This window comes from Triturus cristatus, chromosome 4_1, assembly GCF_964204655.1.
Source record: "Triturus cristatus chromosome 4_1, aTriCri1.1, whole genome shotgun sequence".
Taxonomy (NCBI): domain Eukaryota; kingdom Metazoa; phylum Chordata; class Amphibia; order Caudata; family Salamandridae; genus Triturus; species Triturus cristatus.
The window spans coordinates 1,191,299,361-1,191,443,539 of record NC_140585.1 but is presented as its reverse complement, the minus strand read 5'-3'; the positions used below and the strand labels follow the sequence as shown (position 1 = coordinate 1,191,443,539).

General features: G+C 46.8%; 1 protein-coding gene and 1 non-coding gene across 2 annotated transcripts; both read left to right on the top strand.

The window, feature by feature from the left end:
- The first annotated feature begins 25,769 nt into the window (after positions 1 to 25,769).
- Positions 25,770 to 122,262, top strand: TNPO2 (transportin 2). Its single transcript, XM_085654457.1, has 25 exons — positions 25,770 to 25,909; positions 44,138 to 44,250; positions 47,530 to 47,605; positions 48,175 to 48,324; positions 49,316 to 49,422; positions 49,946 to 50,079; positions 58,486 to 58,567; positions 58,934 to 59,056; positions 74,249 to 74,367; positions 86,511 to 86,571; positions 87,429 to 87,597; positions 88,137 to 88,289; positions 90,086 to 90,311; positions 97,578 to 97,749; positions 99,500 to 99,586; positions 100,108 to 100,215; positions 100,976 to 101,134; positions 101,432 to 101,519; positions 102,092 to 102,190; positions 102,861 to 102,956; positions 103,559 to 103,634; positions 104,108 to 104,207; positions 117,209 to 117,283; positions 118,400 to 118,529; positions 118,985 to 122,262. Exons 2-24 carry the CDS (start codon positions 44,152 to 44,154, stop codon positions 118,505 to 118,507), a joined length of 2,667 nt encoding a protein of 888 aa, XP_085510583.1. The 5' UTR covers positions 25,770 to 25,909; positions 44,138 to 44,151; the 3' UTR covers positions 118,508 to 118,529; positions 118,985 to 122,262.
- On the top strand, positions 101,633 to 101,701 carry LOC146856348 (small nucleolar RNA SNORD41). Its single transcript, XR_014958993.1, has one exon. It is a non-coding gene; the product is annotated as a small nucleolar RNA SNORD41 (small nucleolar RNA).
- Positions 122,263 to 144,179: the final 21,917 nt, after the last annotated feature.

The following is a 144,179-nucleotide window of genomic DNA, read 5'->3' as shown; positions in this document are numbered from 1 at the left end:
GTACAATAAAATTATAAAATTGAACTACGTTTTAGCATAAAAAGGGAATAATCCAAATCTAAAAATGTGGTTACCCTCTCTATTGCTTGACTATCTTGTGTTGTAAAACAGTACATTATTGCTTCCTTGATTGTTCATATCTTCCAAGCAATAAACAGAGGCTTCAAGTACTTTTTCCTTGGTTCAAGAAGTGCCACGCATATGCATACAATATGTTCAATGGTTTCGTCCTTAAAATCAAAGTCAGCAGATTTTTGTAGCTAGACAGTTGATGTTCCATCTGTCCTTAAATTAAACGGTTGGCATGTAGAAAAGTCAAAATCTTAAATAAATAAGTTTACAAGTGGTTGCCATGGCAGATAAAAGATGCCCCTGAGTTGCAAGAAGGTAAGATCCATAATATAGTTTGAATATTTACATGTTCGTAATGTGAAATCAGCTATTCTGGTGTTAGTTGTTAACGTGATATGTATAAGGATCTTATGGCTCTGCTGAAGGATTTTTGCCAGCATAGAGGTGGTAAGTTATTTTTATTGGAATTTTACTGATTCTAAACTCAACATGGGATTGGAATTGTTGGTACATCTGAGATCATCAGCGATAAGCTGTTTTAATTACTCCTCTGTTGATGATAAGTAATCGTAGATGTAATTTAGCTTGGTCATATGGTGCAAATTAATCAGTGAGGCTAGTGTAAGTTCAAGTCAGAGTCTTACCACTGGTGTTGAACGGTGCAGATTTAGCTATGAATTAAATTCATTATTGTAGATTTTATTGAGAGTGGTATCATTGAAAGCCACAGCGCCATAAAATAGGATTGGCATACACTTCAAGTTAATGATCTTGAGTGCTAGCATGATTGCTTGCCCGCCATATTTGTTGGCAAATCTTTTCACTGATGTGGTGATAATGGGGGCTTTATTCCACCTGTTTCCATTATGTCCAGACCTAAATAGGTTATTGTCAATTGTTACCCCCAGATAGTCATATGTATTTACTTCTTCATCGCGTGTCCCCTCAATAAGGCAATTCATGCCTTTCCTGGGCTTCCCAAAGGTCATTATTTTTGTTTTCTCAAGATGTGCCCTTAAATGATTCTTGCAGTTAAATTCTTACAGTTTAGTTAGATGATTTAGCAGACAGGTGGGTGTTATTAAGAGTAATATGATGTTGTCGGCATGGGCTAAATAAGTAATGGGATGTTTTCCCAGTTTTGGAGCAAGACCACTTGGGTGGTCTAGACATGAGGTTAAGTCAGATAAAAACAAGGAAAAATGCAGAGGTTCTAAAATACAGCCTTGCTTCATACTAGTATTTTTTATGAGCTGTTTGATTTCGACTCTGTTTTGTGCAATTTGCATATTATGGAAGAACAAACGTGGCATAATTCTTTTCCCCATAAAGGCCAGCAATGTACATCTACTATGAATCAAATTGTATGAAATGATTGGTTGCAGGTCTGTGAGTCCCTCTACTGTGCCCAATAATTTTCCCAAAAACGTTTAGATTATTTTTCTTTACCGCAGTAAGCAACTCCAATCGTGCTGTTACGTATGCCTACTGTTGTGTTTCTTTTACCTCCACTCTATATTTCTACAATTGTACTTTTCTTTTTTTTCTTTTTTACTATTTTTAATCTGCAAATACCTGTCTTGGAATTGTGGAATTTTGTATGGGATATTTTAAGGTTCTTTGTTGTTTAGTTTTTGCTAGTCTAATCAGTCTCTCTTTATCGATGAGCCTGGGACAGACTTTTTTAGTGTTTCTGGTAGAGAAAAATTAAACTTTAGCCTAATACTTGTTTCCACTCGGTAAACAGGTCTATACACCTGAGCATTAAATTCTGGACCCGAGCAATTCAATTTTGATTGCCCAATTTAGGAAGTTTAAAGTGATAGTTACCATTCCACTTTATAGCTCTCTAATGTACAGCAAGCAGAAGACTGGAGTGGACAGGCTTCTCTACATCATAGCAGTTATAATTGAGGTGTAGAGATATCGACTGTGGATGGTAATCCCTTTCTTCTTTAGGGATAATTTAAAAGCTTTTACACAGGTGAAACGAGGAATAATGCAGTAGAGTATGATTGATTACACTTTTTGTTGATGCAGCAGTATAGTAAATGGGATTCTTGCTGGTTGATCACTTGCAAACTTTCTATTAAGTGTACGACACCTGAGATCCTTCAAAAATCTTAGCATTTCTCTATTTTTTGGATGTTTATTAAGAGTCTTGGCTTCACAAACAGGTGGAGGAATATCAAAAAATGAGTCTGTGGAATTGTCTCGGATCAGATCTTTTGAGTCTGTTGAAAACAGATTGTCGTTGAAATCTCCGGTAATAACTACTGTAGGTGTTAGAATGGAGCCAACAATTTTATCAAGATCATTTAGAGTTGAGCAAAGTTTTAATTTATTCTGCACTGGCGTTATAGGAAAATACATTTTAATTAATAGCATTTGATTTTGGTGTTTGCGCCCTAAAATATAGGAAGCAGATAAATTAAATTTACTGGAATGGCAGAAGTTTTTATACATTGTCTATCAAGTATCATTGTTAGGAGCCCAACACGAGGCGTCTTTTGTATTCTTTTTTTGCAAGACTATGGTAAGTGTGGAAGTTTTCCAGTGTAAACGGTTGAAGGTTCCATGTCTCTTGTAAGCATATAATTTGAAAGTTTGCTAAAAATACCAATAAATTGTTTTCTGCTGTTTCTATGTGCCATTCAAGGGAGGCAATATTCCAAGAACAGAATATGAGATCTCCTTACGGGGAACTGTGAGAAAGTGGGTTTCTGTTGCAGTAAACCCCCCCCTTTTAAGTTCTCGCCTGAGCCAGCGCATGCGCTGCTCTGGTGAGATTTTTAGTAAGTGGGCATTGAAAAATCCGACCACGTGCTTTTTGTGTGGCCTAGAGCGTGCGGTCACATGCACAGTTACGCGCAGAGGCGCCATCTGGCTTTCCTCTGTCTTCCTAATTGAGTGCTTCGCTTGAGGGCACCCTTACTGCGCGCGCACATCAGCATTAGTTAATCACTCCTTCACGGCTTTTAATTTGCGCGTGCTTTACAGCGCCCGCAAATGGCAAATTAGCATTATTCACTCCTGCACAGCTTTTATTTTGCGTGTGCTTTACAATATTATTATTCACTAACTATTGTGACACAATCTATGTTACATGGATGTTTTTGAAACCATAGCATTTGTTATTCCCTCGTGCACTGTTTTTTTTTCAGAATCAAGAAGCTGATGCAGGGCAAGGCGACATAAGCAGAGGCATTTAACAATGTATTAATTTATTATTTTTTATTGCATATTCTCTCTCTTTTCCCCCCTTCATTCTCTCTCTCTCTCCCCTTCATTTACTTTCTCAATCACCATATTTCTCTCTCTTTTCCACTCCCCTTCATCACACTGCACCACCACAGCATCACTCAGGACCACCACAGCCTACCTCAGTACCACAACAATAACACTCAACACTACCACAGCATCACTCAACACCACCACAGCATCACTCAGCGCCACCACAGCATCACTCAGGGCTACCACAGCAACACTCAGCGCCACCACAGCATCACTCCGCGCCACCACAGCATCACTCAGCGCCACCACAGTATAACTCAACACCATCACAGCATCACTCAGCACCACCACAGCATCACTCAGCAATACCACAGCATCACTCAGATCCACCACAGCATCACTCAGCGCCACCACAGCATCACTCAGCGTCACCACAGCATCACTCAAGGCCACAATATCACTCAGGGCCACCACAGCATCACTCAGCGCCACCACAGCATCACTCAACGCCACCACAGCAACACTCAGCGCCACCACAGCATCACTCAGCGACACCACAGCATCACTCAGGGCCAACACAGCATCACTCAGCGCCACAACAGCATCACTCAGCACCACCACAGTATCACTCAACACCACCACAGCATCACTCAGGGCCACAACATTATCACTCAGGGCCACAGCATCAGTCAGCACCACCACATCATCACTCAACACCACCACAGCATCACTCAGGGCCACCACAGCATCACTCAGGGCCACCACAGCATCACTCAGCACCACCACAGCATCACTCAGTACCACCACAGCATCCGTCAGTACCACCACAGCATCAGTCAGCACCACCACAGCAAAACTCAGCGCCATCACAGCATCACTCAGGGCCACCACAGCAACACTCAGCGCCACCACAGCATCACTCTGCGTCACCACAGCATCACTCAGCACCACCATAGCATCACTCTGTGCAACAACAATATCACTCAGCACCACAACAATATCACTCAGCACCACAACAATATCACTCAGCATCACTCTGCGCCACCACAGCATCACTCTGCGCCACCAGAGCAGCACTCTGTGCCACCACAGCATCACTCTGCGCCACCAAAGCATCACTGTGCCACCTTAGCATCACTCAGCACCACCACAGCATCACTCAGCACAACCACAGCATTACTCAGCACAACCACAGCATCAGTCAGCACCACAACAGCATCACTCAGGGCCATCACAGCATCACTCAGCGCTACTACAGCATCACTCAGCACCACCACAGCATCACTCAGGACCACCACAGCATCACTCAGGACCACCACAGCATCACTCTGTGCAACAACAATACCACTCAGCACCACAATATCACTCAGCATCACAACAGCATCACTCTGCGCCAACACAGCATCACTCTGTGCCACCACAGCATCACTCAAGGCCATCACAGCATCACTCAGGCCACAACAATATCACTCAGGGCCATCACAGCATCACTCAGTGCCACCACAGCATCATTCAGCGCCACCACAGAATCACTCAGCGCCACCACAGCATCACTCAGGACCACCACAGCATCACTCAGGACCACCACAGAATCACTCAGCACCACCACAGCATCACTCAGGACCACCACAGCATCACTCAGGACCACCACAGCATCACTCTGTGCAACAACAATACCACTCAGCACCACAATATCACTCAGCATCACAACAGCATCACTCTGCGCCAACACAGCATCACTCTGTGCCACCACAGCATCACTCAAGGCCATCACAGCATCACTCAAGGCCACAACAATATCACTCAGGGCCATCACAGCATCACTCAGTGCCACCACAGCATCATTCAGCGCCACCACAGAATCACTCAGCACCACCACAGCATCACTCAGGACCACCACAGCATCACTCAGGACCACCACAGAATCACTCAGCACCACCACAGCATCACTCAGGACCACCACAGCATCACTCAGGACCACCACAGCATCACTCTGTGCAACAACAATATCACTCAGCACCACAACAATATCACTCAGCAACACAGCAGCATCACTCTGCGCCACCACAGGATCACTCTGCACCACCACAGCATCAATCTGCACCACCGCTCTGCGCCACCACAGCATCACTCAGCACCACCACAGCATCACTCTGCCCCACCACAGCATCACTCTGTGTCACCACAGCATCACTCAGCACCACCACACTGTGTCACAGCAGCATCACTCAGCACCACCACAGCATCACTCTGCACCACCACAGCATCACTCAGCGCAACAGCAGCATCACTCAGCACCACCACAGCATCACTCAGGGCCAGCACAGCATCACTTGGCACCACCACAGCATCACTCAGGACCATCACAGCATCACTCAGGACCACCGCAGCATCACTCAGGACCACCACAGCATCACTCGGTGCAACAACAATATCACCCAGCACCACCACAGCATCACTGCGCCACCACAGCATCACTGAGCACCACCACAGCATAACTCTGCGCCACCACAGCATCACTCTGTGCGACCACAGCATCACTCAGCGCCACCACAGCATCACTCAGCGCCACCACAACATCACTCAGGTCCACCACAGCAACACTCAGCGCCACCACAGCATCACTAAGCACCACCAAAGCATCACTCACGGCCAACACAGCATCATTCAGGGCCACCACAGCATCACTCAGCACCACCACCATCACTCAGCACCACCACCATCACTCAGCACCACTACAACAACACTCAGCGCCACCAGAGCATCACTCAGCACCACCACAGCATCACTAAGCACCACCAAAGCAACACTCAACACCACCGCAGCATCACTCAACATCAACACAGCATCACTCAGCACCACCACAGCATCACTCAGCACCACCACACTGTGTCACGGCAGCATCACTCAGCACCACCACAGCATCACTCAGCACCACCACAGCATCACTCAGCATCACCACAGCATCCCTCAGGGCCACCACAGCATCACTCAGCACCACCACCATCACTCAGCACCAACACAGCATCACTCAGCAACACCACAGCATCGCTCAGCGCCACCACAGCATCACTCAGCAACACCACAGTATCACTCAGCGCCACCACAGCATCACTCAGCGCCACCACAGCATCACTCAGGGCCACCACAGCATCACTCTTCACCACCACAGCATCACTCAGGACCACCACAGCATCACTCAGTACCACAACAATATCACTCGACATCACCACAGCATCACTCGACACCACCACAGCATCACTCAGCACCACCACAGCATCACTCAGCGCCACCACAGCATCACCCAGCATCACCACAGTCACTCAGCACCACCACAGCAACACTCAGCGTCACCACAGCATCACTCAGGGCCACCACAGCATGACTCAACACCAACACAGCATCACTCTGCACCACCAAAGCATCACTCAGGACCACCACAGCATCACTCAGTACAACAACAATATCACTCGACACCACCACAGCATCACTCAGCGCCACCACAGTATCACTCAGCGCCACAACAGCATCACTCAGCATCACCACAGCATCACTCAGCGCCACCACAGCATCACTCAGCATCACAACAGCATCACTCAGCGCCACAACAGCATCACTTAGCACCACCACAACATCACTCAGTGAATGAATGAATGAATGAATGAATGAAAGTGAATTTATAACAGCGCGAATTGCTGCCCTGAGGCGTCCAAGCGCTAGAGGAACCAGTTGGTAGGGTGGGTGAGGTTGCAGACCGGTGGGGAAGGAGAACTGAGTTTATTGAGGAGAATTGAACAGGTGTGTTTTTAGTTGTTTGCGGAAAGAGGCGAGGTCAGGGTTGGATCTCAAATGAGAAGGGAGGGAGTTCCAGATCTTGGCGGCGTTGAAGGCAAACATCCTTCCACCCGATCTTGTCCTTTTGATTCTAGGGACTGTTGCCATAAAAGCCTGGCTAGATCGCAGGTCTCTGCCTGGACGATAGTGGCTTACTAGACTACGAGTAATTAGGGGTCCCGAGTCCCAGAAGGCCTGGTGAGAAATACACATTGCCTTAAAGGTGACTCTCTTACGCACTGGGAGCCAATGCAGGCTGGTCAGTGCCGCTCTAACTGGCAGTCTGCGTGGGATCTGTAGCAGAGTGCGGGCAGCGCAGTTTTGTACCAGCTGTAGTCTCTTTAGTGTGTACTCTGGTGCACCCAAATAGAGGGCGTTGTTGGAGTCTAATCGTGACTGTATCAGGCCCTGTACGGCCATCTGCTTTGCCTCCATTGGGAGCAAAAGAAGAACTTTCTTCAGTGTCCTGAGCAATCCAAAGCAGATGGCTGAGAGCTTTGTGGCCTGGGTGTTAAGTGAAAGACTCCTGTCCAGCCATACCCCGAGGCTTTTGATGTTATCCTTCAGAGCCGGGGGGGGGGCCTAGACAGGTGGGCCATAGTGAGTTGAAGGAGGTGGGATCAGCCAGACCCAGGAGCATAAGCTCCGTTTTGTCACCATTGAGCTTTAACGATGACAGAGTCATCCAGGCCTTCACCTCCTCCAAGCATTTTGTTAGTCCACCTGAAAGTGGCTGTTGAGCCTCCTGCGCTAATGAGACCACCAACTGGGTGTCGTCCGCATAGGATATGATCTTGACTCCATACGGACGAACTACCTCAGCCAGTGGCCTCATGTAGATATTAAAAAGCGCGGGGCTTAAAGAGGAGCCCTGGGGGACTCCACACTTCAGGGGCATGCTGGAAGACACTGTCTGTCCGTCAAACACTTGGAACGACCTGTTACTCAGAAAAGATTTTAACCAGAGCCAGGCCTTGTCCACAATGCCGACATTCGAAAGACGGTTCAGTAGAGTGTTATGACTGACCGTGTCGAACGCCGCGCTGAGATCAAGGAGAATCACTGCCACTGATCCTCCCTGGTCAAGAATTTTCCTGGACTCCTCGATGACCATTAGGAGGGCGGACTCTGTTCCGTGCTTAGGTCTGAACCCTGTCTGAGTGGTATCTAACAGCTGGTTATCTTCAAGAAAGCTAACCAGCTGGAGATTGACATACTTCTCCACGATTTTACTCACCCAGGGGAGCAGGGAAATAGGACGATAATTGCCAAAGTCCAATGGGTCCAGGTTTGGCTTCTTTATCAGCGCTCGGACCATCGCCCGTTTCCAGGCAGGAGGGACGATGCCAGAAGCGATGGAAGCGTTCAGGAGATTTTTGATGATAGGTAGAACAGCCTGAGATGCTAGCAACATGGCTTCTGGGGGTGCCGGGTCAGTTGGGGATCCAGATTTTACTTTTCGAGCCATGGACTCTACAACTTCGAGATCCATGCAAGGAAAGTGGTCAAGCGTGGGTGGAGAGCTTAGAACAGCGTCTGTCCCCCTGGTTTTATCCTGAGCTATCAGAGGAGTGGTAGTGCAGGGGAAGGAAGCGTATATTTTATTTACTTTGGCTGAGAAAAATTCCGCCAGGTCATTGCATTGGGAAACAGATTTTTCCTCATATGCACTGGGGGGAGGTGGTTTTGTAAGTTTTTGCAGAGTTTGGAAGATTTCCCTAGGTTTAGATTTTGCAGCTAGGATCTTGTCAGAAAAGTATGCCGCTTGAGCAGCTTTTACTTCCTTTTTGTAGGCTTTTATTTCTTCTCGATATAGAGTTTTTTCCTCCATGGAGTAGTCTAGACGCCATTTCCTTTCAATTTTCCGGCATTGGCGCTTTTTGTCCCTGAGGGCCTCCGAGTACCAAGGTGCTGTTTTATGGGGACGTTTTACCGTTAATTTCTTAAGGGGGAGGATGGTATCGAGAGAGTGCAGGATCCAGTTCTCATAGGCCTGGTTCGCCAGACATGGATCCTCATTATTAGGGGGAAGTTCTTTCATAAGTTTATTTTTCCATTCGTCTACTGGTATCCGCGCCCAGGATCTGGCATGTCTTATCATCGGTGTTACCGGAATGGGTTTCTGGGTAAACCAAGTAAAGGGCACCAGAGAGTGGTCAGTCCATGGGAGGGGAAGCGGAGGCCCAACCACAAAATCCACACAGTTACTGAACACTGGATCTAAAAGGTGTCCTTTCACATGAGTCGATGTTTTTACTCGTTGGATAAGTTGTAGCGCGGCCAGGTCATCGGTTAGTATAGTAGCCGTAGGATCCAGCGGTGAATCAAAGTGAAAATTGAAATCGCCTAACACAGTATAGTTGGCAGCCGCGCTAGTGCGTGGCGCCACAATTGCTGGTAGGAGATTATGAAATTGTTTAGGGGGGCCAGGTGGGCGATATATCAATGTGCCCGAAAAACAGTGGTTGGGAGAAATCTCCAGCGAGAAGGCTAGGCTCTCACAATCTGGGATAGTTTCCGGGATGAGTCTGCAATGATATTGTTCTTTAAATATAATTGCTAGCCCGCCCCCTCTACCCTCCGGACGGTCTTGTCGAATGATTTGAAAGCCAGAGGGTAGGGATGTTACAACGGCAGGGTCGGAGTCTAACGCCAACCATGTTTCGGTGAGAAACACTGCATCCGGCATACGCTCTTCCAGTAGGAAGGAGATTTCCACCTTATGTTTTGGCAGGGATCTGCAGTTTAATAGGAACATACAGTATTCATGCTTCAGGGTTTTGGTCTGCCACATGTTAAGGGGGACGTTACATTTTGGGCAAATGGCTGGAAGAGACGTTGCATCAAGGCAATGCCTTTCACAGTCCGGTCCCAAGGACCTCATGCCATGTAGAGCGTCTGCGCTGTAGGCTAAGATCTGTTTAGCCTGGGATGTAGGGGACGTGGCCCCTGGGCCGGACTCGGCGCGGACGAGCGCAGACGAGCTTGCCTTATGCGCGCCTTCGTCGCGCATTCGTCGCGCCCGCTGCGCTCGTCCGCTGCGCTTCCTGTATAGACACATGCTTTATAGGAGGCAGGAGTAGAGGAAGGGGGGCGTGGCCTGTGTCCTGGTCAATGGCGGCAGGGGGACGAACAGACACTCGCCGGTGGCAGCGTTTTGATCAGCTGTCAGCGGGGGGTTCGTAGCAAGGTTTTGGTGCTCAGGGCGGTAAGTGCAACAGTTAAAAAACACACACGAAGCAATTACAGTTTTAAAAACGCAATTCGCGCTACTCCCGGATCAAGCCTCAGGAGGTTCCACAATTAGTAACAGGCAGCGCTTGTAGTCAGCGCGCTCTACATACCGGGTGGAGAGGAAGGGGGCGTGGCCTATCCCGGTGGGCGTGGCCTGTGTCCTGGTCAATGGCGGCAGGGGGACGAACAGACACTCACCGGTGGCAGCGTTTTGATCAGCTGTCAGCGGGGGGTTCGTAGCAAGGTTTTGGTGCTCAGGGCGGTAAGTACAACAGTTAAAACACACACACAAAGCAATTACAGTTGCAATTACAGTGCCACCACAGCATCACTCAACACCACCACAGCATCACTCAACACCAACACAGCATCACTCTTCACCACCACAGCATCACTCGACACCACCACAGCATCACTCAGCACCACCACAGCATCACTCAGCACCACCACAGCATCACTCAGCACCACCACAGCAACACTCAGCACCACCACAGCATCACTCAGGGCCATCACAGCATGACTCAACACCAACACAGCATCACTGTGCACCACCAAAGAATCACTCAGGACCACCACAGCATCACTCAGTACCACAACAATATCACTCGACACCACCACAGCATCACTCAGTGCCACCACAGTATCACTCAGCGCCACCACAGCATCACTCAGCATCACAACAGCATCACTCAGCGCCACAACAGCATCACTTAGCACCACCACAACATCACTCAGTGCCACCACAGCATCACTCAGCGCCACCACAGCATCACTCAGGGCCAACACAGCATAACTCAATGCCACCACAGCATCACTCAGCAACACCACAGCATCACTCAAGGCCACAACAGTATCACTCAGGGCAACCACAGCATCACTCAGTGCCACCACAGCATCACTCAATGCCACCACAGCAACAGTCAGCGCCACCACAGCATCACTCAGGGCTAACACAGCATCACTCAACATCACCACAGCATCACTCAGCACCACCACAGCATCACTCAGGGTCACCACAGCATCACTCAGCCCCACCACAGCATCAGTCAACACCACAACAGCATCACTCAGGGCCACAACAGCATCACTCAGCATCACCACAGCATCACTCAGCACCACCACAGCAACACTCAGCGCCACAACAGCATCACTTAGCACCACCACGACATCACTAAGTGCCACCACAGCATCACTCAGCGCCACCACAGCATCACTCAGGGCCAACACAGCATAACTCAGCAGCACCACAGCATCACTCATTGCCACCACAGCAACACTCAGCGCCACCACAGTATCACTCAGGGCCAACTCAGCATCACTCAACATCACCACAGCATCACTCAGCACCACCACAGCATCGCTCAGCGCCACCACGCCATCACTCAGCACCACCACAGCAACACTCAGCACCACCACAGCATCACTCAGCAACACCACAGCATCACTCAGCACAACCACAGCATCACTCAGCGCAACCACAGCATCACTCAGCACCACCACAGCATCACTCAGGGCCACCACAGCATCGCTCAGCGCCACCACAGCATCACTCAGCACAACCACAGCAACACTCAGCACCACCACAGCTTCACTCAAGGCCACAACAATATCACTCAGGGCAACCACAGCATCACTCAGGGCCAACACAGCATCACTGAACATCACCACAGCATCACTCAGCACCACCACAGCATCACTCAGGGCCACCACAGCATCACTCAGCCCCACCATAGCATCAGTCAACACCACAACAGCATCACTCAGGGCCACCACAGCATCACTCAGCGCCACCACAGCATCACTCAGCAGCACCACACCATCAGTGAGCACTACCACAGCATCACTCAGTGCCACCACAGCATCACTCAGCACCACCACAGCATCACTCAGCACCACCACAGCATCACTTGGTTGTAATGAAAGGTCTCAGATTTCCCCTGGACCAAGGTATGTACCATCACTTTCCCAGGGAGAGAAAATCAGGTCCAAACTTATGGAATATAACATATACACAGCACTTCCTAAGGTGGGCAAACTTTCAACACTCCCCCAAAGGCAAGGCAAGAAAACATTATCACATGAGCCTCCTCTAGACCAAGGTAACACACACAACACTTCTCTAGAGCGAGATATACTTTGCACATCAGTTGCCAGGAGTAGAACAACTTCCTATAACACAATTACCTGCTAGAAGGGAATTCACCCATCCTTCTACAACAGAATGCTTGGCCAAGAAGAGTCCACACCTCCTGCTACAAGGAAAAGACGAATTGGTATATCTGGGATATATTTATTAGTAAATAGCACCACACGGTAAGCCAAATGCACCTATCATAGCAGACTCTAACATATCAATAGTATGTTTGAAACACAATCAAGGCAAACATATATGTAGCAATATATATATGTATCTAAATGTATGGAACCTGAAAATAAAGTTATAGTAAGCAAGAACAGTAGGAAAACTAGAAATTAGTGGAACACCTCACCAACTGTCTGTCCATCCCGTTTCCACTTCGCCAAAGGGGAGTCCGGTTCTTCGGCCGAAATAGGAGACAGTAGTGACACTATACGCCCCACTGCCACAGCTGCACATCTGCCCTGTGATGAACTTCCACCGAACAGAACCCAGACACCTCCTTTAGTACAAGTGGAGACGTAAGACGAAGCTCCTGGTGAGCCTCGCCCCCTTTTCCCATCAGAATCCGTACCACTCTGCACCAAGGGCACAGCTTCAGCTGGCCAGGCGTCTGCTATGGCTTCAGAGCAGAGCGAGCACATTCCTCTGACAAGATCCAGTTCTTTCTGGACAGTAAAGTGAGAAAAACAAGTAAAAAGGAAAACATGCCCTTCTCACCTAGTGAAGTTCCGAAAATGGCGACAGCTCAGAAAATGGAGTCACTCAAGCATAAGACTCTATTCACGCAAAGGAGGATAATTAGTATGCAAGATGACATAAGATCAGGCCAAAGCCAATAGCAAGCAAAGTCGTTAAGCAAGATAAAGTCAGAATCTAAAAGAGACATAATCAAGCCCTACTTCGTAGCTTATTCTTACTAGGTAGGCCTACACATCACTATATTATGTTATAAAATGCTAAATAAGACTGAGATGGTGATGGGCGACGGTCATTATCAGGCTATTTATCCACATAAATGGCACATTCATTACATTCCACCCATGACCATCGTCCAACACCATCAAACATTCAAAATCTTTAAACAGTTTACAAACCATCTCTGGAATAATAAAAAACATAACGTATTTACTGAGCATAGGTAATCCGAGGACTGATACATTGAATACAACAGTATCAAGATTACAGGACATAAGAGAAGCAGGCATATGCAAGACCATCCTACATTAAGGCTAGGGTAACATAACACACAAAAGTCAGTACAAAATGGTGGTGGTTGAGGGTCATCATAGGGTGTCAGACCACAAAAGTGGCTCATTCACTACATCGGTGCAACAACAATATCACTCAGCACCACCACAGCATCCCTCAGCGCCACCACAGCATCACTCAGCGCCACCCCAGCATCACTCAGGGCCACCACAGCATCACTCAGCAACACCACAGCATCACTCAACACCACCACAGCATCACTCAACACCATCACAGCATCACTCAACACCACCACAGCATCACTCAGCACCACCACGGCATCACTCAGAGCCACCACAGCATCACTCAGGGCCACAAAAATATCACTAAGCGCCACCACAGCATCACTCAGCACCACATCAGTATCATTCAGCATCGCCTTTGCAATAGTACACCACCACATCATCATCACTCAGCAAGACCTAAGTTTCATTCAGCATCACCTCAGCAACGTCTCACAACCAGTCACCACCAACACCACCACTACCACCTCAACATCACTCAACACCACCTCAACCTGCTCTCGGAATCTGCCATCTGTTGATTCTCCCCTAGCATCTGGCCGCTGCTAGAGTTATAATACAGATACTAGTTCACAACCTTCAACCTCCAAATGTTTATGCCCCTTCAAAAAAAACTTTAACAAACAACCATTGGAATAGGCAAAAACAAGTTGCCAGCATTGCAAGAACAAAGGAAAAATGAGGAATTTTTTTATTGTACATACATTTTTTAATTTGGTCGTTCTGTTGGACATAATGCCTTCTTGGTCATATATAAGGTAACAAAAACGCTTCTGACAACTTTTCGGTATGCTGCACAGCAGCCACACTTCTCTACAGCACAGCTTAAACACATTGGCAAAGTCAATATCTCTGCCTAAACACTTATAAGGCCCCAAAGGCAAGACCTATTGGCTATGCCAATGCTTGTTTTTGTTGTTGCCAGACTACTGATGCTTTTTGACTTGATGTGCTCTGGGGCCCTGCCAATCAGGACTCCAGGGCCTGTGTTCTTTCCCCAAAACAAAACCCAATTGGCATCTCTGGACACATGACAGCCCCTGGTAAATGGTACCATAGGTACCCAGGGCACTGTGACCAGAGAAGGCCCCTAAGGACTACAGCACTTATTGTGCCACCCTTAGAGGCCCTGTACCCTGACACACACACACAATGCCTTTGCAGGCTGGGTGTCTAGGAGCAAAACCAAACAAAGAGTCGACATGGCACACATCCCTGTGTGCCATGCCCACAAACCACTGCCCTGGCATACATCAGTCACCCCTCTAGCTGGGTGACCTATGCCAGTGGTGAGGGTACAGGTGCACGAGCCCTGTACCCCTACAGTAGCCAGGTCCATTCCTGGGCCCTGTAAGTGCATTGCTGCCATTAAGAGTGTAAGGTGCTGGGAACCTCCCATTACGAACTCCACAGCACCATAATGGCTACACTGAAGACTGGGAAGTTTGGTATCAAACTTCTCAGCACATTAAACCCACACTGATGTCAGTGTGGGATTTAATGTAAAATGCACCACAGAGGGCATCTTAGATATGCCCCCTGAAAAACGACCAACTACCAGTGATCTGACTGAGTGGCTGCGCAGGCTGCCACCCCCAGACATGTTTCTGGACCCCTGGGTCGAGAGCCTGCTGCTCTCTGGGGCCTGAAACAATGCACAACCTGGGACGAGGTGCCAAGCCTCCTCCCCCAGGATGGGCAGGGTTCACGAAGGAGAAGCTTCAAAGACATGCCACCTTTGTGAGCCTCTCCAGACCATTTGCTGCATTCAGCAACTGGTCTCCACTGGTTCTACCCCCCACTTTGGGGGCGGGAGAACCGGCAGGAAAAACAAGTGAGGAAGAGAGGTGTGCCCACATCTGCCAATTCCACCCCTAAGGTGGGGGAGGCGAGGTGAAGCACAACCTTGAGTCCCCGCCATCTTGAGGATGGGGGGACCCAGCCAACCAGGGACAGGCTCCTGCCCCCCTGGAGAGTGGCAGAATAAGGGGTATACCCACCCCAAGGAAGAATCCCATTGGTCCCTGCCCTTTACCTACCTGTAACGCCCCTAAATTTAGTATTTAGGGGCACCCTGAACCTTCCTTCCTCAGATTCCCGCAACCTAAGAAGAAAAAGGACGAAAGAAGATGCCCACCAGAGGAGACTGCAGAGAACAACTGACTTGGCCCCAGCCCTACCGGCCCGTCAGCAGTTTCCAGAGATCCTGCGCCAAAAATCGTCTTGTCCTGCAGCTAGCGACCTCCAGAACCCCTGGGAGGACTGACTGCCTTCAACAAAGACCGGATCTCCTGTGAACAGCAGCCCTGTTCAAAAGAATCTCCGAAAACAGACTCTGAGCCTGCTGAGAACAAAGAAACCCGACGCCTGGAACTACCACTGCACTCGTTGCCAACGGCCCTAGTTCAAGTGGCCCACTGGTCCCAGAGAGGCCCCCAGCGCTCCAGAGTCCGAGTCCACTGTGGGTTGACCCATCCAGGACTCCCCGATGTTGCCTGCAGCCTCTGCACAGAGAACCCCCGCCCCCCAACCGCAAGTGGCACGGTAAGGTGAAATCCGAACTCAAAAGACACCCCTGCATCCCTGCGCCCTGGGGAAAAGAACCGGAGGTGCACCTACGTCCCCGAGCCCTCCAACTTACCTGCCCAGCTGTTGGTTCCTCCCGGAAGTTTTCCTGGACCGAGCCTGCAGTTGAAAACCAAAACCGAAAATCTCCATTGAAATCAACAGGGCACCCGACCTCAAAACAGCACCCTGCACCCGGCTGCCCTAGCGCCGCTGAGGGTGCCCCTTTGGTGCTAACTTGGTCCCCAACTTGCCCTGAGCTTAACCCTAGGAGCTTTACTCCCACAACCCCGTGGCCTGCTTGCCAGCCACCACCTACCGGAGCCCCCCTATCCTCCATAGGATAACATTGGGCCTCAACACTCTGCACCCGGCCGCCCTAGTGCCACTGGGGGTCCTACAACAGTGCATCACTGACGCTGGGAGACCTCTGAGTCTAACCCCAGAACCTTAACTCAAAAGACTGATTACTTACCTCGAGACTGATAACTCACTTTTCCTCATAGGATAACATTGACACTTTTTCTCTCAAAAAGTGTCTACTTTTGAAAACTAAGAATATTCCTTAAAAATCACACAAATAACCTAACCAAATTGTCTTAACTGTTTGCAGGAAAGGTCCCAGTGCTGAACCCAGGTGTCCAGCACTGAGTAAGAAAAGTAACTAAAAAGTAACTTACCTGTGAATTGAATTTCCTTCTATAGGATAACATTGGGGGTTCTTTGTGAAAAAGTTTCAACTTTTGAAATACAAGAATATTCTTTAAAAACCGTAAAAACTACAAAAATGTAATTACTTACCTGTTTTAAGTAGATGTCCCAGTGCTGAATCTAGGAGTCCAGCACTGGATTACAAAAGTAACCCAAAAGTAACTTACCTGCTAAGTGAATTTCCTCCCATAGGATAATATTGGTGATTCTATGTGAAAAAGTTTCTGTGTCAACTTTTGAAATGCAATAATATTCCTTAAAAACGCATTTACTCACCTGTTTTCAGGAAATGTCCCAGGGCTGAATCTAGGATCCAGTCCTGTGGTTAGAAAAGTAATCTGAAAAGTAATTAACTGCATTTTACTTATAAAGCCCATTTAATTGAATGTACTATACCTGCACCAGGCTTGCTTGGTTCTAGAAATAAAACAACAGTATATTTTTTTTGTACAAAAAAATTGGCCTAGAGTTCAGTTCTTGAGTGTGTGAGACCATTTGTTGATTGAGTGTGTACATCAAATGCTTTACACTGTCCTCTGATACTGCCTTACTGCTCGACCAAGCTACCACTTTAGAGAGTAAGGTTCTATCTAACTTTAACCTCTGCCAAACCTCTTGAGACTTTTGGACTCTACACACACTGTACCTTACTTTGGTGCAGTATATATAGAGCTAGTCCCTTACAGGAACTACCCATTATTCTCCTTTCACTTCGTATGAAGGGAGACAGTAAGAACCTGAGATTGTCGCTGTTCTGGTGATCATTCCAGCATGATTTGTCTTCGAATAAGATAAAGATTAGAGACGTTAATATGGTGTCCTATGCCATTGGAAAAATTGATGGGCCCTTAAAAGTGCTGCACAATTGTTGTTTGTACTTTAGGTGCAGGATGCTCCTGGGATATCCTTCTTTGCAAGTGCAGGTATCTAGATTTAGTAGAGGTCTTTATCTGAATTCCCCAGGATTCAAGATCCATTTTTCTTGCTCTGATGCTTTCAGTTATGCATTGCGTATGCCAAACAGTATTGGTTTGTGCTTTTTTTAGTGAGTTCATCAACCATAAACCGAACACTTAACAAGTCATTTGAATTTAGTTTGTGTAATTCATCAAAACCATGCAGTACTTTTAAGACGTTTTGCCGGTTTAATATATCATTGGCCCTTCAAATTAATAAACCGCAGTAAGATGCCCCTGATCGGTTCCTTGAACATTTTGCCAATGGAACCAAGGTATACCCATATGATGAGCCCTGATAAGGGCAAAACTGCTCTTGAGTTGTTTGTGCTGTGTTTCAGGGAGTCCTGGCCTGGCAGTTTGGGACAGATTATTACCATTGGAGCACCTTTAAGACTGATTTGCATATGGCTGTGTCCAAATTGAGGTAGCATGATGTGCAGAATAATGATGGACTGGGTGAGTGGCCTGAGTAATTACCAGTGGCTGAGATTAATTCAAGTCTTCCATCAATAACTTTTTTTCATACTTCTTTATTAATATACACATTATTAAATTGGCTCTAGCTAGTTTTAACCTATTGTTACTACATCTCTGGTTGACTTGGAGTATATACTCCACTTTAAAGAACTTAAAAAAAAAAACAATCCTCGCTCCCACACTCAGTGTGGTAGAGCCGACCTTGGACTCATTTGGGTCTAGGGTGTAGGAAGCCCGATGATGAAGCATGCCACACACATCTTGATGTGTGTGAGGGCCTTGCGTTTCCCAAAGTTATCTCTGTGGAGACAAAAGGCAGCATACTAATGATAGTAGTCGAACCCCTTTGATGTGTGTTTACTGGTGAATAGGAGATGGGTTTGGTATTGATTACCTCTCTCCCCTTCTTTTGTGATATAGGTTAACAGTTTGTCATACGGAAATAGTATAGTAGACAATTGGGAATGGGATAACAGATGTTATGCTGTTTTTTTGTAGGCGCAGACCTGAAAAATTATGATTTAAAAAAAAAAAAAAACACCGGTTGGGATCCTCAATGAAGTGGTGTATTTCTTTAATGGTTTTACCATTTTCTATTATGTGATTAGTGTACATATGGACACTTTTTGCTTTGATTCCAAACTTCTCTGGAAAGTGTAATTTTATAACAAGGCCCGGAGGCCAATATTATGCATGCATTATCCTTTATTAGAACTTAGGAATGTTGGGCGCTCCATTGTAGACAATGGAGTGCTCCCTGCTTCTACGGGCCGGTAAAGGCCCGCAGAGCAACATTCCAATGTTTTACAATTGCTTCTCGAAGCTCGAGGGGATTTAAATCCCCTTGAGCTTCGAGAAGCCTTTGTTTAATTTGTTAGAACATTCTGCCCTCTAGTGGCAGAATGTTCTAATAGCCTTATAGCCCTTCGTAGCAGGGCTATACCGCTATTAAAGTCCCGCTGCTTTTGTTAAAGTCCCTCGCCTTCGGCTCGGGCCTTTAACGCCGCAGCGGGCCTTTATTAGCCGGTATAGCCCGCTACGGTGGGCTATAAGGCTATATTGCTCCCCAAACAGCAGCAACAAATACTAGAATTTAGAATACACATAACTTCTAGAACGTTGAACATGCATATACTAACAGAACTGGCAGCCATCTTCCTCTTTTGTTGCTGCTCAGACACAGATAAGTCATAATTTAATTTGCTCAATAAAATTAGAAGAATGATTGTTTTATAAGTATTTTTTATTTATGATTACATGGGAAATGTTATTAATAGATTTAAAAGAGGATTTAAAAGATAGTCATAGTTATTTAAAAGGTATGGAGATATTTTGAGTTAGAAATTCATAAATGTATTATTTTTAGGAAAGCGATCTGTTGATCTAATGAGGATATTGTGTACATTTTATAATTTCAGGGGTTAAATGACTTTGAGTTGTGGCTTAATTATATCGGGAATGATTGCCGTTTGGCTTTGGCAGTTGATATGAGCGCGCGTGGTGCGCAGCGCTAGGCAGGGTGATACAGGGGCATGGCTCGAGCATCTTTGACGAGGGAAGGAACTTAGTTGGAGCACATGCAGGGCTAGCGTGCTGGATTTGGGAATAATTTTGACTCAGGAAGGATGCCGTATGCACGTAACGTGCGGCGGCCATTTTGTAAAATTGGGAAAGTGTTTTTTGAAGTAAAGGACTTGTTTGTCGGCCATATTTTGGGATAACAAGGAGTCTGACAGAACGCAAGTCCGTTTCTGTCAGACTTCGGTTAGGTGTTCATGTGCAGGTCGAGTTTCATTACGAGAGGAGAGAGGTTTGACAGTTTGAAATAAGTTGTTAGTGTTTGGTGAGGAAGAATTTTAATTCGGATAAAGGAAGCTTCAAGCAGAATTGTGGTCAGTTTGTTTAGGAAATTTATTTGGTTGTAAGTTATTTTGAGGTTTGGTTTTTGAAGGAATAAATCGTTTCTGTAGAAAAATGGAAGGTGCAGAGGGAAGCTTTGAGGGACAAAATGAAGAGGTACATGGATAAAATGTTTGGGGAGATGTCTGCATCTCTTGATAAAAAAATAGAAAATAGTTTCGAAAAAACAATGCAAAAAAGACAAAGATCTGGTGAAGATGAGAACTTCTGGACCACTGAGAAAATGGATGTGGTTTTAGGAGGGTCTAGCCAGGGAAAGAAAAAAGCTCTAAAGAGAAAGTATGTTGAAACGGTAAAGAAGGGAAAAGAACGAAAGGTTCTGAAGGAGTCCGCTATAAAGGTGAAAGAGGGCACAAAAAAGGCGCATAAAGTAAAACACACAACGGTGGCTTGTGATTCAAGTTCAACTAGTGGTGATGTTGAACTTACTTGTAGCTCAAGAATAGATGAATCGGATGTGGAGGAGGTTCCACTAAAAAGGAGAAAGGTGAGAGAGAGGGAGATTAAAAGAGAAGAAAATGATATTGTTGATCCACAAGGGGAAGAGATGTTTGACCCTCTTTTGATACAGCATCCACTCTCTCCGTAATCGGCTCCGGTGGAGCATGCAGCCAAATACGTTAGGTATTGGATTAGAAGGGAAATACCGAAAGATGTGAGGACTAGGATGAGGAGCGAATGTCCTAGACCAAGTCTGGATAGTAAGGTTGCTTATACACCTGAGCTGGACCAGAAAATGATGGCATTTATAAACAAATCTGGAAAAGACCCTAGAAAAGGTCTTGAAAAAGGATTGAAGGGGTGTCAGGATAGGCTCCTGGACGTATTAGGGCTGCTGACTAAAATGTTTGACATGTGCGAAGAGGCACATTCCAATAATATGGGTATTGATGTAGCAGGAATGCGTTAATGGGTCCAAAGGGCTATATGCCTTCTTGGTAATTCAAACACTGCGTTATGCATTGAAAGAAGGAAAAGTATTCTTTTCAAAATAGACACGAAGTTGGCAGATCTGGCAAGTAAAGAGCCAGGGGAACGTAGTGATGGATTACTTTTTGGTGACGATTTCGTAAAGGATATGTCCAGATATGTGGGTGCTTTTAGCTCATTAGAGAAGGCACAAAAAGATATGAGGAGAGTTTTTGGTGTGGCCGGGCGAATGCGGGGTTGATTCCCTGGCCGTGGACAAGGTGTTTCTAGAGGAAACTTTGGAAGAGGTTTTGGTTCAAACTTCAACGGATCGAGATGGGGGCAGGGAAGTTTTTTCCCACAAAGGCAACGAAGCAGAGCGAGAGGCATGCGATCAGAGAGGCGGTCAAGGGGTGCCTCAGGTAAGCTGTTTTCAAGACCCTATTTCTATGCAAATAAAGTTGGGCGGCAGACTAGCCCATTTTGTTTCGAGATGGAAAGAAATTACACAGGATCCATGGGTTTTGGAAACGGTGTCAGGTTACAAAATAGATTTTTTACAGACTCCAGTGCAAGAGAGACCTCTGAATATGCTGAGTGTTTCAGAGGAGATGGAGGACATGGTAACGAAAGAAATAGAGGCATTGGAGGCAAATGGGGCAATAGAACCGGCAAGGAAAGTGAGAGGAGGTTTCATAAGCAATGTCTTTTTAGTAGAGAAGAAGGAAAAAGGTATGCGGCCGGTAATCAATCTGAGGGAGTTGAACGATTGGGTTTGTTACAGTCATTTCAAGATGGAAGGCACCCATATGTTGAGGGATCTGTTAAGGATAGGAGATTGGTTGACAAGATTGGATTTGAAGGATGCCTATCTGACTATTCCAATGTGTGAGGAGCAAAGAGATTATCTTCAGTTCATGTGGAAAGGAAAGTATTGGAGATTCAGGAGTCTCCCGTTTTGGTTGACTTCAGCCCCATGGTGCTTTACAAAAGTAATGAGGCCGGTGGCAGCTTGGTTGAGGTCAAGGGGAATACGCTTGATTGTCTATCTGGACGCTGTGTTAATAATAGCAGAAGAGAAGGAGCTAGCAAGGGAGCAAACAGAGTTTGCAGTGAGGATTCTGGAGGATTTAGGTTTTGTGGTGAACAAAGAGAAATCATGTGTGGAGCCTCAGCAGGAGATACAGTTTTTAGGTTTTCGGAGACTGACGTTGGAATGTGTATTGAAATTGCCTATGGAGAAGGTGAGGAAAATAAGGAAGGAAGTGAAAAGAGTGAGGAATGCAAAATGGATTACATTGAGACAATTAGCTCGGTTACTGGGTCTGTTATCTGCATCGATTCAGGCGATTTTTCCAGCTCCTCTTCATTACAGAGCGTTGCAGAGGTTGAAGGGTTATCATTTGAGAAGAGGGGCGAAGTATTCATAGAAGGTGATGTTGAATCAGGAATCAAAAGAGGAGTTGAATTGGTGGTTGATGAGTCTGGAAGCCTGGAATGGAAGGACGATCTTTGGGGAGGTTCCAGAAATAGAGATAGAATCGGATGCGAGTTTACACGGATGGGGAGCACAGTGTGGCATGGTGTCAACAGGGGTACAATGGTCAAAAGAGGAGAAAGTGATGCATATAAACTGCCTGGAACTTCTGGCAGGGTCCTTTGCAGTAAAGAGTTTCCTGAAGGATCAGGTGAAATGTTGTGTCCTGTTGAAAATTGACAATTTGTCAGCAGTGAGATATGTGAACAAGTTGGGGGGGGCCGTAATCGAGGGGTTTGGCAGATTTAGCAAAGGAATTTTGGAAGTTTTGCTTAGAGAAGGAGATTGTGGTTCAGGCTCAGTATATTCCGGGGTTGATCAACGTAGAAGCGGACTGGTATTCAAGGTATCTCAGGGACGTGAGCAACTGGAGATTGAACAGAGAGTTTTTTATGAGGTTACAGCAGAGATGGGGTCCACTGAGAGTGGATCTTTTTGCCAACAGACTCAATTGTCAGCTGAAGGATTTTTACAGTTGGAGACCAGATCCAGAGGCGATGGGGACAGATGCTTTTCTTCAGGATTGGAGAATAGGAAGAAATTATGCTTTTCCTCCATTGTCGTTGATTCAGAGGGCAGTGATGAAAGTCAGGAGGGAGAAGGCAGAGTTGGTCATGATAACGCCTTTCTGGAGAGCTCAAGTGTGGTTTCCGGATATGATGAGTCTGATAGTGGAGGATCCGGTGTTGTTGCCGAGTTTAAGAGAGATAATTCTGGATCCAGAGGGGAATGTTCACGAGTTAGTTGTATCAGGTAATCTACATGTAAAAGGTTGGTGGCTTGGCTGATTTCAGGAGAGTGTGGCAGGTGCATGGACTATCAAAAGAGGCTGAGGATCTTATCGCGGAGTCATGGTCTAAGGGAACAACCAAGGTTTATCGATCAGCTTGGAGAAGATGGTCTGGTTGATGTGTGGAGAGGAATTTGGATTCCGTATCAGCACCTGTAGTGGAGGTGGTAAATTATTTATCGGAAACTGTATAAGAGTGGTTTGGCTTACAATACTGTGAACATAAGCAGATCTGCAATTTCAGCAGGTCATGTTTTGGTGAGTGGTTGCCAGTGGGGCAACATGTGTTAGTTAAAAGGTTGGCTAAGAGTGTTAGAGTGGCTTTGCCTCCGAAGGCTAAGTATTGTGTGCTTTGGGATGTATCAGTGGTTCTCAAAGAAGTGGATAGTTGGGGTGTTAATACGTCTTTGGAGCTTAAATTTTTGTCATGGAAGTTGGCTCTGCTTCTCTGTTTGGTTTCTTTTAGAAGAGTTTCTGATATTAGGGCATTAGAGGTGGATTCAAGGTGTTATCAGCTGTAAGGTGTGTGCTTTGAGTTAAGGAAAAAGACAAAGACTATGTCTAGGACAATTTTTTTTCCTCATTTGGAGGGGCATGATAATTTGTGTGTGGTTCGTTGTCTTAGAGAATATGAAAAAAGGACTGTTGTTTTGAGGCAAGGAGGCTGTTCTCAACTTTTGATTTCTTATAGGAAGCCTTTTAGGGCTGTGTCAACTCCTACGCTGGCAAGGTGGGTAAGAGAAGTGATGTTAAAGGCAGGTGTGTTTTTGGGGCTCATTCTGTTAGAGGGGCTGTGGCAAGTAAAGCTTTTATGAGAGGTTTTAGTTTAGGTGGAATAATGAAAGCGGCAGATTGGTCTAATGAATCAACGTTTAAGAGGTTTTATTTTAAGCCAGTGGAGAATGTGTTGGATAGGGTTTTGGATGAACTTTGAACATGCATAATATTGGCTTCCAGGCCTTGTTATAAAATGCAGATTTTCCACAGTTTTAATGGGTAGAAAATCATGATTTTAATAAAGGCACGGAGGCTAATATTATCCACCCTCTGTTCCCGCCCAGTTTATTAAATTGTTTATTTTTATTATGAAGAAGAATCGTTTGTTTGGTGCAGTTTATAGAAGATTCAGAATCGACTGGAGTTTGGGTGATGGATCTTTGTTTTTAAAGAGACTTTGTTTTTTTCGCAGCACCTTAAATAGGAAGATGGCTGCCAGTTCTGTTAGTATATGCATGTTCAACGTTCTAAAACTTATGTGTATTCTAAATTCTAGTATTTGTTGCTGCTGTTTGGGGAGCAATAAAGGATAATGCATGCATAATATTAGCCTCCGTGCCTTAATTAAAATCATGATTTTCTACCCATTAAAACAGTGGAAAATCTGCATTTTCAAGTTATTAAAGGCATCAAAGGCATGAACTGTGAAACTACTGCTATTCAAATGAAGTGATAATAGTGATGCATAATCCTTGCCTTCCTGCGCTTAACAAAATTTTAACTTTCCTTTTCAGCAGTTAAAAAATATGTATACTTTCTTGAATACTTAGGAAAAGTTACCTTCCCAACCCACAGTAAAAACAGGAGGCGGCCATCTTAGATGGGTGGTGTCGGCTATAAGACTACGATGAAAGTAGGAGAGAAGACGGACTATAGCAAAGTATTTTCCTTCTGTCGGAATAAGTCGACGGCCATCTTAAAAAAAAATCTTTTCGCAGTATTTTTTCAGAAATCTATACACAAATAGCAAAATAAACGTAAAATGCATTTACGCACGCATTTAAGAAAGACAGCTTCTCCTAAAATATGTATTTATTGACGCATAGATTCAGCCAACTGTAAGGTATGTAACTTTAAAGAATGATTTAGTACGTCGACAATTCCATTGTTATTAAACTCGTCAGCTTAACTGTAGGAATAGTTGCTCAGTAATCTCTAATTAGTCTTTACTGCACTTTAAAGTTATTGATATAGAGTCCAAAATGACCGCCAGATTATTGTGTTGCCAGAGAGCGAACCTTCCCCGTTGTCCTTCTTTTATATTTATGTCATACGAATCAGTACTCGTTTTCTAAGAGGCATTCTGTAGACGTGTTTGGTGGTATGGCTAGACGATCTTTTCTGATTGGACAATCGAAAATTTGAACGTCTGAACTACGGTGGCCACGCGAGGGCAAAAGGGTTCGGAACGCGCTTGACCCTCCTTCCTGTGTGCGCGCGGCCGGCGGAGGCAGAGAGTTCCCGCCTGAGGCCCAGCAGGTACCGGGGGAGGCCAGGGTGGGATCCGGGTCGCCTAAGAGCCAGGTTGATGTAAATAAAAAGATATGGGGCTCAAGGCCTGTTAAATTATAAGCTGTAAGTTGAGCGGTGTAGGTCGAGCAGCGTGTCTGGGGCCAAGAGGGAGTTTGAAGCGTAAATGTACAGGGATGGACGTGCGTGCTTCGTGTTGGTGGCCTGTGGTTTGGTGTGGTGGCCCGAAGGAGGAGAGTTGGTTTTCGGGGGAGTTTCTGAGCCTCACGGTTATTGACCCTAGGGCACCAAGTTGGGAGGAAGAGATTGGGTGTGCCCATGGGACGGGACCCAAAGCAGGATGCTGTTTGTCAGAGGCTCTTCGGTAGTTGGTGCAGGGACTTACGTAAAGGGTTTTGGTGGAGCGGTGGCCGTGGGGCCTGCTAGTTGTGTTTTTGAGCTACTGGGTTGGTTGAAGGGCTGATGGAGGCTTTTGGGTCGGTGTAGAATCAAGTCACGAGACTATCAATTATACCGGGCTTCTGTGGAAAGTTAAATTATGTTGTCGTAGGATAACGATGTTCAGATAGAATAGATCTCTCGCTCCCTGTGGGTAAGACTCTTTCTAATATATATATATATATACACACTGTAGTTTAATAGAAAGGGTTGGGTGTGCCTTCTTGAATGTCCTATGACCTGGAGGTAGATGGCATCCTCCATATTACTCGTTGTCGTGGGGGGTTGTTTGCGATGTGTCGTGGCAGATGGTGTTGGTGTAATGTGAGGGTCGGGTGGAGCCCAGGTTTTACACATAGAGTCGGACGGGATTATGAAGTGATGCCGCCATGAGAGGCGAAGCTTGGCGTGCCTGGTGTTAGACATGGCGAGTGTACCTATAAGTTATTACCCATTGTAATGAAGCGAGGAATCCAAGGTTTATTTTATAATTCTTCTTCTTTATTCAAAGTGCCATGAAAGGACCCACTGGTGCAAGAGCCAAGGCATCCAACTCAGTCAACCTCCAACCACTTCTCAGCCTTTCAAACCCAAACTCCTGCATCAGTGAATTCCATATTACACATACATATTCCAAATGACATAAACAATAAGGTAGTGACATAAGTAACTCTATAATAGAGATAAAGAAAAGACAATACACATGTATCCTTTTAACAAAACCAAATAATTATTCCAAAATATAATCATCAAATTTCTTAGGCATCCTAGAATTCCTCTTTTGTAACACAGAATTTTCTTCAATCGAGGAATCCACGCTTTCTTGTGCGTTGGATTCAGACACCTTAGATTCAGTCTGACATGCACCAGGTATATTGAATTCTTCAATACTCATGTGATCTTGAGGAATAGTATTCCACCCATTATTGCAGATGTGCAGCAACAAACGTCGTTGTGTACTGCCTGCTTAAAGGTTCTAGGAAAGAGTTTCTACTAGGATCATCCCAGTGGCTTGGACCCAAGTTAAAGGGGGCAGGGGTTAGAACTCCTATTTGGTTTGGGAGGAAGTGGTGTCTGACTTCATGTTTGAGTGGGGGTGGCTGATGGGGGAAGTTTTTCACATCGAGGAAATGAAAGTCCGTCAGTTATGTGACTAAGCGTATGTGCAAGACAGGCCACGAATTGGCCTTAAACTCTTGCAAAGGCGCAGCCTCTCAGGGGGTTACCAGCCCATGGTTTTTATCCACGCGGTGGTTGGGGGATAACTTGGGTTGTTTTATACAGCCGTATGCCTGGAGGACCGTGTCTACAAGTTTGTTACTGCTATCGTTATAAGTATTTCACTAATTGACACAACTTGCTCATTATTTAACCCTTTGTTAAAAAAATCCTTCATCCAAAACAGCTGACCCTTAGATAACAGAATCAAACTCGTTAATCAAATGTATTGCACATAGATGTTTGGATCCTATACTGCCCCTTATTAAAACTTATCTAAACGTAGGTGTTAAAGTAATGGCAGGAAGAACTTAAGCTGTTTAGACCTGCATTTGTGCCGGATTACATTTGAGGAACCCTGCTGGGATTGGAAAAAAGTGATTTTGCAGGCTGCGTATCTTGCTCTGGGTGCTCAGTATTGTGGTTTCAGAAATGACCCAATGTTCTATGAGGTGTAGATTTTAAGTCAGTGTCTCTTATGTAGGTCTTCTGTAATAGTTCTCCCATTTCGACCTTAATTATGATTGAGCGGTGCATCCCTTCGGGTCTAGTTACCGCAGTTACTGGGCCTTTGAAGTCTGAAACACTGGAGATGAGGGGAAAAGGTGGGAATTGGAGCGGCAACTGATTTTTCCTTTAATCTCCCCCCCCCCCCCCCCCCCCCCCCCCCCCCCCAAAAAAACTTGTTTTCGTTATATCCTCGCCCCTGTTAACAGTAAATCCTGGACAGAGAATGACAGGGATCACTTTTGGACATTTGTAATCAAGGCCATAGTTTGTAAAGGAGACCTTTGATCTTTCTTTTAGATCTCAAATGCCTGTTTACAAAACAAAGAATCCCCAGTGTCCTTTGGCCAGTTTATTATTTACCATTAGTTGGCTTTGTCACACAACTAACTTCCTTTTAGGTCTGGCATTACCCAAGACCTTTTGATTTTGGGGTGTGTGTGTGTGTATATGTGTATGTATATATATGTGTGTGTGTGTGTATATATATATATTTCAGCCAGCCCTCTTAATCTGTTGCTATCCCCAACAAAATTCTACCCATTACAGCATGGTGAAATGGGCTAACCTCCTTTCACCATTGGCTAACTTCTTTGAGTGACTGCATTCTGGCCTTTCGAAGTGCGCACATCCACTCGGTTATTTCCTCCAGTCTCAGGGACTACTATGGCAATGTGTGCTTTTTGATACAAAATGATGTAGCCATTTTCAGTGGTTTTTTATTTTTATTTAAACATTTGTTTGATAAAGTTCATTCTGGCTAGGACAGGAGTCTCAAACCGTTTCTGAATTTAGAGCTACTTCTGATCAATAAAAATCATCCTGAGCTACTGAAGACATTACTAGACTCTTACACCCAGCTTCATTGACTTTAATGTCCCTAGAGCCAGACACTATGATTTAAAATACTGTTACCAGTGGAGCTATGACATGGCTGCCATGTGTCAGTGAGTGTGGTCTTTGGGGATGTTTGCACATGTGAGTATGAATGGGATATATGTGTATGAGTGACTGAGAGCCTATGTCATATGTACCTGTGGCACAGACATTCTTTTCACTATATGTGGCATGATTACATTTATAGCACACGCATATAACCATTTTTTAAATGGGGGAAACTTAAAGTGCAAAAAGGTGTTCTGAATACAAATTTAAAATATGGGACGTTTTTCTGCACGTTTAAATTTCATCCATTTAAAGACTGTATATTTAAGTTCTACATATAGTACAGTGTCAAATGGCCCTTACAAGCAAGAGGCCTGCTGTTTATAAATAACACTTTGAAGTTGGAGAAAATATTAAAATGACAAGTTAACTTAACCATTAAGATTACTTTTCATTTTGCATTTCTCCCGTTTAAAAGCATTCAGAAGCATCTTTTTGTTCTCATGCTCCAATACGGAGTCTACAAGGATTTTTTATTGAAGAGTTAAATACCTCAGTGCTTCAGTACTTCACGGTGCCCAGGGTCATAAATCTGACTGCTCATTATCTGGTCCTGCTATCCGCAACATGAAGATAATGCAAAATAAACACCCTTTCCTTAATTTTAAATGGAACATGTGACCCTGTGCTTATTTAGAAATGAACTCAAAGTTGAGCTACTCTGAAGTGGTTTGTGAACTACCAGTAGCTCCCAATCAACTGCCCGGAGACACCTGGATTAGTGCATTGCAGCTCCCACAGTATTTTTATAAAAATCATGGTAAAACAAAGGTTGACAAAGCCACCCCAAGCTTTTTGTTGCACTTTGTGCAACTGCACCTGCCCCCTTCTGCTGGCACTCAGTAGCATTCTCTTTTTAACCCCACCACACTTCTTACTCTGTTGTTCCCCAAAATATACTCCTCTACTACCCAACCATGCCCTTCTGTGCCACTTTACCATTTTTTTTAATTCCTTTTTTGGGAGGCTCAAACATTTCAAAATACTGCAGGAAAAATAACACATTTTAAGGTATTTCAAAACTATGTTAAATTCAGTATTCTAAATGGCCTGCTATATTTTTAACTCAAACTCTGAACAAAATATAAAAATAGCAAGTATAGTCAAAGCCATTACATCCCATCTTTTGGGCCTGTTGGCTTTGCCAATTCTATTCTGCACATGCTGTATGGCATTGACAACAAAAACAAAGACATTGATACACATCGTGCTTGGTACTTCTGCCCACATTATACAGTAGACCTGCACATGAGGTCTGGGCGAAGCTCACCAGAGAGCCTTTACATGAGGGTGAGAGCAGTACCGACCATGGGGCAGTATTTCACATGAAAACTGTAATGAAGTGCTTAACGAAAAAGAAATAACGGTTTCTCATAAGTGGACAGTAGAAGGCTCCAAATTATCCAGTCAAAACAATGGTAGCGAAGCTATACTCTTAGGAGGGGAAACAAAAGAGGAAGGCAAGCTGTCTCAATTCGTGCTGTGCTCTGCAAATTAAACACACTACTGCAGGAATCTCAACCCACCAAACTACTTTCCTGGAACAAGACCCAACACAGCTTCTGGTATGGTGGAAGAAACTCTTCTCCTAGACTGAGCTGGATGCTTCCAATGTGAACTGTGGGTGGAGACTTGATGTAGCATTGGGTGTAAGAAATTACGTTTTTCTGCATGGGCAGCTTTGATTTTTTTGCCTCTTGCTGATCTTGTGTTTTTGCTAGCTTTAGAGCTCTGCGCGTCCCCCTCCCCTGGCTAACTGCTAGTAAAGTGCTTCTGCTCCGACTTGAAACATGGTTAATTTGACCTGTTCCTAATTGGTGCATGTAACTTAGTATATGGTGTACGCAGAGCCTGAGTGTTAAGTTCCACTACTGTAGCACCTATTGTTATCCAGATAATGACAATTAAAACATGGCTTCAGGTCAACTCCACGGAGCCTGACCGCTGCAGCGTAACCTGTTAAAACACCCCTGTTTGATAGGGTAGTCCCTTTTTAAATGATAGCAAGTCAGCCTTTGGTGAGCCAATCAAGTCAATGGTGACGTCTGATTTTTAATAAAATATTAAGAAAAAGTAACTTCTAGAAAGTATCCATTTGTGTGTGAAATTTCAGGAGTCTAATTAGCATTAGCTTCTGCCAGGTCACCTCCCTGAATAAGCGTTATGCCCCCCAAGATCAAATAGGCCGACCTGAATGGCCAGAGAGGACTCCTGAGCTCAGCAGAATATGCAGTATGGGGGCAAGCGCGTCTTTTTGACTGCACAGTCTCTCATCCTGCAAGACAGGTCTGTTAAGCTTCATGTAAAACTTGGGGACACTTAAAAAGGAGAAAATTCAGTGCCAATACCATTCTTGTGGATGCACTGTCCTACCAGACCTTTGAATTTGTTGTGGGTACAGTGCCTACCAAAAACTGGATTTTGGCTTTAGATGTGAAAGGACTCTAGGATTACCATTGGACACTTCCTACATGCTCCCCCAGCCTTCAGAGCCCAGTTTAGTGTGGCCGAAGACTTGGGCTGTCTTGAGTGCTCAAAATGTGTACATTTTTTCCCAGGACCTTTTACCCCAAAGGTTAATGCATCCTGAGGGGGTCATTCCTACCCACAACCGCGTGCTGAGCATAAATGTGGTATCCATTTTAGGCCACTCCTGGACCTAAAGAAAATCAGAACTGTCTGCAATCTGAGATGAGCCCTTGAGGACTGGACCTGCTCTGTCATACCCAGAACAAAGAAGTAGACTCAAATGTCATAAGGCCGAAAATTTCCTGTTGAATGGCATTTTGGGCCTATTTGTAGTAAGGTGAACATAAACCGCCGCTTAAGTAGGTAGGTCAGGGCCTGCGAAATTTAGCCACATTACTTAAGGACAGGTTTGAAGTCACCCCCATCCATAAGCTAGTGGCAGGCATGAAAATGACATTTCTGCACCCTCTTCAGAAAGCTTTCTGGACCTGCAGAAGATGAGGAGGATTGGAACTGCTGTTGGTGATCCGAGAATAGCCCTGAAGTACTGGACTGGCCTTATCTTGTACTCAAGAATGGAAGTGGACTCCAATGGCCATTTGGCTGACCTCATGTGCAGCTATAGCGAGACAACAAGCTGCAAGAGACCTTTTCCTGGAGTACCCAGCTGCCAATGTGACATCTGTGCCTGGACTAGACTCTTGACACCATGCTAGTCTCTAAGTGCCGCCTCTGAAGTCTTGGGGGATTTAGAAGTGTCCTCTTGTGGTGGATTGGGACTTTAAAGACCAAGTCGGAAGGTAAAATATTTGACAGGGATGAACGTAGTTGGTGTATCCTACTGTGCTAATTCACAGTTGGCCTGAAATCGAGCCTATGTTCTGCTCTACCGCTAACATTCGTGCGTTACGGTGCCATTTGTTACTTAAAAATGTTAAACTTCTCCGGTTCCACTATTCAATAAGGGTCTTTGTACTTATTAAATTGTGCTCTATTTTTCTTATTTGGTTTGGGATTTTTGAATTTTGACTTTATTACTGTTTTGCTATTGTAAAAATACATTACACTTTGCCCTAAGTTAAGCTTGTCTGCTCTATGCTATGGTTTTGAGGGCGAGGGTTAGACTGGTTAAAGTAGTGACTTTGAGGAATTCATCCTGACAAGGTGTGATTATTACTTATGTGGATCGTAACCAACTCCTGCTAGTGAACCAGTTTCTTACATTATGTATAAGTTCAAAAGGATAGTGAAGAGGCTATGCACACAGGGAGGGACAAATGGAAGACTAGAAAGGAAAGCCATGAAATTGGAAGCAAGAAAGCCAATCGGCAGTGAGCCACAGGCACACTAACTTTTTTGTGTGGCCTACAAGAGGTCTTTTGACAAGACAGCTAAATGGTATCTGTAGGAGAGACCTAAAAAGGCAGTTTTACATCATCTGCCACCACCCACTCCATTACATCCCTAAACCATTTCTCCGTGGTGGCGACTCTTATTTGACAGCCAGTGAATCCATATGCAGCACTCTGCTCTGTAAACACAAGGACAGTGGTTAATCCATTGCTTGTTGTTGCCTAATGGGATGAGTCCTGTTCTTTCAAGGAAAGCATTCCACACGTTTACTCCAGATTCTTTATTTTGCAGTAGTTAATAGTAGACTGAGAAGATAATTACGACGTGGGGTCATTTTGAGGTGCAATAATTTTGAAAGCAAGGATTGAAATGACTGCAAAAACAGAATTTTCAAACTTTTGCCAATGCTCGTTATGTCATTTGAAATAATCCTTGCTTGGAGTTAACAAACAGGCAGTTATTGGGTATTGACGCATGTGCAGATAATTGACACTTGTTTTAATATTAACCTATTCGACATCTCTGCCTAGGAAAGCCCATATGAACACCGGTCAGTAGCGTTATTGGTTTTTCGTTCCCAGTCAGAGTTGTCTAAAACCTTTTAATCTGTAATGTCCTTTTGTATTTTTTTGGGTGGCTCTCCCCTGGCCCAGGTCGCCAAGTCCATTTCCTTGACGCCAGTGGGACGTTACGAGATAATGCCTCAAATCCGAAAGAACCAGTTCATGGTCTTTAGAGCTATAAATCAATTTTAAAAGACCTACTTTTTGATGGGTGCCTTTATCATGGACAGCTTTAGAAACAAAGTATTTAAAGTAATAACTAACACAAAGTTCAACAAACTGGACCATTATACAGCGCACAGTAACCTAACTGGTATCATGTAGAAAAATTTATTTTTTAAACAGTTGTTTATCTTTAAAAAATGTTATATTTGACCCTTCGCAAGTTGTATTTAGTCGTTGGTTAGTTTGCAGGCAAACACCATTTAGACTGTATTTGTACAGTTACTTGGGCCTTGCACAACTTTTCTAGCTCTGTTACTGACACACACACACTAATTGCTTTTCTGCAACTATAGAACATTTTTAAATGCACCTGAGGTTTCAGCTGCTGTTATTTTACAGCTCAGTGAGAAGCGCGGCAAAGTAGGAAAAGCTTGTATGGAACATGGGGTCGGTGTTCAAAATGACTTTATTTACTATTTCATTATCCGTTTGCTAATTTTTTATTTTTTTTAAAATGAGGATGGATTCCTGCGGGCTCCTCTGACAGAATATAGTGCCTGTGGGTGGGCTGTACACATTTAGGGGCGGAGGTTTATTTGTAGTTCTGAGGTATGATGGAGACAAGGATTTTAAAATATCAAATCAAGAGGAGCAGGCAAGAAAACTGGTCCGGGGTGGCTTCCTTTTCAAGCACCTCAGCAGTTCTGTAGACAGCCTTTGTCGGGTGATGCTCCTCACAGCTGGTTAGTCTCCAGTCTGGCGCACCCACAACAGAGGCACAAAGAGGTGTGAACCATTTGCATCTGGGTATGAAAAACCACAAAGATAGTGATCAGGAATGAGAGAGAAAGGCTAGTCTCACCGAATTGAAGCTTCACACCCTGAACAACGGACTGAAGCCCCTCCGCACCCACCATCTACAGAGTAACAGTGCCCCTATTTGGATTTTTTAGGTCTCGGGACCATCCGGTCGGCAGACCGGAAGTCCGGAGATTTAATGTCTTTGAGAAGAGGGGCTTGCACCCGCCCCTCTTCTCTCCTGTTCTCCATTGGCTGGCCTCTTAAATGCTGGCCAGCCACTGGAGAAGAGGTCCAGTCACTCCGATTATGCCCCGTCCTTTTCGGATCGGGGGGCGTGTTTTTTGCGAAAAGTCTCAGGGAGGAGACAACAGCAAAACACGCCCCCCGATCCGAAAAGGACGCTGCCTTTCTCCGGTGGTGTGCTTTTGCTGTCCTGTTTGGCACTGACTGGCACCGGTGAATTCAATCGGGACGGGAGACTCAGAAGACGCTTCTCAAGCTTGCCAGCGAAACAAACAGCAGCCAATAAAACTTTGAAAACTGCATTCACTCGTGAATTAACTCCCCATGTACATTACGGATTACTTTAAGAAATGGCATGTCAGCACTTCCGGGTCACGTGACAACCAATCCAATGGCTGCATATGTTTTTGGGAAATTGTCTAGGACTCGTAGCGTGTAAAATACCGTAGGATTGGAGCATTGGCATCACCTCAGCCAATTACCTTGTGCTATACAGAATTCCGACGTGCACGTGCCTCTATGGTGTTTAAACATCACTCTAAGCTCTTCTCTGTCAGTCGGGGTTTCTTGCGGTTTGCTGGAGGCTGGTCTCGGCTGTTTAGTGACATGCGGTGAGTCAGTCGTAGACCTGATCGTGAACTTCAGTCTAGCGGCGATAGCCGTTCTTGTTTTTAACATGCCCTTCTGGTGCCATCCGCAATTCCGGGCAGTTGACTGGGAGTGGGTAGGAAAGAGGGAAGGGCGGCGCAGCTTCATTGTGGGTTTTTGGAATAGTTCGAGACAGTCATGGTCGACTGTCTAATAACTAAGTACCGATATTGTGACTGACACCTACCATGGTTTTGCACTGATTATCTGTGAAAAAAGTTAGTGGGCTGGTCATGCCATACAGAGAACCTATGCAGCTGGAGGGGCTTCAGTGGCGCTGATGTGCCAGAGTTTGTCTTCCCATTTAAATGGCACTGACATTTTTAGACTGTAATCAGAGCCTCCTTCAGCCTCTCGGTCTCCGCGCTGTGGTGGGGTGTCGGACTGATCCAAGTCTTGGTTGGCTAGGGGGTCCTAAAAGGAGCTGACTATCTACGCAATGCCATGGTGCCTGGGTTCGCCGCCTTCACTTTGGGCTTTTTTATCATTGGAGTCGTCGGAGTGCTTTATGACGATGTTCCGATTGCTTTGATGGCGTTTGCCATTTCCTATGCCAGCATGCATGGGATTGCCATGTACTGTGACAGCACCTTCGGCTCCTCCGCCGTCGCTTGTAACATACATGCCAACACTCCCGATTCAGGCGGGAGACTACCGATTTGAAGGCTAGTCTCCCGCCTCCCGAAAGCAAAAACCCGATTCCTCGGGGTTTCAGCTGACAGGGCTTGTGTATTGTGTAACGTGCTAATTCTTCCAGCAATAGTCAGAATGGCGATGCAGGGGCTCTAGAAGGGGTGAAAAACCAACAAACCCCCATTAACAACCGAAACACCTGTGAAGTACTGGGGGGGGAGGTGGCTGTGTGTGTGCCCGGAGGCTGACGGGGGAGGGGGGGGGGTGTGTATGCACTGACCGCAACCTGCCAGGCCAGTGCACAACTCTTGCATCCCCTCTTTCTCTGCCTGCCATTGCGCTCCATGCTTCTGAAAGGTGATAAAAAAACACGTGAATTTGCTTTCAAATGTCCGATCCTGCAGGAGCACGCTTCCAAAGTCCATACATGACAGAAACCTGATTGAAGGCCCCATTCTCCTGATTTTTTTTTTTTTTTTGTTTTTGTTAAATCTCCCACTTTGCTCTTCTGAAATGTTAGCATGTATGCTTGTAACTACCTAATTGTCACCATTGTCAGCCTGTACCTGGTGGGAGCAAGGTCTCTTCATTTCTTAAGCCGGAAGAGAATCGCCCTCCCTGGTGCGGAATTGCCGAACGCTAAAGCTAAGATGGCTTCCCTCCTCATAGACTCCAGCAGAAATGACGTGGTGGTGATCGGACTGATCGTGAACTGCGCCTCGGCTAGCGTCTTTGGCTGCAAGATCCTTGGCCTAACCACCAGTTTCTGTGTGGGGCAGGTGCCCTGGCTCTGGATGGCTGGATTCTTTCAGGTTGGGGTTTGCATCTTGTCATACCGCTCCTTCGACTCCCTGACTGCTACCCTATTCGGTTTCGCCTCCATCCTGAAGTTTGCAGAGGGTTATTCTCTCCTGTACCAAGTCTGGCAGCCAGCTGAGCCCCTGTTCCCTGTCCCATTATTTGCGGTTTTTGCTCTCCTGTTTTTGGTCTTAGCGTTTTTCATGGCAGCAAAGAGCCTGGTGGAAGGCTTATACGTACTGATGTTTGTGGCCTATTGCATCTCAGTGGCCTGTCATCCCAGTGGTTTCTTCCACAGTGGATACCAATGGGTGAACGTGGCTCTTTATGTGGCCTCGGCTCTTATCGCATTGGCTAAACTTTACAACATGAAAGCGACCACCAAACATGGTCGAAACAAATGCATCCTTACAAAAAACATGAATCGTTTTTTTAACCACATTTTATTGATTGTTAATAAAACAAGCATTTACAATGCAACGGTCTCGGCATTGTTAAAGTTAGAGCTATTGGCATTGCTCATGACAATGCCGTTCCTTTAAATGTTTTAAAAACAAAAACATAAACAAAAATAATGTCATGAGCAATGCCAATAGCTCTAACTTTACCAATGCCGAGACCATTGCATTGTAAATGCTTGTTTATACAAGCCTTCTCTTTTATCCATACCTCACTGTCTCCTCACCTCAGTCTGTCTCCTCCCTCCTGATACAATTCCACTGTCTGTGAAAACAACTTCACCTCCACTGTGTGAACAGAAATGTCTGGGATATCCAAATGGAACCCACAGACCATCATCTAATATATATACTGCACATACTACAATAGTCCCACACACAACATGCACTTGGACAGGATTAGGTGACAAAGCAGGCTTTAATCTGTTTTCACATTGACCAGACGTTCAGAAAGTGATAAAATAACAAATTTTTAGTGAGGGGAAAAACCTATTTACAGAATAGCGAAGGAAGAAATTTAAATAACTCTTTTTCTGCGCCAACTCCCCTTGTGCAGTGTACATACCCTGTACCAAAGTAAGGATACTCCAGACTATGCCTAAAAGGGTTGTCTTGGGCTTGACACACAACACGCTAGGGCTCTTAATGTTTGAATGATGTATACACTTGGAATCGCATGTTTAGGCAGTTTGTCCTGGATATGGAGCACTATGTATGATGTTACTCTACAGCTTGCATTCGCCCAACAACTTGCTAACTCAGAAAGCCTTTTTCCCCCCCTTTTTTGCTGAGTTTTATATAGCGCGAACTTGACCCGAATCCAATCCGGTATCGGAGCGCTTTACATAGCACCAGTTACGTTACATTAGGACACACATTCATTCTTTGTTAGGCACGGGGAAATTAAGTGATTTGCCCAGAATCACAGGATGTTCAGCATCATTACCGAGACTCGAACCCAGTCCCCCAGGTCCGAGGTCGAGCGCCCTAGCCATTAGGCCAACCCCTCTCCTCTCCCCTCTCTCTCCTTCTCCCCTTCTCCCACTATACTCCTAAAACATGCAAAAAAAATATTGATTTTAATCTTGATTTCTCTCCATTGTTCCTTAAGAGTCTCTTGTCTTTCATCTTCTGCATGCTTTCTTTTTCTGACTATAGCCTCATTTAAGTCTCATGCCTGTCTGCCTAAATTCTTCTTACTGTAATTCTGCAATTTGCTGATACCTCAGTTCATAGATCACAACCTCTGTAAATCCCTATTCCTGTAATCTAACTAACTAATCTCTAAGCCTATCTATCCCACCAACTATTCACCCGAAACCATGTTGCCCCCACTAATGATCACACCTAACTGGTATTTATATATCACAAAGGAACTGGAGTAAATGGATGCAAGTTTTCTTGAGAGCACATTACTAAACACAATAACCACTGGTCTAACCTTGGGTCCCGGAGTATCGCCCTACCTGCCGCAAAGAGATTCGCCGCCTCGTCGGGGGTAATGAGCGCTATCTATATAAAACTCATTACAATGACACATCCCTAGTATGTTTGTGTTTTTTTTTATGTGCTTATTATGGCCTGTGCAGCATAGCCTCAGTAAAACGCATTGTCCATGCCAATAGGTGTCCATTAGCAGCCAAATGCTAGGGCCTAATGGCTTTACTAATATTTATTTAAAACATTTTTTAGGGCCGGCAGCTGCAATTTGCTGAGTTGCTACTTTCTTAAAGGAGTGCTTTTAAAAATGAAGTGTGTAAAGTGTAGTGCTCCAAGACGAGCATCCACAATCTAGGATGAGAGAAAAAAGATGATGGGCACATAATGCCGCATGCATATACATTCTCACGCTAAGTCACTGTAACATTGTTCAACGTCGGCAAACCAAATCATTGTTGCTGTTCCGTATCAGAAAGTGGCTACTTCTGTAGGTCGAGCTTGAGCCAGCATACATGCGCTGCTCTAGAAGAGGGCCTCTTGGAATCACTCCAGACTTCCAAGAGACTTCTACGTGTGGGTCGGGCTCCTCCTAGCATTCCATTGGCCTTTGCGTGTGGCTTTCAATAATGAAAGCATGCCAATGGCCAAAAATGGGTGCATGTCCCGCCTTTCATCTAAACTTTCACTCCCATGGCCTAGGGGTCTCGGGAGCGAGCAGCGGCGCGCATTGTGCCAGCTGCATTCCTCCCTCATAGTTATCTGGGCTCATGTTACTAAATAAAGCACGGTCGCTTTCTTAGCCGCGCTTGTTTAAACTTTTTTTTATCCCTCTTTCTTGCTCAGAGCTCCTGTCAGTTCAAAAGGCCCCTTTAGAATGCAATTGCTGTTAAAAGATTTATTTTGCGCCGCAGAAGTGTCGCTTATTCACTACATATTACAAACACGTCCTCAGGTGGTTTCAGTGTGCTTGCTTAACACAGGGCTGTAATGTAGGCCCCTGCAGGGGGCTTAATTTAATCTGGTGTATGCCGGTACACCTATGGGAGAATGTAAATAAAACTTGATAATTTGCCGTAAATATATAAAAAGGCATTAGTAAAACACCGAGTGACCGCGGTAATAAATGGTATAAAATAACTATAGCTTCAATAAATGAAATCTGCATGATGTTTCTAGTTACCCATGCAATATGAAATGTTTTATATAGCGCAAACTCAATCTGAAGGTATCGGAGCGCTTTACATGTGCACCACTTGTATTACAACTGGACACGTTAATTTTGTTAGGCACTTGGAGATTAAGTGACTTGCCCAGAATCACTGGATGTTGACCTTTCCTGACTAGATTTCTATTCAATGCAACATAAATACACTGCACAAAATACCACTCAGTGCGACAGTTGCACACCACATAATTACACTCTACTCAATGCAACATAAATACACTCCACATACCACTCAGTACCACATAATTACACGCCACATAATTACTCTACTCAATGCAACATAAATACACTCCACATAATACCACTTAGTGCCACATAATTATACTCCGTCCATCATTTCCTTTGGTTTTGCTTTGTTCGCCATAAGTTGGCAGGGTATGCTCAGACGTGAGTCCCTTGCTCACTTTGCCACTGGATTTAAGCAAGCCTGGCTGAAAATGGCTGAAATGCCAGAAACCGGTCCTAGGAAGCTTGTTTCCGGTCCAGGGAAGACATGGTTTGGCAGTTCGGGCTGGGCTGTTCCCATGAGGCACAGGGTCAGACTGATTTGCATATGGCCATGTCTGAACTGGGGTGGCAGAGTGGGCTAAAGAACGGTGATGGATTAAACCCAGATCAGTTGACTGGGGGTGAGTGCTTGCAATGTTCAACACTCAGTCTATCATTTCCTTTGGTTTTACATAATTATATGGTACGTAATTACACTGCACTCAATGCAACATACACTCCATAATGCCACATAATTACACGCCACATATTTTCACTCTACGCAATGCAACATAAATACACCACATAATACCACTCAGTGTCACATAATAACACACCACGTAATTGCACTCTGAGTACAATATAAATACACTCCACATAATATCACTCAGTACCTCATAATTACGTCACATAATTACTCTACTCAATGCAACATAAATACACTCCACATAATACCACTCTGTGCAACATAATTACACGCCACATAATTACACTACTCAATGGAACAAATACACTCCATATCATACCACTCAGTGCCACACAATTACATGCCATATTTTTATACTACTCAAAGCAACATAAATACACTCAATATACCACTCAGTACCACATAGTTACACGTCACATTTATGCTCTATTCAATACAACATAAATACACTCCACATAATACCACTGTGCCACATAATTACTCTACTCAATTCAACATAAATATACTCCACATCCCACTCATTACCACATAATTACATGCCACATAATTACTCTACGCAATGCAACATAAATACTCCACATACCACTCAGTGCCACATAATTATACTCCACATGGTTACACTCTACTCAATGCAACATAAATACGCTCCACATAAATGCACTCTATGTCCCATACCACCAATCAACATAAATGCACTCCACACCATGACCCAATTTCACTAAGTATAATTTCACTCAACACCAGAGTTCAAGGCCACACAATTCAACTCCACACATTTCCAATACACACCACATAATTACACACCAAACATATTTCAGCTCCACAATGTATCTCCAATCCACACCATATAGTGGCACCACCTGAGCACCAAACTTCACTCATCACCACCATTTTGCATCAACGCACCACCTAAACATCACCTAAGTATCACGTCAGTCTGCCCTCGGAATCTGGCATCTGTTGATTCCCCCCTAGTGTCCGTCCGCTGCTCGTGTTCTAATTAAATTACTGTTTTGCAACCTACACTCTCCCGTTATTTGTCCCGCTCCCCCATATCAAAAAAATTATAACAAACAAGCATGAGAACAGGCAGGAAGAAGTTGCCACCAGTGCAAGTACAAAACAACTAGAAGACATTTTTTATGTTAATCTTTTTTTAATCCGGTTGTTCAGTTGTATATAATGTCTTGGTTTGCATAAAGGTAACAAATGCTTAACACTTTTTATTAAAACGTTTCAACATGATGCACAGCAGCCACAATGCTCTACAACATAGCCAACATTTCTGGCTAAACACAAGGTCCCAAAGGCGAGACCTATTGGCTATGCCAATGCTTGTTCCTATTGTACCACAGCATTGGTAAAGCCAGTAGGTCTTGGCACAGCTAAAGACAGTTTTCTTGTGTGCCATAACTTGGTAATATTACTTGGTTGCTGTTGTGCAACACTTTGTAGTGACAAGTTGTCTAGGAGTCTGCTTGGGTTACCAGCTAAGACCTCTTACACATAGGTGATCTCTTGAGCCACCAAGGTAATTTTTGAATAGTGCACCACTATCCTGTTGAATCTTTCCAGCCTTTCCACGCATTGCCCCTCTGCAATCTCCGGTTGTTTAGAGACCATGCAGCACCACCAGTTCATAATCAGTCTGGCCACTTATTGAAGTTGCTTTGTTTGCTTGATGCTTCTGCAATGCTTATATAAGACTGGGATAGCCTGGCATTTCAGAACCTATAATCTTGCTCATTTTCCTGATATGCTAGTTTTTTTCTTAACAGATAAACTAGTCTCAAATGTATCCAGGCTTTATTTGCAGTACCCAAGCAGCGGCATCTCTGATATACTGCCATTTGATGAGTGCTGATTAAGCTACAGCCAGTTTTGACTGTCTGTTAAACAGTAATGTCTGACTTAATTGGTTGGGTGGTTTAACAGGATGATCCTTGCTACAAGCCCAACGTGGGGCAAATGTCTTGGATATTTACTAAAACTGGCACCCTGCTAGTACCCAGAACTTGGCTCTTCTTTCTGCATCACTCATTTGCTATACGTTTATTCAGCCAAATCAAACCTGCAGTCAGTACCCGTAATTCGATGCAGTGGTCGAAGGCCGATCAGAGCAACATGTGTTACAGCAAGACATGAAAATTGAATTATTCTTCCTTCAACTGAACCTCACATATGCGGAAGCCTCTGCATGGATATGTACTAGGTACATATGTAAATAAATGACTGCACATTTCCGAACAGCTTACGAGAAACAAATTGCAGTGTCACGTTGTGGGGACAGCTCCTTCCTTACACTAGAAGAGGAGTAGTAATGTCTGGTTGGTATTAAGCTGCTGAGACAGTTCTATAGAACAAATGGCGTTTCAAGTAAACTTATTTTTCTGTTTTTCACAGATTGTGTTTGATTCAGTACTCCCTCCCACGGGGACAGAGTGGCCCTCCGCGATGCAGTTTGTAGCTCTCGCCGTATGGTGGGAATCTGTCAGGCTGGCATATCAGTCTCTTTGAGAACAACTCATCACTGTTAAAACAGCGATGAGGCTATGCTTGCAAATCCTTCATCTGCTCTGTGATTGCCATATGGTGTTCAGTTAGATGGAGCAGCCTTCTAATACTCTTCAGAGAAATTGTTCTGTTGTGCAATTGAGGTTTTTTCCCCTTCAGGTGTTAAATGCGGGGTTTTCCCTTATAACTTCTATCCTTGTTGGTTGTTCTCACCTTAGGTTGTTCCTTGTTCAGATCTTTCTCCAACCAGAAACACTGCCTTCTTTAAAGACTTGTCTGTTAATGCCCTTTGACTATTCCCTAGTATAACTCATGTACAGGTCTAATTTGTTTTTTGAAACTTATGTGACTCGGTATGAGGAAAAAATCTCTTTGAACCTCACTGCATGTTAATATCAACCAAACTAATCGTGCTTGTGATGATGTAGATATACAACTTGGCCTGACTTGCTAGTGTTCAATCCAGCCAAAACAGCAAACTGTCTTTTTGAGTTGTTGTTGGTCGTTTTTGTTTAGTGCTTTGTTTGCATCTGCTGGTATTATGGGGATAAAGGTAATTACAATTTCCTAAATATTTAAAGTGGCCGATTTAAAACTTTAAAAATAAAAAAAATAATCAGCTGGTTTTAATTTTGAGTATAGTAAGTCAGTTTCCTCGGCCTTAAATACCTCTTAGTTGGATTTTTTTCCCCAAAGACTTGAAATCCAGACTTTTAATGTTCAGTGTTTAGAAGAAAATTTTAACCAGAGGGAAACAAAATACAAAAATGCACTGCATATTATACCCACGGGCATCAAATAATCACCATTCCAAACCCCAATATTAGACAGATGAAAAACATTCATCAGAAAGGCTGGAGTTCAGTTTAGTACATGGTACAGCAGTTGTTTAAAATATTATTTATTCTGACTTTATCATGTGTTTGTAGTTCGCTATGCAATGTTAAAGGTGTCTGAAAGGCAGATTTTAAGCTTTCTCAAAACTTTAGATCAATGGCATTTGTAGCCCAAAGAGAACATGATGTAAACAGAAGAATTTCAAATCAGTTTAGTAAGTTTGCTATTCTAACCTGAAAGTTATGTAGAGAGCCCAGAAATTACGTTTTTCTTTCACTTTTTTTGCAGTACTTATTTACACGATGGATTGGCAGCCTGACGAGCAGGGCCTACAACAAGTGCTTCAGCTGCTAAAGGATTCACAGTCTCCCAACACTGCCACTCAACGGGTGGTTCAAGATGTATCCTTTTGTGCAGCGTATTCCACATATATTATAGCATTGTCCATCATTCTGAAAACCGTAACTGTGGGACTGTTCTGAGTTTAAGGTGAGTATGGGGCAAGGTTTAAGGCCACACCAACAAGTCCCCTCGGGAGGCCCTGGGGCGTCTGGGTGCCGAGGTGTTATGGCATTGGGTGTCTCATTCAGTTCAATGGAGAACAGTCTGGTCAGAAAGAGGTTGCAAGCTGGGACTGAGGGGCCAGTCAGGAGGGGGAGGGACGCACAAAGGGGGGCTTGACCCTTGAGATGCTTGGGCACGTAGGGACTCTGTTGGTCCATTTCTTTTCTGGCTGTGGGGCTTGGGTGCAGTGGTGCCTTTTGACGTGTGCTTGAGTCACTCGGAGGCTGCATGTGACAACGATGTCCAGTCCATGCAAACCCATGTGTGGGTTCAGCCTTTAAGGGTTTAGTGACCCTGTTGGCACACTCCTCCCTCGGACTTGGGTTGTCAGGTGCAGAGGTGTCTGGTGGTGGCAGTCTGAGGCTCACTCTTGTTCTTTGCTTCTGCTGAAGGGCAAACAGGACAGCTGGGCCACTCATGATGTGGGCCTTACTGTCCCTGAAGTCCCTTGACGTGCAGGTCGGGTTTGCTCCGCGTTGGTGTCCAGTCTGGACACATGCCTTGGCTGATGCAAAGGGTCCGGCACCCCAGATATTGGTACTGTGTGGTTCTGGTCGGTCCAGGTGCACCCACACTTGGAGGGCGGACGAAACTGACCTGCAGGCACACGGTGACCTCTTCCTGGGCGGTCGCACCGTCAGTCTGGTAAGCGGCAGGCCTGTGAAGCGGTCCTTGCTTCTTTTGGTGCCTGCGGTTGTAGAGGAGTAGCTCCTCTACTCTAAGGGAGTTCTTTGGTGATTTTCAAAGCACTGGCAGCCTTCTGGGTTCCTTGGAGTCTGCACTGTGGCAGGGCGAGTCAGTTTCTCCATGAGGGTCCAGTGCAGCAGGCAGGCTGGCACGGTTTAGCGCATGCAGTCAGTCATGCTCCTTGGTTCTCGGGTCAGCAACCTTCCCAGTTAACTTAATTGGTTTGTCTAATCTGATGTCCTGCTATCAGTGGGTTCCTTAAATACTAAATTAAGGGGCATTTAAGAGGATGGTGGAATTCCTAACTTCGTGTTCACTTCAGGCTGTTCATTCTAGAGGTGCGCCCAGCCTGGCAGTGCAACACGCCTCCTGCATAGCTAATTTTACCTACCTGTCCTGGTGACAGATAGGCCCAGGGCAAGGGATGGCAGTTCCCCCTACCTGTGGAAGCCTTGGAATGCAGATCCAAGGCGGCAGACGCCTTTGAAACCCTCCTACTTTTATTTGCTGATGTACTAGCCTCCATGGAAGAGGTGTAAATGACCCTCTCTAGAGCAGGCATCGTTTCTATTAAGGAATATGCTCTGGGGCAGGGAGGAAACAAGCCATCGAATAAGCAAGCAAATGAGGGACCAGAAAGCCAAACCAGTAGTAAGCCATAAGCAGGTGCTAAGCCCACTTAAGTTTTTTTGTGGTTCACTAAAGAGTTTGACCTACCGACAGTTAAATGCAATCTAGCAAGTAAAACCTAAAATTATTTTTCGTTTGTGTGGCTGTACCATGAATGCACAGTGGCTTCTGCCACAGTGTAATATATACACTGTGTGCATGCGTGTTATCTTTGTGGGTGTGCAATGTAATTACTGTATTAGTGTTGCGTTAGGGAGGGAGCCATGACAGTGTCTGGATGTGTTTTTGCCATTGTATTAATAATAAATAAAAACATTCAATCTGAATTGCATAAAGCCTGGAAATTCAGTGCTTTACACTATTATCAAGAGCCATACTGCCTCATATATGGTGATGCAAGGATTTGACCTTTCACAGAGTTTAGATTCATTACTGCCCTCTTACCAAATGGCATGTTTTATTTGGCCAAATTTAACTTTCAGTGGCATAGTTAGTATATTTCTTGGGACAGAAGGCACTGTTTGGTCTAACACCGGATGGCAAAAGTGTGTAAGATTGACACCTATGGCTATTCCACAGGTATAACTTTGAAATGAGAATGGATGTTTTCCAGCTATCGCATGTGCTGCTTCCTCCTCCAATACTCTCCCACTGCCTTGCTCCATGTTGTCATCCTTGTGTTGCAAGTGCTAGTGCTGCTCCCCACCAACCTCCCTGTTGCTTGCCCCTTTGGCCCATCTCTTCCCCCCCCCCCCCCCCCTCTTTCTAGCTTGACCACCCCATCATATGCCTGACTCCTCTGTTGCCCCATACCCAGTGCAGGAGGGCTAGGAAGCAAATTGCTGCTGGCCTCTCTGCATAAAAGTTTACTTTCATAGGAAGACCTGCTGGCACCTACAAACTGATGTGTCTGTATAACTACGCCAAATGACCCTGGCAAGAGTCCCAGACTCTAGACCTATAGGACTTACCAATGCTTATGCCTGCCCTTAAGATCTTATGATTAAACTAAAATTAGATCTAATGTATAAATTGTGTGTGATATATGTGCCCCGAGTCAATTCCCTTATTCCCTTGGTCTGTTTAATTTTTTCTTCCACCCACTAAAGCAAACTGGGCACTGGGACAGCCCACTTCAGTTACTGGCTAACTATGCTGGAGTGAAAGCATTCTGCCATTTCAAAAGAAACTCATCCACACACATGTGGTTAGTTGCCTTCAGTACCAGGCTCTACTATTGCAGTGTGTACTTTTAGAGACACAAAATTAAGATTGACGAATGCCTTGTAAGGTCCCTCTGCAATAAAGTTTTGTAAAAATTAACAAACTCCGCAATGAAAAGGCTGTTAACCTGTGCAGACATATTGACTTTGCCAATGCTGTTAGTTAGGAAGCAGATAAACTCTTGCACAAGGTTCTGAATTTGAATGTTCACTAGCTAGAGCTGCTGGTACTGTGGATGCACTGTTTCTTGCTTCTGCTTGTCATTTGCCAGCTATTTATAAGCATACCACTGTGTCAATTGCTTTGTGCTAGAATTTGGGGCTCATTTAATACGTTCCAGTGTCTGTTTATGTGAACTGCTCTTTCTACCTGCACGTTTTCAAGCATTTACACCTGCTTGAATTGTTAGGCTAGTGTTGTTGCTAGAAATGCTTGACTAACCAACTTATGTGACAATGAGAAACCTGCTTGGCAGGCAATGCTAATGTTAACTGCTGTTGCTGTGGCACTTGTGGTCCTCTGATGTGAGTGCTTACATTAGTGTATCAACATGTCCTTAACCCAAAACTTTGCAGAAATTAAAGCAGTTAAACCAATTCCCAGACTTCAACAACTATTTGATATTTGTCCTGACCCGGCTGAAGTCTGAAGGTAAGGCTGACCTACAAGGAAAGTTTGGAAAGGTAGGCTTGGCTAAGAGTACATTGTAGCTAGCATAGCGGGACAGGATAATTTACTGGCACCTGGACGATGGGCTGACTAGTGGGTGCTCTGGAGATGGGTACTTTCTTAGCCTTTCTGGTAGCACGTTGGCATTCCGTTCTCACTAGTGGGATGTGAAAGACAGTACTGCTGCTCACCCTACGGTCTGTTCTCTAGCATGCTCATCTGCTGGGTCTTTGTCCTGTGTAATATGTATGTCTGCTATCCTTTTGTGTGAAAGTTGTTTACTCTGACTGTTGTATAGCTTTTGAGAACTTGCACAGCCCTCCCAGTGCTACACCCATTGTGTAATTTGTACATGGTCACCTTTTTGAGAACGGGCAGTCCTTGTGCTGCTAAACATACCAGCACAAGACTCTTGAATAGCAAACATTTAAAAGGGTGCTAAAGTAAGTTTACTTGGTCTTTTACATGTGGCAACTCTTCAGTTAGGAGCAGATTGTCATACAAAACAATGTTGCATGTGCAAAATGTCTTCTTTTTTTTTTTACATACAGACGAGCCCACACGCTCCCTTAGTGGGCTGATATTAAAAAATAATGTGAAGGCGCATTACCAGAGCTTCCCACCTCCAGTGGCGGAATTCATTAAGCAAGAGTGTTTGAATAACATTGGTGATGCCTCCTCGCTCATCAGAGCCACCATTGGTGAGTGCAGTGGATTTCAGGCCTTTTTGGCTAATGTGAGTCTTGCCAGATTTCAGAGTGGGGGCGGGGGGTGGGGGGGGGTTGCTGACTGAGGAGCTGTATACTGGGTGTGTAATGTACAATTTTCCATGTTTCTCTTTTTGGGATATTGTACACTATTCTGTTATGATTACCAACTTAATTGTAGGCAGCAATTTGTTTTTTCGTATTTCCCGCATGTTTTGGACATTTCACACAGATTATGCCTGAATTGTTAGCCTGACCAGGTGCAGGAGCATCCAGTGGAATGACTAAAAGACCAGAAAGCGCAGCTGTAGCTCGGCTAAGTCGTATGTCACCTTCATATTATTTACGCAAAGCCACCCAGCTCTAAACACTTCTGTCTGACTGTACTCCTGGGATCTTACTAGCCAAAGGGCTTGACCTTAGATGTGAGAAAGTGGGGAACCTGTCATGATACATAGCCAGGCGTGATGGGAACAGGGTATGGACATCGAAACTGAAAAGTGCAAGTGGGGCAGAGACCCTACATTCGTACATTGGTTTAGTCTGTTCAGAAAGTAAAACCCTTAAGTGTAGTTTAGTGTGCTTCATAAATTTTTTAGTTGATAGTGCAGCATTTTCATGGATGTCCCCCATATTTTTGAGGTCCTCTCATAGTTTCTAGAAGAGATTTGAAAAATGTTTCTAGGTTTCTCACTTATTTTACAGAATATTTACATTTTCCTTTGTAAAAGGGATACATAGGTGCCTGATACCCGTGTTCACGGTACCTCACACTATTTTAACTTTATATCTGAGGCTAAATAGCTGAGCAGTCTGTTTATACAAGTCGTTTATCCCTGCTGGATCTGTATTTGCAGTTTTTAGGTATTGGGTCTTTTTTGTATGCTCTGACTCTGGGTTCAAAAGTGCTTAACCTGGCAGCATTGCTATGGTGGTGGCTTGTAGCTTGGCCTGTTTGCTTAGGTGTCTCATTGTCTCCCACCAGGAATTCTCATCACTACAATTGCCTCGAAAGGTGAGCTTCAATCCTGGCCTGAGCTGTTGCCTCAGCTCTGCAACTTGTTGAACTCTGAGGACTACAACACATGTGAGGTAAGATAAAGTGGTAATGATGTGGAAAACAGCAGAGTTGCCTTTTGCTTGTGCAGGCTACATGCTGGGCAGTTGCAACAACTGCAAACCTTTCTGCTCAGGGTTAATAAAAGGTTGCTTGGTGACAGTTGATCGCAATGTAATCCAGTTTTTTTATAGTGCACAATGCAATATCATTCACTGCCAGGGATTAGTATGGATCAGATTTTGGTGAGAAGATGCTGCATTAAACACACTTCTGTTAATGTCCTGCCCAGCATTGAGCACTTGACTAGCAGCCTATCAAACAGTTTCAGGAATGGAGGTTAAATACGACTGTATACTGATTAATTCTTAAACACCTGATTAAGTTCTCCCACAGGTGTTGATAGTTGTCAAATTAGTGGTGGGATTGTCTTCTGCTTGAGAGAAACCTTAGGCCAAGTTACCCATTTGGGTTTTCTTTGCCATGGCCCCATGCTTGTTTGGTGTTCTAGCACTATGCCTGCATCTGAGTGCCTTGTTAATTTTTCCTTTTTCCAAGGGCGCTTTTGGAGCCTTGCAGAAGATTTGTGAAGATTCATCTGAGCTACTGGACAGCGATGCCCTAAACCGACCACTCAATATCATGATTCCAAAATTTCTACAGTTTTTTAAGCACTGCAGTGCTAAGATCAGGTGAGTATCACCTGTTGGTTTGATAGGGAGGTGTGCAAAGTGCAGTCTTGCCACGTTGATTTAAAACTTGGGAACTTAAGAGTTTGATAGAGGAACAAACCAGTGCAGTATTGGGAAATGTTGCCCCGCCCCCCACATAGACACCACTGCTTCATTAACCACTGGATGCCTTACTCTACATGTTGCGATCCCTACTTCCCTCCTGCAGAACTGCACTATTTTACTTTCTGCAGCTCATTCTTTAGGAGAGTCCTGACGGAGCAAATAAAGCGCTGCCTGTGGCATGATGTTTCGAACTTCCTTGTTAGGAATTCCAGCTGCAAGGACTGGATCTAAATCTTCCACCATAAGCAAGTGAAGTTATTACTTTATTCAACCTGAGTCAATTCATTCAGGTGCTTATTTTGACTGTTTGCCTTTGCTCTGATGCAGATCCAAGTAAGTCCCGCAGCTGGGCTCTCCGAGGCCAAGATGGATTATTTCAGTTAGCTAATTCTGAAGGTTTTTCTATAAAGTCTAGTTGCCTGGCAGCGGCTATGGTTGACTGGAGGTGAGTGTCTGAAAAGTTTCAGCGCTACGTCCATCATCTCCTTGTGTTTTCTTTGTTCGCCCTAAGTTGGCAGGGTATGCCCAGACAAGGGTCCCTTGCTCACTTTTCCACTGGATTCAAGCTAGCCTGGCTGATGAGGGGTGTTATCCTGAAGCCAGTTCCGGGATGCTTGTTTCCGGTTCAGGGAAGACCTGGCTTGGGAGTTCAGGCAGGACTGTTCCCACAAGGCACAGGGTCAAGACTGATTTGCATATAGTTGGATCTGAACTGTGGTGGCGTAGTGAGCTAAAGAACGATGATGGATTTAACCCAGATCTGTGACTGGGGTTGGGTGTTTGAAAGGTTTCAGCCCTCCGTCCATCTCCTTGTGTTTGCCATGGTTGATGCGGTCATTTTTCCTGTAGAAAACAGTCTATTCTGTACTGCTTCTACGTAATAACTTGCGTTCTGGTAAATCTCACTGAATTAGCCTTGTTCTGAAGCTTGCTGAATTGCCTACACAAGAGGCAGACCTAGTTCGCAGACCGATTTGGAGTTTAAAGAAACTTCAGCTAATGACTGATTCTCCAATCCATTGTGTCGCTACAAGTTCAGGTCGGAGTTCGCTTCACAATTCTTGGTCTCTAGGTGCCAGGCTATGTATACACCACACAATCTGGAAGATGGTATTGGAAAACTGTTGGAAAGTCCCCTTTTTGCATGGTTACCCCCTAACATTTTTCCTGATGCTAACTTGCCTGTGCGTGCTGGGATCCTGCTAACCAGGCACCAGCACCTGTGTTCTTTCCTAACACTGTACCGTTGTACCGACAATTGGCACACCTTTGGGCTACATACAAGTCCCTTGTAAAGGGTAGCCTAGTACCAAGGGCCTCTGAGGGCTGCAGCATGTATTATGCCACCCTCAAAGACCTCTCGCCTCAACACCCCCACACGGGCAAAGCGTACTGGGTGTATTGGTGCATACCAAACTGAAGTCAACATGGCATGGCACACATCCCTGTGTGCCATGCCCACCAACACTGCCTGTTGCATGGGTAAGTCAGGCCTCTAGCAGGCCTTGCAGCCCTAAAAGCAGGGTGCACCATAGCCAGGTGAGTGCATAGCTGCTAGAGCAATATGCTCCTATAGTGTCTGTGCCATTCACAGGTATTGTAAGCGCAGTGAAGCCAATTTGAGTACATGGGCTGGGAGTTGGTCAACACGAACTCCACTGTTCCATGATGGCTTTACTGAAGTCTGGGAAGTTTGGTATCAAACTTCCCTTCACATTGAACCCACAATGATGCCAGGGTTGGATTTAATGAAAAATGCGCAGAGGGGGCATCTTAGACATGTCCCCTAAAAAACTAGCAACTTTGGTGTTTCTGACGGCCTCCCAGTACTCTTCCACCACCAGGCAGGTTTCTGGACTCCTACGTAGAGAGCTCTGAGTCCAGGAACAAAGAACATCCTGGGCAGAGGTGTAATGCCTCCTTATCCAGGATGGGCAGGGTCCTTGAAGAGGGAGCTTTAAAGGTTGCTGCCTTTTGTTGCTATCAGAATCTGACCCCCACTGGTTCTGACCCCCATTTTGGGCGCAGGAACCAGAAAGCGAACTAGTCCGGAAGGAAGGTGTGCCCACCTTTGCCAGTCTCACCCCTCAGATGGAAGGGGCAAGGAGAAGCGCACGTCTCGGTCCCCTTCATCTTGTAGACTGGAGGACCCCTCCAATCGAAGAGGCTTGTGCCCCCCCCTTTCACTGGAGGATGGCATACTAGTGAGTGTAGACACCCCAAGGTATGGAGCCATTGGTCCCAACCTGCACACCCCTTTAACGCCCCTAAATCAAATATTTTGGGGCGCCCCTGAACCTTCCCTCTTCATATTCGTCATGACAAGAAGGACCGAAGAGCTGTACTGCAGAAGAGAACTGCTTTCATCCCAGCCCTACCAGCTTGTGTTCTGCTCTGAACCCCTGCGAGCTGAGCCCGGCGTGTCCTGCAGCCACCAAGAACTCCAGGGACCTACCCTGCCTTCTAATAGAACTCCTATCACTCGTGGACACCGTATTTGTCCAACCCAAGCCAGGACTCGAGATACAGTCGGATCCGCATGTCCTCACCATTTTGCACCAGACACCCACAGCCCAAGTGGCCCAACACCCCAGCGAGGGCCCCCCCGGCCATCCTGACCCGAGTCCCAGAGTTGGATGCTGTTGACTACCTTCTCGGCGCTTGCAGCCTCACCCTAAAGGGTCTCCGCGACTGGAACTGGTGAGCAGAATCTGACACGAAAGGACACCCCTGCACTCGCAGGTCTAGAGTCCGGAGGTGCCCGACCGATTGTCTCCAGCAACACTCATCTTCACCCTCCAGTCGTTGGTTTCCTTCAGCCAGTCTTCTGGCTCAGACCTGCTGTTCTTTTACGTGACAGTTGTTCTCGATTGAAAAGCATTTGGCTCCCGAGCAAACCTGCACCTGGCCGTACCGCTGATAGTGTGGACTTGGTGTGCCAACCTGCCCTGACCTTAACCTTGGCTCCTGAGACAGTGGCCTGCCCATGAGCAGTCCCCAACCAAGGTTCCCCATTTAACATTGGCTTCCTGCACCTGACTGCCCTAGTGCTGTTGGTGCTGCCCCTCGAGTGCCAATCTGAACCATTGCTTCCCTAGCTGAGTGAGCCCCAAAGTGGTGAATGTAGATTCTGGCTTTTGCCATAATCTATCTTGCCCACCTGGCAATAGAAGGAGAAGATAAGGCCCTGAATGGTTTCTGAAGTGCGATCAGTAATTGTGTCTCACCCGTAGGTCTATCCTTCGCGATCATCTCTTCGTTGGCATTAAGACACCTTACTACTACACAAAGCTTGGGGGCCGTTTCAAAAATAGGATAATTTACTGACCTGGTATTAGATTTGATGAATGTCACAGTTTCTGGAGTAAATACACGTGCTGTGATGTCTAGGGCTCTGACATAAGATACACTCTGGCAAGAAACGAGACAAGAGGAGCATAGCCAGCTTCGCAGAGATTTATTTCTGGAAAGATATTTCCGGAAAGATATTGGTTATCTTGCCAGCCCATCAAAAGGTGCAGCACCAGATTCACGTCCCACAGGCCTGAATATCTAGGCTCTGGAGAGAGAGACCTCTGGATACGCTTCAGCAATTCGCACACCCATGGGTGATCTCCGACCAGGGTGTTGTTCATGGGTAGGTTCCCTGCCGAAATGGCAGAGCAAAAGGTTTTGACAGTATATAAGCTAGGCCTCAGCAAGCCAGCTCTGCTTGAAAATTCAGGATATCTGGAAGTTGCGCCCCACAGGATCCTGGTGTCTTTCAACACATCAACAAACCCATCATCTCCTGGCTGATCTGTATCGCTTTGTGGTCCCCAGTGTCATCTGAAAGTATTCGCCTTGCCAGCGTTGCATGAAATCCTCCACGCCATGAGATGTAGAGGGCCTTGTATCGCCATAGGATGCAGATGGCCCTGGGAGTCCTGTAGGACCTCGTAACAATGGAAGTCAAAGTAGTGCCATCCATGAAAGTTCCAGGAGACAGGGGAACCATGCCTGAGATCTCCAGGTCGGTGTTACCAGAAACAAAGACTCCTAATGTCTGACTTGAGCCTCTACTCTGGGTATTAGGAGAAAAGGAGGTAATGTGTAAGCATGCCCGCTCTTCCAATCCTGCAGCAAAACATCCACTGCCCCGACCCCCGGGTCCGGTCTCCATCTGACATATAGAGGAATCTGTGCGTTCAGTCTGGATGCAAACCGGTCTACCAAGCAGGGACCCCACTGGTCCATCCGAGCCCGAAGGACCGCCGATTCAGTTGCTAATTGCTGGTGTCCGTGAAGAGTTTCAGTCCGCTACCGTATTCAGAGAGCCCGGCAGGTAGTCTGCCGTCACCGAGATCTGTTGTTGAAGGCAGTAGTGCCAGAAGTCCTTGGCCATCTTTGCCAGCGCAGTCTATCTGGATACCCCATCGTCCCTGTCCCCCCCCCCACCCTCCCCCCCCCCCCCCCCCCCCCCTTGGTTGGTTGACGTACTGGACTGCAGTTGTGTTTATCCTCGATAGCACAGAACAGGAGGGTTTGTCCCTCTTCAAAGAGCAGATCACAAAGGAACCCGCTAGGAGTTCCAGACCATTGTTCAGTCCCAATTCGCCCTCTGTCCGTCATACTCACATGGAGACATTCCCACATCTGGCTGCCCAGACGGCTGGTATCTGACTATCACCAAGTCCGGGAGGGAACCAAAGATCTCCCTCCCCTTCCATGTGGTCTGTCCACCATTGCAATTCTGTCCTGGTCAACAAGATCAGTTCAGAGTATGTTATTCCATGTGGTCTGTCCACCATTGCAATTCCGTCCTGGTCAACAAGATCAGTTCAGAGTATGTTATTCCTTTCCGGAGATGAGCAGCTTTCAGTCACTGCAATGCTTGCTAGAGCACCGGGCCTGGGAATATGGCTTGGATCGAAGACTATAAGCCAACAATCCTGGCTAACTTCCTGAGGAAGATCCCATCACTGCGTAGGACCTTGGTCAGCTCCTTCTTGATCTTTTGTATCTTCTCCTCCGGTAGGCTGAGTGTGGCCCTCCTGGAGTCCGAGGGATCCAAGGAATACCAAGTTCTGAGACTGAGTCCTTTCCGACTTTTGCTCGTTGATCACAAACCCAACTCCTGGAGTAATGCAATAATTGTGCTCAAATGGGACACAAGCTGGGATCGCGATTGGTCCATCAGGAGATCGCCGAGGTAGATCAACCATATGCACTTTGTCCAGAGGATCTCTGCCACTGGTTTGAGCAGTTTCGTAAAGCTCCACTGGAACTCTAACATCTGATCCCTCGAGGCGAACTGAAAGCACTGGCGATGAGGTGGAAAAATGGGAACTGTCAGGCGTTGTTGAAGTCTAGATGCACCATCTAGTCGTTTTGTAATAGCAGGTGTCTTAGGGGGTGGATACCCTCCGTTTTGAAGTGGTGATAACCTAGCCACTCGAAGTTTCTTTGGTTTATTACTGGTCGGAACCCTTTGTCCTTCTTTACTACCAGGAAAAGATTTCTCAGGAAACCTCGAGGGTGCGAGATTGGCCTCCAATTCGCTCCTGTGGAGAGAAGATTCTGCACCTCCGAGTCGATTAGCCCCATATCTGCCTTTGAGAATACTAAAGGTCAAGGTCTGGATGCCTGGGTTGGAGTTCCGTAGAATTCTATGCGATAGCCCCTTACTGTTTCCATGACGCTCAAGTCTGACGTGATCTCTTCCCATCTGTGGGCGAACAGCTTTAGTTTCCCTTCCAACACTTGAGGGAAAGAGGATATTTCTTGCTATTAAAACCTCCTGGAGCACTAGATCTGCCTCTGGCCTGGTTGGCTCTGCCTCTTCAAGTTACTTGGTCAGGGTAGAAGGTGCCTTGTCTGCCATCATTCCAGCCGTTGTTTTGGCAGGCCTGGCCTATGTAGAAGCCTGACTAGGAGCCCTGGCCGAAAGGGCGAACCCTACGTCTTCTGGCCCTGGGGAAAACCTTCCCCCGGAAGTTTTTTTTTTTTTTCTTTTCTCTCTATCGTTTCGGGTCTATTTTTAAAAGAAGGGAGCGTCTCCTTTCTGCTGACAAGATGCAGTTGCATTGCCCAAAAGGAACATTGCCTGTTGCTCCCTAACGGCTACAATGTGCGTAGGTAAGAGCTTTCCTGATTGCTTAGCTTTCTCCACTCTCTAACATTTTGGTAAGGGGGCCCCACCACGTCATGCAGCTTGTCCTGGCCGGTCTCCAGGAACGGTCAATACCCTTCTTTTGGTCCTTCATGCACTTAAAAAAAACCAAAAAGTACATATCTTGGGGTCGATGTTGGGGCTGACCGCCACCTTTCTTTCTAGGGAAGGCCTTGGGCACTCCGTACCTCATTGTCTTATAGGTTGGTGCACTTTTGGGCCACATATTTCATCGCCTTAGGGTCTGAGGACCACTCTGAGCATCTCGGGTGATAAATCCCCCCCTGGCTCGAACATGTCGTACGAGGGGTGTGGCCCCTTCGAAGGAGCCGGCCTGCAGAATAACCTTCATTCGAGGACCTCCTCTCATCCGTACCAGCCTCCCTGGATCAGAGGACCCCTCGTCTGGTTCTGCCATATGAGCGATAGCATCGCCAGTATCTCCGGATGAGTCTTCTACCCGGTAGGGTGCATTCCGCAAAGTGCAGGCACTCTTACGGAAGTCTCATAAACCGTCGAACCCTTCCAGGTGCCCCGCCCTACATTTAAAGCCTTTGAAGAGGGTACAGTAGAAACGCCACTAGGTCCTGCTTCAATATCCCCAAGGATCCCTAGACCCTGATGTGTGCAGAGAGCTTGTCCACACTATCCTGCGGAGGTGCCAAAGCTCTGGAAATTTCCTGAGAAAGGAGCTTGTCTACCCCTGCAGGGAGGTGGCGCTGTGAGGGCCATTCCTCCTCTAAGGCCAAATCTGGGGAGTAAACATGATCCCTATAAGGATCCATCCGTTTAAGGGTGTGAGCACCAGATTCGCCCTATAGATACCGAGGGCAGCCCCCTCGCAGGTGCGGTTGTGCTGTGGTTTTAAGGCAGCAAACAAAGCCTCCCTGTGTGGCCAAAGGCCTTATTTCTTATGCGGTGTCATGCGAGGGTTGATAGCATGTCTACGTGGTGTGTATATAGGAGCCTTCAATTATCTACCATGCTCACTGCAACTCCCTAACATGCTTGCGGACCTAAGAAGCACAGTCTGAATCGAACACGCTGTCTCAGGCCGCGGACTACGTGAAAAGGCGCCCCTCAGCGGACCCTCGTGGTTCTAGAAACCGGCACTCAGGCCGGACCCTACGGCGTGCTAGAAATTGCCACAGTTCAAGCAGCAGCTAATAAAGCAACCTGGTATCAAACTTGACCGGTGCACATTAAATATCAAGCAATAATCCGTTCATAATCCCCCCCCCCCCCCCCCCCCCCCCCCCCAACACCGACAACCCCAGAGAGGCGTGATTGCAGAGAGGGACTTAACAGGCACAGCCGTGAAAAAGAGGAAGGACTGCTGACAACGAGAATATATATATATGTTGACGGACTGTACTGCTATCGGCTTGTGCTTACCATGGACTCCTCCCAAGGACTCATGGGAGTTGTAGCGTGGACACTGTTTTCATTTGTTGACTTTGAACCTGCTCTTAATAAAAAGCGAAGAAGGTTATGCATAATACTTGCCTCCGGTCATAACACAGAATCCAGTCTTCACTATTTCTCAAAGTAAAATTGTATGAAGTTAACATACCTGCTACTGACTATCTTGGTTCTAGCAATAAAATAACTTTTTTTACACAGACAATTAGTCTGGATTCAGTCTTTGTGTGTGAAATTTCTTGCTTGTGTGTACAACAAATGCTTAACACTACCCTCTTGTAAGCCTGACTGCTCAACTACACCACCACAAAGAGAGTAAGGTATCTACTGTGGCCTCTGCTCTACATCTGTGGATCGACTGGACTCTGTGCACAATATACCTTCCTTTGGTATAGTATATACAGAGTCATCTTCCTACACAAATGCATCTGTTCACCTGCTGCGTTCTGCAGTGATCCATCCCTTTAAAAACACCAGGTCCATGTTTTAGACGGGGAAAGGATACCATTGTTTTTCCACTCTTCAAATAGGTTTTGCCACTCTTCTTTTCCCATCTATAGCCTACAGATTTCAATCGAAATCTTCAAACTTTTTTTGTAGGGACTTAACTTGAGTGTTTGCTGTTCCCTACTTTATTCAAGGCTGTGAATTACTTTATCTAGATATGTTGTGGCTTTAGTAGTTGTTCCCTGACTTGTTGTCCTTGTTCTTTCTTCCATGATGAGCAGATCCCACGCAGTTGCATGTGTGAACCAATTCATCATGGACCGGGCCCAGGCTTTGATGGACAATATTGACACATTTATTGAGGTAAGTGGCTTATGAGGAGTCGCTCTGATTGGGGTATCGCGGCTGGAGCGCATTCCATGCGTAACCATATTAGTCATTCAATCTTGAATGTTCGAGGAATGTTTTTGAATTTTTTTTTCTGTAGTTGATGGCTGCATTTGTATTCTTGATATTTAGGATCAATCGGGTGTTGGAGTGGTTGAAACCCTTTTTTGAGGGGGTTGTAGACCATATAAATCTAACAATTTTCCCAGTCCAATGTTAGCTTTTGGATCTTGTTTTGGTGTGCTAAAGAAAGCTTGCATCCCCAGTTTGCCTTTCTGCTAAAGAGTGTTTGCTTGTTGATGAGGAATAAATATTTTTGATCCTCTTCTCTTCCTTTTCTAGCACTTGTTTGCGTTGGCGGTTGATGAAGATCCAGAGGTGCGGAAGAATGTTTGCAGGGCCCTGGTGATGCTCTTGGAGGTCCGGATAGACCGGCTGATCCCCCACATGCACAGCATTATACAGGTGAATATTCATGATTCGTTCGTGTCATGCGGAGGGCAGGTTTTTGAAATCTATATATTGCATTTTCGGAACTACTCCAAAGCAAACACTAGATTTTCCGAAGTAAGTGGCAGGAGGTAAGCACATTTTGACTCTGATGGGAGTGATGATGGCCTATTCCAATTGTGGGTGGTTCTTTAGCCCTGACAAACCAGAAAAATTGAGTCACTTAGTGTTTTTGTTGGCGTTGGTTCCCTCATATATAATTCAGCCATTGGTGTGCTGCTGTACAAGGAGAAACCTTTGTGCTAATTCTCCGAAAGGCGTACTGATCAGAGATGGAATTGTTCTCTGCATTCTGCATTTAATCTCTGTAGTTATTTACTTTGTGTCACCAGAGTTTGTAGCTCAAGTGTCCCTTCTTGCTCTCCTTACCCTCTCTTGGTTCTTGGGTATGTTTCACATGGAGCATACGTTGAGCAAGGGTCTTGAATTCAGGCAGCGCCCTTTCGCTTTACAAGATCTAGCTGCAGGATTGTACTGCACCGGGTTTGCCCTAAGTCCTATGTAACATCTCAAGACTTTATGAATTGAATTGGTAGTGTTTCTCACATGAGAAGGTATTACACCCGTCTTGTCTCTTGTTCAGTGATTCTTAAAATGCTGGCAGGGGAGAAGCGGTCAGTACCTTTATGGCCAGTAAGGCTGGAGTAATTCTGATTGCTGTGTCCAAGAAGATCATGTCTGCTCATCGAGGTTTCTAGCCCGGCCTTCTGCATCAGATCGGGCAGCTGCTTTGTAGGCCCTGCACATTTCCAGATGGACACTGTGCAGCCCTCTCTCTCTCGGACTGTGGCTCATTTTCTCCAGTGGAGGCACAACATTTCTCCACTGAGAAAGTAAGTTTCTTTTGCAGTAACCCTTCCCCAACACACACTTTTTGCCTGGCTTTTGTTGGAACTTTCACTGAAGTGTACTGAGACCATGCTGTCCAGGTTCCCATTACCAGTGTTCTTTCCCTAAAACTGCACCACGACTGGCGACTTCAGATACTCCTGTTAGTCCCTAGTAGGTGGCACCCTGGTGGTACCTGCTCATTTGGACTGGAGATGATCCCCTAGGGATCACACACCAGGGCCATGATAACTGCCACTTTAGCCTGTTTGTCATTGTGTAGACAAAACAAAAATGAGTCAACATGGCACAATGCCTGTGTGCCATGTCAAAGCAGGACTACCTAAGGTATGGGTAAGTCACCCCTCTAGTAGGCCTTAGAACTCATATGGCAAGGTGCACTATATCAGGTGTGGGCATAACTGCATGAGCAGATATGCCACTACAGTATTTAAGTCTATTCTTTATATTGTAAGTGCCAGGGAAGCCATAGAAAGTGCATGGGCTGGAAACTTGAAAACTCTAGTTCCCCAGCACCATGATGACACAATGAACCCAGGAGTGTTTGGTACCAAACACCTCTCAAACTCACACTGATGGCAGTGTTGGATTTATTGAAACATTGTATCTTGAAGATGGTATTACTTATCCAGTCGGAGCTAGGGCTATTGCCCCAAGGAGGGTGGCTTTGTATGTGTAGACACCCAAGGTCCCTACCTGTTACTCCTCTGTAAAACACCTAAATCTAGTATTTAGTTGGCTCCCCCAGACTCTGAAATCGGATCTATGTCGACCTAAGAAGCCCAGACATCGAAGACCCGCACGAGAAAAAGACCAGTGACTGGCACCACACCAGTCCTGTCGGCAGCCTTTTGCCTCTGCTACAAAAAGACGAGTCGTCCTGCAGGCCCGGCGACCTCCAAAACCCTGTGAGGACTTCCTGCCTTAGGTAAAGAGTCTCCAATCTCCCGTGGACCTGGAACCTGTCCAGAAGAAACCCTCTACATAGTAAAGAACTTTGCCCGGAGTGTGAGAAAGTGGCTCTGTATATACTGTTCCCATATAGGTACAGGGTTTACAGAGTCCACAGTCCCCAGAAGTTTGGCAGAGGCTAAAGTTAGAAATAACCTTACTCTCTAAAGTGGTAGCTTGGTCGAGCAGTAAGGCAGTATCGGAGGACAGTGTAAAGCATTTGTTGCACACACTGTCAGCAAATGGTCTCACACACTCAATAACTTAACTCTAGGCCAATGGTTTATATATAAAAAATGTTCGAGGCATGTGGGCTGCTGAATTCATATCTGTGCATAGATCGCCGCCTAGTGTTGGGTCCGGATGATTGCACATTGTTGTCCTGGAAGAGTCTTCGAAGTATCCTGAGATGGGTGACTCCTCCCCTGGACCACAGTGCGCATGGGCATCCTCTCCATCCCCAGATTGTTTTTTCCGCCATTGGGTTCGGATGCAACTATCTTAGCTCAACTTCGGAATACTTAGTTTAGGCCTTTTTAGTTTTCGTCGGTACAGTTACCGTTCGGTGTCTACTACTAGTCCTAGTGCTCCACACCCTTTTCAAACTTTCGATTCGAATTGGTTCAAACTTCGACGCTCCATCGACGATGGAATCGAGAACTCCGTTCAAGAGGTGTCCGTTGTGCCACGCCAAGTACCCTCACATCGACGTCCACCCGGTCTGTAACAAATGTCTCTCGCCGGATCACGACGAATCAAAATGCATGGGCCTGCGCGCGGTTCCGATCCAAGAAAACTCTACGGAACCGACGGGCAGCGAGGCTCGAGGCGCAGCAGGCAGCGCCCGCACCCACCAACATATTCAGCGACGAGGACGCCGAGAGCGTGGAAGAAATACTATCTAGCCCCGCTTCGGAGCATGGTTCCCGATCGGACGACGATGACTAAGAGCTCTTTCGACGTGAAGAAGCCGTCGACGAGGTAGGGGACATCGACGAAGCCTATGGGGCTGAAGAAGACAGCTCTCCCGAGGAGTTAGGCCAATCCGTCGAAACGGAGGCTGAAATTAGTCGTCAGGCTCCGGTCGAGGGATCGCCTTCGGGCCTTACCCAAGACCTAATCCATGGTTCCTCGGCCCCGCCTTCCGGCCCGGCACTGAACACTATGCAAGAGCCAATATTACCCAAGACGACCGGGTTGTTAAACCCAAAAACATCCATCGCTCCAGTCCCTTCAAAATCGAAAGCGAAACTGGTGGTGGTCGGATCAAGGGCGTCGAAACAGTCTGCTGCCCCGGCGTCGACGCCGAAAAAAGTCGGCTCCGAACGCGTACAGAAAGACTTCGGCGCCGAGCTCACCGCAGCAGACGCGGTCGACGCTCAGAAGAGGCGCGCCCTCGTGCACCACAAGGCACCGACACCTTCGGCGCCGTCAACTAATCCCTTCGCCTCCGCAGTCAAAATGGCCGCCTCGGCAACGTCGACGCCTAAAGCACCGATGCCAAAGGTCCTCGACTACGTTGACTATCGATGCATCCCTTCAAGCCAGTGACCCCCTTCCGACAAAAGTCGGGGTCGGCCTCCACACCTACTACCAAGATGCCCACCAAACCACCATCTCAGTTTGCTGTGCAGCAGGTCTCTGCATCTCTCCAATGTATCCGGGACCAGGTAGCCCTCCACTCTACTTCGGGTCCCCACACTACCTCACCCGGTACAGTGCACTCGGAGCCCACCAACATCACCTTTGGGCTGCCACCGACATCGGCACCGAAACTCTTTCAAATTCGGACACGTGTCCTCCACACACAGTCCACCACCTCTGGCCTAACAGAACACGACCCTTCAGGGCCACAGTTTATCGACGCCCACACTGGCAGGCTCATGCTCCACAAGCGCAAGATCACGCCAGTCAGGGAAGAGGTGCCATACAAAATCCCTCTTAAACGCAAGCTACCGGCGGAGCAGGAACCAGTGCTACAAGAACACTTCCATCCCCTCCAACTAGCTCCGCAGTCCTTTTCTCCTACCCCTTCTGAATCAGACCCAATGCAGGAATATGGTGGGGACGACACCATCTACCCCGGGGACGCAGATCCCGATGACACACAGGATCCCGATCAGGCATGGGATGACCCCACAGACCCAAGTGTCACGCCACATGCTCAGGATGCGCAACTCTACAATATTAAAACTTCTCCTACAGAGGACACAGCCGCATTTAATGCCCTTATCGAACGGGCTGCTGCTCATCATGGGGTGGAACTGCACTCTTGACGCCATTGAGGAGGACTTCCTGCTTGACACTTTCGCATCTTCGGAAAGAACTGTCAAGACTCTGCCCATGCTTAAAGGGGTTCTGAAGCCTGCCAAAGACATTTTCAAGGACACCACGAGAGCCCGAGTGTTAAACCCCAGGATTGAAAAGAAATATAAGCCTGCACCTGGTGACCCTAAATACATTAGGGGTCAGTTGCCATTAGACTCTATGGTGGTTGCCAACGCTCGCAAAAGAGCCCACTCACAGACAACTGGTGATGCTCCTCCCCCAGACAAAGAGTCAAAGGTCCTTGAAACATCTGGCAAACGTGTGGCAGCGCAAGCAGCCAATATCCTGTGCATTGCCAATACACAAGCACTCCTGGCACGTTATGACAGGTCACATTATGACACCCTAGAGTCACTGCTCCAACACCTACCAGAGGAGTATAAAGAGTCAGCGGAGCTCCTCATTAGAGAAAGACAACTCCTCACTAATGCGTCCATAAAATGCGCCCTAGACGCAGCTGACACAGCGGCCAGGGCAATAAACACAAGTGTCATGTTACGACGCCATGCCTGGTTACGCATCTCAGGCTTCAAACCCGAGATCCAAAACAATATCCTCAACTTACCGGTTAACACGGAATTTTTATTTGGCCCAGACGTTGACACTACCCTAGAGAAAATAAAAAAAGACAGATACTGCCAAATCTATGGGGGCGCTACAAACCCAACAATTTCGTAGTGGCTCCTTTCGTCGCACTGGAAATAGGGGAACGTCAAGGGGCCAGGGGTCACAACAGTATGCTAAAGGTGGCACACAAACCACCTACGACAAAAACAACGGGGGTAGATATCGTGGATCCAGCGCCAAGGGCAGGGGACGTGGATATGGCAACACCAGGTCCTCACCAAAAAACAAACAGTGACGCCCTCTCCCTACCCCCCGACCACTTAACACCTGTCGGGGGACGACTCCAGCTGTTCCTGGCCGCATGGAAGAACATCACCACGGACAGGTGGGTCAGGGACATCATTAAACATGGGTACTGCCTGGAACTAACTTCCACTCCACCCAACATACCACCAAAGCACCGTCCTATGTCAGCCGAACACTTAGATTTACTCCAGCAGGAAGTGCTTGCTATGCTCTCAAAAGGGGCCATAGAAGTAGTGCCCACTGCTCAGCAGGGCACAGGAGTGTACTCTCTGTACTTCTTGATCCCAAAAAAGGACGGCTCGCTCAGACCTATCCTAGACCTGCGACCCCTAAACCTATATATACTGTCGGAGCATATCCATATGCTCACCCTCCAACAGGTTCTCCCACTACTCACTCAGGGGGATTTCCTAGCTACACTATGTGAGAAAGTGGGTTTCTGTTGCAGTAACCCCCCCCCTTTTTTTTTTTTTTTTGCCTAATAGCTGATGCACTTTCCCTTGTTGTGCCCTGGGCTCCTGCCAATCAGGTGCCCAGGGCCTATGTTCCTTCCTTAAAACACACAAACTCCCAATTGGCAAACCCTGGCCACATGTCAGCCCCTGGTAAATGGTACCCTAGGTACCCAGGGCCTTGTGACCAGGGAAGGCCTCTAAGGGCTGCAGCACTCATTGTGCCACCCTTAGAGGCCCTGTACCCTTACACACACACACTGCCTTTGCAGGCTGAGTGTCTGGGTGCAGGACAAAACAAAGAGTCGACATGGCACACATCTCTGTGTGCCATGCCCATTACCTATACTGCCAAGGCATATGTCAGCCACCCCTCTGGCTGGGTGCCTTATGCCTATGGTGTGGGCACAGGAGCAGGAGCCCTGTGCCCCTACAGTACCCAGGTCCATTCCTGGGCACTGTAAGTACAGTGCTGCCTTTTACAAGTACATGGTGCTGAGAGCTCGTCAAACACGAACTCCACAGCACCATAAGGGCAACACTGAAGACTGGGAAGTTTGGTATCAAACTTCTCAGCACATTAAACCCACACTGATGCCAGTGTGGGATTTAATGTACTAAGCACCCCAGAGGGCATCTTAGAGATGCCCCCTTACAGCTAACCTACAATCCACGTCTGCTCTGAGGCTGCCCAGGCTGCCACACAGCAGACACGTTGCTGGACCCCTGGGTGGGAGAGCCCCTGCTCTCCCGGGCCTGCAACAATGCACATCCTGGGTGAGGTGAGAAATCTCCTCCCCCAGGATGAGCAAAGGGAAGCTTCAAAGGCATGCCGCCAGTTGGAGTTTCCCCAGGCCACTGCAACCCCCCACTCTGGCAGGAAGCTTGGCCGGAAACCCCATACAAGGACAGGGGATGTGCCAGCCTGCCCACCCCACCCCTCAGGTGGGGGAGGCGAGGTGAAGCACATCTCTGGGCTCTCGCCATCTTGAAGATGGGAGGCCCTACCCTATCAGGATTAGGCTACTGCCCTCCTCCCACAGGAGAGAGGCAGGATAGGGGGTGTACCCACCCCAGGACAAGGACCCATTGGTCCCTGGCCTTCACCTACCTGTAACGCCCCTAAATCTAGTATTTAAGGGCCCCCTGAACCTTCCTTCCCCAGATTCCAGATAGAAACCTACAAGAAGAGCAAGAAGAAAAAAAGACCTGCCCTGCAGCTGCTAAAAAGAGGAAGACACCAACTGCTTTGGCCCCAGCCCTACCGGCCTGTCGACCCTCGAACCTGCTCCTGCTCCAGCGCGGCATCTCTTGTGGCCAGCAACCTCAAAAACCCCGGAGGACCTGGCTACCTTTGACCTCTGACTCCCTGGGACTCCCATGAGTAGAGGCTCTACTCGAGAAACCTATTCCTAACTCCTGGCAGCAGCCCGGAACCGCGGACCCAACACACTCTGCACCAGCCAAGCCTGGCCAGTGCCGGAGTGGACAAAGACCCTGAGGACGACCCCACGGCGACTGTGACCCCGAGTCCGGCACCCAAGGACCCCCCTCGACATCCTGGACGAAGCCTGCAGCCTCAGAACCGAGTGCCACCCCAGCCGCGATCAACCAGAGGGTAAGATTCCCGACGTCAAAAGGCACCCCTGCACCCGGCGCCCAGCGGCCCCCTGTGCCCAATCCCGGGGTACCCACCTAACCTACAACTACCCAACTTACCCCTCGAAGTGGTGGTGGCACCGGAAACATCCTCGTCCCCGAGCCTGCAGCCTTTTTCCAAACCGGAACATTCCCATTGACTTCCATTGAGCGCCCGAAGGCTCGAAAGCACCCTGCACCCAGCCGCCCGAGTGGCCCTGGCAGTGCACTCTCTACACTAACTTACTTCCCCACTTGCCCTGAGTAAGTGACCAGGAGCCCAGCTCCCACAGACGCGTGGCTTGCCAGACAGCAGCCACCAACCAAGGCCCCCCTATCCCTCATAGGATAACATTGGGCCTAACTCACTCTGCACCCGGCCGTCCTGAAACCGCTGAGGGTGAACCAACTGTACCTACCTGACACTGGGGGACCCCTGAGTCTATGCCCGGAATTTCAACTCTGCCAGTCGAGTACTTACCCTTAAACCGCTAACTTCATTTTCCTCATAGGGTAACATTGACTGGCTTTTTTCTTGAAAAATCTTCTAAGTGTGAACTTTTCAAAACTGCAAATATTCACTAAGAATCAGCCAAGTGACAAAAACGAATTTACTCACCTGCTCTTAGGTGAGCTCCCAGTGCTGGATCTTGGTGCCCAGCCCTGACTCTGAAAAGTGTTCACAACTATACTTACTTCTAACTCATTTTTCTCCCATAGGAAACCATTGTCTGCTTTTCTGTGAAATTTCTTCTAAGTGTCTACTTTTGCAAATTTGAAATATTCTTTTAAAATCGTACCATTTCTGCAAACGAAATTACTTACCTGCTTTTGATAAGGACCCCAGTCCTGGGTCTAGGCACCCAGTCCTGGATTACTAAAGTAACGATAAAGTACTCTACCTGCAATTTGAATTTCTTGCCATAGAGATCCATTGAATGTTTTCTGTGAAATATGTTCTAAGTGCTAACTTTTGAAATAGCTAAATATTATTTAAAAATCATTAGTTATTAAGTCGACTTTCATCACTTGATTCTGAATACTGACCCCAGGCTGGTTCTAGGATCCAGACCTGGAATTCCAAAAGTAATCTAAAAAGTAATTTATCACAAATAACCTGAATTTACCATTGAGCTCAATGCATTGTATGTTTAGGAAATAGGATTGTTTATTGCAACCAACTGTGACTGTTTACACATTTATTGCTTGAAACAAAAGTATTTATATTCAACCTCTCATTCTGAGAAAGTATATTTTTACCCCCTTTGTGGTTCTAAAAATAAAACAAGCATATATTTCATATATACAAATCATTGGCCTAGAGTTCAGTTATTGAGTGTGTGAAACCATTTGCTGACTGAGTGTGTACAATAAATGCTTTACACTGTCCTCTGGTACTGCCTTACTGCTCGACCAAGCTACCACTTTTTGAGAGTAAGGTCATACCTAACTTTGACCTCTATCAGCCTCTGGGGGACTGTGGACTCTGTACACCCTGTACCTATTAGGGAACAGTATATACAGAGCCACTTTCTCACACACTAGACCTGAAGGATGCATACTTCCACATACCAATACACCCTTCACACAGAAAATACCTCAGATTCACCATTCAAGGGAATCACTATCAGTTCAAAGTTCTCCCCTTCGGAGTAACAACAGCACCCAGGGTCTTTACCAAGTGCCTGGCGACAGTGGCCGCGCATCTGCGAAGACAAAATATTCACGTCTTCCCTTATTTGGACGACTGGCTAGTTCAGGCCAAATCAGCACAACAATGTGCCGCCCACATGTCCCACACCATTCACCTTCTTTACGATCTGGGATTCTCACTAAATTACCCAAAATCAAGTCTCCAACCTGCGCACGTACAACAGTACTTAGGCGCTACAATCAACACTCTGGCTGCCACAGCTCAGCCAAATTTAGTGAGAATCAACAGCATGCAACTGCTGATCTCCAAATTCAAACCTCAACACTCCCTTCCGGCGCGAGTGTTCATGCAGTTGATAGGCATGATGGCTTCCTGCATCTTCATAGTCCCACACGCGAGACTACATATGCGCCCGCTTCAGGAGTGCTTAGCACGTCAGTGGAATCAGGCTCAAGGACAGTTGAAAGACCTAGTGTTGGTGAGCGGTCGGGCATACAACTCTCTGCATTGGTGGAATCCACAAAACCTTTGCAAGGGCCGACCGTTCCAAGATCCTGTTCCACAAATAATACTGACAGCGGACGCGTCTCTCCAGGGATGGGGAGCTCATGTAATCAATTGCACAGTGCAGGGACTATGGACTACACAACAAAAGAAGATGCACATCAACCTTCTGGAACTGATGGCAATCTTCCTGGCAATGAAAGCATTCAAAGTACACCTGTGCAACAAGGTCGTGTTGATCCGGACGGACAACATGACTGCCATGTACTACATACAGAAGCGGGGAGGAACACACTCTCCACAGTTGTCTCGTCTGGCTCAGAGCATGTGGAAGTGGGCCATTCAGAGTAACATATTCCTCATGGCGGAACACCTCCCAGGCAAAGACAACCAGGTGGCAGATCTGCTCAGCAGGCACAGCCACCAGATGCACGAGTGGGAGTTACACCCATCAGTACTCCAACCGTACTTCCAGCAGTGGGGTCATCCAGTGATAGACCTATTCGCCACAAGGGAAAACGCAAAATGCCAAAGCTTTGCCGCCAGGTTCCCACATCCACAGTCGCAGGGCAATGCGATATGGATGAACTGGTCCGGCAGATTTGCGTACGCTTTTCCCCCAGCGCCGTTGATACCGCTGGTGGCACGCAAACTGCGACGGCACTCTCTGACACTCATCCTGGTTGCTCCAACATGGGCACGCCAGCCATGGTACACCACCTTTCTGGAACTTTCCGTGGTGCCGCATCAAAGGCTACGGATCAAACCCGCGCTTTTGACGCAGAACCATGGAGAAATTCAACACCCAGATCCGCAACAGCTGAACCTGGCAATCTGGCTCCTGAAGTCTTAGAGTTTGGCTACCTAAATCTGCCACCTGACTGTATGGAGATCATTAAGGAAGCTAGGAGACCCACTACCAGAGCTTGCTATGCAGCCAAATGGAAGAGGTTTGTCATTTATTGCAACAACAATCACATTAACCCGCTAGACGCATCTATTCAGAACATAATCTGCTATCTATTACACCTATACCGATGCAGTCTGGCATACACCTCAGTACGTGTCCATTTAACAGCAATAGCAGCCTACCTCCAAAACAGGCAGCACCTCTCTTTATTCAGGGTGCCTGCCATCAAAGCCTTCTTGGAAGGACTTAAACGGGTGATTCCCCCACGGCACCCCCCAGCACCGGGGTGGAACCTCAACTTGGTCCTCACCAGACTAATGGGTCCACCCTTTGAACCTCTCCATTCTTGTGAGATTCAATTCCTCACCTGGAAAGTGGCTTTCCTGGTTGCCATCACTTCCTTAAGAGTTAGTGAACTCCAGGCACTAACCATTCAGGAGCCATTTATACAAGTTCACGCAAACCGGGTCGTACTACGTACCAACCCCAAATTCATGCCTAAAGTAATATCGCAGTTCCACATGAACCAAACCATTGAACTGCCGGTTTTCTTTCAAAACCCACAAAATGTCGCTGAGAGGATGCTCCACACACTAGATGTAAAGAGGGCCCTCATGTACTATATTGACAGAACTAAAAACTTTGGGAAGACTAAACAACTCTTCGTTGCCTTCTCTCCACAACACAAAGGCAACGCCATTTCCAAAGCGGGTATAGCCAGATGGATCGTTAAATGTATCCAAATTTGTTATCAAAAAGCTAAACGCACATTAACGATTCCACCACGAGCCCACTCAACACGGAGGTTAGGGGCGTCCATGGCTTTCCTCGGAAACATTCCTTTACAAGAAATATGTAGAGCAGCCACATGGTCCACTATACATACATTTACCAAACACTACTGTGTAGCTGTACACTCAAAACAGCAGGCTGCTGTAGGACAGGCTGTTCTCAAAACTCTTTTTCAGACTGCTGCAGCTGGCACGGGTGGCCGCCGCTAATAGGAGGTACTGCTGTGTATTCTATGCACAAATATGAATTCAGCAGCCCACATGCCTCGAACTGAATATGCTACTTACCAGTATGCATCTGTGCTTGGCATGTAGGGCTGCTGACATTCATATCGCCCACCCTCCTCCCCGGCGCCTGTAGCAGCTGCAGCTCTCAGAATTACTGTAAGCATGGTCATCACTTTCTGTATCTACTCCATCACTGCCACAATGGCGAAAAACAATCTGGGGATGGAGAGGATGCCCATGCGCACTGTGGTCCAGGGGAGGAGTCACCCATCTCAGGATACTTCGAAGACTCTTCCAGGACAACAATGTGCAATCATCCGGACCCAACACTAGGCGTCGATCTATGCACAGATATGAATGTCAGCAGCCCTACATGCCAAGAACAGATGCATACTGGTAAGTAGCATATTCAATATGCTTGTTTTATTTTAGAACCAACAATAGGTATTAAAATATACTTTCTCAGAATGAGATGCTTTATATAAATAATTTTGCAATATGCAATTGACTTTTGTAGACAGTTACAAAGGGTTGCAATAGGCAACACAATTTTAAACACAATAATGCATTGAGTTCAATGAAAGTTGCAAGTTATTTGCAATAGATTACTTTTAGGATTACTTTTGGGATTCCAGGACTGGATCCTAGATTCAGTCCTGGGTCAGTACTTGGAAACCAGTGATTGAAGTCGACTTAGTTACTGTTATGATTTTTAGTAGGGCCTCTATTCATGGGAGTCCCAGAAGCTTCGAGCCCACAGGTAGCCAGGTCCTCCGGGGTTTGTGAGGTTGCTAGCCACAAGAGATGCCGGGTTGGAGCAGGAGTAGGTTAGAGGGTCGACAGGCCGGTACGGCTGGGGCAAAAGCAGTTGGGGGTCTTCCTCTTCTTAGCAGCTGCAGGGCAGGTCGTCTTTCTTCTTGCTCTTCTTTGTATTTCGTAATCTGGGGAAGGAAGGTTCAGGGTGCCCCCAAATACTAGATTTAGGGGAGTTACAGGTAGGTAAAGGGCAGGGACCCTGTCCTGGGGTGGGTACACCCCCTATTCTGCCACTCTCCTGTGGGAGGGCGGCAGTAGCCTAGTCCTGATTGGGCAGGGCCTCCCATCTTCAAGATGGCGAGCGCCCAGGGATGTGCTTCACCTGAGGGGTGGGGTTGGCACATCCCCTGTCCTTATTTGGGGTTTCCGGCCAAACTTCCCACCAGAGTGGGGGGTTGCAGTGGCCTGGGGAAGCTCACAGAGGCGGCATGCCTTTGAAGCTTCCCCCTGCCCATCCTGGGGGAGGAGATTTAGCACCTCGCCCAGGATGTGGATTGTTGCTGGACGAGGAGAGCAGGGCTCTCCTACCCAGGGGTCCAGCAGCATGTCTGCTGTGTGGCAGCCTAGGTAGCCTCAGAACAGACGTGGATTGTAGGTTAGACTGCGGTGCTTGGTACATTAAATCCCACACTGGCATCAGTGTGGGTCTAATGTGCTGAGAAGTTTGATACCATACTTCTCAGTCTTTAGTGTTGCCATTATGGTGCTATGGAGTTAGTGTTTGACGAGCTCTAAGCAACATGTACTCTTAAATGGCAGGGCTCCTGCGCCCACACCACTGGCATAGGGCACCCAGCTAGAGGGGTGGCTGATGTATGTCATGGCAGCCTCAGAACCAGGTACCCCCCCCCCCAACCGCGATCAACAGAGGTTAAGAGTTCCAGACACAAATAGGCACCCCTGCACCTGGCGCCCCGCGGCCCCCTTTGCCCGACTCCTGGGTACCTACCTATCCTCTAACTACCCAACTTACCTCTCGAAGTGGTGGTGGCACCTGAAGAATCTTCGTCCCCGAGCTTGCAGTCTTTCTAAACTGGAGCTTTCCCATTGAAATCAATTGAGCGCCCGAAGGCTCAAAAGCACCCTTCACCCAGCCGCCCGAGTGGCCCTGGCAGTGTAACCTTTGCACCTATATACTTCCCCATTTGCCCTGAGCAAGTGACCAGGAGCCCAGCTCCCACAGCCGCGTGGCCTGCTAGTTAGCAGCCACCAAGCAAGGCCCTCCTGCCTCCCATAGGGCCTAACTCACTCTGCACCCGGCTGCCCCTGTGCTGCCAAGGGTGTAACAACTGTACCTACCTGACCCTGGGAGACCCCGGAGTCTATGCACAGAACCTGAACTTTGCCAGTCGAGTACTTACCTGAAAGCCGAGAACTCAATTTTCTCCATAGGGTAACATTGACTGTTTTTCCCCCTGAAATTTCTTCCAAGTATGGACTTTTCAAAACTTAAAATATTCACCAAAAATCAGCCGAGTAACAAACTTACCTTCTTTTAGGTGAGTTCCCAGTGCTGGATCTTGGCACCCAGCACGGAACCTGAAAAATATTCACAACCGTACTTGCCAGTAACCCAATTTTCTTCCATAGGAAACCAATGACTTTTTCTGTGAAATTTCTTCTAAGTGTCGATTTCTGCAAACTTTAAATATTCTTTAAAAATCATATAAATTGTGAAAACATAATTACTTACCTGTTTTGGATAAAGGTCCCAGTACTGAGTGTAGGCACCCAGTACTGGATTACAAAAGTAACTAGAACATACTATACCTGCAACATGAATTTTCTTCCATAGGGAATCATATCATCATTTCTATGAAATATTTTTGAAGTGTAAACTTTTAAAATAGCAAAATATTGTCTAAAAATCATAACAGTAACTAAGTCGACTTTTACCACTTGTTTCCAAGTACTGACCCAGGGCTGAATCTAGGATCCAGTCCTGGAATTCCCAAAAGTAATCCTAAAAGTAATCTATTGCAAATAACTTGAAACTTCCATTGAACTCAATGCATTATTGTGTTTAAAATTGTGTTGCCTATTGCAACCACTTGTAACTTTCTACAAAAGCCAATTGCAAATTGCAAAAGTATTTATATAAAGCATCTCATTCTGAGAAAGTATATTTTAATAACTATTCTAGAATAAAACAAGCATATATTTTTTTATATATAAACCATTGGCCTAGAGTTCAGTTATTGAGTGTGTGAGACCATTTGCTGGCGGAGTGTGTGCAACAAATGCTTTACACTGTCCTCTGATACTGCCTTACTGCTCGACCAAGCTACCACTTTAAAGAGTAAGGTTAGATCTAACTTTAACCTCTGCCAAACCTCTGGGGACTGTGGACTCTGTACACCCTGTACCTATTTGGGACCGTATATACAGAGCCACTTTCTCACTGACTCTCCCAAGTTGTTTTCATTTCGCCAGTACAGCCCCATACTGTTTTGTTTAAAAAAAAATCCTATTAATGGGGCTGGTCTCCTGTACTGTGAAGGCAGACAAGGGTCAGACATGTAGAGAACAAACCAGCCTTTTCCGCACAGCTCTCTCCCACATAAAAGAAATGCAAACAGTTATTCTTTCTGAGAGGTATTATAATGGTGATACAAGTTCTGGAATGCTGCCTTTTTAATGGACACCTTAGACTGGTTACACATTACTTTTGAAAGCACTTTAAGCCTTTAAACACTACCCTTTAGCCCATTTTGCAGTAGCCTATATTACACTGCAATACATTTTTCGGCCTTGCCCGACAGTGCAGCAGTCGCCAGATGTAATGTGATCAACCTGCAAAAGAGCTTTCAGGAGTACTACAAAGATGGGCTTTGGCTCTGCCAACATGTTGGTAGTGATTGCGCAGAAGTTTTGTGCTTCCATAAAAACAAGCCTTTGCAATGCAATCTGTCTCGCATTTGTGAGTTTGAGCTATTGGCATTGTAAATGACAATGCTTTTTATTTGTTTTAAAAACAAAAATAGCTCACATTCGCGTAAATGCAAGACCGATTGCATTGCAAATGCTTGGTTTTGTTTAAGCATCCAACCAAAACACATAGGTAAAAGACATTGTCATTTACAATGTCAATAGCTCTAACTCTCGCAAATGCGAGACCTACCGCATTGCAAATTCTTTTTTTTTTCTTCTCAGTATATGCTGCAGAGGACCCAAGACAATGATGAGAACGTGGCACTGGAAGCCTGTGAATTCTGGCTGACGCTGGCTGAGCAGCCCATCTGCAAGGAGGTTTTGTCTGGGCACCTTGTTCAGTGAGTATATGCGTTCCGTTTTCTGGACTGGTACAGTAGGTGCAAAGAAATTTGGCTGAGCTACATTCTTATTTCCAATGCAAACAAACTGAGGGGACTTAATTTTGTTATGATTTACAAATCTGTACAAAACTATACTGTTTGGAATTATTAGTGATTCTCAAAAGACACAAAGATGTAGACGTTCTTGCTCTTGTCTTGTGAGGTTGGCAGAAAAATGGTTAAAAGCAGTTGGAAGCCAGCATCACAAAGTATGCAACCAACCTTGCAAAGGAAATCAAGTTTGGGTGGTAAAGTAGGTTCTTAATAGAAATCAGGGGTATCTAGTTAAAAAGAAAAAATGAAGTCTGTGCATGCATTTTGACTGACTGCATGTTTTTGCAGCCTAAGCATTAACTGGGTTGTAAATTTTTAGTTGGCCCAGGCTGTGGCACAATGAGAGAATGTTGATTATAAAAGCTTTTGGACGTTCTTGCAGTATTCTAGCTTGAGTGAACATTAGTAACTACTATTCTGAAAGATCTGGAATGGACATGAGTGATCGGTGAGAGACCATGTAGAGACTAGGCAGTGTCCTGTATGTATGTTGCAGTTCAAAACGATAAGTTTAGACCTAATTAAGTTTACTTTAACCCAAAGGGTCTCTTGGAGGTTAATAAACAAATAAAATTGGTTCGGGTGTTTAACAACCAGGTTATTAGTGTTTTCCTGAATCAGTGGTGGCCTTAAATAAGAGTTTAAGCTTGATGGTAACTGATTAAAGAAGGTATTCTGGACAAAAAGCACAAACATTGGGGTGTACTCTGTGAAATCTAGTTATATAGAGAACTAGTTAGCCTGTAGAACAGATCTAAAGAGACAGTGTGTAAGTGTTTTGGTTAGAAAGTTAAAACTGTACCAGGTTGACTTTGTGCTTAATGGTTTGTAGATGTCGGTTTGACTCTGTAGCCTGAATAAGACTTAAAGTGGTGAAGTGACCCAGGTGGGGTCCTGGCACAGCAAGACTAGCCACTTGGTATTTAGTTGCTTAAAGTGGGCATGTTAGTGTGATTTCAGACCACACTTGAAAATCCTTTTGTAAAGAGGGATTAATTTTTACCTCCTTGCTTTTTATCACTTGACCGGCCCTGAACACTGGGTAGCTAAATTGTCAGAGTGGGGTTTTGCTTTCAAATCGACAGCGCGTGAATCCTGCTCCTCCAGCCCCTTGCTGTGAGAGCAGACAGCAAGGGGCTGGAGGAGCATGATTCACGGCTGTGGAACGGGATGCCTCTGAAATCTACTTGTCCTGTAATAATCCACTTATCCCTTTTGCTGCTATGCACGGAGATTCCAAATTACAGCTGATTTCTCATTCTATAAAAACGATGCAAATAGTTTCTTTGAAAATGCGATTGGTAATATTGGGTTTAGATTTCCGCAAGGTTCTAAATTTTACCACCTTTCTGTAAGTCTCTACAGACTGCATTTGGAGTTTGGCTGGGTGACATTCTGTTATGCTATTCCACTCTGCTTAATCAGTCATTTGTAGAGCGCACTACATAACCGCGAGGGTCTCAAGGCGCCGGGAGGGGCCGCTACTGGTCGGACAGCCAGGTCTTGAGTAGCCTCCTGAAGGTCAGCAGGTCTTGGGTCTGTCGTAGGCTCAGTGGGAGGGTGTTCCAGGTCTCGGTGGCGAGGTGGGAGAAGAATCTCCCGCCGGTGGTTGTTCTTCAGATGGGAGGGACAGTGGCGAGTGCGAGGTCGGCGGAGCTGGCGATTGGGTATGTAGAAGGAAAGTAGTCTGAGGTAGGCTGGGCCGGTCTTGTGGAGTGCCTTGTGTGTGGATGAGCTTGAAGGATATCCTCTTGTTGATTCAGGAGTTGGCTGTTCGTGCACCCGGATTTACCTGGTGCAGGAACAGATTTTTCCTGCTGGAAAATGTCCAGCAAAATTGTTTGTGGTACTGGCTGCATTGTAGCCTGTACCAGTTTCCTAGGCATGCTGGAAAAAATTGGAAATGTACTCCTGCCCAAGGTAAGAGTAACGTTTGTGTGGTTTTTTTTTTTCCCCCTCCACAGGGGGGAAATGTAAGGAAAGTGCAGTTGCTCAGCAGATTTTCTTTGGCAAATAGGCATACATATTCGTTAATGAGGACACCGATATTACTTTTAGGAGAAGTACAGTTTGCAAGCCTTTGTCTATAAAGTTTTGATTCCTGAAAGCCGTAAATCTGCAATAGTGCAGAGACCTGTGCCAGCAGTGCATTTAGGTAGCTTTCTCTATAACAAACCAAATTGGCGTGCATCAAACACTTTGTTTACTAAATGATTCCTTAAAACTGCACAGTAGTTTACCAAAACTTTATTTTATGTTGCAGTTTTATGTGTAAGTTTTTATTTTTAAAGCAATCCTCAATCATGTTTTCTTGGCCTCTGCATGTATTCTCATATAATCGGGGAGTAATCTGGGAGTCTTCAAACGGGTAAATGTTTAAGTCGTGTATACGTTTCTATAGTGGAACTCTGTCAGTGCTGCAACTTGACTTCAGAGCTCACTGTATTTCCTTCAAATGTTCGGCATAATGGAGGAAGGTTTTGTGTTCATGAATGATGTATACAGGTTTGAACAACTTGCACATATGGATACACAGCTTGCCTCAGTGGCAGGAAATCCTTTTTTACAGGTCCATATTGTTGTACTGTAAACTGGTGTCCAAAGGGTGTGTATTGTAGCGGGGGCTGGGTATGCTTGCTCATTTGACAATTTAAACATCACCTACTGTCCTTGACCCCAACAAATATGACCTGGAAATCTTGAGATACGCATGGTACTAAGGCATGGGTTGATAACCTTTTCCATAATAAGAGCTACTTGCCTGCAATGAAATCATCCTTAGATGCTAATGGTAGTAGTGTTTTAATAGTGACTGCATTTGACAAGATTACATTTGTGGTCCATCCCATGCAACATAGCCAGCAGTGAATAATGTGTTGGGCATTGTTGTTAGTTGTAATGTGAAAAAGTATTGGTTAATTTGGAATGCCTCTAGCTGGGCAATGCATAAAACAGATAGCATGAGTATTAAACATTCCAATGCCGCAAGATTTCAGTCAAATGCTCAAAATATATTTTGGAAATACAACCACTTTTTTCCAAATTTCATCGAGTTCTGAAAATGCACACATTTGTCTTGTAGACACTTTTGGTACAAATATATTCAACCAAGCAGTAACTTAATTTAGTGAGCTGGATTGCACACAATAGACCTACTTACAGGTATCTCAAAAGCTACTAGTAGCTCACGAGCTACTCGTTGGAAAAGCTTGTATTAAGGCTTTAGGAGCTCTACCTCCTATAGGGACTATTGCACCATTAAGATTACGACTTTTGAAAGGATGCAGATCCATAACAACCCTTATACAATTAAGCCTTTAACGGATGCACACACTCGCCAAACATGAACCCCCTAGTCTCAAAGTAGATTAAGGCTCTTAATTGCAAGAGTAGAAGTTAGACACCATACCTGTAGCCGTTTTTGTTTTTCGTGTTTGTGCCTTTTTAGGTCTCACCTAGCGATGCAGCGCCATGCGCTGCTTGCTAGGCGAGATATATTGTCGACTTGCTCTCGATGGGGGGACAGGACATGCACGGCCTGGACAGGAGATGTGCACGCGTATGATGCGAGCTAAAGTTGTAATAACGCCGCAAGCCGTACGCGTGCACATCGACTGTGCTGAATCTTAACAGACAGGAAATGTGCACACGTACGGATCGCGGTGTTCTCACAACTCCTGCTCGCACCATACGCGTGCACATGTCCTGTCTTCTCACAACTCCTGCTCGCACCATACGCGTGCACATGTCCTGTCCTAGCGCGGCGTGCATTGTCAGCTGCATGTATATCAGCCGGCCGGTGGGCACGTAGAGCATGCCTTTCACGAAGGCGGGGTGGGCTCCCGCCTCGCTTCTCCAACGCGCGGGACTCCCTCAGCTCACGGGAGCCCCGGACACTTCCGGCCGCGCGCTCCATGCTCCGCGCTCCATGTCCCAGGCAAGGTTGCCTGACTTCCGGGTCGCGCTGAGAGCGGCCCAGAGAAGGCTTCCAGAACAGCTCTGGATGCGGCGGCGAAACGTGGAGTGGGCTCCTGCCTAATGAATAAAACACCAGGCGGACAGTAAGGGGTCGGCTCCCTCAACTTAAAATATAAAGCGCTTATTCACTTTTTTTTTTTTTTTTTTTTTTTTGTTTCTTTGTTTTTTGAGTGTAATATAAATTATCCGATTTTAAACAGTTGAGGCATTTTGCTTTTTTGATTGGGGCACATTCTCTTAATGTTTTCCTACAGTGTTGCCCTGTGCGTGCATATGGCGTCTCCTCTCCGCGCTCACACGCTCTCACCGCGCGCTTGTTTTCTCTGTCACTGTGATGCAGAGTGATTAGGAGTGTGTTCCATCCTTTTTCTGTCTCTTGTAACGTCCACAGAGTCACAAGCTTGTTTTATTTTCAGCGCACCACGCGCACTTTTACTTTTAATTTGTAAGCCCCGAGACTGCTACAGACATGGGCATTGGGCTGGGTCTCCCACGCAGGTACCTCCTTTGATTATCAGCCTCCTGACAACTCTGGGCGACACACACCGCAGGCAGAGAGTATGGCTCAGGCAGTCCAGCACTTCCTCGTTGGTCAGCAGCCTCAGTGACCGGGCAGAACAGGACTCTAGTAAGCCAACCCTCGTAATTTGTGTACTGTGCCGACGATCACATCAGGACATAGTGTTCGAGGCATATGAGCTGCAGAGTTGTACACTTAGCATAGGTCGCCATCTGGTGTTGGGCCCGGATGTTTGCAGTTGTTTTTTCTTCTTGGACAGTCTTTGGAAGTCACGAGTTTGGTGACTCCTCCTTCGGTCCGTACTGCGCATGGGCTTCGGCTCCATCCTCAGATTGTTTTTTTCCGCCATCGGGCTCGGATGTGATACTTCGTGCTCCGGCTTCGAACTTCTACGGTTCCAGCCTCGACGGAAAATCCTCGATTCTTCGAGTTCCTTCATCATCTTCATCTCTCGAAGCGGCACTTTCTCCATCCCGTACATCGACACCGGCCTTCGGGCCCTCCGCGACTCCGGTCCCGGCCGATGGAAAGGACTCCGTTCAAAAAGTGCCCAAAATGTGGGTCTAAATTTCCCCACACCGACCTCCATCAGGTGTGTAACCTTTGCCTCTCTCCGGAACACGAGGCTAGAGACTGCCCCGCCTGCAAGTCTTTTCGATCGAAGAAGACCATCCGAGATCGAAGAGCTCGACGCACCATGGCGCACTCATCCTCTGCAGCTCCACCGGACATCTTCGGAGACGACGCCGAAGCTTCGGGGCAAACACACACCGAGCAGGAGGAAGACGTCGTCAGCGCTTCCGAGGCCGACGACTCCGACGTGGAGGACGTTACACCAGCGCAGCGGGCCGTGAGTACTATGCCCCCTCCCACCCCCGCGCCGAAAACCAAAGAGACTCAGGTTACTCCCTCGCCTGCCGGCCTGGGCAAAACCAAAACTTCGATCACCCCACCTTCGGGCCCGGTGTCGAAGCACCCAAAGTCTCATGGCAGCTCGGGATCGAGCCAGCCGACACCCGGTGCCGAAAAACAGCATCCGGCACCGAAGACTGCAAAATCCAGCTCGACTCCGAAACCACCGGTGCCGAAGCCTGGACACTCGGTGCCGACCAAACACAAATCTGTCGGCACCGGCGCCGAAACATCATTCGACGCCGAAACACCCGGAGACCTCAAAAAAGCATGGCGCACAAAAACCATCGAAACCCCCGGTTCCGAAATCACCGGTGCCGACAGACGACTCGACACCGTTGGCTCTGTTTACACCAGACCCTTTACAAAAGACTTTGTCCAAAGATCCAAAGACTGGGCTTTTGACTTTAACTACCAAGAAAAGACGCCTTGATGCTCCGGCTCCTCCTCCTCCACCCAAAAGGAAGGACTCTGCTACTTCTCCCCTCAGAGTGCCCTCCCCGCCTCCCCTACCCCCTCCACCTCCTCCACCGCCTCCACCTCACAGGTCTCCGCCACCTTTACCTCACTACGATCCGGCCCCATCCCCAGATCCGGATGATGGGGACCCGGACAATTACCCGGCGGACGCCCCAATGGATCCCACTCCACCAGGGACCCCAGATCCATGGGAGGATTACAATAACCCTGATATACCCAATGTACCTCAGGACGACCTATACCCATCAAGGCCGTCTCCTCCAGAGGACTCCTTAGGGTTTCATCATTTAGTGCAGAGAGCAGCACACTACCATGGGGTGGACATGCACAGTGAACCAGTAGAAGAAGACTTCCTACTGGATACATTTGATATACAAGACAAATCTACTTCCATTTTACCCATGCTTAAGGGTGTCACCAAGCACGCTACAGAGGTGTTCAAAGACCCTGTCAGAGCCAGAGTACTGAACCCTAGAATAGAGAAGAAGTACAAGGCGGCACCCACAGACCCTGCTTACATCAAGGGCCCTGCTCCCCTAGATTCCCTAGTTGTCTCCACAGCTAGAAAGCGGGCTAACTCCCAATCCTCAGGAGATGCCCCACCGCCAGACAAGGAATCTAAACTTCTGGACGCGTCTGGTAAACGCACCGCCTCTCAAGCTGCAAACATGTGGCGCATTGCAAACACACAAGCACTGCTTGCGCGATATGATAGAGCACACTATGACGAACTAGAGGCTCTTATGCAGCACCTTCCAGAAAAATACAAGCACAAGGCTCATGACCTCATACAGGAGGGTAAACTAATTACAAACACCTCCATTAAGTGTGCCCTCGATGCAGCCGACACTGCTTCTAGGGCCATAAATACCAGTGTCCTGCTTCGCCGCCACGCCTGGCTCAGGATCTCAGGGTTCAAGCCTGAAGTCCAGGCATCCATACTCAATCACCCCTTTGACCAGGAAACACTCTTTGGGCCAAAGGTAGACGAAGCGCTCGAAAAGATGAAGAAAGACACAGACACAGCAAAGTCTATGGGGGCACTCCAAACACAAGCCTCCAAACGTTCCTTTCGACGCTCGTCCTTTCGTGGCACAGGCAGAGGCTCCTCCACCGATAACGCCTCTACCTCCTACAAGTCCCCTCCTCAAAATACCTTTTCAAAGGGCAATCAGAGAGGTGGTTACAGGGGTAACAACAATAAGGGCAGGGGCAAAACCAACAACACCCGTTCTGCCACCCCCCCCGCACAATGACTCCCCTCCGCTCCCCCCAGACCATTCCACTCCGGTCGGGGGCAGACTACAAAACTTTATCCACGTATGGGAGTCCATAACATCGGACAAATGGGTGACCCAAATCATTCGGTCAGGGTACTGTCTAGAGCTAACATCTACCCCACCCAATATCCCACCAAGGCACCGTCCAATGTCTCAAGAACATTCCACACTGCTCAAACAAGAGGTACTTTCACTCCTGCAAAAACATGCTATAGAGCAGGTCCCCGTCAACCAACGAAATCTAGGGGTCTACTCTCTATATTTCTTAATACCAAAGAGAGACGAGACCCTCAGACCCATTCTGGACCTCCGGCCTCTAAATGCCTACATACACTCAGACCATTTTCACATGGTCACTCTACAACAAGTCCTCCCACTCCTCTGCCAGGGAGACTTTCTCACAACCTTGGATCTGAAAGACGCATACTTTCACATTCCAATACACCCCTCTCACAGGAAATACCTCAGGTTCGTGGTGGACGGGCAACATTACCAATTCACGGTTCTCCCCTTCGGGGTCACCACTGCACCACGAGTGTTTACCAAATGCCTAGCAGTAGTAGCAGCACACCTCAGACGTCAACACATTCACGTCTTCCCTTACTTAGACGACTGGCTGATAAAAGCCACGTCCTACCACCAATGTGTGCAACATACAAACAGCACCATCCAACTGCTCCACCAGCTAGGCTTCACGGTGAACTACCAAAAGTCCCACCTCATACCATCTCACACAAAGCAATATCTCGGGGCCACTATAGACACCTCCAAAGGTATTGCCTATCCAAACTCAGCCAGAATCACAAGCATTCAAGCCTTACGCAAAACATTCCTTCCCCAACACTCTCTTCCAGCAAGAGTGTTCATGAAGCTCATAGGAATGATGGCGTCTTGCATATTTATAGTGCCCCATGCAAGACTCCACATGCGTCCACTCCAAGAGTGCCTAGCACAACAGTGGAACCAGGCCCAGGGTCAGCTGACGGATCTGGTGTTGGTGGACGGGCCGCACACATCACTCTCTGCAGTGGTGGAACACCACAAACCTTTCCAAAGGACGGCCGTTCCTGGACCCGGTTCCTCAGGTGATTCTAACAGCGGACGCATCGCTCTCCGGCTGGGGAGCGCACCTCCTACACCTCACAATGCAAGGTCTATGGACGCCACAGCAAAAATCGCTCCTCATCAACCATCTGGAGCTCTTGGCGATCTTTCTAGCCCTAAAATCTTTCCAAAAACAAATTTCGGGCAAAGCAGTCCTCATTCGCACAGACAACATGACTGCGATGTATTATATACAAAAACAGGGGGGGGACACACTCTCCCCAGCTCTCCCGCTTAGCCCAGAGCATATGGAGATGGGCAATTCCCCAAAACATCTTTCTCCTGGCACAGCACGTTCCAGGAGTACAAAACACCATAGCAGATCTGCTCAGCAGACAAACGCAACAACTACACGAATGGGAACTGCATCCACAAGTTCTTCACCCATTCTTCAAACAGTGGGGGCATCCTCAAATAGACCTCTTCGCCACCCACGAAAACAAAAAATGCCCAAGCTTCGCCGCCAGATACCCACACCCATTGTCCAAGGGCAATGCGATATGGATGAACTGGTCAGGCAGATTTGCATACGCCTTTCCACCTCTCCCACTAATTCCATTAGTGGTCAGGAAGCTACAACAGCACTCCCTCACACTCATTCTGGTAGCTCCAACATGGGCCAGGCAGCCGTGGTACACCACGCTACTACAACTATCAGTGGTACCACATCAAAAACTGCACCTTTCCCCATGCCTCCTAACCCAGAACCATGGAGAAATCAGGCACCCGGACCCAGCTCAGCTCAACCTGGCGATCTGGCTCCTGAAATCTTAGAATTCGGATACCTTAATCTTCCCCCTGATTGCATGAACATCATCATGGAAGCCAGACGTCCTACCACTAGAGCATGCTATGCCGCAAAGTGGAAAAGATTTGTAATTTACTGCCGTAACAATACAATCAACCCCCTAGATGCATCCATACAGCACATCATATGCTATCTGCTCCATCTTCACAGGTGTAACCTGGCATATTCATCCATACGCCTACACCTAGCAGCGATCGCTGCTTATCTACAAAACAGGCAGCATTTATCACTCTTCAGAGTGCCCGCTATTAAAGCCTTCATGGAAGGCCTTAAACGAGTAATTCCTCCCAGGGCACCACCTTCCCCTGTATGGAATCTAAATTTAGTTCTTACACGACTAATGGGTCCGCCCTTCGAACCAATGCATAAATGCGAGCTACAGTTTCTCACCTGGAAAACAGCTTTCCTTGTAGCTATCACTTCCCTTAGAAGGGTTGGTGAAATACAAGCGTTCACCATACAGGAACCCTACATACAAATGCATCACAGCAAGGTCATACTTCGCACAAATCCGAAGTTTCTGCCCAAAGTCATTTCCCCCTTCCACCTCAATCAATCAGTGGAATTACCTGTCTTCTTTTCGCAACCCCAATCTGTTGCAGAAAGGGCCTTACACACACTTGATGTAAAAAGGGCGTTACTATACTACATACAAAGAACGCAACCCTTCAGGAAGACTAAACAATTGTTCGTTTCCTTCTCTCCACCACATAAAGGCAACCCCATTTCAAAATCAGGGATAGCTAGGTGGATTGTAAAATGCATACAAATTTGCTATCAAAAGGCAAAGAGAACATTATCTGTTCCCCCTAAAGCCCACTCTACAAGAAAGTTAGGGGCTTCTATGGCTTTTCTAGGGAATATACCCTTAGATGACATCTGCAAGGCAGCCACATGGTCTACACCGCACACCTTCACAAAACACTACTGTGTAGATGTGCATTCCAAGCAGCAAGCTAGGGTGGGCCAGGCTGTACTAAAGACACTTTTTCAAACCGCTGCAACGGATACCGGTGGTCGCCGCTAAGGTTGGGTACTGCTATATAATCTATGCTAAGTGTACAATCTGCAGCTCATATGCCTCGAACGGAATATGCTACTTACCAGTATGCATCTGTTCTTGGCATGTAGAGCTGCAGAGTTGTACACGCCCACCCGCCTCCCCGGCTACCTGTATCCGTTCCAGTACATCTTATTTAGATACAACACATGGGTTTCTCACTGTTATTACTACGCTCCATCATTTCCCTGTTGGCGAAAAACAATCTGAGGATGGAGCCGAAGCCCATGCGCAGTACGGACCGAAGGAGGAGTCACCAAACTCGTGACTTCCAAAGACTGTCCAAGAAGAAAAACAAACTGCAAACATCCGGGCCCAACACCAGATGGCGACCTATGCTAAGTGTACAACTCTGCAGCTCTACATGCCAAGAACAGATGCATACTGGTAAGTAGCATATTCCTTCCCCTCTCACCCTCGTACTCGGATGGAGTACGCTCACAACAGGACCGTCCACCCTCACCAGGGGCCTGCCCAGCAGGCACCCTCTAATGTCCACAGGTCAGCGGCTGCCAGTCTTCCCATAGGCCAGGTCAGTTACTCATCTGGGTGGGCGCAGGCCAGTGATTGCACTGTCCAGGGATCCAGTCAGTGTTTTAAGTACCGGCACCGCCAAACCTGCCGCACTCTAGGTCCTTCTTAAGCGCTTAGCTTCGGCACCTTGATTTAAGTGAGTCAGCGAGGCAGTGGGAGGCTCAGAGGCAAGAGTTTGTTTGGTACAAGCCGATTTCGGGCAAAAACAAAGGCGGGTAAATACGTTCTTATTCATCTTTAAATTGTAATCAATCCCTCTCTTTCTCCCTCTCTTTTTCAGACTGTTTAGTCTTGTACATAAGCTCACGGAGTTATACATATTTTATTTCGTTCATTATGACTATGTGCATCACCCTCTTGCAAGCGATGCAATTAATACCACCGCACTATGAAGTGTGCATCTTGGATCGTCCTGAGTTGTTCTCCAGGGAATAATGAGTTCACAGTGCAAACTCGAGGCGTTTAACAAAGGTGACTAATGAATAATGAATAAGTGTGCTTCTAATCATTAGAAAAAAGTGTGCTGGTTAAAATTGAGATTGTGCGAAAAGGAACACAATCGCAAAATTCAGATGAAAGCTGTTAAACACGTTTAACATTCTCACTGCTACCAGCGAACGCGGCATCAATGATCCCCCACTTTGAGGGACTTGAAAAGGACATTTAGCGCTTTACAAAAAACTGAAAATACTCTAAATAAATGTGTCAGCTGTTGTCCCAAAACAGGCAACAGGTCAGGAAAGTGAAAGAGTGAGGCAGAAAGTTGCAGTCTTGGTTGTACGATGTCTACATTGGCGTTTAGTGTAATAGCCAATAGCCAACCCCAAGTTTAGGATGATTGGTATCCTAACATCTGTTTTGCACAGCATTGTTTTCCGGTTTGCTCCTCTTTGCTAGGGTTCTCTTAATACACTTGAGTCTTTTTTAAGCAATAAGCGCTGGTGCCGCAATTGCTTAAAAAATAAATATATAGAAAAAAACCACTTGCAATGCAATCGCTTTTGCATTACTGAACGTTTGAGCTATTGCATTATTATTAGCAAAGCCAATAGCTCACATGTTCACTCATGCGACACAGATTGCATTGCAAATGCTTGTTATTAAGAGTGAATAGATTGAAGTTTGTCTGCTGCGGGTTGTGGTGTGTTTGTATAGTCATGGCATGTGTCACAACATCTTAAGCATGTGGAGACCCCTAAGAGCGTAATAGATTGATGTGGGGGAAGCAGGTGGAAGTAGGAGGCTTTTAAAGCACATGCATCACATTCATCAATTTCAGGTAATTTTTCCAGCATGTGATTGTGAGTCATTACATGTCCGTTGCCTTCAGATGTGTGTATCATTTTCACACCAGACATTTTACTTTCACAGGCTCATTCCCATTCTCGTGAACGGCATGAAGTACTCTGAGATAGACATCATCTTGTTAAAGGTATGTCGTCCTGTGTGGATATTTTTCTGTTGTAATCTTTTTCCATTGGTGTCTAATAGTCTGACATGGGGTAGTGGATGGCATGAAATATTTTGAGATGGACATCCTCTTGTGAAAGGTACGTCTTTATTTGTGATTGGTTTTTATTTGTTGCTTTTTTTGTGTTCTCAATATGTGGATGTCTTGTGCTTTGTGTGGTATCTTTTTGGTGGCAGGGGTTATTGAAATGTTTGAAGAAACTCAGTGCAGCGAATATCTTTGTGTGGGACATTTTGCTGAATAGTAAAGGAAGACCAAGAGGGGTGGGTGAAGGAGTCTCGTAGCTGGCTTATTGAGAGGTTTGGTAGGGGGCAGTGTATTACTTTATAGGTTGGTTTGTTAATATATGGGTACTTGTGATTTTATATGGAGACAGGAGAAATCTGGGTTACATGCCGTCCTTCCTATTATGCTATGGTCCCTTGGCTATACTTACTGTAAGCTCCTTGAAAGTGATGCATAAATCTTGACCTGACTGATGATGTGGTTACTGTATTCATACTGTCTGATTCAAGGAGCTGTAGTAATCCTTTGATATTGTGGCTGAGGTGGGAACTGTACCCTGTCCTCTGCTGCTTTACATTTGACACCTTCTCATCTCCCTGTCAATTGCGTTCAGGTTTTGGGGACTATGGAGCTAGAAGTAGCAAAGCAAGGTGCCAAGTAAGATCCTCCGGGTGCTACAATAGTCCTTGGAAATGTGCAGACCATCTTCTGCGTCGCTTTCCCTTATTAGTGTCTGTTCTTGTGCAAATTGATTGCAGCCACCGTATTCTTGTATTTCGTACTAATTATTGCCAGCTCTACTTTTTGTACAGGGGGATGTTGAAGAAGATGAGACTGTCCCAGATAGCGAGCAGGACATCAAGCCACGCTTCCACAAATCAAGGACCGTAACCTTGCAGCACGAGGAGGATCGAACTGCGGATGACGAAGACGGGGATGATGAAGACGACGACGATGATACTCTCTCAGACTGGAACCTGAGTAGGTACTGGGTAGGCACTATATGGCCAAGGTTGACTGAGTTCATCTTTATACATCTCCCAAATGTGCAGTTTAATGTGGCTAGTGCTTGCCATTGGGTTGGTTAGGGCATGGCCAGCTGCTGTGCCCATGTAATGGAAGTCTTGGACAGAATCCGAGGTTCTAGTAATTCTTTGCCCATTTTGTGTAGACATTGTTCCCTCGAAGATGTTTAGATGCCAATTTCTCCGCTATTAGAAATGCATGTTGAGTATGCTCTTGGCTGAATCTTAAACTACAGCAGCCAATCCCCCAGTTTGAACTTTATGTTCACCTTAGCTTTGTTGTAAGCAATTAATCATGGCTATCGTATCCAGCAGTTGTTGTATCCATGGGCCCAAAAAGCAGCAGAGAAGAATGCGTTTTGCTGGATAGTTTCATGGTGTGACTGAGTTATAGGATCGATTTGGCAATCTAGTTTGTATTGATCAGAGCCCGTTTTAATAGGACTAAATGTTTGATTGGTGCCCCTACAGTGATGATATTCTTTCTTAATGCAGGAAAGTGCTCGGCTGCTGCACTTGATGTTCTTGCTAATGTCTTTCGGGAAGACTTGCTGCCCCACCTCCTCCCACTCCTCAAGGGTCTCCTCTTCCATCCAGAGTGGGTTATCAAGGAGTCTGGCATTCTGGTCCTTGGAGCTATTGCTGAAGGTAGGTCTGCTGTGCAACATTAGCATTGATGGTGAACCTTGCTGTCTAATCTATATTCCATTGTTTAGGAGCAGCATGCCCCAAATGGGCCCTGTGGTATAGAAACGCAAACTGAATTGTCGTTTAAAACCATGACTTTAAACATTACATCCTTCTAAAGCCTTGTTCAATCTGAAGATATTCATCCTACACCCCAAAGAAATATACTGACTGGAATGGTCACTAGGACATAGTCTCGTGCTCCTCATTCTTCTGAAAACATTTTCCCAGTGTTGTCACTCCTACTCTTTCCTGGCTTCCAAGCACTGGTATTTTATGCTGCTTGAATCCCAACTTTCGGCCTTTTATAAGGCATTTAAGACCTTGCTTATCATTGCCTGCTCTAAAGGACCCTTCTTTGTAGGTAATCCCTTTCACACCTAAACACGTTTTTGTTGGAGGGTGCCCGCTTGCGCTCGACAAAAGGAAAAAAAGTACTGTCCATTTTTGTGCAACACTGTTTGCTTCAGTTGCAGCTTGTCTACATATGGTATAAAAGTAACATTTAACCAATAAGCCAGACCATTTTTCAGCATGATTTAAAATAATTTTTCGTGTACACATTCTTAAATGTAAGCACTTGTTTAGCAGTTTTATTAAAATTTGCTTTAAGGAAGCTGCAGTCACTGTAAAGTGGTTTATAGAAATTTTGGGTTCATTTAAGTTATTAAAGGCACCTATCACTAATACTTGGGGTATGATGTGCTTGTTAAAATTGTACCTATAAAAAAAACATTTATATGCGTTTCTTCAGTTCCTTGCCTGTTTGTCTTCCCCCTCCCAGGTTTATGAAGTTACAAATATGCAAACGAGGTCATACACCTTTGCATTGGTCAAAGGTATTAACCCTGCTGCGTGAGATTGGTGCTAAATTGAAAATATTAATGTAGCAAATCACCAAATCTAAACTTTCATCTAACTACCAAATACATATGTTTTAACACCGCCGAGGGGGTCTTTTTTTTTTCAAAATTATGTTCTTCCCCGTTTTTAAGTTGTAGCTCTCCCTGTTGACTATTTCCTTCCACCCTGTTTTTCTGTCACTACTTATGTCTCTATGGCATTCTATTCTCTTTCCCAAATTAGTGGTCCATTTCTCCTGTCTGCCTCATTCTACATCTCCCTGTTGCTTAGTTCCTTTGAATTTCACCCCCACGCCAAACCCACTCCCCACCCACTTATGTGCGCATCTCTTCTGTACCTGGTCTGGCACATTTGTTTTCTCTGCTGCTCCCCAGCTCTTTCCACCACAAAACTAGTTTAGTTTGTTTGTCTGCAATGCCCTTTTTTCTTCAAATACAAATCGTTTTGCTTACTTTAAATCTGCACTCAATTTCTTCTTTATTGTAGGTTTTCAGAAATCCAATGCTTTAGAGTTAAAATGATTGAAACGTATATTAAGTAACTGAATTAATCTAAAACCACCAGCTGTTGGTCTGCAGTAAGGGTCGGCCTTGGAAGTGATGCAATTGATCTAGCCTGACTAAATGAGGGGTTATTGTATTCATACTGTCTGATCCAAGGAACTCTGACCTCTCAGCTGTAATTCCTATCCTCATTAATACCAGGACATCACTTTAGTGAGAATGTGTTGGCTCCAAAAGGAGCTTCTGCTAGTTTGCTGCCATAAGTTTCAGTATGTCTTCTGGTGGTTTACATGTGCTGTTTGTGCATTATGCCATGAACAGCCAAAGTCATTTATATGCTGTTTGAGACCTAATTACTCAAACTGTAACTTCTATCTATGGTTCATCCAGGCTGCATGCAGGGCATGGTGCCATATCTCCCTGAGCTAATCCCGCATCTCATCCAGTGCCTGTCTGATAAGAAGGCTCTAGTTCGCTCGATTGCCTGCTGGACCCTTAGCCGATATGCCCACTGGGTGGTAAGCCAGCCCCCCGACCTGTACCTGAAGCCCTTGATGACCGAGCTGCTCAAGCGTATACTGGACAGCAACAAGAGGGTTCAAGAGGCAGCTTGCAGGTAGGTTTGTGGGAGAGATTGGGGGGAGGGGGGGTGGTAGTCTGTGGTGGAAGTTGGCACAAACCTAGTTAATGATTCGCAAACTGCCTGAGTAGTCCAGTGGGTTCTAGTAATATCTGAGCATTGTTACAGCATTTATTTTGACATTGTAATGTATTCTGCGTATTTTTAAAGAGATCTGAAGGGTGTCTTCCTAAGTTGGTAAACCAGTTTTCTTTGCAGTCCCCTTTGCCTAACACTGCTTCAGAATGCACTTATGAACTTCTTGTTGAAATATCCCCTGTAGCTCTTCATTCAATAACGTTTTTTTTCTTACCAAGCGCAATGTTACTTCATGAATAATTTTAAATATGGAGATCATGGCAAATGTTTCAGGATTGTCATTTTAGGACACCTTTTTAAATCTGTAAAGATTGCATTAAGGATCTTGATTCTTCAACACGTTGATTTGCCCAACTCTGTTCTGCGCCCTATCCTCACCCCATGACCACGTCCTAACCCCATTTATAAACTTCTTTCAGCTCCTTCTTCAGGAATTTGCAGTCTTAGTGTATCCGGTTCTTTAGTGGCATCGCAGTATGGAGTGGTTCTGTTTTTATGTTTTGATTTCTTGTTTTAGTTTTCCAGGCTTATTTATTTCACTTGAAATTTCCAAGTTTTCTGTTTGCGTGCTTTTCAAGCACCTTTAAAGGTGGCTTTTATCACTTTATAGTTCATGTAATTTCTAATTTTCTTACTGAATGTGTCTAAATGATTAATATTTTGTCGCATGAGCCTCTATTGTTTGGAAGGTTGATACAGGATTAGTAAATACTGTACTTGATGGGGCACTGGGTGCTAGGGTCTGTGGTTGAGCTGGGAAGAAATGGTTTGTGCTTGACCACGAGGTGTAGGAAGTGGGTGCTGCAGGAGGTGGCTAAATTTAACAGAGTATACTGGTGTAATATAGCTAGGTATAGTTGAACCTCTGCTTCACACACAAGGTGTTGCCTGCAATCATTAACTCTAGGATTTTGGGGGGAAATTTTAGAGGATGTGTAGATGCCCTGGGATTTAGTGGGCAGTGTATTAGTTTTAAGAGTTTCGTAAATCCGATAAGCATATTTGCACTGCTGACTCACTCCACGATGTACCATTACAAAATAGAGCTGTAAAGCATTGTTGAAGTTTCAGCAGGCATTTAATGTTCCTCACTGTTGCTTTTTGGGCCTGTAATGTGTCAGTTTTGGATATGTTAAACCTTCTATAGCAGGGGTCTCTAACCTTTTCTGTTGTGAGAGCTACTTCTGATCAGTGAAACTCATTGGAAGCTACTGAATACTAAGCAACTCGTGCATTACCAGTTGCCCCCACACCCAGCTTAATTGACTGTAAGCCTAATGTCCATAGAGCCAGATGCTATGGTTTGAACAAAATACTTTGACATTGGTACTATAATAGGACACCCGTGTGTGTCCTTGTGGGTCTTTGCGATGTATGGACTTGTGTGCGTACAAGTGGGATGTGTCTAGGGGTGACTGAGAGACTGTCATATGTATTTATGGCACAGGACTTATCTTCTGACATATGTGAACCAGTTACATGTATAACATGTGAGAAAGTGGCTCTGTATATACTGTTCCCAAATAGGTACAGGGTGTACAGAGTCCACAGGTCCCCAGAGGTTTGGCAGAGGCTAAAGTTAGATATAACCTTATTCTCTAAAGTGGTAGCTTGGTCGAGCAGTAAGGCAGTATCAGGACAGTGTAAAGCAGGCGTCTCCAACCTTTTGTGTAGTAAGAGCTACTTCTGGTCAGTGAAAATCATCGTGAGCTACTAAACCCCAAGCAACTCACGCATTTTTCCAAGAGAACCCCCACGCCCTGTTTCATTAACTTTTAAGCCTAATTTCTTCATTGCCCGTACTGTGGTTTGAACAAAATACTTAATAACCACTCTCTGATGCATTTAATTAGTTTTATCGCGCCAATCCTATAAGGTGTCAGAACACTACATCACACAGATTACACAGACAATCAATCAAATGTTAAATAAGACAGACGACAAGAAGGTACAGGAGTCAGGTCATCCATACTGGTAGGGAGGATAGTTTAAAAGCGCTTTGTCAGGAGAGGCAGAAACAAAGAATTTAAAACTTAACACCATGCATGGTTGGGGGTCTCTTTAATAATAGATTTCTACCCAAATTAACCTATTTTTGCAATATTAGGGAAATGAAAAACTGGGGGGAATCAAAACGGTTCAGCCAGCCAATACTTTGCAGTTTTCAAGCAGCTCTTTGATAAATTACTTGCTCACTGCTCTACATTAGGATTTTAACTTGTATAGAGCTAGCAACAATATGTTCTCTCTGACAAAAGTAGTAACCCACTGACCTGTTTACATTAGGTTATATATGCACTTTGTGATCTGCAAGTTCTTTACAGCAGGCATATTAACCCTCTGTGCTACCTTACGATGAGTAAAAACTTCCTTTGCAGATTATTACACAAACCTCCGATCTCTCTCTTTCCAGGAATTACATTAATCACCCACTTAATTTGATATTTTGATTGATGTCTGAAATTTGCTGGAGGCCAGGAATGCAGCAGAAAGTGCTTTTCCATAATATTGGCGCCCCCACACAAAGTCAGCACCCAGTGGCACCGGTCGCGCTGCCCTAAAGCCGGCCCTGGCATTAGCAGCACAATACAAAGATACACACCCACAACACTCCTCTGCTGATAGCTCCTCACTGGTTACCATTCACAAGAAGTTTTCATCCAGGCTATTAGGCATCACTCACGTAGTGATAAGATAAAGTAGTAAAGGTCCTAAAAAAATCACTGTAGGCAAAACTGATCAAATACTTTCAACCTAGAAACTTATGTTGCGGGCTAGCACAGGGTATATTAATTCCAGCATACAATAACATGTGTTGGTAATACTTTCTCCATACAGGCCTTCAAATTAGGAAATGCATTCCAGGCAAAGGTACGGGGCATTCAGACTCATCTAGAAATCAGAAGAATGGTTAAGAGCTGGTTATTCCAAGAGTGATTTCCAGGAAACATAAATGTATGTTTTGTCTGCAAAGACGAGAGTCGGGCTCAATACAAATACCGGCTCAACTCTATTGCTGGATCAGGCCTGCACTGGAAAACCATCTTGCCTGAAGTCTTGTTTGAACAGAACATAATAGAAAGGCCAACACACCGGCAAAGATAGTAGACTCCTTTATCTCCACCTGCACAAACCCTATGCAAGTACTTTTAATTTGAACCTCGGGTGCCACTGTGCTTTATTACTGTTAAGCAGGGTGGCAGCCGATGTTAAAATCAAAGGTCCTTGCATGCTCTGAACAGCTTTTACAGTCATGCAAAGACAAATATACAACGTGGTGTAGTAATCGGTGAAAGGCTTTCACTGATTACTACACTGCGCTATATATTTGCCTTTGCATGACTGTGAAATCTGTTCAGAGCATGCACGGACCATTAATTTTTTGTGTTGCCCGCCACCCTGCTTTATTAAAGGCAGAAAGGAAGATTTAAAGTGCGGTAGCAGCACCGTGCATGCAAAGACTTTTAATTTGAACGCCACTTTCGGTAATCAGTGAAAGGCTTTCACCGATTACTACACTGCGCTATATATTTGCCTGTTCATGACTGCGAAAGCAGTTCAGTGCAGGCAAGCACTTTCAATTTAACACTGGCTATCACGCTTTATTCCTGCTTAATGCAGATGTAAAGTACGGTGGCAGCCTATGTTAAAATTAAAGATACTTGCATGCACTGAGCCGCTTTCATTGACTACTACGCGAAGGCAAATTAAAGCGTGGTAAAGTCAGTGAGAGCAGATTAGTGCAGGCAAGAACCTTGAATTGTAGCATAGGCTGCCACCGCGGTACCGGCCCAGTGCCTGAAAGGACTTCTAATTTTAACGTTGCCTGCCACTGCGCTTTATAACCGAAGGCAGATCTAAAGCACAGTGGCAGCCAATGTTAAAATGAAAGGGCCTTGCATGCAGTGGGTCCATTTTACCGACTCTGCTACTGCTCGGTCAGGGGCCCACTTACCTCACAACAGCAGCTGCTCCGGGAGGCCCAAACGGAAAAGAAATGCGAAGCGCGGGCAAAGCCTGGAAAAGACAGGTGGCTCCTAAGAGGAAAAACGTCACATTCTCCAGCCCGCCCTGCCCCACCTAAACTCCCTTCAGCCAATCAGAACAGCTGGTTCGTGTGAGGGCGGGCAAGGGCTGATAGCTGTCAAAGAGAATGAAGGGCTACAAAATGAAAAGCTTGTATCTCGTCTCAATAATTATACAGCAGCGCGAGCTACCGGTGGCTCGCGATCGACCGGTTGGAGACCCCTGGTGTAAAGCATTTGTTGCACACTCAGCCAGCAAATGGTCTCACACACTCTAACTGAACTCGAGGCCAGTGGTTTATATATAAAAAATATATTTTAGAACCAACAATAGGCTTTAAAATATACTTTCTCAGAATGAGATGCTTTGTATAAATACTTTTGCAATATGCAATTGACTTTTGTAGACAGTTACAAGTGGTTGCAATAGGCAACTCCATTCTAAACACAATAATGCATTGAGTTCAATGGAAGTTTCAAGTTATTTGCCACAGATTACTTTTGGAATTCCAGGACTGGATCCTAAATTCAGTCCTGGGTCAGTACTTGGAATCAAGTGATAAGAATCGACTTAATTACTGTGATTATTTTAGACAATATTTCGCTATTTTAAAAAGTTGACACAAAATATTTCATCAAACAGGCAATGATTCCCTATGGCAGAAAATTCAAGTTGCAGGTATAGTAGGTTCTCGTTACTTTTGTAATCCAGTACTGGGTGCCTAGACTAAGTACTGGGACCTTTATCCAAAACGGGTAAGTAATTACGTTTTCAGATATTATACGATTTTTAAAGAATATTTAAAGATTGCAGAAATTGACACTTCACAGAAAAACAGTCTTTGATTTCCTATGGAAGAAAATTGGGTTACTGGTAAGTACAGTTGTAAGTATTTTTCAGAGTCAGGGCTGGGCACCAAGATCCAGCACTGGGAGCTCACCTAAGAACAGGTGAGTAATTTCGTTTTCGTTACTTGGCTGATTTTTGGTGAATATTTTAAGTTTGGAAAGTCCACACTTAGAAGAAATTTCAGGAAAAAGCCAGTCAATGTTACCCTATGAGGAAAATAGAGTTATCGGTTTAAGGGTAAGTACTCGACTGGCAGAGTTGAGGTTCTGGGCATAGACTCAGGGGTCCCCCCCAGGGTCAGGTAGGTACAGTTGGTTCACCCTCAGCGACTCTAGGGCGGCCGGGTGCAGAGAGAGTTAGGCCCAATGTTATCCTATGAGGGATAGGGGGGGCCTTGGTTGGTGACTGCTGACTAGCAGGCCACGCGGCTGTGGGAACTGGGCTCCTGGTCACTTACTCAGGGCAAGTGGGGAAGTAGATGGGTGTAGAGGTTGCACTGCCAGGGCCACTCGGGCGGCTGGGTGCAGGGTGCTTTTGAGCCTTCGGGCGCTCAATTGTTTTCAGTGGGAAATCTCCGGTTTAGAAAGACTGCAAGCTCGGGGACGAAGATTCTTCAGGTGCCACCACCACTTCGAGAGGTAAGTTGGGTAGTTGGAGGATAGGTAGGTACCCCAGGATTGGGCACAGCTGGGTGCTGGGGTGCCTTTTGGTGTCGGAAATCTTACCCTCTGTTGATCACAGTTGGGGGGGGGGGGGGGGGGGAACCTTGTTATGAGGCTGCAGGCTTCTTCAGGAGTGTCGAGGGAGGTCCTTGGGTGCCGGACTCGGGGTCACAGTCGCCATGGGGTCGTCCTCGTGGTCTTTGTTCACTCTGGCACAGGCCAGGCTTGGCTGGGGCAGTGTGCTGGGTTCGTGGTTCCGGGCTGCTGCCAGGGATTAGTAGTAGATTTTGAGTAGAGCCTCTACTCATGGGAGTCCCAGGGGTTTAGAGTCCAAAGGTAGCCAGGTCCTCCGGGGTTTGTGAGGTTGCTGGCCACAAGAGATGCCGGGTTGGAGCAGGAGCAGGTTTGAGGGTCGACGGGCCGGTAGGGCTGGGGCCAAAGCAGTTTGTGCCTTCCTCTTCTTAGCAGCTGCAGGGCAGGTCTTCTTTCTTCTAGCTCTTCTTCGGATTTTGGAATCTGGGGAAGGAAGGTTCAGGGTGCCCCTAAATACTAGATTTAGGGGTGTTACAGGTAGGTGAAGGGCAGGGACCAATGGGTCCCTGTCCTGGGGTGGGTACACCCCCTATCCTGCCTCTCCTGTGGGAGGGGGGCAGTAGCCTAATCCTGATTGGGCAGGGCTCCCCATCTTCAAGATGGTGTGAGCCCGGGGCTGTGCTTCACCTTGCCTCCCCCATAACACTATCTAGAAGAGGTAGCTTTTTTTTGTATGGATTCCATAAAACTCATCCTTTACATTTTCTCCTATTTCCAAGGGTCACATTTGTAAACACCAAGCATCTTGCTCCTAGTGGGATGTAGACATGGTGCCATATTTAAAACCGAAAAATAAGTTTTATTTTAAATGGGAGGAATTTTAAGTGAATAAGCAGGCTCCATAAAACATAACGACTTACTTTGCTTAATTGCAAGTGTAGAAAGACCTTGATGCTTAATGTTTCATAGAAAACAATGTCTTTACTTTGAAAGTAATTTTTTCAAATGGCAGAAATGTAGTTATAAATATGGCCGTGTCTGCTGTCCACTGGTAGCATAAGGTCTGCTGCATGTGAATACAACACTTTGAAATGGGAGAAAATTAAACTAAAGTAAATCCTTGGGGTAACATTTAATTTAAATTTTGTCCAATTCAAAAGCATCATTTTGTTCTCACGCTCCAATATTGAGTTGACATACTTAATTTCTTCACCGCTGTGACCCTGCCTGGCCCATGAATCTGACTGAGCATTGCTCGCTTTCAGTCTGCGGCTTGACAATGTAAAGTAAATGCAGCCTTACCTTTACATTAAAAGAGAAATTTTACCCTGTGCTTACTGAAAAATGAACTCATGGCTGCAAACTACTTTGAAGGTGTCTGGGAGCTACTGGTATCTTGCGATTGGCTGGTTGAAGTCACCTGTTCTGTATAATGCTCATACACTTAAACATATACTTGGAGTGTTGACACCAGACCTCTCCAGTGAAGGCTTGTATGCTGGTCTGATCTTTAGGTGTGTAGCCTTGAGCACTTGCGTTATGCCTTGCATGCTGCTGCTTTATTGGAGGTAACACTTCTCGTTTCTAATCGCAGCGCCTTTGCAACCTTGGAGGAGGAGGCTTGCACAGAGCTTGTTCCCTACCTCAGCTTCATCCTGGACACATTAGTTTTTGCTTTCGGCAAGTACCAGCACAAAAACTTGCTGATCCTCTACGATGCCATTGGAACCCTTGCTGACTCCGTGGGACACCATTTGAACCAGCCAGTGAGTACCTGCTTCGGTTGTGATAGTCTGTCTGCCCCACAACCAAAGTGCTCTTTTCCTTGCCTTCTAGATTGCCATGCATGTTGTGGTATAGTGTTCCCTTAGCCATGCTTTCTTTGCCAGTGTTGCCTCCATTCATATTTTAATGAAGTCTGGTTCCCCCCCCCCCCCCCCTCCACTCTGCTGCATTTTACCTTGTACCCTTTGTCTTTGTATAGTTGTCCTTGTTTGAATTTCTTTCGGCTTTGTATTCACTATGCATCCAAGTACAGTCCCTGCACGCCTGAACCCTGCTTCCCCTCCCTCTGCTCCTTGTCTCATTCTTTCCCTGGGGCTTATCTAGACGAATCTGTCCTTCGTCTCTGTGACCCTCTGCTCTTGTTGCTTAAAGTGCCTCATTCAAGACTGTTCATGTGTACTCTGATTTTTATTGCTAGGGTTTGGATGGTGCTAGATTTAACATCGTGGAAGCTGTCCTTGTCCCTTACAACTGTCTTGCCACTTACAAAAGAGACTGCTGTGACAGCCCCTTGCAGTTGGTGAAACTAATTGGCTTATAAGAAATTATTCCAGCTCCAGTGGGTGAACTGCGGTGGGCTGCGGATCATCCTGCAGAAGCCTTAATATTTGCAATATGTTCAAGCTCAATTAAAGATTGCAGTTTTTGCCATAGAATTGCTTTGAATTTTGCCACCATCCTAGACTGCTAGCACCCTCAAGGGTTTAGTCCCCAAATTGCTTGTGCTTCTCTAAATAATCCTTGGGCATTAGTGGTTCTATGGGTGTAGATCTGAACCCACGCCCTGTTGTCTTTGGTCAAAAGTTATTGCTTGCCTCTCTAGGTTCAGCTCAGTACCTTCATACTAATTGTTTTGGTCTAGACCTAGCGTTCTGTCTCTTCAGGTCCGGGGGGGGGGGGGGCGTGCATCGACCCATTACGTACCATAGTACACCTTATACTTGGCTCCCTCATGTATACTCTTCTCCTTCCGCACCCCCTTCAGTGTTTTGTTACTGCCTGTGTTGGCTTGCCCCATCCTCCCTTTCTGTGTTGCCCTGCTCCCACTTTCCCTCCTGTTTTCTGTATTGCTATACTCCCACCTGTTGTCAGAGTTGCCGTGCTAAGCACCCTCCATCCCTTTATCCGTGTTGCCCTGCTAAGCACCCTCAATCCCTTTGTCAGGTTTGCCCTGCTAACCACACACCATCTTTGTCCATGTTGCCATGCTCACCAACCTCCCTCCGCCAGTGTTTTTTTCCTTAACTTTCAGCCATGCTGCAAAGCATTTTGCTGCTGTACAACATGGCTGAAAACATCTTGGATCAAACAAATTCCTCGCGTAGGCCTATTTGTTTTGCAATTGCTTGTTGGGCTTTTCTGTGATGTTCGAGGTTAGTATTGTATCTCTTCTAAAACTAGACCTTTATTAAACTGCACTGATGTTTTAGATGTTGCATTCACTGTTATCTGGTTTAGTGCCTAGAGCTCTGTTTCGCCTGCCGCAGTCTGTGCCAGGCCATGGTCCTCCAAGGTCATCCTCTGCTCGTTCCCAATCCTCCGTTTGCAACTCTGCTTCCCTGTTCAGTTCCACCTTGCTGTACGCTGCTCAGTGGTTGGACCCCATGCTGTGCGCTCAACCTCCTTCAGTCCTGATGCACCATTCACCAGTCTTCCTATTCAGTTCAAGTTCTTATTTTCTGCTCTGACCTCCACCTCTGTCCCATTTACTGTTTTTTTTTTTTGCCACAGGAGTACATCCAAAAACTGATGCCGCCTCTCATCCAGAAATGGAATGACCTGAAAGACGAAGACAAGGATCTCTTCCCCCTCTTGGAAGTGAGTGATAGTTTTAAGTCTGGAGATGTTTAGGGGAGCAGGTGTGAGATCCTAAAAAAAACTGATATTTATTCATTTAGGTAGAATGTTACAGATGGATTTGCTAATGTGGAGAGGGTCAGTAGTTTGCCATTTAATGTTAGGGCTGGGATTACTAGGATGCGCACTGCTCTCTGGACATGATGCAGACCTTTGTCATGGAACTCCCTAATTTACGTATTCACTTTGTCTAAACCAGGGAATAGTGCTGTTTGTGTGTGTTTTTTTTGTTTTTTTTGTTGCATTTATCAGGTGTGTGGGTTGCTTGTTCAGTGCTGGGAAGGTATATAATTGTTTTCAACAGGGTACAGTTTTTCTCCTTTACTTTCTATATAGATTTTGGTATATGAAGGCAAGTATTTGTAATGAATGGAAACGCTCATTCAGTGAATTGGAGTTGTTGTATCCAACCTACGTACCCAGCATGACCTGAAGTGTGGTTCTTGTGTTCTGAGTCTGTTATGCATTTGCTCTCTTCGCAGTGTTTGTCTTCTGTGGCAACTGCCCTTCAGAGTGGATTCCTGCCATATTGTGAGCCTGTTTACCAGCGATGTGTCACACTCGTGCAGAAGACACTTGCACAAGCCATGGTATGTACTAAAAGTTCTGTGGTTAAGGTGTCTTCTGGCAGAACTGTGCTCCACGTGATTCCGGTGTACAGTGGGAAAGGGCTACGTTCTGGGAGATACCGGTAAAAAGGTTCATCCAGTGTCATTTAGGGATGAAAGTTATTGATAGAATAAGCAGCCAATATCTGAGAAAGGGGAAGGCTTCAAGAGTTTTCTAGGAAGGGCTGGTCTTGCCGCCTCTATTTTAAATGGTATTGACTTGATGCAACAGAGTGTGAGAATGCTTTGTCCCCAAGTGAGTTGGGTCTCTATTGCATCATTTCGGCTGGTCCTTTGAGCTAGTCCTGTGCGAATACCACAGGAGGCCAAACAAGACTCTTCTGGGACACTGTTTCTAGTCCTGATTTTCTAACATACACATAATTGCTGTCCTATGTTAGACTAATTAGGACGGTCCAAGCAATCAGACTAAATCATCCAGAATTTTTGTTCATCAAAAGTGCCTGTGATGACTTTGCATGAGGTGGTAGTGCCAGTTCAAAGACTGGTTATTCTGACTGTAGCTCTACATCCATTTAATATTTAATAAACCGGTCCAACTTGGTGTTTTAGGTTTTCTTGTTAGTTAAAACTGGGACTTTGCGAATTTGGATGGACGGTTGCAGTGGATTTGGGAAGCGGCAGGGGGCAATGATTTTGGGTTGAGGGAGTGCTTAGTCACGGTCTACTGTACAGGTTCTATTGTTTTATGCCTCTCTTGTGGAATTCATATCTCCTGCAGATGTATAGCCAGCACCCAGAGCAGTACGAGGCCCCTGATAAGGACTTCATGATTGTGGCTCTTGATCTCCTCAGTGGCTTAGCAGAGGGCCTGGGCGGCCACGTGGAACAGCTTGTGGCGCGGAGCAACATAATGACCCTGCTCTTTCAGTGCATGCAGGTGAGTGCAGTGGTTGCAACTTTCTGGATTCCAGATTGTTACATGTAGGAAGGTTTGTGCCTTTAGTTTGCGCCAAAAGGTGGCTTTTCATATGGACCATCTCTAAACATGTTTTATAATATTTCCTTCTAAAGCATGTGTACATTTTTAACCTTTTTAATTTCTTACCACTGTACAGCCTTGTTCTGTTGTGTGGGATGGAGGGCCTGGAGGCAGAATCTCTGTGGCCTTTAGATTCCTTGTTCCTGCTTTACTCTTTGTCTGCTCACTGCTTCTTTCCCCCTTTGTTTCTTTTAGGACACCATGCCAGAAGTGCGGCAAAGTTCATTTGCGCTATTAGGCGATCTCACAAAAGCTTGCTTCCTGCATGTCAAGCCTTGTATCGGTGAGTTTTCCCTTCAGTGTGATTCTACTTGCGTTCTGCCACTAGCAGTAGTCTGCTGTTCCTCTTGTGACATTTTTTGTGAGCAGCAGCCAGCTGGTTTCTTGGTGCTTCCTCTGGATGTGATGCAGAATCCATGAACATTGATTGCACAGTGATTAATTTATTCATACTGTCTGATCCAGAGGTAAAGATGCTCATGTCATTTCATGCAACAGCTCGGTGAGGAAGGTCTGCAGACTGACTAAATGAGAGCAAGTATGTGACTCCTTTTAGAAATTGAGGTCTTAAAACCTCTGTCTGGAGAACCACAGCAAGTACAAACTGTTCCAGATGTCTTTGAGGAGAGCTGCGGAATGGTGGCAGTCTAAGCTATATTTGAAGGTTTCTGAAGCTCTTATTGCTCACGTTTAAGATGCAGAATTATTGGAGTTAATGTTTGATCTCACTGGGAAGCTTTTGCTGTTGGGCACCGCAATTTTATTTACTAGAAATTAAAATTGTAGATGTTAAGAAAATAAACCTCACCTTTTTTCTCTTCTTCCTTCTCTCCCTCCCCCATCACCCCCTTCCAGCGGAGTTTATGCCAATCTTGGGTACAAACTTAAATCCAGAGTTCATCTCGGTCTGCAATAATGCCACCTGGGCCATTGGCGAGATCTGCATGCAAATGGGTGAGTAGTCCAGTCACAAACTGTGCAGTCATTCATTCCTCTGCTAAATGTGGAGTTCAGTCTTTGCTGCTGAATCAGTGAAATCCTTAACTAGTGTAAGGCAAGAAAGATCAGTCTCAGTGGGGACGAGAGGATGGCGGTGAGAGGGCAATGTTGCTGCATTGTCTCCAGGTTCATTTTTTTATATCTTTAATGTAAACAGCGCATCCTAGCGAAAGTTCAGAAGAGGTTTTAAAAGGTTTTTACCCCAAGTGGGATTTTATTAACTAAATGCATAATTGAAGATGCCTTAATCTGGTCACAATACCTGGTAAATACAATACACCACTGAGCCGTAGTGCAAACAGTGTAAAGTAGAGACCATGACCACCTGTCTGTTCCTCACTTCAGTCTTTCATTCAAAGGTGGCCGGGTGTTAACTGCGCAGGTCCCTGCCTTTGGAATTCCCTTTCAGTCAAACTACCACCAGTTTTTGTAGTGTCTTGTCCCTAGGCTGGTGTGTAATTTTAGTCCCCCCAGAAAGGTGGTGTGTGCTTTTTATTCAAGTAGTCACATTGTTACTCATCTTAAACTCTTTCAAATATTGCTGAACTGATGGATCTTCTCTGTAAAATTGCTAGTTTGCCTGAACAAGGTGCGTCCTTTCCATATTTTTCATTACTCTGCTCAGGTGCTGAAATGCAGCCGTATGTGCAGATGGTACTGAACAACTTGGTGGAGATAATCAATCGGCCCAACACTCCCAAAACGCTCCTGGAGAACACAGGTGGGTGACCAGCTGAAAAAATTGTGGTAAACCTCATGATGGCCTCCATTGAGGGGACCTTTGCTCTGTGTTCTTAAGAGAACCGTTCTGTAGTTTGCTAGTGAAAACTTGATTTGAGGCCGGCTCCCAGCCTTTTGGTTGCTGTAACTCTTTGGTGTCTGGAAAAGTACTTCAGTCAAATGAGATGACTTTTTTTACTCAATTACAAAAGTGTCATTCATATCTGAACCTGCTTGGTGGTGTTATGGTGTTTAAGGAAGGTGAACAAACACCATGCACTGCATTAATTATAATAGTGCTAATAAAGCTTTTAACATCCCGGACGTCCGTTGAGGGCTAGAGGAATAGATCTATTTCTTTGTGTCCATGGGACAAATATTGGATCTGCAGTTTCACCTCACTTAAGTTACTGTGTTATTTTGTGTTTATCCATTTAAACCGCGCTCCTTTCATCATACACCCATGGCATGAATGCAGTACACTGTATTAGGGCTTCTTAGTTTAGATCACTGGAGAGCTCAATGTGGCTACATTTGGGAGGGGTGGCATGGCAGAGCTCCCTCTTCCCTGATTAAAATTGTTTTTCCTTATTTTAAATGCAGCAATCACCATTGGGCGTTTGGGGTGTGTGTGCCCCCAGGAAGTTTCTCCAATGCTGCAGCAGTTCATAAGACCCTGGTAAGCTGCAAGAGAAGCATGGCAAAAATCACTGCGGGCTTAAAGGGTTAGTTGCTGGGATACCATTTGGGGCTAGAAAATTGTCCAATTTGCTGATTACTGTGGAAGAGCTAGGATGTTACCATTGATCAATGTTGGGTTAAAATTTTACTAGTGACCATGTTAGTGCTGGTGACGCTGCTGAATATTGTGAACATGCTCTGGCAATGTTTGTTCCCTGAGCTTTGCTGCTTTCTGCAGCAGAACTATGCTGGTTCATTTTCTTGCCCTGTGGCTAAGCATGGCATCGTGTCCAATCGTCATGTTGAATCTTAGAACTGCACCCTTGTTACTCTCATACATTGAAAGGAAGCGTGACGTGAATCTGGCAGAAAGTGCTTTGAGACTGATTTTTGTATGCTTCAGAGAGTGGTGGGAGAAAGGGTGGCATTTGGTGCCTTTAATATTTGATAAGTAAACATGACTTTCCTCAGGTGTACGTCTTTGAGGAATATCAGAGACAACGAGGAGAAGGACTCAGCATTTCGTGGAATCTGCATGATGATCGGAGTAAATCCTAGTGGTGTGGTGCAGGTAAGGATGAATTTGGGAGTTCCTGTACTCAATTGCTGGTGGGCTCCTTCTTGAAAGGCTTCCTTCATCAGGGGCTATAGTGCCTGAGTGAATTCTGTCCTTTCTCCTAGTCTGTCAATGGAAAAACTTTATCTCGCAACCCCTCACTCATTTAACATGGCACCTTTTGCAGTATATCCGCCGAGGCGGAGAACAAACCTATCATGTATACATATGTTTTCAAGACTAGAAAAGACAGTTTGGATGATGTATTTTCTCTATGGTAGCATACCCATTAAGTATGGACTGTCTGGCTGTGGAATGTATTTGTATGGGAACCAGTCTGGGATGCAGAGTTGGGCTAGGAGTATAATTATAGGCCCATAGGTAGCATAATAGTACAGATACACCCAACACAGCTCGGGTTTGCTTTAAGTAGCGGTCATAGGGCTTCAGCAGCGCTCGTCACTTATTTGGCCTCCAAAAGAACTCGAGTCAAAATGCGTCCTGTGCACAACACCTCTCCAAGTCATATAGTTGCATTAAAGTTGTTTGCCACTTCCGTATCATACGTTCACATTTATCTACACCTGCATGCACGTAGAATGGCATAAAACCTGATAATGGAGAAAATTCTTTCTAAAATGTAACCGCCTCGAGCTAAGCGATGGCCAAAAGTACACCACAGTAGGAAACCAAACTGCAGTGTGATAGTGGCTCTCCGCTCCCCAGAGGCTTCAAGTACGTGATTAATATTTGAGTGCAAGGATATTAGAAGGTGTACTTTTTTAAAATATTCAGCTAAATTGCCTGCAATAAAAGCATGGACTACTCCATTTTAACACTCGTGAACTATACCCCGTCACCTAGTGGTAAACATGAAATCTGCTTATCTAAGTGGTTACTTTAGATGGATGTCAGTCCCCCTACTTTCACCCTTGTGCATCCCATGGTAGTTCCCTCATTTTATGGTGATCAATGCAAACACTCCTAACAGTAGATTCTTCACCTCTGAGGATAATCCCAGGCACCAGACTGGATCTGAATTTTCAGAGCAATTACTCCTGCACGCTAGTAAATTGTGCTGTCTGACTCCACATTATTGAATCATAGGGTGCACTTTTTCACCTGTGACTGTCTTCTCAACCCCCCCCCCCCCCCCTATTACCCCTCAGTATAACGATGAAACAAAATTGGTCCCCTGAGGTTAGAATTAACTGCTGTTAGTACTTGTTAAGGAATACATGAACAGATTACATGACTTGGACCTGTTGGATCGTAAGGCGGGGGCTTGGCTGTTGGATCGTAAGGTAGTGTTCGGTGGCAAGATGTGCATAATTAGTTTTTCACCTCTGATAGACTTCTAGCTGCCGAATCCTTACCTTAGAATTTCCCCAGGCGTCGGACCAGATATGGCAGATTTTTTGTGAGCAGTACTGCTGCGTGCCAGTGTGTGATGTCTATTGGCGCCGCTTGTCATCTGCGTTACTTGTGCCAAAAGTGACATCTGCGACAAGTACATAGGCGCCACCTTGGCGCACTGACTTCAGTTCTTTATTTTCTACGTCAGCCAGCTCTGATCCAGGACCAGAGCTACACCTCAGTCATTTTTTCAACGTTTTGTCGAGGTTTTCCTTCTTGTGTAGTAGAATGTCATCCAGGAAGACTGGTTTTAAGCCTGGGGAACCGGTCACCGGCTGATGTTACTGACCGACCCACACCTCATCAGTCTGTGGTACCTAGAGTGCAGCCACGACAGTGGCATGCTCCAATTGCTGGGCCATAAATCTGACTGCTTTGAGGGAGTGATCCCTGACGCTCATGGTAGCCTGGCATGTGACTCTGAAAATCAAGGTCCTGAGACAGTTTGCGGTGCCTGAAGTAGTTATTGCCCAACTCAAAGGCCTCGGGACATTCAGGTAAGGGGCACAAGAAGAGTAGGCAGTTGAAGCAGTCTTCGACTTCTCGTCTGTCGGGTGACATGGGAGCATCTACATTTAAGGCCTGGGTCTTCCGAGGCTGCGCAGACTCTGCAACTCCCCAATTTTTCAGGAGCTGGAGTGACCCACGCATAACTAAAGTAGTTTTGAGACCATGAGCCTCATATTTGAGCGATCCAGTCGATGCGCCTTCAGGCCCCGTGAAATAGTAGGGGGGTGTAGGAAGCTGGCTCTGTATATGGTATGCCACTAGGTGGTTATACCATGCATAGCGTCCATAGATTCCCCAAAGTGTACAGGGCTCAATGCAAGCCCCAAGATGCTCTTAGTGGTAGTGTGGTCGAGCAGTCTTGGGCCTAGCACAGAGGAGTAATACATTTATTGCGCACATCCAGTAAGTGACACACAACTCAAAGGAGATCACACCAATTTTATAAAAATAAGCTTGGTATTTCATTTTAAGACTAAGATCTTCACAACAAGGTAAGTACGTTTTTAAATAAAAATAAATGTTCGAGGCATATGAGCTGCAGATTGTACACTTAGCATAGGTCGCCATCTGGTGTTGGGCCCGGATGTTTGCAGTTTGTTTTTCTTCTTGGACAGTCTTTGGAAGTCACGAGTTTGGTGACTCCTCCTTCGGTCCGTTCTGCGCATGGGCTACGGCTCCATCCTCAGATTGTTTTTTTCCGCCATCGGGCTCGGATGTGATACTTCGTGCTCCGGCTTCGAACTTCTACGGTTCCAGCCTCGACGGAAAATCCTCGATTCTTCGAGTTCCTTCATCATCTTCATCTCTCGAAGCGGCACTTTTCTCCATCCCGTACATCGACACCGGCCTTCGGGCCCTCCGCGACTCCGGTCCCGGCCGATGGAAAGGACTCCGTTCAAAAAGTGCCCAAAATGTGGGTCTAAATTTCCCCACACCGACCTCCATCAGGTGTGTAACCTTTGCCTCTCTCCGGAACACGAGGCTAGAGACTGCCCCGCCTGCAAGTCTTTTCGATCGAAGAAGACCATCCGAGATCGAAGAGCTCGACGCACCATGGCGCACTCATCCTCGGCAGCTCCACCGGACATCTTCGGAGACGACGCTGAAGCTTCGGGGCAAACACACACCGAGCAGGAGGAAGACGTCGTCAGCGCTTCCGAGGCCGACGACTCCGACGTGGAGGACGTTACACCAGCGCAGCGGGCCGTGAGTACTATGCCCCCTCCCACCCCCGCGCCGAAAACCAAAGAGACTCAGGTTACTCCCTCGCCTGCCGGCCTGGCCAAAACCAAAACCAAAACTTCGATCACCCCACCTTCGGGCCCGGTGTCGAAGCACCCAAAGTCTCATGGCAGCTCGGGATCGAGCCAGCCGACACCCGGTGCCGAAAAACAGCATCCGGCACCGAAGACTGCAAAATCCAGCTCGACTCCGAAACCACCGGTGCCGAAGCCTGGACACTCTGTGCCGACCAAACACAAACACAAATCTGTCGGCACCGACGCTCCGGCGCCGAAACATCATTCGACGCCGAAACACCCGGAGACCTCAAAAAAGCATGGCGCACACAGACCATCGAAACCCCCGGTTCCGAAATCACCGGTGCCGACAGACGACTCGACACTGTTGGCTCTGTTTACACCAGACCCTTTACAAAAGACTTTGTCCAAAGATCCAAAGACTGGGCTTTTGACTTTAACTACCAAGAAAAGACGCCTTGATGCTCCGGCTCCTCCTCCTCCTCCTCCACCCAAAAGGAAGGACTCTGCTACTTCTCCCCTCAGAGTGCCCTCCCCACCACCGCCTCCCCTACCCCCTCCACCGCCTCCACCTCACAGGTCTCCGCCACCTTTACCTCACTACGATCCGGCCCCATCCCCAGATCCGGATGATGGGGATCCGGACAATTACCCGGCGGACGCCCCAATGGATCCCACTCCACCAGGGACCCCAGATCCATGGGAGGATTACAATAACCCTGATATACCCAATGTACCTCAGGACGACCTATACCCATCAAGGCCGTCTCCTCCAGAGGACTCCTTAGGGTTTCATCATTTAGTGCAGAGAGCAGCACACTACCATGGGGTGGACATGCACAGTGAACCAGTAGAAGAAGACTTCCTACTGGATACATTTGATATACAAGACAAATCTACTTCCATTTTACCCATGCTTAAGGGTGTCACCAAGCACGCTACAGAGGTGTTCAAAGACCCTGTCAGAGCCAGAGTACTGAACCCTAGAATAGAGAAGAAGTACAAGGCGGCACCCACAGACCCTGCTTACATCAAGGGCCCTGCTCCCCTAGATTCCCTAGTTGTCTCCACAGCTAGAAAGCGGGCTAACTCCCAATCCTCAGGAGATGCCCCACCGCCAGACAAAGAATCTAAACTTCTGGACGCGTCTGGTAAACGCACCGCCTCCCAAGCTGCAAACATGTGGCGCATTGCAAACACACAAGCACTGCTTGCGCGATATGATGGAGCACACTATGACGAACTAGAGGCTCTTATGCAGCACCTTCCAGAAAAATACAAGCACAAGGCTCATGAACTCATACAGGAGGGTAAACTAATCACAAACACCTCCATTAAGTGTGCCCTCGATGCAGCCGACACTGCTTCTAGGGCCATAAATACCAGTGTCCTGCTTCGTCGCCACGCCTGGCTCAGGATCTCAGGGTTCAAACCTGAAGTCCAGGCATCCATACTCAATCACCCCTTTGACCAGGAAACACTCTTTGGGCCAAAGGTAGACGAAGCGCTCAAAGATGAAGAAAGACACAGACACAGCAAAGTCTATGGGGGCACTCCAAACACAAGCCTCCAAACGTTCCTTTCGACGCTCGTCCTTTCGTGGCACAGGCAGAGGCTCCTCCACCGATAACGCCTCTACCTCCTACAAGTCCCCTCCTCAAAATACCTTTTCAAAGGGCAATCAGAGAGGTGGTTACAGGGGTAACCACAATAAGGGCAGGGGCAAAACCAACAACACCCGTTCTGCCACCCCCCCGCACAATGACTCCCCTCCGCTCCCCCCAGACCATTCCACTCCGGTCGGGGGCAGACTACAAAACTTTATCCACGTATGGGAGTCCATAACATCGGACAAATGGGTGACCCAAATCATTCGGTCAGGGTACTGTCTAGAGCTAACATCTACCCCACCCAATATCCCACCAAGGCACCGTCCAATGTCTCAAGAACATTCCACACTGCTCAAACAAGAGGTACTTTCACTCCTGCAAAAACATGCTATAGAGCAGGTCCCCGTCAACCAACGAAATCTAGGGGTCTACTCTCTATATTTCTTAATACCAAAGAGAGACGAGACCCTCAGACCCATTCTGGACCTCCGGCCTCTAAATGCCTACATACACTCAGACCATTTTCACATGGTCACTCTACAACAAGTCCTCCCACTCCTCTGCCAGGGAGACTTTCTCACAACCTTGGATCTGAAAGACGCATACTTTCACATTCCAATACACCCCTCTCACAGGAAATACCTCAGGTTCGTGGTGGACGGTCAACATTACCAATTCACGGTTCTCCCCTTCGGGGTCACCACTGCACCACGAGTGTTTACCAAATGCCTAGCAGTAGTAGCAGCACACCTCAGACGTCAACACATTCACGTCTTCCCTTACTTAGACGACTGGCTGATAAAAGCTACGTCCTACCACCAATGTGTGCAACATACAAACAGCACCATCCAACTGCTCCACCAGCTAGGCTTCACGGTGAACTACCAAAAGTCCCACCTCATACCATCTCACACAAAGCAATATCTCGGGGCCACTATAGACACCTCCAAAGGTATTGCCTATCCAAACTCAGCCAGAATCACAAGCATTCAAGCCTTACGCAAAACATTCCTTCCCCAACACTCTTCCAGCAAGAGTGTTCATGAAGCTCATAGGAATGATGGCGTCTTGCATCTTCATAGTGCCCCATGCAAGACTCCACATGCGTCCACTCCAAGAGTGCCTAGCACAACAGTGGAACCAGGCCCAGGGTCAGCTGACGGATCTGGTGTTGGTGGACGGCCGCACACATCACTCTCCAGTGGTGGAACACCACAAACCTTTCCAAAGGACGGCCGTTCCTGGACCCGATTCCTCAGGTGATTCTAACAGCGGACGCATCGCTCTCCGGCTGGGGAGCGCACCTCCTACACCTCACAATGCAAGGTCTATGGACGCCACAGCAAAAATCGCTCCACATCAACCATCTGGAGCTCTTGGCGATCTTTCTAGCCCTAAAATCTTTCCAAAAACAAATTTCGGGCAAAGCAGTCCTCATTCGCACAGACAACATGACTGCGATGTATTATATACAAAAACAGGGGGGGGGGACACTCTCCCCAGCTCTCCCGCTTAGCCCAGAGCATATGGAGATGGGCAATTCCCCAAAACATCTTTCTCCTGGCACAGCACGTTCCAGGAGTACAAAACACCATAGCAGATCTGCTCAGCAGACAAACGCAACAACTACACGAATGGGAACTGCATCCACAAGTTCTTCACCCATTCTTCAAACAGTGGGGGCATCCTCAAATAGACCTCTTCGCCACCCACGAAAACAAAAAATGCCCAAGCTTCGCCGCCAGATACCCACACCCATTGTCCAAGTGCAATGCGATATGGATGAACTGGTCAGGCAGATTTGCATACGCCTTTCCACCTCTCCCACTAATTCCATTAGTGGTCAGGAAGCTACAACAGCACTCCCTCACACTCATTCTGGTAGCTCCAACGTGGGCCAGGCAGCCGTGGTACACCACGCTACTACAACTATCAGTGGTACCACATCAAAAACTGCACCTTTCCCCATGCCTCCTAACCCAGAACCATGGAGAAATCAGGCACCCGGACCCAGCTCAGCTCAACCTGGCGATCTGGCTCCTGAAATCTTAGAATTCGGATACCTTAACCTTCCCCCTGATTGCATGAACATCATCATGGAAGCCAGACGTCCTACCACTAGAGCATGCTATGCCGCAAAGTGGAAAAGATTTGTAATTTACTGCCGTAACAATACAATCAACCCCCTAGATGCATCCATACAGCACATCATATGCTATCTGCTCCATCTTCACAGGTGTAACCTGGCATATTCATCCATACGCCTACACCTAGCAGCGATCGCTGCTTATCTACAAAACAGGCAGCATTTATCACTCTTCAGAGTGCCCGCTATTAAAGCCTTCATGGAAGGCCTTAAACGAGTAATTCCTCCCAGGGCACCACCTTCCCCTGTATGGAATCTAAATTTAGTTCTTACACGACTAATGGGTCCGCCCTTCGAACCAATGCACAAATGTGAGCTACAGTTTCTCACCTGGAAAACAGCTTTCCTTGTAGCTATCACTTCCCTTAGAAGGGTTGGTGAAATACAAGCGTTCACCATACAGGAACCCTACATACAAATGCATCACAGCAAGGTCATACTTCGCACAAATCCGAAGTTTCTGCCCAAAGTCATTTCCCCCTTCCACCTCAATCAATCAGTGGAATTACCTGTCTTCTTTTCGCAACCCCAATCTGTTGCAGAAAGAGCCTTACACACACTTGATGTAAAAAGGGCGTTACTATACTACATACAAAGAACGCAACCCTTCAGGAAGACTAAACAATTGTTTGTTTCCTTCTCTCCACCACATAAAGGCAACCCCATTTCAAAATCAGGGATAGCTAGGTGGATTGTAAAATGCATACAAATTTGCTATCAAAAGGCAAAGAGAACATTATCTGTTCCCCCTAAAGCCCACTCTACAAGAAAGTTAGGGGCTTCTATGGCTTTTCTAGGGAATATACCCTTAGATGACATCTGCAAGGCAGCCACATGGTCTACACCGCACACCTTCACAAAACACTACTGTGTAGATGTGCATTCCAAGCAGCAAGCTAGGGTGGGCCAGGCTGTACTAAAGACACTTTTTCAAACAGCTGCAACGGATACCGGTGGTCGCCGCTAAGGTTGGGTACTGCTATATAATCTATGCTAAGTGTACAATCTGCAGCTCATATGCCTCGAACGGAATATGCTACTTACCAGTATGCATCTGTTCTTGGCATGTAGAGCTGCAGAGTTGTACACGCCCACCCGCCTCCCCGGCTACCTGTATCCGTTCCAGTACATCTTATTTAGATACAACACATGGGTTTCTCACTGTTATTACTACGCTCCATCATTTCCCTGTTGGCGAAAAACAATCTGAGGATGGAGCCGAAGCCCATGCGCAGTACGGACCGAAGGAGGAGTCACCAAACTCGTGACTTCCAAAGACTGTCCAAGAAGAAAAACAAACTGCAAACATCCGGGCCCAACACCAGATGGCGACCTATGCTAAGTGTACAACTCTGCAGCTCTACATGCCAAGAACAGATGCATACTGGTAAGTAGCATATTCCTTCAGTTTCAAAAGTCAACACTTAGTACAGGTTAATGATATCCTATGGAGGAAAACAATGCATTTTTGCGGTTAAGTATGAAACTCACAGTTTCAGTCTTTAGTACCAAAGGTCAGCAGGGCAAGGGGCAGGTGAGTACCAAAGCTGAGGTCAAAATCTGAGTTCGGCCTATGTTTCAATGGAGGCTGGGGGGGCACCCTCAAAGCAACACTTACAGGTAGGTAAACCGGTTGCAGGGGCCAAGCTTTAAAGGTTAGATCAAGCACAGGGGGCGGAGGGAGGGGGCAGCTGTCCAATGCAGCACCAAATATACACCACCAGCAACACTGGGGCAGCAGGGTGCAATTCCAGCGTTGGATGCCCAGTACTTTTCCGTGGAGACTTTGCCTTCAACAAACAGGCTGCAGGCATTGAACTGAATGTTGCAGGAGAGAGACCAATGCCAGCAGAGGTTAGTAGAGATGTAGGGGGCTGTAGGGGCACTGTCGATTGTCGACCAGGGGCTTCGGGTGCAGGGGTGCCTTTCGATGTCAGTGTCTTCTTACCAGAGCAGGTCACGGGAAGCCTCTGGATTCAGGCTGCAGGCGGAGTCGTGGAGTCCAGGAGGAGTGAGCCAACGCTGTACTTGAGGTCCGGATTGCTGGGGAACCACCTGGACACAGGCCGGAGGCATCCGGTGTAGAATGGGCAAGACTAATTTCTTCTAAGGGGGACCTGATTCCTTTGTGTTGGTTTCTTGAGGACAGAACTGCTGTCCTCTGGACTTGTCTTCCTCTGGTTTCTGGAGGTCACAGACTGCAGGACAGGTTATTTTCTTGCTGGGTCTTGAAAGCTGGATACAGTCCGGTAGGGCTGGGGCCAAGCCAGTAGTCTTCAGGCTTTGCTGCACGGCTTCGTCTTTCTTTGGTCACAGGTAACTAACTTCAAGATCTGAGAGAGCTTCCTAAATACTAGATTTAGGTGGCTTTTTAAGGGAGTAACAGGGCCAATGGGCAACTCACCTGGGGTGACTACACCCTCTATTATGCCACCCTCCTGTGGAAGCTTCCCCTTCGAACACTGGGCCCACATTTGGGGAGGAGGTGCACACCTCTACTCAGGATGTGCATGGTTTCTGGTCCCAGAGAGCAGAGGCTCTCCACCTTGGGGCCCAGAAATGTCTGTGTGGCAGGCAGCCTTAAGCCAGTCGGTGACCACACAAGAGTCAGTAGGGTTTCAGTACATGGTTTAATAATTCTCATACTGGCATCAGTGTGGATTTATTACAAGGAGTTGTTTGGTACCAAACACTCCTGGTTTCAGTGAAGCCATCATGGTGCTGGGGAACTTGAGTGGACAAGTTTCCAGCCATGTACTCCTTAGGGCTTCCCTGGCACTTGAAATAGTTAAGGAGTGACTTAAGTATTGTAGGGACTTATCTACTCTTGCAGATATGCCCTCACCTTTGGTATAGTGCACCCTGCCTTTGGGCTGTAAGGCCTACTGGATGGGTGACTGACCTATACCTTTAGGCAGTACTGGCTGGCATGTCACCCAGGCAGGGTCCCTTGTCTTGGTCATTCTTCACGTCACAGGGGCATGCAAGGGCAGTGGCATGAGTCTAGTGAGGGAGTCCTAGTGGACCGCCTTCAGTTTCCAGGCCCTAGGTCCCCAGGGTAACACTTGGAGACTTGCAGGGGGCAGAAGTTTCAATTGTGGATATGTTCAGTGAAGAAGCACTGGCACAGGGGACCTGGTTGGCAGGGACCCTGTGCACTGCAATCAAAACCACATCAAATGCCACGCAAAAAGTAGGGACAATCCATGTCAGGAGGCACTTACAATGGGCGTCCCCTAATGCCAGCAGGACCTTTGATTCCTAGATCAGAGCCCTGTTCACATACGCTACGACTCTGGGAGGAATGGTGGGTGTAGCTGGACCTTACAAAATACAAAAAACTGGGAAGGAGAGAGAAGCAGAGATTCATTCTGCTTCCCAAGTTAGTAATCTTATGATCAATGGGTAATGAATCACTTGTCAGTATTCCAGTCTCTCAAAAGAATTGTATTGGAGACCCTCAACCACACATGCACAGTCTTCGGAATGTTTTTTCTCTGCTTGTGTGGTAACGTGCATATTATCATTATTGGGTCTCATCACTTGAGGGTTCAGTTCTCCAAGTGATATACCATCCTCCGCCAGGACCGAGACTGGTTGGTGGCAGTTGTGAAAGTGATTACAAATATCTCCTTCTCTGTGTGAGTTCTTTATTAGTTTGGAAAGGGATATTTATAAAAGATCGGCAGTGCTTAAGCCTTGGTCAAGAGGGCGGGGGAAGTAGCAAAACAATGGTCGGCACCTATACCTTTGTGGAATCGAAACTTAGTACTAGCACAGCTTATGATGACCCTACCCGTTGAACCCATAATTGAGGCAGATTTCAAATACATAGTTTCAGATGGCATCTTTGCTCACCATCAAATCGTTACTAACTAGTGAACTAAGTGCTCAAGCATAGGAGCCCTACTCAGATACAGAAAGAAAAAAATAGTAACTAGGACAAATTCAGTTTCTTCCAAAGATCCTTAATTTCTATTTCTGATAGATTTCTAACTACATACTCGCCTTTTGAATATTTCCCCAGATGTCAGACTGGATCTAAACTTTTTTGAGCAGTACCTCTGCACACTAGTATGTGGTGCTGTGGCTTCACTCTGATACTGTTCAGAAATGTGTGAAACCAATATAATCGCCAATCCCACGCTCTGTCCGTATTTTGGGGTCGATTCACAACTCCAATGTCTGCAGTGACTGCACATTGATGAATCGTAAGGCCATTTGGGACTGCAAGACGAAACTCTAAGTCAACAGACATCGGAAAACTCCATGTCGTGACCTGTCCAAATGTTGGGCTTGATCCTGGTCTAGAAGTCCGAGGTTACTTGTCGCACTGCAAATCCTTCTCGCCCTCAGTGTTCCTTGTTTCCATAACAGTGCAATGGATGAATATACTCCACTCTTTTAACCCGCAATATACCATCATCTTTCCAGACAAAGTGGTTCTGTGGGGGACTGCATCCTTTCTTCCTAAAGTAGTAACATTGTTCCAAAGCTATCAAATTATCACCCTGCCTGCATTCTGTGCTCCCTCTCTCGCCCAGTCCCCAAAAGAGCACGGACCTTTTACATCAATCATACCAGAGACCATTAGACTAATAAAAGCAGCACATTGAGTGACGACCTTCAGAAGGTCTTACTGCCATGGAGATAGCAACCACATATTTGCATGGCTCACATCTGCAATCATGTGTTAAGCATTTCTTTTGATATTGCCTGCCATTTCTAAAGCTCTCTGAATTCCCAGTCACCACCTTTCAATTTCTTCTTTCTCAATCTCCTCTAGCAGTCATTTGCTCCCTCCATTCTCTCATATTTCTCAGTTCTGTCCACTAGTCATTGGCACCTTTCCCCGACTCTCCTCAATTTGCCACACTTTTTTAATTCCCTTTAATGTTCCCTTCCATTCTTTTCCACTTTCATTCATCCTGTTTGTTGTACCCCTCATGACCATGATTCTCCCATTCTCTCCCCCTTTCCCCACTCCATCTTTCTAGCTCCCTTTTCCAACCTTATACATTTTTGTTCTCCATTTGTCCCCCCATTAGTTTCCACTTTCTCCTTTCACCTAGTCCCTATACACATACCTGCTTCCTAATTCCTTTCCATTCCCCTCCTTTCCATCTTCATTCTAAGTCTTTCTATTTATCTGATCCTTCCTGCTTAGTGTTCATGATTCAGGTTTCCCTTTTTTCTTTCCCTCTTTCTATATTAGTCACTTCCCATCACTACCAAAGCTCCTCATTCCTTACCAACCCTCCCAGACTTCATTTTATTTTCCTACTGTTTCCTTCCTCTAACTTTAACTTTTCTTTTTAATCTACCTCCCTCGTATTTGATACCCAGAAAGTGCGTTTCACAGCAAAGCTTTGACCTAAAGTTACTGAAATGTAGTCTGTAACAATCTTAGTTTTGTGATTTAGCCGCCATTTAAGTTCAGCCACAAAAATAATTAATTTGAATGCATATGTCTTCCACTTGCCCACCCTCCTAGAGGGTTCACATTTTAGGGCTGACCTTCTGGAAAGCACTTCTCATGAACACCTTCTCCCGTTGAATACCCATGAACAATGTAGGGGACCACCAAGGTTGCCTCTTGCTGCCATGCTTGCTGTGAATGTCTGTACATAGTCCTTTAGAATTACCCCCCCCCCCCCACCCCCCCCCTTCCTGTTCTATTGTCCCCACCTGGAGAACCAGTCTTGGAATTTGGACTTCTCCATCATTACTAAATTGGCACAGAAAAGGAGCCATCCTCTTTAAACATTAGCTTTAAAGAAATTCCCCTCCCGGGAGCAATATTTCAAGGTGCTTGAGCAATGTATGGTTCTTGTTGATACAAGCTGAACACAACTGCCTTAGATCCCTGGAACTTAGAATCTCAAATGTTGAAGTTTTGACTCTGGTAGAGCGGACTGTAGTCTGTGGACTTTGTTGATCTTTTATCTTTGTGGACCGGATCATACTAAATTAAAGGGCCAAAGAAGTTTAACAGACTTTTGTAAAACAATAGATGCAGTTAATACCCTAAATAAAATGTCACCTTTTCTGAATAGATGACAATTTGTTTTTTAGGATTTCATTTTCTTCTGTGATGCTGTGGCCTCCTGGGTGAGCCCAAAGGATGATCTCCGGGAGATGTTTTATAAGGTGAATAACCAATGAGTCGTGTTTTTGCTGTTAATACTTTGTGCTTGACTTGAGTCGGTGTGCTTTAATTTCTATTTCATTGGAGCACTTCTTGTTAATCCTTGCCACCGATGCAATCTGTGAAAGTACCCATCCCATGACATTAAGAGTCCTGTCCTCCGGTGATGTCTGATGCTTATGTTTCTCAGCAAGCTGTCAAAGCCCTGCACTTCAAGTTATGCTTCTGTTTTTTGTACCTCAACTATTCTTTTATTTAATATTAAATGGTGTGTTGTTCAGTCTCCCTTGTCAGTATGAGCTTTTAATCTACCATCACAAGCACCGTTCGCATCAGGGTTGATTTAGACTCTTTCTGAGTGGTCAGTTGCTGACAGTCTTCTGAATGCACAAGCAGAGTTAAGTTGTGACCATGGGTATGTGCATACTGGCTGCTTAAATTTAATGGAGCAGCTTTTTCTGTTTTGCTCAAAGATCCTGCCACACCCCACTGTCCATTTAAGAAGCTTCTATCCTTTCATAGAGATCCCACCCTGCTGGCTATCTTTTAGCCATTTTAATCGTCCATGCTCTCCTTACCCTCCATGGCAGTTGTATTGGCTCTGTACCAGAGTTGGCACTATTGATGGTTACCATGCTATTCACATGCCAATTTTCTAATCTTACTTCTTGCATTAAAAAAAAGTCATGGCAAGACTAAGGTGGGAAACGATGGGGCAAAAAAATAAATGAAAAATGAGTAATAAGGTAGGTTGTAGATTTTCTAAATGGTTAGACTGTTGCCAGATGCCGAGGGAAGAGGTCTTTCACTTTTTGCACTCTGCTTTAGAAAGACTGTGTAGAATTCTGCCTGTCTAGCCGCTCTCCAAGAAGCAAAGAGCTTCTCCTACACTTTATTTGGTCATTGACAAAACACACTACTTACTGTCATTTTAGAATATATGCTAGAGTTTGGTTGACCTAAACCCAAAGATACTTTTTGGTGACATGCCTACTAGGTTTCCCAAGACCATTGGAGTTGCTGTGACCCATCTCTGACCTTGTACATGTGCCTTTCCATTCCTGCATTTGTCCTTTCTCTCTGGTGTGGTTACTGAATGGCACTCTCTATCCTTCTAGATTCTCCATGGTTTTAAGGACCAGGTGGGAGAGGAGAATTGGCAGCAGTTCTCAGAGCAGTTCCCCCCTCTGTTGAAAGAGAGGCTGGCGGCCTTCTACGGGGTCTAACAAAAGGGACAGACCATGCTAGGTGAGTTTGAGGTCTTAACACAATTCTTGATGTTCTAAAGAATTGCTGTTTTTTTTTTTTTTACTTTTATGTAGTGTTAGCCAGACCTAATGAATGTCAAAGCATATAATATTAGAAAAGTTAAAGTAGACAAAGCATTTTGGTTTTGTTGTATTGCATTATGCTAGTGGCAAGATTCAAGTCCAGTTTTGTCAAGAAAAGCTTTTCCTTTTACTAAGTAGTTTCTTACTAGGTTTCTGTGTTCATCAAATTTCCTAGCCTCTATAGGGAAAATGGGTCAGAACGATCACACAATCAAGGGGGAATGTGGGTAGGGGCGAGCTAAGAGTGTCCTGGGTATTGCAGCCTTTGGTATTGAGTTATCATTTTAATGCATGCTGCACTTTGTGTCACTTTTGCATGGTCGTTTGCAAGTGAGGTTAATTCACATTTTTTTTTTTTCTTTTACCCTGCAGGTTCCTGTATGTCCTGGGAGGGATTTCTGGGAGAGCTCGTCCACATCCATGTGTTGCACTGCCCAACCAATTGGGGTTAGGGAGGAGTGTGGGACAAAAGACTTCCCGTCCCCCCTATCATTTCCTCACCTCGTGTTCAGCAAATTTTAAGGTGGAAGAGAGGTGGAGGAGGACCTCAATGTCATTTTTAAACCAGGGAATTTTACAAGCAAAGTGAATTTCATGAAAAGATGGCCTTTGCTTGGCGCAGTGGACACTATCCTCTGTCATAGGGGTGAGTGTCCAGTCTGCCGTGAAGGAGGGAGTTTGGGGGATGGGAGGTCCACCGGGAAGTGCCATGGAGGGTATGTCTAGTGGGGGCCATGCTGGGGTGGGAGGTCTAGCAGGGGCCTTTCAGGGAGGTGTAGCAGGGGCCAGGGAGGGTAAGTCTAGCAGTGGCCATACTAGGGTGGGATGTCTAGTGAGGGCCAGGGAGGGAGGTCTAGCATGTGCCTGGTTTGTCTGGAGGTACATGTGGAATAGTTTTAAACACATCCAGTGGAAGCACTGAAGGTGAACCAGAATGTCTGAAGTATAACAGTGTACTAAGCGTAGGATCTGAGAATCTGAAGCAATCAGGGACAGGACCTTTAGACTGTTCTGTCGAGGCTGCTACTTTCTTGCTTTCTTTTTCCCCAAACTTGGTGGGTGAAGAAGAGACAGGGAAGGTAAACTGTGCATGAGATAATGGGCTAGAGAGCCATCTGAAGGTCAGCCATTAGCTGTTCAACATTTCATTTAGGACCTGTTCTTGACGCAGTAGGGACCAGTCTTGTTCTCTGTGCTATTAAAGCTAGGACTGCCCAGCAAGCAGTTGGGGGAAGGGAGTCCTGGAGGGGGGCCAAATTAGCTAAATGGGGAATGGGAGGGCTTCTGGGACGGGAGGGTCCTGTCGTAACAAAACTGTAGAAGCATGTTTTAGTCACTTTAAATTGCGAGCCTTTGTGTTCTGTGACCGCTAATTGCGTCCTACTTATGAGCGTGTGGGGAACACTGAAAATAAGGCTTTCTATGTCCTTGTGGTGTGCGTGGAATAATCTGTAGGTGCACTTTCTGCCCAAACCCTCCACTGTGGGGAAAGCATCTCTAAAGAGCAATCCGCAGTACTTGCAAGCGAGTGAAACGTGCTTGTTTTAACTGAAACAACGGTTCGTTTTGAGGCCTTTTTTTGTCCCTGCCGATGGCAGGTTGTCAGTCTGTCTGAACTTGTACTGAAATGTGTGAGGCTAGCTTCCAGTTTACTGTAAGTGTTGTAAGATGTGTTCTGAGGAAGGGTGCACCCATAAAACTGTTTACATGCTCCAGTGCCAATGAAATTGGGAAGGTGCCACGGGCAAGCACACCAAATTCCTACGTGCAGAGTCAACAGATGGGAACAGTCAGATTTGGTTTCTGAGACTCCTTCCACCGCAGAAGTCATTGAGTAGAATTAATTTCAGTGGTGGTGCAGTTAAAGTAGCAGGTGCTGGAACAAAAGTTTATTGCTTATGTCTTATCTGATATTGAGGATATGCACAAATTCTAATGGTGTGCTTGTATGTTTTGAATACACCTGGGTGCAGTAAGTTCACAGGCAATCTTAGCCGGAGCTGCAGTTGGTGAAAAAGCCATTCCTGTCTACTGGAAAACAATGGGCTTGGGGGAGGGAGGCAAAGCTGTCTTCACATGATTGATAGTAGCTACAGACCTCTCCGCCACCATTCAGCACCGACAGACTAGATGGAATCTTTTTTGTTTTGCAAGTGAAGTGGGTTGACTCCTCAGTTATTAGTGTCTGCTGAAACCATGTGCTCAATATTTGGGAATTGTGTCCAGTGGCTTAAACTTCTTGCACCACCCCCTGCCTTATCTCAGAGGGTTTGTGGGTTCTGTTTGTTGCTTATTTCACTGGCTGGATGGTTTGAGGCAACTGCCCCCGAGCTAGAGTCCATTCAAGTTAGTCTTCTGCATTCCATCCTCCGAATGTATGAGCCGCCCCCCTGCCCAATACTCAATACAACGTTGCTCTCTTGAAGGGCAATGCAGGTAGTAACATTAAAAATTAGACTGCAAAGCTAAAACCTTTGCATTACAGGAAGGAGTTGTAGTTTGTTGGACAGTAAAAGGTGGTATTTAAGAGGACTTCTAAATCCTGAATGAAAGCTGACCAGTCATGTTTTATGGTGGGCCTTTGTAGTTCCTTTAGGCGTCATTTTTATAGTCCTCAGCTGAGGGTTCTAAAAGACCCTCATGAGCATGATGTGAGTCTTTGATACCTTCTGTGACCTAAAGTTCACTTGTGAAGAAGGCCAATGTGACGCAGACCAGCTCCTGGTGATCTATTTAACTCTCAAAGCACCTGGCTGCTCTTAAAAATTGGAGCATTCACGACATCCTTTTATTGGGATTTGGAACAGTAGGAGGGACAATGAAGGCAAGATTGATTTAAAAAGGAGTTTGTAGTGGCTGGCTTCCATATGAGTAAGGAGGATTTTAACAAAGTCCCATTGAGTAGCAACATAATTAAATTTTGGGGTTACAGATGGCATCCTTTTATGTTTTTTCTGTCTTTCACTTGTTCTAGTGCCTCAGAGCTGTTAGGAAAGCAAGCCATCTCTGCATTTTTAAATACAATTTATTTGGCTAGTTAGCTTTTGCAAGAGCCAGATGATCGAACAGATCCCAGAGTCGTATATATTTAATAAAAAAGCGGCAGCTGGGGGGTGGTTGATAGTTTAGTTTGACACCATGGAGTTGCTTTGCTCCCTTGGTTCTTCCTGGTGCCAAAGATCAATGTGGTGGCAGCCTGTGGTAATGTTGACAAGGTGGGGGTTTAAAATATTTGAATCCACCTTTGAAAAATTTACTCTGGCTCATAATTTAACTGAATACAAAGTTCACTGAAATCAGTTACTTTCAGTGGGAGGGACTGAGCAATTTACCATTGAGTTTGGTGACCGTGACCGACTGGGCTAGTAAGTTTGCATCAGGTTGATTTTAATTCCATTTTTGTCTTCACAGTGAAGTTTAAGCTACTTGACCAAGCTGCCTCCTGACTTCCTTGTTTTTGTACAACTACTTCTGTAGTTTTAGCCTGTCTGTTAATCCTGGACTTGTATATTTGTAAATGTTCCGTAATGTTTCCTATGGTAAAACAGCAATGTATTAGTGTTAAAGCGGCTGCTTGCACCTTGCGCGATGAGATTTTTCTCATTTTATGTAAAATTATTTTTTTGTTGACTAAAAAATGTTTCTTGTGACTGTGTCTCCATTATTTGTTGGTTTCTGTGGGTAGGAAAAGCTTGCACCTGTGTCTCTTGCACTTAAATCTGAGTGGTTTGTGGTAAACTTGTGAAGGTTTTTGGAGTAGGTAAGGGGGATCTTGGTGGTTCTTTATTTCCTTCGGCCAACTGATTCCCAGAAATTGGAAAGAGGGGTCGATTGACATGTCCTGCACACTTTCTTTCAAGATCCATAAATCCTTGTGGGGTGTCTGGATGGAAAATGTCATTTTGATTCTGTAATACAAACATTGCTCAATCCAGTCTATCTGGTTATAATCTGTCCCTTCCTGTATCACTATGAAGGAAGATGTTCTGTGTTGCAGCACTTAAAGTGTAAATTAATCTTAACTGTGGTAATTGCAGATGGGCTTACTAAGCTGCCATGTAATCGAAAGATCCAGAGGACATTGCTTTGGGTGTGTATGAGAATATTGCTGCTGAGGATTTAATCATTCAGGGGGATCTAACCTGGAGGAGGAAGCACCATTTTCGGCACAGTCGGAGCAAGAAATCGGTAGCGGCAGATTCCTCACCATTTAAATGCTTCTCAGGCATCAGACTGGATTCAAACTTTTCAGCTGTACCTCTGTGCCGGTAGGTGACAGTGCAGCTCTGCACGGTTACTGTTCCGGAAATGACTAACAGAGCCTGTATAGATGCCACTCCCATGCTCTGACGTTTGTTTCCAATTTTTTTCAATGCCACCAGATGAAGTTACGTAGCTACCAGTCCCCTTTGAGACCCTTACCTCTTCTTAAATGTTTCAGTTTGCTAGGGAAAGCACCACCCAAAATGACAGGCTTTAATCTTTGTAAGGATGGTCACAGATAAATGTGACCGATCCTCACCAGGTTTGCCTGTTGACTGGGGTCAAAACACAACTCCTAATGCCTGCAGTGATTGCGACTATGAACCTGAAGGCTATACTGGACTGGGGAGCAAAGCACCCGAAGACTCCACAAGGAGACTGGTTCAGATTGAAAGTTCGTTCCCATTTCAGATGTCAAGGTAGCCAAGACTAGGAAAAAGCACAAGAAATCTAAGCGGTACTCTGCTCTTTCCCAGTTACATTCCCCTTGGAAAGGCGTGGTGTGGCACCATAGAGCTCTCATCTTGCTCTTGCTCATCTTGCTGGTGTAGGCTTATTCCGCAACCTGTTCCTGGCACTACCAGGGTTTCCTGGGCCATCCGCCACTCTGAAACAGATAGTGTTCAGCAAGGCTATTGCAGGCCACCTCTGGTGCATCTTTGGGCCCAATAGAGCAGAGTGGCTCCATCTAGAAATCCAGCTGCTGGTTTGACCCTCTGAGACCATCTCGTCGCAGCCTCTGGCTCCAATTCTGAATCTGACCCCACAGTTCTCATCGGTTTTTCTAACTTTGACGCATATTTAATCTATTCTGGATGGTGAGGTACCTATTGTATTCTGACTCTGTCCTGGTTCAGCTTAAACCAATGCAGCGCCTGCCCACTGTCTAGGCACCTCTTCCTCCATTTGACCTGCCACCCCTACAAGGGAGAATGCATGATCTGCATTTCCTTTTTTGGAGTGATTCAGACACAGGTTTTGAGATCAGAAAGCCAAACTGTCTTGTCTGCCCTCAACACTGTGGATTGAATGGTGGCATTGGACCCGCATGTTGTCCTATTGGCCCCTCTTGCGAGCCCTTGGTTCACCATGCAGTTTGTTGTGACAGCAGCCCTTACAGTGCTCTCTTTTGGTCTCAATAGTGCCCCTCGGGTGTTCATGAAGGTGATGGTGGTATCGGCACATCTTCTATCTTTAGGGGTTCACTACCACTGTGCCGAGGTCACACCTGACTATTCTTTAGGCACTCCCCTACATCCGAGCAGTTCTGGATTTAGTTCTGTTTTGTATTTCTCCCCTGGAAAGGAGAGTCCAGGACATTCAGGCTATGATCCTGAGCATTCAGTCTCTCCTGGCTTTCAGTAGTTAGTGATTGACATCTGCTGGTCAAGCACACAAGGTGGCATATGTGGGCTCTTCAGGGGATCTACAGTCTCAGTAACCCCAACAGCAAGGGGACTGCTCAGACCACATTTGGATACCCGCCCCCCCCCCCCCTCCCCCTCCCCAACGGTTGTCTTAGGAACCGAAAGATAAGTCAAAGGAAAAATACTCTCCCTCCATCCCCTGTAACACTAGAAAAGGCAGTATATGGCATCACAAAGTTGATGTGTCCATGCAGTCTTGCGCATCACACAAGAAGTTCCAGGAGCGACACGGGTGGAATGCGAATGGGATACCACATCCCTGCCTCCACCCCAAAAAACACAACAAGCACAGGGATCTGGGAGCCAGTCTAACAGATGTCTGTTGCCCGAAAGGTGTGCCAAGGTATTCCAAAGTGCATCAAATCTATAGTCCATATCGGCGAGGCTGCATAGCGATGAGTGATCAGTCTCCTGACCACTCCTGTATAGTGAGGACTATCCTGGTCACCGAGCTTAGAGCAAGGAATTGTCTCACCACCAGTAGCATATTAAATATTATTTTCCAGGCCGCTTTGGGTAAAATCGCCATTTCTGTAGGTCGGAGGCCCAATATTACAACAGAGATCAGGTTTGAAAGGGTATCCCAGCAACCCCCTGATATGGCGATGTATCTCTTTCCAATAACATGACCTGTTGGGACCACCACACACACGCAGCTAGTTCCCTTCCATCTCGCATCTCCAGCATTGTGCATCAGTCGTTCTGTATATCTGGCGTAATATAACACATCGGTCTAATCTTGTACATTGTTTCTCTATTTTGTATGCTCTTAGAGGGAGTGAATATAGCGGACCATAATTTCTCCTCCATACAGCTATCGGAATGGTATTACCATGTGCCTCCGACCTTTGCATCATGTAGGGCCAGTTTGCTGCCTGAGGTGACTGAAAGAGTATTGCATTGATGCTAGCTATTAAGCCTTTCGGGCCACTAATATTTGGTGAATTAAATCTCCAAGACATCTCAAAGGCTGTTCAGGGACAAGTGGTTGCCAGTTAACTGGCTGGGTGAAAGGCCTGGAGGCTGAGCTGAAAGTATGTCAGCCACTCAGTTTTGCATCCCTGGTAGGCTTTTAGCATTGCAGGAAATGTTTTATTCCCCCACCCTCAAAGATCACTTAGCATTATTCACCCCTCCTTGCCACCGTCCCATTTGTAAACATTACTTTGATGGTCTCTGGCGAGAAATACTGGTTGCCTGTCAAGGGTGCAAATGGGAAAGTAGTTGGGCCATTGCCTCGGGTGTGTCACATTCCTTGATTGCACGACATGGCAATCCATGGGTCTAGCTCGTTTTGAGAACCAGCGGACTGCCCATGGGGCTCGTCCAATGACCTCCACATCCATGTGGGCTCAGTGGCGCTCAGTTTCATACAGTGAATACTTGAAAATACAGAGTTGGGTTGTTTGATAATACTTTTGAACATTCAGAAGGCCTAGGCTGCCAGATCCTCTGGGGCCTGCATTATTTCCCTTGATGCATGCGCCGCCTTTTCCGCCCTGAAAAAGCGATCTATATCTACCTGCAAATTCTGGAGACCACTTTCCCGGAGCGGGACCGATAGCGCTTGAACAGATAAAGTAATCCTGATAATACATTTTGCTTGATGACTGGTACCCTGCCCAACCATGAGACAATGCGTTGACCTATAGGGGTCAGGCCTAATATTATCTAGCGGTCAAGGGTAATTGGCTGCATTTAGCATGCAAACCTGTGGTGTGAGATACACTGCCAGATATCTTGGCTTTTTTCCTGGGGCCCATTGGAAAGGGGCATTAGTCGATAGTCCACCCCATCACCCAAAGAATTTACTGTAGTGGGTTTGTTAAAGAGGAGGATATCATCAGCAAACAAGTGTATAGTGTGTTCTACGAAGGGCATATCTCCAATATCCTTATTCTGCCGTATGAAGGTCACGAGGGGCTTGACTGCCGGGACGAATAGCAGGGAAAGTGGACAGCCCTGTCTGGACCCTCTCCTATGAGGGATCTTCTCTGAGTTTTCTTCTTTTGTCAGGACTTGGGCAGTAGAGTTCTGATAACTGTCACCCAACCAGGTAAGGATCTGGGGGTTGAGAACCACGATCTCCAGAACCCTGGCAAGAAAGGGCCAGCTTACCCTGTCAAATGCCACCCTAGCGTCCAAGGACTGGATTGGCAACGCACCCCCAGAAGTTAGCTTCCTCAATTAAATGCAAGTATCCTAATAGTCCACGGCTTGTCTGTGGGGGCAAAACCTGATCTAGGTCGGTAAGGTTGAAGGAGGATTCTCTTTACAAATACTTCAGCGAAAATGTTTATATCTGCTTTTATTAAAGCTATAGGCTGGTAGGCCCTGCATTGGTCAATCGGCTTCCCGGGTCTATAAATTAATGTGATAGTTGGCGCGGCCATTGATGGAGAGGCCGTCTGAGGATAAGAAGGAATTAGAGGGTCACTAAATGCAGAACCTGTGAGGTATGATGTTTATAAAGATTTGTAATTCCATCGGTCCCCTATGGTTTTTCCGGGTGCATTTCCACTATGGCCCCCGTGACCTTGCCTGAGTAGTTAAAGTAGTGGCTGTTGGCTTTCACGATTCTAGGAAGCTGGGCCGCTGCCAAGAAAGCCTCCACATCACTCATGGACACCAGGTCTGCAATGTAGAGGAATGTGCAGAAGTCCCGAAATGCCCTTAATGGCCTTCTCTCACGCCTACACGCACACGAGTTGGGATCCTCCTGGAGGCTGTTTGGGTGTGTAAACGTGTTGCAACTGTGACCCTGTCTTCTTGTTTATCTTAAAACTTGATGTTCGCACAGTGCTTTTTTGCAACCTCTCTCCACCATTAAGCAAGTTTAACCTTGAGTGAGTTCATGCCACTTAGGTTCTTTAAGGAGTCTGAGGTCATATTCACTATGGCCTGTGTAAGCTCCATCTCCAATACGTACTTGTGGGGAACACCAGTCTGTTACATCTGTGCACTTTGGTCTATGTATCTCCCCCGAAAAACTGGCTCAAATTTGTCCCATAATGTGTTTACAGAAACCTCCCGTGCCATTTTCCTGAAAGAACAGTGATCGATATGTGGAGCTCCTGTTGTGCCACACTGTCGTCATCCCCCCCCCCCCCCCCCCCCCCCCGCTCCGGTTTCCAGGCTGGTGTAAAAAAGCAACGAACAGCCAGTCGGTCACCGTTTGGCTTCTGACCAGTCATCTACACCCCCTTCAGCCCACCTGAAAGGTTATTTGCTTCACAAAATCTGGTTACTTCCAGTAAACTTGATGTAGTGTTTGTTTCATCATCTAATGTGGATGTGTTGCTATTTCTGTTCCATCACTGGTGCTAAGGTCCATCTCTTGGTTAGTGTAGTTTGAAAACAGTTCTGGTACAGTTCAATGCTTTCTAGTTGTTCTGCTTATCTGAAAGAAATACGTAGTGAAAGATTCCTTACCTTAGAATATCCCCAGGCGTCAGACTGGATCCAGAAAGTTTTCGTCCGCAGTAACCCTGCGCGTTGGTAGATGGCGTCGTGCGGCTCCGCGTCCGGCGTCTGTCTGTCTTGGTTGCCGGGATGACGTCACGGGCGCTAGTTAGACGCCGCCCGAGCGCGCTGACGGCAGTTTTCTTTTTCCGCGCCAGCAAGCGCAGATCCGGGAAGAGCAGGTACCCTTAGTCATTTTTTGACTGACTTGTTGAGGCTTTTTGTCTCCATTTTTTTCATCGAGTTTTCGACTCCTGGTGCAGTTAGGATGCCCGGTTTTAAGTCCTGCGAGGAATGTCACCGCATGATGACGGACCCGCAACTAGTTTCTTTTCTGCCTGGGGCGCGACCACAACCCCAAGTCATGCCCTGACTGCCAGGTGATGGCGCCCAAGTCTTTGTGGGAGGGGTCCCGAAAGCTGCTTGAGTTCCGGCAGTCGGCTCCATGCCGTTCCAGGTCCCGCGGGAGGTCGAGGGACTGTGTGGAGTCCCATCAGAAGTCCTCCGGTTCTAAGTCTTTGCACTGTGGGTCAGGTAAGGTGAAGTAGAAGTGCCATCGCTCTCCGTCCCCCCCACTCCCCTCTTTGCTGGTCTATCGCGGCTGAGGGTGGTGCCTCCCCCGCGGCTCCAGTGGAGCCTGTGGTGTTGCTGCCGGCCTACCCGCTCTTTCCAGGTCCGTCGGTTTGATGGTCTTCGCCGATAAAGCAGACCATGCGTTGGAAAGGTTCAAGGACTCCCGGTCTACGGCCAAGTCCTTAGGAATCTACGCAGTCTGCCCTCCTCCGCAGTGGCACCGGACGGGGCGCCCCGCAGCGTTCGCAACAGAGCCACAAACCTGTGCAACAATCCCAGCGCAGACGCAGGTTCCGCCGTGGCGGACCAAGGGGCCAGCGGGCAGGTCAGTCCACCTCCACTCCGGCCACTACTGCCTCCAAATCTTCCTAGTCCGAGTTTTCAGACCCATCACACGCCAGTGGGCGGCAGTATTGGCCATCACCTTCCCCACTGGCGCACCATCACATCGGACAGGTGTGTTTTAGAGAGTCTGTAGGGGCTACTCCCTCCCCTTCGAGGCTACCCCTCCAGCCATGCCACCTCATTACCACCGGAAATCGGGGGATCACTTGGTGCTTCTTCAGAAGGAAGTTGCGGCCCTCCTGGCCAAGGGGGCCATCGAGCGCGTTCCGACGCCAGAAGTAGGGCGTGGTTGTTCCCACTACTTTGTGTTGCCAAAGAAGGACAAGGGGCTGCGTCCTATCTTAGACCACCGGAACGTCAATCACTTCCTCCGCAAAGAGAAGTTCAAGATGCTCACTTTGGCTCAGGTCTTGTCTGCTCTTGATCCACAAGACTGGATGGTAGCGCTGGACTTGCAGGATGCGTATTTCCACATCCCAGTCCTGCGGGCCCACCGGCGTTACCTGTGGTTCACGGTAGGCCACAAGCACTTTCAGTTCACTGTGCTCACTTTCGGCTTTACCAGCGCCATTCGGGTGTTCACGAAAGTGATGGCGGTGGTTGCAGCTCATCTGCGAAGATCAGGGGTTTCAATCTTCCCCTATCTCGACGACTGGCTCGCCCCAGGCAGTCGTCTCCCACCTCCAGACTACGGCCGACCTCCTGCATTCGCTGGGGTTCTCCATCAATGTGCCGAAGTCACACTTGATTCCCTCTCAGAAGCTCCTCTTCATCGGAGCGGTTTTGGACACCTTGCAGCTTCGGGTCTATCCTCCCGAACAGCGAGTCTGGGATATTCGGGCTCTGATCCCGATCTTTCAGACCTTGTCCCGGGTTTCGGTCAGGGTGACCCTGAGGCTGCTGTGCCTCATGGCCTCCTGCATCCTGCTGATCAGTCATGCCAGTTGGCATATGTGTGCTCTGCAGTGGGACCTGAAGTTCCAGTTGGCGCAGCATCAGGGGAACCTGTCCGATCATGTCCAGATTTCGAAGGGCACTGCAAGTCAGTTGCGTTGGTGGCTCACAGACCGGCATTGGGTTGACAGCAGATCCCTCTCCCTTCCCCAACCGGACGGAGTTCGCAGTGGTGACGGATGCGTCCCTCCTGGGATGGGGCGGCCACATGGGAGAGGCCATGGGAGATCAGAGGCCTCTGGTCTTCAGCGGAGTCCAAGCTCCATATGAACCTTCTGGAGCTTCGGGCAATCCGACTTGCACTGAAGGCATTCCTTCCTTCGGTCAGGGGGAGAGTAGTGCAGGTGTTCAGACAACACCACTGCCATGCGGTACTCCAACAAACAAGGCGGGGTCGTGGACCCTTTGTCAGGAGGCTCTGCGCATCTGGACATGGCTGGAACATCCGGGCGTTCTCCTGGTGGGTCAACACCTGGCAGGTTCTCTGCATGCCATGGCAGACTAAATCTAGCAGGTGCATGATGGCTCACGAATGGCATCTTCACTCGGAGGTGGCGCAAGGTCTCTTTCGGCAATAGGGAGAGCCTTGGTTAGATCTATTCGCCACCGAAGAGAACACACAATGTCATCAATTCTGCGCGTTGGAATTTCAAAGGCGGCACTCGCTTGGTGACGCTTTTCGTCGCGAGTGGAGTTGCGGTCTGTTGTACGCCTATACCTCTTCTGCACAGAGTGCTGAAGATCAGGCGCGACCGGGCACAAGTCATTCTTGTGGCCCTGGACTGGGCTTGAAGAGTATGGTATCCCGAGCTACTCCGTATGAGCATAGCTCCCCCGATCCAACTGCCTATTTGGGAGGATCTTCTGTCGTAGCAGCAGGAGACGGTCCTCCACCCAAACCTGTCCAGCCTGTACCTCGTTGCGTGGAGATTGAGCGGCGGCTGTTGATTCCTTTCGACTTGCCTCCTGAAGTTTGTGGTGTCATTCTGGCAGCCAGGCGTCCCTCCACTAAAGGTAGTATACGCCTACAGGTGGAACAAGTTTGTGGCATGGTGCACAGCAAAGGATGTGGATACCCCGTCCGCTCCTCATTCTGAGGTTCTCTTGTTCCTCCTTTCTTTGGCCCAGCAGGGCTCTGCTGTGGGCACTATCAAGGGGTACCTTTCTGCTATTTCGGCCTTTCTCAGGCTCCCTGATCAGCCCTCTTTTCAAGTCCCCTGTTGTAAATAGATTTCTCAAATGGATTACACACCTTTTTCCTCCTATTACTTTCGTCATGCCACAGTGAGACTTGAATCGGGTTCTTACATACTCCCTTTGAGCCCCTTCAAGGTTAAGAGACGAAGAGGACAGTTGTGAAGACTGCCTTCCTGGTGGCCATCATCTCCGCTAGGCGAGTGAGTGAACTCCAGGCTCTTTCTTGTAAGCCTCCCTTTAAGTCGGTCGGTCAGGATAAGGTTGTGCTCAGGCCTCGTCCTTCCTTTTTGCCTAAAGTTGTTACGGCCTTTCACATTGGTAAATCCATTACCTTGCCCACTCTATTTCCGCCTCCGCATCCTTCCAGAGAGGAAGAGAGGCTCCACCGCCTGGACCCAAAACGTGCGCTCTCATTCTGTTTCAACCGCACACAACAGTTCCGGGTGGATGACCAACTCTTTGTTGGCTACGTTGGCACCAAGAAAGGTCGGGCGGTGCACAAGAGGAATATCTCCCGCTGGGTTGTCTTGTGCATCAAAGCCTGTTACTCTTTGGCTAAAAAGGAGCCTTCGGTGGGGCTACGTGCTCATTCCACTAGAGCAACTGCTCCCACTACTGCACTGGGACGTGGTGTCCCCCTGCAAGACATTTGTCAGGCAGCCATGTGGGCCTCGTTGCACACATTTATGAAGCATTACTGCCTTGACAGCCAAGTCCGGAGAGACTGCTTCTTTGGCAGTTCTGTTCTCCGGGACTTTCTTGGTTTGCAGACCCACCACCGGGGTAGGTATTACTGGGGTATCTATTCGAAGGTAAGGAATCTATCACTACATGTTTCTTTCAGATGCACAAGTTACTTACCTTCGGTAACAATATATCTGTAAGAAACATTAGTGATGGATTCCTTACTGCCCCACCCATCCTCCCCGTTCTGCAAACTGATTTCTAGGGTTAAGGTCATCCCTTCAGGGCCCCAGTTTCAATGCACCAGTGGTCAGTATCTTGCATGGCTGTTTTCCTGGCGCGGAAAGTCATGTACAGAACTGACGTCAGCGCGCGTGGGCGGTGTCTTAAGTAGCGCCAGCGATGTCATCCCGGCGACCACGACAGACGCGTAGCCGCACGACACCACCTACTGATGCGCAGGGTGTACTGCTGACAAACTTTCCGGATCCAGTCTGACGCCTGGGGATATTCGAAGGTAAGGAATCTATATCACTACTAATGTTTTTACAGATATATCGTTACCAAAGATAAGTAACTTGTGCTTCATGGCCAATGTGCCAATAGACACTGTTGCAGCTACTTGGGCATCCCCACACACTTTCAACAAGCATTACTGTTGACATACAAATGAATAAGGAAGCACAAGTAGGACAGAAAGTACTTCAACACCTGTTCGCTAAGTCTTCCCCTCCCCAAAAAGGGAGTAACCGCTACGTAATCTGATGCACAGCATGTGAATCCAGAAAAGGATTCACGCTGCAAAACGAAATGGTCACTTACCAGTAGGAGTAGTTTTGCAGCTTAAAGAGTATTTTGGATTCACATGCGACTCACCCAGCCTCCCCTAAGAGAAATACAAGCAGGTGGAGAAATGTATTCAACTATTCACTAAAGTACCATCTAAAGACATATAAGACAAACACAGAAAAAAGAATCTAAAGATGGCTACTATGCACAACAAACTCAGGGGTGCTGTCTGATGTCACGCAGTGGATGGACCTAGCACCAAATGGAGGTTGATGCCCAAAAAGAAAAACTAACTATTCTGGACCCAACCACTAGATGCCAGAATGATGCACAGCATGTGAATCAAGAAAACTCTTCAATCTGCAGAACTACTCCTACTGGTAAGTAACTATTTTGTAATATTTATTATACACACCCTCACTAACACATTGGTAAATCTCCTCAAAGATATCAACACAGTACACACAATTTCAAATGGAAACCGGTAAGTAAGCACAAATGCACAGTGGTCTCCAGGGGGAGACCAAACCATATACTAAAGAAGTGGAATGTGAATTGCGACTGAAGTCGGGACTTGACTCGGAAGATTCAGAAGAGCTCTGGACCCAAGGCAAGTACCCAGGAACCCCACGGAGGCCGTGTGCAGAGTGGAAACACATCCGCGTACTTCTTGCAAGTCAATAGGGAAGATGCTGTTGCAGTTTTGAAGAACGACCCTTCCCAGTAGCCCCTGAAGAAATCTCATGGAAGGCTGAAATCACCCCACCCTTGGAAGCACCATGAACCAGGATACCTACACCAGCAAAGCGGGGTGCATAGGTGCGAAGAAACCGCCGTAGACCACAATGGAGGACTTCAGTGAAGATGCTGCTGGCAAAGAAGGTGAGTCTGGTGGAATCCAAGAATGGATTCTTGAAGCGAAGTACCTGCAATCACAGAGGACAGTCTATGCCACTCAGGAGCGACCAGGAAGCACGGAAGACCAATGACCACTGGTTTTTGTTGAGTTTTTTTTAGTTTTCACATTTATAATACTTTGAGCAATCGCAAATAAAATTGTGCGGTACCAGTATAGGTTTACAAGGATAGTCCTTGTCAAGCGTCATACCATCATATAAACAGATGGTTCAAACTGCCCATTATCATAAAGTGCAATGGAGGATATCCAATACAGCAAAAATAAAACCTATCAATATCTCTTAACATTACAGTAAGTTATCGAGGTTATGGGTCTTTTACCACAAACCAACCTGTTCCACATGTACTTTTCCCAGTGTATTCTATTGACCCTGCTATATCAGGGTTGGTGATCAAACCACCTCATGTATAGTGACAAAACAAACAATAATCCAAAAGAAAAAGATGGGCGGAATGCCAGTGTAACTGTTAAAATAAGTCCAAATAAATCACATACTGCTGCATGCCGGGCCAGTGTGTAGCCACTGTGACAATTGTTCCATATCATCCCAATAGCTGGACACGCTACATCCCATGTATAAACCACATTAAATAACATTAAAGATGTCTAAGGGGTCATCCGGGGCTGTTGCCAGTTGGAGCGCAGTCAGGATTTTATTCCAAGCAGTTGAATTGGGGTACTTGCGCAGCTCAAGCGTATCCACCCTCAGCAGAGAGGCAACTTCTGCTTTAGCCTAGTTCGGCATGGATTGTATCCAAGCTTTGAGTGGTGGAGGATCTCCAGCTTTCCAACGCTGTGTGGCGAGCCGCTTGGCCACCACCAGCCCCAAATCCAAGAAACTAGAAGATGCCCTATGCTTAACTCTGGGGAAATATGCCTATGATACACGCCTCCCGTGCTGGTGGGCAGCAACCGAACCACACCATGCCGGTATCCCCGCAACATGGGGCACAACCACTGCTTATGCAGAATATCAGCATTCACCAATTTGCAGCGTGGGCAACAACCATCTATTCTGTTAAAATACCTGTTAATTTTTTCTGGGGTTAAATACGCTCTGGACTATGTAATAGTGGATCAACTTAAACTTTCCGTTTCTGGGGATATTTTTAGGGCTGTCCAGCAGTGTAGCCCATTCTTTAGGCGAGCAAGGCTGCGACAAGTCTGCCTCCCATTTATTACATAGGGGTGGTAAGTCAACCATGGTATGTTCACAAATTAATTCTGCGAACCATTGTATAAGGTGCCACCCTGTGCCCATCACATGTATGTACTGTAGCAGATGTGTTGGCCTTGTGACATATTATCCCAATAATTGTATTTGTATTTGTAAGGAAATTTATATAGCGCATGTATACTGACAGGTCTCTTAGCGCTGACAGAAGGAGATTGCAAAGTTAGCCCGGTAAAGACAGTCCTGGTCATAGGGAACTTAGAAATTGTCTCTAAAAAGCAGCGTTTTCAGTATCTTTCGAAAGGGGAGTAGGCCTGGTTCTTTCCGTACGACGTCCGGCAGTTGATTCCAAAGGCGAGGCAGGATCACCGAGAAAGCTCGCCCGCCCTTGGAGGCCAAGTTGCTTCGGGGACAGACCAGATGGAGAGCGTCTGTAGAACGAAGTAGGCGTCCTGGAATATACCTGGCCAAACGATCCCTGATGTAGCTGGGAGCGTGGCCATAGAGGGACTTGTGGGCGATACATAGGGCCTTAAATTTAGCGCGTTGTCTAACGGGCAGCCAGTGTAGCTTTAGAAGCAGAGGTGATGCATGAGACCGTCTAGGAAGGCTAAAGACTAACCTAGCAGCATCATTCTGTGCCACCTGGAGCCGGTTAGTGAGTTTCTGCGGGAGACCTAGGTACAGCGCATTTCCATAGTCAAGGCGAGATAGAATAGTAGCCGAGACTATGGTTTTCATGGTAGAAGTGGACAGAATGGGGGCCAGTTTCCTCAATTGTCTCATAATACCCGAGCAAGTGCCCACAACAGAAGAGACTTGATGGCTTAGTGAGAGTTCTGCATCAATCTTGATTCCCAAGCTTTTCACAACTGGGGATGGGCATGGAGGAGTCCCAAGTTCTTTGGGCCAGAACAGGCCACCCCAGGAGTTGTTAATAGTTGGGATGACGAGGAGCTCCGTTTTATCCGGGTTAATTTTCAGAGAGTTAGCAGTCATCCAGCTAGTTGTGAATCTTAAAATGTTTTGAGCAGTCTCCTGGGCCTGGGCTGAGTTGTCAATCCTCAAAATGAGCTGTGTGTCGTCAGCATAGTTAAAAACACGACAGTCAAGATTGGATAAGGCGGCCACTAAAGGTTGCAGATAGATGTTGAAGAGCAGCGGGGATAGCGCAGAGCCCTGTGGTACGCCGCATGGAATGACACCTTTCTTAGAGGAACGGTCGCCAAGCTGCACCCTTTGCGAGCGACCCGAGAGGAAAGATTTTAACCAGTCATGGGCCGAGCCCCTGAGTCCCAGGTCCAACAGACGGCTCAGCAGGATGGAATGACTGACCGTATCAAATGCTGCAGAGAGGTCCAAGAGCACAAGTGCGCTCGGCTCTCTCTTATCAGCATTCAATCTAAGGTCGTCGAGGACGGACAGCATGACTAACTCCGTACTATGGTATGCTCTAAAACCTGCCTGACGAGGATGTAGAAGCTTAAATGTGTCCAAAAAACCAGAAAGGTGTTTTAGGACATGTTGCTCCATGACTTTAGCCAGAAAAGGGAGCTGTGAAATAGGCCTATAATTTTTCAAATCAGCCTTATCAGCTCCTGGCTTTTTCAATAGAGGGATAACTCGAGCCTCCTTCAGATTACTTGGCACCTGACCCGTGGCTAGGGAGAAGTTAAGGAGCGAGAGAATCTGGCATTCCAGGATTGGGCGAGCCAACTGGAAGATCCTCGGAGGGCAGGGATCGGCCGGTGAGCCGGATCTGATCTTGTTTACCAAGAAGGCCAGCGCTTCTGAGTCCAGCGGCGGGAATTGGGCAAGAAATTGGGCTGGTGAGGTTTGAGGCGACACCAGTCCTTGACTAGCATCAGTCGCGGGAAGGCTATTGATCTCAAGTAAAATATTCATCACTTTCTGCAGGAAGAAGGACTGCAGGGTGTCGACGTCGAAGGGTATTTGAGACTAGGGCACATCAACCTTACTGCTGAGTTCTTTTAGGATCTTAAAGGTTTCCTTTTGCTTATTAGGTGCCTCAGTAATCCGAGCCTCATAATATTCAGCTTTCCTTGAAGTGAGAGCTCTCTTATAGAGGGCCAAAGCAGTTTTATAGAGGATCAGGTCAGAGGCCATATAGGCACGTCTCCACTGTCTTTCTACTTTACGTAGGCTTTGTCTATGTATTCGTAAAGCCTCGTTAAACCAGGGGGCCCCCTTTGTTTTTAGGCTTGACTCTTTCCCTACGTACTGGTGCCAGATGGTCAATGGCCAGGAGGAGAGTATCACTAAGAGACTGGCTGGTTAGGTCAATATTAGTATAACCCTCCTCAGGCCTGTACGGGGGGAGTCTATGGAGGAAGTTAGTAAGATTATCCGACTCGATCTTGTGCCAGCTTCGCACTCTCCTCCACTCTGGAGTTGGACGGGTGGAAGGACCGGCCAGAGGGACCCAGCAAGAAATAAGGAAGTGATCTGACCAGACACATGGGAGACCTTTTAAAAGTCTATCTTGCTGGCTGGTAGACCAAACCAAATCAAGGGTATGTCCCTTGACGTGAGTAGGGCCATTAACCAACTGATGGAACCCCAAGTTAACCATAGTCGTGTCGAGCTGACAGGCCTGAGAATTACGTGGATTGCTGTCCCAGTGGAAATTAAAATCGCCCACAACCATAAGTCTTTGATAGCGTGTACTAAGGTCTGATAAGGTTTCGCTAAAGTGATCGCAGAACCCTGGTGAGGCGTCCGGAGGGCGATAAACTGTTAGCAATACAAAGCAAGAGGAGTCAGACGTAAACTTAACGCCTAGGAACTCCGAATTATCCAAGCTTTCTGATAATATTTTGGTGGCCTTTAGATTAGATTTGAAGTAAGTCTCCACCCCCCCCCCCCCCCCCCCCCCACCTCTTCTTTTATCCTGCCTGTTGTGCCAACAGACATCAAAATCATCTGGCAGGGAGGAAATGAGGTCGGGGACAGATGCCTCCCCCATACAGGTTTCTGTCAATGATAAGCTATCAATATCGCCATCTTGAAGAAGGGTTAAAATTTCAAGACGATGTTTGTTTAAAGATCTTGTATTCAAAAGAGCCACTGTCAGGCCCGGCGATTTCACTGAACTAGATACAGGGAAGGCTGGGGGAGCAGCAGCGTAGGTGGGATTCACAGCGGGAGTCCTAGAGAGGTTTTCCTTTCCCAAAATTGACAGGGTATGGGGTTTGAGTGGAAAGGCCAATGTGGCAAAGGACATCAACTCAGCAGACAAGTACCTCAGCATTTGGCCAGGGTTTATGGCCCCTGGTCCCGGCAGGGCGCGGGCGGGAGCAGACGGGCTTGCCTTAGGCGCGCCCGCTGCGCGCGTCCGCTGCGCGTTTGCTCCAGCGCACTAAAGTACTGTCCCCTACCGCCCTCCAACCAATCAGCTCTGCTGTGCAGCAGCTGCTAACTCCCTCCCTCTTGGCACTAGACTGCGCTTAGGGCGGAAGTGGAGAGCCAACCCGAAGTAGGTCAAAGAAGTGAGTTCTTTAAAAATCAAACGTGACTTTACACAGATTTTAAACAGATTTAAAATACAATTTTCATGTGCAGACAGATACTCAAGCGCTGCTTTTGCCGCGACGCATGAAGCAGGACTACCAGCATGGCCCAGCATGGCTTCCCCAGCAGCGTGACTCAAACTGCCCAGGGTGGACACCCTCCTTCAATCAAAAAGAGAAAAGGTTGCAATGCACCTCCCTCATATAAATCTCCCAATGTGCATAAGCCAGCATCCTGCCAGCCTGCAAGGTCCGTTGCCCGAACCCTGCCCTCCTTTTGGCATACCCAATATTGGGAGAGTTGGTGCATATGGTTTGACCTATCTTGTGAGGTGTAGGGCTTTACGGAAGCACTTTTGTGCCACTCTTACCAGAGTAAAGTGAGATTAGTACGTGATTTAGTACAGGGGTAGAAAATAAAAAGGAGCTTGACCAGTGTGTACGGGGGATTACATTCCGCAGTGTCCGCAAGGTGTAATTCTGATGCCCATTTTGCTACCCATTGTATTTGGGACGCCAGGTAGTAATGCTCCATATTAGGTAGAGCTAATCCACTCAGCTCGCGAGGTAAATATAGTTTAGCTAATGCCACCCTACAGCGCGTATTCCATGTGAGAGTATGCCATCCAATGGCCGAAAGAACAACGCTGGTAGGTATAACGTGAGATTCCCAAAATAATACAGCAGTCTTGACAAAATCACCATATTGATGAGTGCCACCCTGCCAGCTTCTGAGCGGTTAAGCTTTTTCCAGAATTCTAGTTGGAATGTAGGGCAGTAATCGCTCTGGACAGATTCCCATCCAGTAGGTCCCGGTCAGTGTGGTAAATCCGGACCCACAAATTTTGGAACCAGACCGGTTGCCAAGCCACCAGTGCACCATCCACTACCAAGTGAGGAGTGTTGGCGTGGGGGGTAAAGGGGAACAAACATGACAATGTAGCAAACTGTTTAAGTATGTACGGCATGATCAGGTGTATCACCTGCAGGTCCCTAATATCTGAAATAAATAGTTATAGATTCCTTACCTTAAAATTACCCCTAGGTGTCTGACTGGCTCTGGAAAGTTTTTTGTCAGCAGTACCCCTGCGTGTCTTAGGGTGGCGTCGGTCGACTCCGCGTTCGGCGTCGTGGTTGCCGGGATGACCTCGCGGTAGCTACTTAGACTGCCCCTCGCTCGCTGATGTCAGTTGTTTCACTTTCCGTGCCAGCAAGCGCAGATCCAGAGAGCGGTTCCCCCATTTTTTGACTGAACTTTTTCTCGGTTTTTGTCGACTTCGTTGTTTGAGTCCATGGACTCCTAGTGCACGAGGGATGCCCGGCTTTAAGGCTTGCGGTTCCTGTAACCGACTCGTGACGGATCCGCACCGCGTGTGCCTCTAGTGCCTGGAGCGTGACCACAACTCAGTTGTGCTCAGACTGCCAGACCATGGGCCCGAAGTCTTTGCGGGAGCGGTCCCTAAAGCTAATCTAGGCCTGGCAGTCGGCTCTGCGTCACTCGGTCCCGTTAATGTAGGTGGTCGAGGAAACTGTCATGGACACAACACCATTCTTTCTCTGTCTTCGCACTCTGGGTCAGGTAAGTCGAAGCACAAAGTCAAAGAAGCATCATCGCTATTCGACTTCTCCCCGTCTGTCGTCTGCAACTAGGGATGCGGGTGGTGCCCTTCCTGCGGCTCCGCATGCGAAACCTGCTGGGTTGACTTTGGGTTTCCCTCCCTTTTCGGGACCCAGTGGGACGATTGCCCAGCTTCGGAGTTTCTACGAAGCGATGCATGCCATCTTTGGGCCGCCCGACTCCGCCGACGTGCCTTCATGTCCTGCGGACTGGGCTGGGACCCTGGGCCTTCGGCAGCTTCGGCCTTGGTGCTGCAGTGTCCCCTTGGATCTAGGCCTAGATCGGCGCCGGTTGACCTTGATACGCCTCCCCCGGCGCTGATTTCACTGGCAACGCATCAAGCCACCAGGTTCGGCTATGTCCCCAGCCGACGTAGACCCCAGCCTCCACCTCGAGGTAGACATGGAGTCGGAACAGCATTGACCAACGCCGGACCCAATGCTAATGGGTACTTTTGTGCCCCTCTTCCACCCTGGCTTTTTGAGACCAGATTGGTTGCCAGAGGAGGCTGAGGAGGACTGGAAGGGGTCTGGGGACCCTTTAACTGACCAGATGGTGTATGAGCAGGAATTGAGAGAGGAACTGGGGGAAGCTAGTGGTTTGGATACCTCACCAGACCATCGCATGTTGTCTCCTCCTACCGTGGCTATGGAGGAGGGAGCGTCATACGCTGTGGTGTTGCGGCCGAGGCTATCCACCTCGAGCAACCTATGGTGGCAGTCAGAACTAACCTCCTGACAGGTGCTTCAACCGGCAGCGAGCTTTCTGTGTGGATACAGTTGCGCAAGTGCTGCCTTAGTGCCCTGAGGAGGCCCGGGCCGTGCTCTCTCGAGCCCGTCGACTCTACACCTGGTTGCGTTCAACTGGTTTTTCCAGGAATGTCCAATCCACACTTCTGGGCATGCCCTTTGATGGCGTCACCTTTTCGGTGACAAGGCACACAACTTGCTAAAGCGCCTAAAGGACTCCGGCTACGGCCAGGTCCTTGGGCCTCTCCACCATCCGACATGTGCAGTCTGCCTTTTGCCCCTTTGAGGTGGCCCGCTACGTTCTGCCCAGAGCCACAGGCCAGCGCAAGCTGTTCAGCCCCAGCGCAGCCGGGTACGTGGAACCACCACTCTGGTTCTGGGGGCCAGCGGGCGGGCCGGTCCACCACAGCCCCCGCTGCAGCAGTCTCCAAACTCTCCTAGTTCGACCTTTCAGGGCCACCAAACGCCAGTGGGCGGCAGGATCCCCCATCGCCTCCCCCACTGGCGCAACATGTCGGACGAGTGGATTTTGCAAATAATCAGAAGGGGCTACTCCCTCCCCTTCAAGACTACCCATCCATCCATGCCACCTCAGTACCATTGCATGTCAGAGGATCACTTGGCACTTCTCCAACAGGAGGTTTCGGCACTCTTGGCCAAGGGAGCCATCGAGCGCGTTCCTGCCCCAGAAGTAGGTCGTGGTTGTTATTCCCACTACTTTCTGGTGCCGAAGGACGCAGGATTTTGTCCTTCTATCTTGGATCTCAGGAACGGCAACCGCTTCCTCTGGAAGGAGAAGTTCAAAATGTTGACGCTCGCTCAGGTCTTGTCTGCCCTCGACCCTGTGGACTGGATGGTAGTGTTAGACTTGCAGGACACCGATTTCCACATTCCCATCCTGCTGGCCCACAGGCGTTACCCACGGTTCACAATAGGCCACGAACATTTTCAGTTTACCGTGCTTGCTTTTGGCCTTACCAGTGCCCCTCGGGTGTTCACAAAAGTGATGGCGGTGGTTGCAGCTCATCTGCGCAGATCAGGGGTTCCAGTCTTCCCCTATCTCGACGACTGGCTGTTGAAGGTGGGCTTGCACCAGGCTGTCGTCTCCCACCTCCAAACTCCACCGAACTGCATTAGCTAGGATTCTCCATCAACGTGCCGAAGTCACACCTGACCCCTCTCAGAAGCTCCTCTTCATCGGAGCAGTTCTGGGCATGACGCAGTTTCAAATTTATCCTCCCGGACAGCGAGTCCGGGATATTCAGGCTATGATTCCGATCTTTCAGCCTTTATCCCGGCTTTCGGTCAGGATGACCCTGAGGCTGCTGGGTCTGATGGCCTCCTGCATCCTGCTGGTGGATCATGCCAGTTCCAGTGGGCCCAACATCAAGGGAATCTGTCCCGATTGCATCCAGATCTCGGAGGGCACTGCATACCAATTGCAGTGGTGGCTTACGAACCAGGATTGGGTCGAAAGCAGATCCCTCTCCTTTCCTCAAACAGAGTTCATGGTGGTGACCGATGCATCACTTCTGGGATGGGGCAGCCACATGGGGGAGGCGGAGATCAGAGGCATCTGGCGGAGTCCGGGCTCCACATCAACCTTCTGGAGCTTCGGGCGATTCCTCTTGCACTCAAAGCATTCCTTCCCTCTGTCCGGGGAAGAGTAGTGCAGGTGTTTACAGACAACACCACCGCCATGTGGACATGGCTGGAAGATTGTGGCATATCCCTGGTTGTTCAACACCTGGAAGGTTCCCTGAATGCCAGGGTGGACGAGCTTCGCCTCAGGTGCATGATGGATCACGAAGGGCGTCTTCAGTCGGTCATGCAAGGTCTCATTCAGCAGTGGGGAGAGCCTTGTTTAGATCTATTCGCCACCGAAGAGCGCACAATGTGAGCAATTCTGCGCGTTGGAATTGCCAAAGCGGCACTCGCTTGTCGATTCTTTTCATCGCGAGTGGAGTTGCGGTCTTCTATATGCCTTTCCGCCTATACCACTTTTGCCCAGAGTGCTGAAGAAGATCAAGGGCGACTGGGCCCAAGTCATTCTTGTGGCTCCGGATTGGGCACAAAGAATCTGGTATCCTGAGCTGCTCAACATGACCTCCAATCGGACTGCCTCTTTGGGAGGATCTTCTGTCGAAGCAGCAGGGGACCGTCCTCCACCCGAACTTGTCCAGCCTCCTCCTCTGCGTGGAGATTGAGCGGCGGCAGTGGACGTCGTTTGACGTGCCTCCTGAAGTCTGCTATGTTATCTTGGCAGCCAGGCGTCCCTCCACTAAGACTGTATACGCCTGCAGATGGAACAAATTTGTGGCATGGTGTGCAGCAAAGGCTGTGGATCTCCCGTCCGCCCCTCTTTCTGAGGTTCTCTTGTTCCTCCTTTCTTTGGCACAGCAGGGCTCTGCTCTGGGCACTCTAAAGGGTTACCTCTCGGCCATTTCAGCATTCCTTAGGCTTCCTGATCGGCCTCCTCTTTTCAAGTCCCTTGTTGTAAATAGATTCCTTAAAGGCATTCCTCATCTTTTTCCTCCTTGTCCCTTCGTAATGGCTGTGGGACTTGAACTTGGTTCTAACCTACCTCATGTGCGCTCCATTTGAGCCGCTACATAACTGTCCTCTCGGGCTTCTCGCTTTGAAAACTGCCTTTCTGGTGGCCATCACCTCTGCACGCAGGGTGAGTGAGCTACAAGCTTTCTTTCAAGCCTCCCTGTCTGGCTGTCCATCCGGACACGGTCGTCCTGAGAACTAGACCTTCCTTTTTAACTAAGGTGGTTACTTTTTTCCACATTGGCCAAACCATCACTTTGCCCACCTTCGTTCCACCTCCGCATCCTTCAAAAGAGGAAGAGACGCTCCACTGTCTGGATCCAAAACATGCGCTTTCCTTCTACTTGGATCACACCAAACCATTTCGAGTGGGCGATCAGCTCTTTGTTGGTTACATGGGCACTAAGGAAGGTCTGGCTGTGCACAAACGAACTATCTCCAGGGGGGTCGTTCTATGCATCAAAGCCTGCTACTCTTTGGCAAAAAAGAAGCCTCCAGTGGGGCTGCGCGCCCATTCCACCAGGGCGATGGCAGCTACTGCTGCTTTGAGACGAGGAGTGTCCATGAATGACATCGTTCAGGCAGCTACGTGGGTATTGCTGCACACGTTCACCAAACACTACTGCCTAGACAGCCAAGTCTGGAGAGATGTCTTCATTGGCCATTCTGTTCTCCAGGGCTTTCTGGTGAGAACTTGGTTCGCAGACCCACCTCCGGGGTTGGTATTGCTGGGGTATTCATTCTAAGATCAGGAATCTAGAACGGTTTCTTTCAGGTGAGCAAGTTACTTACCTTCGGTAACAATATATCTGTAAGAAACTTTAATTCGTTATAGATTCCTTACCGCCCCATCCTCCACCCGTTCTGCGAGCCGACTTCTAGGGCTAAGGTCATCCTTTCAGGGCCGTAGTTTTGTGCACCAGTAGTCAGTCTTGCATGGCTCTGCGCTTCTGGCGTGGAAAGTTGTGCATAGAACTGACGTCAGCACTTGAGGGCGGCGTCTATTAGCTACCGTGACGTCATCCTGTCGACCAACGCCACCTTCTGCCACGCTGGGGTACTGCTGACGAAAAACTTTCCAGATTCAGTCTGACGCCTAGGGGTAATTCTAAGGCAGAGGTTTTCAATCTGTTTGGCACAACCCCTGGGGGTCGTGGAGTCGTGAGAAGGGGGTCGCGCATTCCAGGCCTTCTGCCTGGTACACAACATGTGCTCTTCCTTTTGGATAAAGACAACCGAGATAGTTAAAATACTTCAGCTGAAGTAATTTGAGGCTCATGTGCTGTAAAACGAAAAGGCCCAGCAGACAGGTAAAACAATCCTTCAAACA

Excerpts from the sequence above, each read along its gene's own strand:
- TNPO2 (XM_085654457.1), top strand. The coding sequence starts at position 44,152 with ATGGATTGGCAGCCTGACGAGCAGGGCCTACAACAAGTGCTTCAGCTG. Across the intron at positions 49,423-49,945 it reads AGGACTACAACACATGTGAG|GGCGCTTTTGGAGCCTTGCA; the intron begins GTAAGATAAAGT and ends CCTTTTTCCAAG. Across the intron at positions 97,750-99,499 it reads GACACCATTTGAACCAGCCA|GAGTACATCCAAAAACTGAT; the intron begins GTGAGTACCTGC and ends TTTTTGCCACAG.